This window comes from Diabrotica virgifera, chromosome 2 (assembly GCF_917563875.1).
Source record: "Diabrotica virgifera virgifera chromosome 2, PGI_DIABVI_V3a".
NCBI lineage: Eukaryota > Metazoa > Arthropoda > Insecta > Coleoptera > Chrysomelidae > Diabrotica > Diabrotica virgifera.
The window spans coordinates 77,318,531-77,451,996 of NC_065444.1; the positions used below are offsets into that span (position 1 = coordinate 77,318,531).

The 133,466-nt window shown below is 33.2% G+C and overlaps 1 protein-coding gene across 1 annotated transcript; it reads left to right on the forward strand.

The window, feature by feature from the left end:
- Window positions 1-24,400: 24,400 nt before the first annotated feature.
- LOC114330405 (leucine-rich repeats and immunoglobulin-like domains protein 1) lies at window positions 24,401-102,028 on the forward strand. The gene is made up of 2 exons (XM_028279749.2): window positions 24,401-24,637; window positions 99,689-102,028. The coding sequence occupies exons 1-2, from the start codon at window positions 24,588-24,590 to the stop codon at window positions 100,428-100,430; spliced, it is 792 nt and encodes a 263-aa protein (XP_028135550.1). The 5' UTR covers window positions 24,401-24,587; the 3' UTR covers window positions 100,431-102,028.
- Window positions 102,029-133,466: the final 31,438 nt, after the last annotated feature.

Genomic DNA, 133,466 nt, shown 5'->3' on the forward strand with positions numbered 1-133,466 from the left:
GCGATAATCAATTTGGGTTTATGCAGGGCACATCAACAACAGATGCATTTTTCATTATAAGGCTAAGGCTCCACGGGCGGGAAATTGACGCTAGCAGTAGCAGTAAAATGAACTTAAGGTTCCGCGGAACGGAATAGGGATAGCCGAACTGTACCGACTACAAGACTTGTGCGTAGTCGGTTCAGTTCGGATATTCCCATTCCGTTCCGCGGAACTTTAAGTTCATTTTACTGCTACTGCTAGCGTCAATTTCCCGCCCGTGGAGCCGTAGCCTAAGGCAGCTGATAAAGAAATACAGGAATAAAGAAAGTTATAATATGATGGTAAATCTTCAGAAAGATGATGATAGAATTCCTCGAAAGATTCTGTAGTGGGCACTCAATAACAAAGGAGTTCCGGATGAATATGTAAATATTGTGAGGAATATGCATGAGGGAGCAAAAACTAGTTTTAGGGCATGTGTGAAAAAGACTGATAAATTTCATGTGAAAGTAGGATTGCACGTGTACCAGGACTCAGTGCTTAGTCTTTATTTATTCTTATTAGTTTTGGATCAGATAACAGCGAAGCTACAGGGTAACATTCCCTGGTTCTTAATGTATGCTGTTGGTGTAGTCTTAGTATGAAATAGTAACAGCGACTTAGAACACAAAACTGGAACAGTGGAGACAAGCTCTTGAGGAAAAGGGTTTAAAACTTTTTGAAAAGTAACAGTTTTAACTACCTACGATCGGTATTACGGAGTAATGGATAAATAGATGGAGATGCATGTAGTGGAATTAGAGTTGAATGGACGATGGATGAAGCAGAATGAAGCGAGTGGTTTGTTGCGTGACTGAAAAATTCCAGTGAAGCTGAAGGGAAAATTCTTTAAAACACCTATAAGGCCAGCTATGATGTACGGAAGTGAATGTTGGACAGTTAAAAAGAAACAAGAATAACCAATGCATGTGATAGAAATGATAATGCTTAGATGGATGACTGGAGTGACAAAGAAGGATGAGATTGGGAATGAGTATATTAGGTGAAGTCTAGGGTTGACACCAATAGATGCCAAAATGAGAGAGCATAGGTTAAGATGATTTGGTCATGTTCAACGTCGCGACGTCAGTCACCCAATACGAAGAATTCTTGAACTGCAGGTACCTGGAAGGAGTAAGAGAGGAACACAAAAGAACACCTGGGTGGAGAGGCTTAGGCAGGACATGTCGGTAAAGGGAATTAATGGGTGCGTTCGGACGACCACAGCGGCTGGACAGCTGAGCCAGCAGTAGCTGTCAGACGTCACCGCTGGAAGTCAGCCGCTGAGAGATTTACTAAGCTTTCCCTATCACGGCTGGATACAACCACTCAGCCGATTTCTGCTGACAGTCAGCCGCTATGGTCGTCCAAACGCACCCAATATCTATATAATCCAAGACAGAAACTTATGGAGAAATGCAAATAGTGAAGCTGACACCGCATAGAGATAAAGGCAAAGAGAATGATGATGAAACAAATAGTTTGTAGGTTTTCGCTTTGTGCATGACATGACTGACGCGACATCACCTAGCGCCTTCATCTGACATTTTTGGATCTCACAATTTGACGTTAAGCATATGATAAGTAGGTAACAGTTATGTACCATTTTTGACAAAAATTTTTGTACAAACAATGACAATGACATTACAAAGATAGCTCCAATATTGTCATATTTCGCCAGTACTCACGTTGGCATTGTTTCAAAGTACCCCCACCATAGTCAGGCACGGAGCGAATACGGTATACCGATTGACTAAGTTGCAAAAAACTACTTACAAATGGAGGAGGAAAGGGGCGCCCAAAATTTCTTGCCCCGGGGCGCTTGAAAGCCTTGGCGCGGCCTTGCCACCATTGCATATAAAATTAAGTCTCATAAAGCAGTTCGTAAAGGCTCTTCGTCTAGATTCTGGCACCTTTCAATTTTTAAATCAATTTTTCCGAAACTATCAGAGGCAGACAATTACAAAGAGCTTATTTCTAATATGCTTGACAGCTTCAAAGTCATGGCTTGCAAGATGTCGCTTAAAGTTCACATGCTACATGCTTACTTTGATCAGTTTAAAGACAACTTGGGTGCATATTCAGAAAAGTGGGGGGAATGCCTTTACCAAGATTTAATGAACTTTGATCAACGGTATCAAGGAGAATATAATGAGAACATGACGGTAACTACGTTTGGGGGCTCCTACGAGACTACGATTGTTTACACAATAGAAATACCAAAACTGTTTATGTTTTAAAGTTTTATTTGTATTGTTTTTTGTATTTATGGGTTTTATATATGCCATCTTTTATAATTAAAGTTAATAAAAATATATAATTAAAAATTTGTTTACTTTTAAAAATAATATAAATTAAAAATAGAGCTTTTTCATTAAATTTTAAATTTGGTCCTGCTAAGTACAAAAGCAAACTTTATTAGATAAAATATTGTTTCTTTCTTTAGTTACCTAGGCATAAGTAATAAAATCAGAGGTACAAAAATCAGTTTACAAATTCATGTTGACCAGTGTTATTAAATAATAAAATCAAATATTCTAATACACCCCTGTCGTAATCAGTAATTTTCGCGAAACTATTCACCGTAGACCGGGTGTGCGTAAGTATGCTTTATCTTGGTGGCGAGATTTCAAAAATAGGGGTTGAACCGTGTGAAAGGCGCTCGCGTGTAGTTCACAACGCGGTCACGTGGACGCTCGTGCCGCGGATTCGACGCCGCTTTCACTTGTTTCCGCAGCTGCGAGACGCCGTCGGGTGCTCGCAGATGAGAAAAAACGTGAAATCAATCAAAAGGTGCATTTTAGAGTAAAATATTTAAATGGAAAAGGGTTGAAGACACTTTTATAATGAAGAAGTTCAGTAATTGGGACTTTATTTGACATGGTTTGTGCTTAAAAAGTATTGCACCGTAATGAGCCTACTGTGAAGTACCTAATCAAAAAGCATTTGAATCAAAACAAAAGGCGTACCTATATGAAAGTAGTGAAACTATGTGAAATATCACTACTTTAAGATATCTAGATTTAGGCAAAGTAATTTTGTGTGATTATTTGATGATACAATACGGATTAAGGCGCTACTTCGTGTAACTAAGTGGCTGTGGTCCTGCTTTGCCAAGCCTTTAAATATCTTTCTTTAAATGTCATCTCCGCGATGAAGGTTGGCAATCATCATTGCTATTCAAACTTTTGACACTACAGCCCGAAAGAGTTCAGTTGAGCTGCATCCAAACCATTCTCTAAGATTTCTCAGCCAGGACATTTTTCCCCTACCTATGCTGCGCCTTCCTTGAATCTTTCTCTGTATAATTCACCATATCTGTCACCACGTGTTATATGACCCAAGTAATGAAGTTTCCTTATTTTGATGGAATCCAGTATCTCCCTGCTGTTCTCTATTCTTCTTAGTACTTCTTTATTGATGTCTGTCCAGGAGATTCTCAGCATTCTTCGATATGTCCACATTTCAAATGCTTCCAATCTATTGAGACATCGTTTATTAAGAGTACATGTCTCCACACCATACAAAAGAACAGAAAATACATAACATTTAGTACTCGCTTTCTAAGATTTAGGCTGAGGTATCTACTACATAATATTTGTTTCATATGAATGTGTTGTGCATTTATGTGAATGCACTTTAGCCTTTTCTATTCTAATTCTGATTTCTTTGGTATAATCGTTTGTTTCACTAATGATTGTCCATAAATAGTTATAATTCTGAACTCGTTCTATCGTCTTATTATTTACGTGTATAATGATGTTTCTAATATTTTTCTTTGATGTAACCATGAATTTTGTTTTCTTTATGTTTAGTGACAGACCAAATTCTTCACTCGTTGCAACAACCTTATCTAAAATTCTTTGTAGATCTGTAATAGTTTCTGCTATTAGTATTGTGTCATCATCGTATCTAATTTCACATATGGGTAGTCCATTTATTTTTATGCCTGCTAATTCATCTTCTAATGCTTTTTTGAAAATTTCTTCTGAGTATGCATTAAACAGTGATGGTGATAAGACACAGCCCTGTCTAACACCTCTTTTGATTTTTAGTTTATTGGTGTTTAAATTATTTATTCTTATGACAGCTTCTTGTTCATATTATTATTCTTATATGTGTCGATGTTCTTTGTTCTCAGTAGTTTGAGTTTTATTAACGGATTGTGTTTTACCGTATCGAATGCCTTGTTATAATCTAAGAAGCAGACATAGATATCCTGGTTTATATCTAAACATATCTGTATTAATTGATGGATTCGACCGTTACTTGATGGAAAACTTACATCGGCCAAACTGGCTGAACCTTTGACAAACGGATAGCAGAACACAAAAAGAACTTTCAACAATAGAAAAACAGACACTTCTACATACGCACTTCACCTTCTAGATCATAATCATTCTTTTAATGAACAGTTTCAAATTATGCATATTCAAAATAAAGGCCTTAAGCTATATTTATTAGAATCTATGGAAATTAATAAATTGAAAAATACTGAAATAATTCTGAATGACCAACTCGAGACGAACAGCTCCAAACCAGTTAAAGACTTTAAAAAGGCAAACCCATTGTAATATAAATCACTTGAGAAAGGCACTCTGCCGAAACAGCTGTAGTCACATAGTTGTAATAAATTTTGTGGAAGTATAGAAAACAAACGTTTTCAGTGTTTTATTGTTAGATCTCTGTATTAGCACATTTACTGCAATTAATGCTTATCTGGTTCCTTGAGCATTTGTAAATCCGAACTGAGTTTGTCCAATGTCTTGTTCTAACTTTTTATATATTCTACGATGAATAATCTTTAGAAATACCTCGAGTATGTGGCACATTAGACTGATGGTACGGTGTTCACAACATTGTCAGGCGTTTCTCTTTTTCGGTATAGTCACAAATGTTGATAGAAGCCATTCTTTAGGTAATATACCTGTTCTGTATATGATATTAAATAATTCGACAATTACATGTATATTGTAGTCGGCTATAAGTTGCAATATTTCTGTCGGTATTTCGTCCGGTCCTACAGCTTTCCCAGTTTTCATTTCTTTAATGGTGTGTTTTACTTCACTTTCTGTTATTGCTGGTCCAGTATCTTCAACGAAATATTCGTTATATCGATGGCTGAAAGCAACAGTGGGATATTTTGACAAAATTCTCTTTTCAACATTATTACAGCAAATCAACTAAAAGAGTCTAATCTATCATAACAACACTGAGATAAGTGAGATAAGATGTATTATGTATTAAAACCCAACTTCACGGCTATGCTATAATGAATAAACCAGTGTTACATTGGAAGCAATTAACTCATGTAGTCCAAGCAACACTGAGACAAACTGTCTCTTGTTCGTCAGTGAAAGAAATATGGGCAACACTGAGACATTCTGTTTGACTGTCAAGTTTTGTGAGGTTAATTTCATTTATTTTATAATGTGTGTGTAAATGTTTGTGTGCAAAATACTCATATAAATTAACACACCTGTTATTCTTAATCAAAGCTTTATTATTAAAGGACTGAATATAGTGAAAAGTGCTATAAAAATGGTTTCACGTGGTCGATTGATGTGCATGCTTGCAACTAAACAAGTAGACAAAACTAAGACTGCAACAGGTAATCATTTACCTTTTTAAGATAAATAAGGTTTATTTTAGTTACTTTATTAAATAAACTACCATAACCAAAGTTATTTTATTAAATAATAAAGTTTTTGTTTTCATTAAAATGTTGATCCTGTAACAAACAATGTATTCTTTCTTTTCAGAAAATTCGAACAGTACTACTAAAACTGATGACATATAGTTATAACCGAAAGCCTGATTTCTCGCACAAATACTTCACTGAACTTGGAACAATACAGGATTGCTGATCAAGTTGAAGAAATACTGAATTCCAGAATTTTAGGTATTAATGAGGTTTTTGTTGTTACATACTTTCATTCTGATAAATTCCAGTCTGTGTTCTTTCTTGCTGCTAGGTGTGATATATCGAATTGATAAAACATTTTCTTTCAGATGACAGTACAGCTCATGATGGAGATTTTGAGCCCTCTGATTCGGACTCACAGTTTAATTTAAGTTTTTTTTAAGCCGAAAAAAGACTTATGTAATTTTTGTACACAGTATGAAAATATGGATGAGTAGCAACGTTCATTGAAAAAACAAGAATATGAACTTCATAAATCAGACAGTGCTTTGGCTAGAGAGGAAAAAACCGGGACAAAACTTTAGAAGACAATAAAATTGTAGCTATTTTTGATTTAGAGGGTGTGTTCCAGCTTCCTTGTGGAAATACATCTTCCTTTTTTTATAAATCAAAGTTGAATGCATACAACTTTACCATTTTTTATGCTTTAACACGTCAGGGCCACTGCTTCTTTTGGAATGAAGGTGTGGGCAAGAGAGGGGCAATAGAAATTTCTACATGTTTATATAAATATTTAAAGCATCATTGCGTAGGAAAAGATGTCATTTTCTGGAGTGATAACTGCACTGCACAGAATAAAAATAAATACCTCTTGTGCATGTATATTTTTGCATTGTGTACATTGCAGGTGAAAAGCATTACACATGAGTACTTAATAATTACAGGTCATACACAAAACGAAGGGGACTCAATGCATGACTGTATTGTAAGAGATAAGACAAGAATTCTAAAACAAGGTCCCATTTAGGTTCCTAAGGGGTTGGTGTCTGTAATTAAGTTAGCCAAGAAAACAGGTCCACCATACAATGTTAGAGAACTAGAAACAAGAGACTTCTTGGCATGGAAACTGTTGTCCGAGAGTATTGGCAAAAACTTTAATGTTTATAACACAGGATCAAAATGTGTGTGGAACAACAATAAAGCTATAAAAATAACTGCTGACAACCCATACTACATTTTTTACAAAACAAACTTTTCTGACCAACACTTTGAAAAATACATAGATGTAAAATACAAAATCGGGGGTCGAAGAACTGATTGCCGGAATTTAAATTTACAGCCAGCCTATACTGCCCCTCCTTCAATCCCTGAAAATAAAAATGATTTGTTGGAAGTTTGCAGATCCAGAGCGATCCCAGAACGACATCATTTTTTTTTTGAGAATTTGAAGTAAATTTTATCATACTAATTTTAAGTAGTTAGTATTAGAAATTAAGTTTTTTTTTATTTTAAGTTGCAAAAAATAAACATCTCTGCTAAATAACATTTTTTTTTACTCTATACTAGTTCCTATAGAAATGAGACATTTTGAATAATAGCACAACCCAGACTACCTATGTTAATGTAACAATGGGATATTTTACAAAAACCTGTTTTTTCTGGGTTACAGATAAAATTAAAAGAAAATTAACATTACAGGTTACGCTCGAATATTAGGAGACTAATATCCAATAACAATAAGCTTTTGGTCACCTATTTCTGATTTTTAATATGACATGCAAACTTTAATCCTCATTATCCCGTAATTTTAATTTGACATGATATCTCACTGTTACTTTCAGCCATCGATATATTGTGTCTCGTTTGTCGTTAAACAGCTGTTCTATATAGTTTGTCCATACCATAAATTTGTTTTCTCTATCCATTACTATGTCTCCCTTTCCATCAACTAGTATATTTTGTTTGTATTCTGGTTTTCTAGTTAATTCTTTTATTTTCCTGTGTAGGTGCATTAAAGCTGCCATATTTATGTTGTAGCGTTTTTATTTCATCACATTTTCTTTGGCCTTTAAATCAGGCACGATAAAACAGATTCTTGGCATCAGAATCTTGGAAGTCTTACAGGTAAAGGCACGTAGCCATTACGTTAGTGCTCCGTGCTCCGTGTAACTGCTCCAATGGTTACGGCATGCGCTCCTCTACATATAAACCGCCACCGATTGGATCGTCGAGTCTGAGTGCCGCTCCGAGAGCACCAACGTATCCACTATGTAGAGCAGTTACACCGAGCAATGGATACGTGCCTTATAAGAGTGTGGAGTTATACAGGGTGTCTCCGAAAATAGTGCGTTCCTTATAAAGGTAGAAGGCACCATGTAGAGCAAAAAATCTTATAGCATTTTTTTCTAAATTCAACCGTTTGGCCAAAAAACCATAATACATTTTGGTATACAAATTGAAATCTGACAACTATATATACAAAAATCTAAAGATAGACAATACCAATTCAAAAATAGTTGCAGCGTGGCCCTTTAGCAGTGGCGTAACAAACTCCGTCGGGGCCCCCCCGCAGAATTTGAAATGGGGCCCCTTTTAATCCGGGAGCAATCGCGCCGTTAGAAAAAATCCAACTTTTTATCATTTTCGGTGATAACTTAATGAACAATTTTGCAACATAACTTTCCACTTGTAAGTGCCTCGAAGAAGATTGTAGTAATGCTAAGGATTTTTTTTTATTTTTTTTTAATTTCATTTTTATTTTTTTTTGGTGGAATTTATGGCTTTGGTGGGAACCAATTAGTTTTAAAATTGTTAGAAATAGATATTTTTAACATAACAAGCAAACAAAAATATTATAAAATTGAAATTTGTTTTAAATTCGTATTGTTAGATTTTGTTCTACGCGCGACTGCTTACGTGACAGAGGTGAGCGCGACTGCTCCCGCGTACAACAATTACTAAATACGACTTATTTAACAAAAACTTTTTTGTGTTAGCGTTATCATTCACTGTTCATACCAACTTACATTTCTCATCTTTATCGGTATACCGACCCTTTCCAAAAAAGTGTGTTTGCGTAGCTTGGAACCTATGGGAAACTTTTTTATTACATATCTATATTACGAAAAAAAGTTATTCTTCATAAAATGCTCTGCATGGTATAAAACCTAAGTTGCAATAATCAGATATTAAATTTTATTGATTTTATACGAGGTATATCAAAAAATATTAATTTCGCTCAATAGTACCTATACCACCTTTATATTTTACAATAATGAAAAATTTTATTATAAAAAGTTGTTCGCAATTAAAAACTATGTTTAAATATGCAATTATATCATTCCAGTTGAAATATTGTGAACTATAAAAGTACTTAAAGAGAGAAATTAATATTTTTCGACATACCTCGTATAAAGTTGGTAAAATGTGATATATTACGATTGAATCTTCGTTTTGAGATAATGCAGAGCTTTTTATAAATAATCTGATAAGAATTTTATAAAAAAATTTTCGTAAAATTAAAAAATTAATAATAAAATAGTTATTATAATTATTGTAATAAAATGATGTTGGTTATCGGTAATTTGAGAAATATTTGGAAAAATTAATCTTTTATTTACAATGATGTAATTACATATTAAAATTAAAATCGTATATTGTTAAAAATATAAAAGTACTTTATCCTTGAGTTAAATTCCTATTTTTTGACTTACCTCGTATAAAATTGATAAGCTTTAATATCTGATGGTTTATCTGGCTTATTTTGTATCTCAGATTTAAGACCATTCAGAGGATTTCATGAAGAATAAATTTTTTCGTAAAATTGATAATAAAAATGTTTCCCATATGGTTCGAAGCCACGCAGACATACTGTATAAGGGCTTAAAAAAATTTATTTTGAATTTTCAAATTGTAATGTCTGACAAGGCTGTAACTACCATTGGGGCAACCGGGGCAGTGACTCGGGGCCCCCGGCGAAGGGGGCGATTACCTACAAAAGAAAAGTCGTTAATCATTGTTAAATAAATGCGTACCAAACTGATGCAACTATAACCGTAAAACAACACAAACATAAATAACATTCAATGCAAACAACCAATACGAAATTACTGGCGATAATATTGTATCGAAATACTAAAAGTAGGTAAAGAACAGAGAGAAAGAAAAATCATTTTTAGATTTAAAAATATTGTTCTTAAATTCTTCAAATTGCAATTCTAATATCTTTCAATAGTCACGTAAAAAGCATAAAGCATTATATAGTTTATTGTCGCTGCCATAAAATTTCGGTAGGCCGGAAGGGATTAAGTTTCTAGATATTATGAGATGATTCACTTGGCAAATATGTACGTCTAGTTAGAAATTTTTACGTTTTTAAATTTAAACAGACAACGTAAAAATAATATAACAATAACAGATTTTTACATAATATCAGATGACAAGATGGGGCCCTTAAGCGATTGGGGCCCCCCCGCAAGCTTTACGCTGCGGGGCCCTCTGTTACGCCCCTGCCCTTTAGTTTTTACATTAAACCCTGTCTTCCTCCTCAACAAACAAACAAATTCTTGTTTTGTTTGATTTTCAAACATGGGGTGGTATAATTATTTTGCAGGTATCTACCTGTCTGACCTACATTTCTTGTGTCAATAACCTAAGTCACAAACAGTTCTTATACAGTGATGCCAGATTATTAAATTTTATGAAAATAAAAGTTCGCTTATATGGAGAACAATGTAATTTTTTTTGCAAACCGTTAATTTAAAAAAAAATGTTATAGGACTTTTTTGTTCTACATTATATGTATTATTACCTTATATACGCGTATATACCTTAAAGGAACGCACTATTGTCGGGGACACCCTGTAGATTCAAGATTAGCATTCAAGAAACTAGGTGAAAAGGATAAAGGGCGAAAGAACTAAGCGAAGGATACAATTTGTGGTATGTAGGGAAAAGTAACCCTAGGAATGGATTTGGTATAACTGGTACAGTGAAATGAAAGATAATGAGTATAAGTTTTAAGAACGAGTGATAGAATAATGTCGGTGAAAATTGTACTTGATAAAGAAGTATTAAATGTTATGTATGTGTATGTCTGCAAACAGGGCTGGGTGAGAGTGAAAGAAAAGCTTTGTATGATCAATTAGGAGACATACTGAGTAATATTCCATCAGAGTAGAAAGTCGTACTAGCAGGTTATTTTAATGCCATGTGGGCCAATCCAAGAGAGGATATGAAGCAATATATGGAGGAATAGTATTTGGAACTAGAAATGAAGCTGGAGATGTTATGCTCGAATTAGAAACAACAATAAATATGACCACTGTTAACACATTCTTTCAAAAGAGATAAACCCAGCTTATTATGCAGGGAGAAGCAATATGCAGTATACTAGTACCTGTTTACAAAAACAAGGGAGATATAGAATAATGTATAAACATTAGGGTCAAAAACTACATTGTTACAACCGAATACGTGAAGAAACCGAAATATCCGATAATCAGTTTTGTTTTATGCAAGGCAACAACAGATGCAATTTTTATAAAGAAGCAGTTGATTAAAAAATACAAGGATAAAGAAAAACTAACGCTCATATGACAGATTACTGAAGATAATACTTTAAGACAAAGTATTCGGGAAGCGAGGAATAGGGAGAAGAAGAATATCATGGTTAAAGAACCTGAGGAAATGGTTCTCCACAACAACAATTAATCTATTAGAAGAAGAGCATTATGGCATTATTAAGCAAAACGTGCTTTTATACCATCTCTGGTCTCTGACAGTATAAAAGACTGAACGGAAATCTATTTGATTATTCTGTGTGTGCTGACCGGAAATTAATCAACCAGGTACAATAGGTGAGTTAAACGTATCCCGACCGTATTCAGAAACCTTCCGAACCACGTCATCTTGGCGAGCTGAGCGAATTCGACGAGTCACAACTCCATCCTATGCTACACGCTCTGAGCGAAGCGATCCTGCCATTTTCTTTCCTTCTGGCGAGATGAGTGAGATTAATAAATAAATCCGATTCCTAATCCACTCAGTCGTCGTTTAGAATCATTATTCATGTATCAAATATCGTCACATCGACCCGAGATTTACGAAAGTCCGATATGTAGAGTGTAAATTTATTTTGATAACGAAATTAACAAGTAATTAATGTTAATTACCTTATCTATTGTATGTTTGATTTTGAAATAACTGTCTTATAAAAACAAATCCTGTCTTCGACTGAATTTGTTACACGAGAGCATCACAAAGATTGACATTTTCTGTAAATTCTAAAATGTATTCAAAGGAACACTCCTTATGGCAAAGTAGTCCCGGTCAAATTTAACGAAAGTTTGGTCAATGATACTTCTCGATGTGCAGATTAAAAAAGTCCATGGGACCTGGGTCTGAATAACTACTATTTTCGAGCTACAGCCTTCTGAAGTTATTGGATTCGAGTTTTCGGTTTACGTTAAGTGCACTAATTCACGGTCAAGTGAACGAAAATATTTATTATTGGAAGAAGAAAGACTCATTTTCTTCATGCATACTTGCGTGTTGTATATGAATTCGTGGTCAAAAATAGATGCATCGTATTTTAGTCTTCAGAAAACCTCCGAAAAGCCCCTCAGAAAACTAAAGAAGTGCGACATAAAATGTGCTACTAGAGCGATATAAGAATTATCATGTTTTCATGAATGCTTCACAGTTATGCAATACCAGCAAAGCTGCAGTTCCGCCTTATCTTTAGAATACTACTGAACACTGGCGGATCTAGAGGCGGAATGGGGTAATTCCACCCGTAACATGCTCCAGAATTAAACAAAAAATTGTTCTTCATTTAACGAGAATGAACAAGATGGAAGCTGTCAAAACACATTTCTATAACCAAAGACCGGATGGGGTGAGGAAAAGACGTAGGCCCAGAGTACGATTTAAGGACCAGGTGGAAGACGAGTTACGGGTGTTAAGAGTACGAAATTGGAAAACCAAGGGTAAGGATAGGAAGGAATGGAAGCTGATTCTTGAACAGGCCGAGGTCCACCAGGAGTTCTAGAGCCAGTGATGATGAACTGCTTAATACAAAATATTGTACAATGGAAGGTGCTATAGCTGAAGATGATCAACAAATATTACAGAGGTTATTAATTCCCAATGTTGTACAAGCTAGGCTAGAGTTGAGACTGATAATCTAATTGGAAGAAATGATCAATGGAGAAGGCTTCATAATCATGATTATGCCAACTTTTCTGTTTTCGACTTACCTTAGACTTAGAATACCTAAAAGACCTTACGATTGAGATATATCAAATGTAACTGGCACCGTCTTACATACAAGACAAAATAATTAGAGACAATGACGAAGTGTTTCAAATTGATGAGAATATGGATGAACCGGGATTCATAAGAGTTGGAACATTTTCTAAGTTTCGGCAAGCTACAAAACACCAAATATTCATTTCCTACACGGTTGATAAAGATGAGCCTGCAGAAGAACCGATTCGCGGTTAGATGGTTTTAGGCTTTGCAAGACATCAACCCATTGACATATGATGCATCTAATCGAAATCAGCAAAATCTTAACGATGATGACTTAACCCGATTTTTCCATAGACAATTGTAATTAATATTTGGCGTTTACTGACTACAAGGTACTTTGTTTTTTTCGTATTCAGATCAAGGCCATGTTCTCTACTTGTCTTATATGTGATATGATATGCGGGACAAGTTTCTCTCTTCTTCCAATAATATCCTATAATATTTTCGTTCACCTTACCGTGAATTAGTACACTTAATGTAAACCGAGCACTCAAATCAAATAACTTCAGAAGGCTGTTGCTCGAGAATAGTAGTAATTCAGACCCAGGTCCCATGGACTTTTTTAATCTACACATCGAGATGTATCATTGATCAAACTTTCGTTAAATTTGACCGGGATCACTTTTCCACAAGGAGTGTTGCGGGGTCCTTTATTGTCAATTTGTCATTTTTCTATGTCTAGGTAGTTTGCTGGTATTAATTACTAATTATTAAGGGAAACAATGTAAAAATTCATAAAAAATCTACAAAAAATTATCAAAATCAAAACCTTGAACTAACTGTTTTCTTGGTGTATCACTCCATACCTTATTTAATCTCATTCATCAACGAAATCACAGCCAACGTTAATGACACTATTATCTCGCAATCTGTACCTACTAAACGGGTGTTCATGTTCAGTTGTCGCTCTTCCATTGGCATTGGGGTTGTCGTATTATTATTAGCGAGGATCTCACGGTGTTGGGCCTGCACCGGGCCAACCAACGAGGAAGGGACAGGGATAGGGAAGGAAAAGATACACAGCTGTGGCCTGCAAGTGTTCAGTCTAGAGCTCTTTGTTTTCTGCCCAAGTGGCTTATCTGACTATATTGAATATCCAGGGTTAATTCTCACGAAAATTTTTATTTTCTTCAAATAATAAAAGTTAGCTAAGTTACAATACATACTAGTATTGATATAACCCATCTATCAACTTTCAATTTACTTTGGAAAATAAAAAAAAACTAAAGAAAAAAATTATTGAAGAACGTGACTCATGATACTAAGTGTACTTTGTTTATACTGTCTGTGTTGTCGCTTCCAACAGGACGGTTATTATTAGAGCTCGGGAAATATGCAAAATGCATATTAAGTGCATATTTGCATATTTTGGATAAATTTTGTAAGTGCATATGCATTTATTAAAATTGCATATTTTTAGACTTTTTGAATTTTTTTCATAGATGCATTTTAAACAGAAATGAGAAGTCCCAGATCTAAACAATAAATCTGAAAATTCTCGTGGAACCACTTTCTGGTAACATCCTTTCTCTGCGTTTTACAATTTATAAGGCGACGAATAAAGGAGACGAAGGAGACTCTACAATATTCAATGCAGTCACATTTTGTTAGTAAAAACATTTTGTTATTGTTAGGTGATGCTGCGCCATATGACCAAAAGTGGACAACATTTAAAAATATTTTTTCAAATTTATTACTTGTCTAGAGCACGCTTCTGCTACAAATAGAGTAGCAGGAGGCTACAAACTGTAAGGATGGAATTTCCAATGGTCAATACCCTTCTATCAAAAATAAAAACATATTTTTGAAAGCCCTTCTCCGAGTATAGGTGTATAAAGATCGTTTATCTAATGTGCCTTTACCACCTGAACCTGTGATAACTAGATGGAGAACATGGTTAAATTCTGTAAATTTCATAACCGATATTTTGAAGGAATTAGAGACGTCAATTTGTAGTTTCGATGTAGACGTAACTCAGGTGCTATGAAAAATGTGTGGATGTTTTAAAAAAAAACCGTTATTAAAAAGTAATTTGACACATATCCAAACCAATTTTGTAAATATTGCTTAGCCAATTACTAAATTAGAAAAGCGAAACATTTCTTTAGACCAAAGTATTGAAATTATCAATTCATTAAATGAAATAATTAAACACCTAGGTCAAACCAACAAAGTGTATCAAAAATTCTGCACGGCGTTAAAGAAAAATGAGGAATATCGCAAAATAATTAAAAAAAATATTATTATGATGGGGAAATGTGAAAATAATTTAATTTTATAATTAGAACCCTCAATTAAACAATATTTTAAGTTAGCTTCTTTAACTTCATGTGAAGTAGAAAGAAGTTTTTCCGTGTATGTTTAAACAATTACAATCAGATATACCTACAGCTGTTTTTCTGTAGAAAATTTAGAAAACGTGTAATAATGTACAGTTTTAATAATAATTGTAATAATAAATAATAAAGAATGATGATAAATAGGTACTTATAAAGAATAAATGAATATAATGATGTAGGTTATAGAAATTTCAATAAATATTTTTTATGACTTTAGCATAAAATAATTTTTTTTTAATTAGCCTAAATTCCTCGACAGTCCATTGGCATCAAATAAATAATTAAATACCTTCAAAACAAGGATTACCGTGTTGTTTATTTATATGCATTAAATGCATAAAATCATATTTAAGTGCATATTTCAACTGTTTTTTGTGCATATTTGCATGCATATTTTAGGGTTTTTTAAGTGCATATTTCCCGAGCTCTAGTTATTATTAAATTGGTCTTCCAACTTCCAAGTCTTGCGTAGCTCTAGTAAGTAGAACTACTATCTTCTTCTTCATGTGCTGTGCTCGATTATCGCGCGGTGGCTATCAAATTGGCTATAGTAATTTTGTTGACGGCAGCTCGGAAAAGGGATGCAGAGGACCTGTTAAACTAAACCATTCTCTCTAGAGTAGCATCCTAAAGGAGCAGTGGTGCACCTGGAATTTTTCTCTGGAAGGAGAGTGTTGGTTGGGCGTCGAATTTTTTTTGTATTGTTTGTGAAAGACATGTTATATTTTCCTACGATTTTTTGTATATTTTTCATATGCCCTGGGTGGTTTAACCCCCAAAACCCCCTGGGTACGCCACTGCCAAGGAGGGTTTGGAGCGATACCCAAACAGGTAGGGGAAATTAAAACATGGTCTTTTAGCTAATTTGGGACCTATAAATCCTTTTCAATTTACTTTTGAATGTGTAATTTACGTACAATCAAGACTGCGAAACATAAAACTATAAAACTCGGCCAGAATGGCATGGATCAACAACCCGTCAGAACAAAACAGGGAAGAATACAAAATATCGAGAAACAAAGCCAACTCAAAAATAAAAAGAAGAAAAATGACTGGTTTCGCTGGAGGACATTGAAAAAAAAACAGAGAAAATTATCAAATAAAACAATAATTTTACAAAAAAGTCAAAGCAGCAAAAAATAAGCCCAGCATTAAAACAAGAGGACTAAAAAAGCAAAAAAAGAAAAACCTTGTTTGAGGACAGACAGATCAGCAAAATATGGGAAGAATATTACGAAAAAATGGTATTCACTGTGAAGGAAATACACTGCGATGAAGAAGTATAGTACAAGATAACGACGAAGGAAAAATTTTCACAGAAGATGAAATAACTGTGGAATAAAATACGGAGAAAGAGAATTATGTAAAGGAATAAACCAGCTAATACAACAAATATAAACAAAACAGACTACCAGCCGATTGGAACGTAGGTATTATAGTAGGTACCTATATATAAAAAAGGAGATCTAGAGGAGTGCGAGAATTATAGAGCAATAACTTTATTAAACAACACATTATAACATTCTAGAAAATATACTAAACATAAGACTTAAATCATGCACTGAACGAGTATTAGGAAAATACCAGAACAGGTTCAGACCGGGGGAGGTCGACGATTAATTCCATACATACAGTGGAGCAAATAATTCAAAAATCGAGAGAATACAACAGAGAAATTCACCTTATATTCATGGATTTCAAAATCGCTTTTGATACAACCAATCGGAAAAAAATTATGGAGCAGCTAGAGAATGTTGGAATCCCAGAAAAATTAAGACATATGCTAACAGTGAGCCTAAAGAACACCAGAGCAGGGATTAGTTTCAATGGAACAACTTCTAATGAGATTAATGTACACAGTGAAACAAGGTGACTCTATCTCTCCGACAGTATTTAATCTGATATTGACAATATCAGATATTGACATAATCTGTAATCATGAGGATCACAAACTTGCAAACAAAAACATTATTACAGATCAACTTCAAATAGTAACATAATAAAAATGTGTACCATTTATTTTTGTATACCATTTTTATTATTTTATTTTCGTATTACTCAGTAGAGTAACTATGGTGCATCTTTCAGTTCCTAGCCGGCTGCAGACGGGGGATTTGAATTGCAAGGTTTAGAATTCCTTCCCTATCGTCTTTACTGCAGCATCCATATGACTTGCAAATTGTAGAAGTCTTGGAGGCGTATACATGGGGATGTACCAGTAAGTTTTCAATTTAAAAATCTTTTAGTGATTTTTGATATTTTCAATATTAATTATTTGCTATTAGGATTGAAAACTTGCTTCGTATTTTCAAATAGTAACATATGCAGATGATTCAGTCATCACAGCGAAGACGAAGATAACACTTGCAGTTGGAAAATTACATAAGGAAGCGAAGAGAATAATAGGACTAGAGATAGACCAGCTCACAGCAAAATACATGGCGACAGGGAAAGATGACCCAACTCAGAAATATCTAATAACACAGAACCATAAATTTGAAACTGTATCCATCTTTAGCTAATTAGGAGTAAAAATAGGGAAAACCGGAAAAAGAGAGAACAGAGGAAAGAATTGTGAAGGACAGAAAAACATCTACACGGTAGAAATCTGCTGAAAAGCAAGACTCGTAAGTATAATATGAACCTATATAAGACCTTAATAAGACTTGGTGTTACATATGGGATGGAAACAACGACGATTAACAAGAAAGAGGAAGATAGCCTTCTGAAATTTGAAAGAAAAATAATGAGAACAATACTGGGCCACAATGTAACAAAAGAGGGAGAAATAAGATTTGAAAACAAATGCAGAAATTGAAGAAAAATTAAAGAGAGAAAATATAGTCAGATACAAAAACTGAACCCAACGCAAATATGGGACGTTTAGGCGTCCCGAGATACTTTTTCGGGACTCCGGGACAAATCGTTAAAAAAACGGGACAATCCCGTTTTTACGGGACGTTTGGTTACCCTACTCTAGAGGCTCTAGATCTACTATAATTCTGTTTAAAAAGGGTCTGAAACTGCTTTATTGTGGAATGTCTAAGTTAAATATTATGATGTTTATATTGGGAAGCTAAAATTGATTGTAATGAAAAAAAACTAAGTTTTCAATCTAATAGCACATAAATCAACATCCAAAAATGTTACTCTACATCCTACCAGATTGAAAACAGTGGGGACCTTATTCTGGTAACGAATCAATAGGAAGCCATAACGGATGCTGAGACTAAGGAAAATGAGGGAATTTTACAATTTATAATTCACGTCCCATCTGCTCAGCGCGGTAAAGTTCTAACGAGAATGGTTCCCTTCGTACTCCAATCAGAGTAAATATGTAAATCAAAAATGAATAACCATTTCCAATTTCGTTGCAACACGAAAGTACAGTTCTTCTTCCTTAGTCTCAGCATCCGTTATGGCTTGCAAATTGTAGAAGCATCGGAGATGTTACCTAAGTAATTGACTTTACTTTGAAATGCTGGCATTTCTTGGGGTTTAACATGAACTGGGCAGCTTTAAGTCGATTAAAAACGTCTTCTAAATTCTTCAGGTGGTCTTCAAACGACTCCCCCAAAACGATTATGTCGTCTAAATATACCAGGCACGTTTTCCAAGATAACCCTCTGAACACATTTTCCATAAGCCTCTCAAATGTCGCAGGAGAATTACAGAGTCCAAACGGCATAACGTTGAATTCCCATAATCCACGGTCAATTGAAGGCCGTCTTCTGCTTGTCCACTGGATCCATTTCTACCTGCCAATATCCAGACTTCAAGTCCAACGTAGAAAACAATTTACTTCCAGCCAATGTGTCCAACGTGTCGTCGATCCGAGGCAGAGGATAACTATCTTTCTTGGTAACATTGTTCAACAAACGGTAGTCCACACAGAACCTCCTAGTTCGACTTCGTTAGTTCGTTAGACCTCGTAGTTCGTTATTATCGACTTGTTGCCTTCGTGACACTTTGAGATAATTTCACTTGCCTTTGGCTCGTGAAATTAAAACCGTCAAAGTGTCACTCGGGAAACAAATCGATAATTTTAGAACTCTCTTGCAATTACTACTGAGAATAACATTTTACATTGTTTTTGACATGTTTCGTTTTCCAATCCGAAAATAGTTTTCAATAGTTTCAGTCTGGTGGGATGTAGAATAACATTATCTTGTTTTGTATGCCATTGGATTGAAAACATAGTATTTTGCTAGCAGTTGCCGCTAGGGCATCTATGTCATTTTTCATTTCGTTCGTTGCAATCCGTGACTGCACGCCGGGGTTTGTCCTAGTTGGGTCAGAGAGAGCAGCATATGTGCCTCCTGATGAGAGACTAATAAGTTTTGAAACCGGTAGAGGTGCTTGCTGCACTCTCTGATTGAACTGGAATAAAGATGCGGCTGTAGTTTCGTGTTGCAACGAAATTGAAAATGGTTATTCATTTTTGATTTTAATGAATACAAAGTTTATGAATTTGAGGGGAATAATGAACAGTTAGGACAGTTTTGGAAAGTATCTGCCCCAGATCACTTTGAGGTAGTTGGACATTTCGATTATTTGGGAGTAACGTTAAGAAATTGAAAGAAGAGAAAGTAGGAAGGTCCCAGATACAGAATACATTATTAAAAATAATATACACTAATTTAAATCTAGAAACCTTCTATATTAGAACCATTCTCTATTAACATCATGAATCTCTGCTTTCTACAGTTTACAAGGCATAGAGACGACGAAAATAGAAAACAGAAAGGATCCTACAATTTGCAATCACATTCCGTTTTCCTTCATCTAGGAAAAGGTACAAGAAATGGTTCTTAGTACTCACAATCTGAGTAAAGATAGAAGTGAATTAAAGGGAATTTATGTTTTATTCCATAAGCAATTGAAAGAAGAGACTCCAGAAATCGAAACAAATAATGGCTGAAGGTAGTAAAAGTGCTGGAAGTCACCCGTGTTGAGCTGGCCCCCCCCACTTGCAAAAATTAAAAAACAAATAGCCCTGATTTATGAGCTATTTATGAGTTCTCATATTCCGCAAACTAAAAATTTTGAGCTCGTTCCACTGAGCAGGAATTTAATACCCTAGTGGGGGGGGCTGAGTCAGCCCCCCCCACTACTTAAAAATAGGAATATTGAATCGGTTTTTGCGGCAGAATTACGAGCTATTTATGAGCTCTTGAAATTATATACTTTCGATTTTTGAGCTCATCCCCTTCACCCCCAAACAACCCTTTAATTGATTTAACTTAAGAGAAAGATGCTGAGAAAACTTAAAATATATCGTATTGCGGATATAATTCATATAGCTTATATACTCTAAGAATAAACTATTAAATCAAGAGCATTTCGATTATTGAGCTACAACCCCTTCGCAAGAAAACCACCCTATCTTCCCGGCTTAAGAGAAAGTTGTACTTAAAATGCATTAAACTAATTATTTGGCGACTACATATCATTTAATAATTTATAACCTTCCAAATTACGCGCATTTAGATCAGTAAATTGCAATTTATTTTGTATAGTGCAGTCACTGAAGGTAAAAATCAACGATTACCTTCAATTTCGGTGAACCTTCATCGATTTTCACGAAAATTGGTCAGTAGTTAGAGGATACGTCAAGAAACAAAGGTGACATGGTACCACCTTGCGCCTTTACCCTGAGGGTGGATACCGCCCCTTCTCGGGGGTGAAAATTATTTTATAAAAAATAAATGCACAAATCAATAAAAGAACAAAATAAAAGCAAAATTTATTATATAAAGTTAATAAAATAAGTCAATACTTTTTACGTTATTAAAGATCAAAGATTTTAATTATTTGTGAAAAAAATGCATGTTTTGAAGAGTTTTTTTGTAAATCACTGAAAAACTTTAAGTTTTTACAAAAAAGTTAATAGTAGTTTAATTCGTATAGCTTATATTCTAAGAATAAACTCTTAAATCACGCGTCTTTCGATTATAGAGCTACAACCCCTTCGCAAGAAAACGACCCCATATTCCCGGCTTAAGAGAGAGAGAGAGTTGTTCTTAAAATAATTTAAATTAATTATTTGGCGACTACATATCGTTTAATAATTTATGAGCTTGCAAAATATACGCATCTCAATTATTGAATTGCGATTTTCTTTCTATAGTGCAGTCACTGAAGGTAAAAATCAACTATTACCTTCGATTTCGGTAAATCGCCATTTATTTTCACGAATTGACAATAAGAACTTGGGGTTTTAGCCTGGGGTATATGTCACCCCTTCTCGGGAGTGAAAATTACTTTATTAAAAATAACCCCACAAATCGAGAGAGGGACAAATTGTAAGCAAAATTTGTTATATAATGTGATTAAAATAAATCAATACTTTTTGAGTTATTAAAGATCAAATATTTTAATTTTTGGAAAGAAAATGCATGCTTTAGAGCGATTTTTCATAAATGGCTCAAAAACTGTAAGTTTTTACAAAAAAGTTTTCATCGCTAAAATTGAAGCTAATAAAAAATATAATAAATTGCTTACTTGAAAAACCCTTTAATGTTAATTTAAAGTAAGTTATTGGTAATTAAATGTATATTTTTTTCCGCGACTGTTCAAATCTAAGGGTTCAAGTTTAAATAACGGGAAGGAGATGCATTTTATAACACTTAGGTACTAAATACTTGTCAAAGTACTTAGAAATACCTATGAAAAATAAGATCCAGAAAAAGTTGATAGTATCAAAATCCGCTCACCAATTTTCGTGAAAATGAATGGAGATTTACCGAAATCGAAGGTCATAGTTGATTTTTACCTTCAGTGACTGCACTATAGAAAGAAAATGGCAATTCAATAATTGAGATGCGTATATTTTGCGAGCTCATAAATTATTAAACAATATATAGTCGACAAATAATTAATTTAAATTATTTTAAGTACAACCCTCTCTTAAGCCGGGAATATGGGATGGTTTTCTTGCGAAGGGGTTGTAGTTCAATAATCGAAAGGCGCGTGATTTTAGAGTTTATTCTTAGAATATAAGCTATACGAATTAAACTACTATTAACTTTTTTGTAAAAACTTACAGTTTTTCAGTAATTTACAAAAAACCTCTTCAAAACATGCATTTTTTTCACAAATAATTAAAATCTTTGATCTTTAATAACTTAAAAAGTATTTACTTATTTTATTAACTTTATATAATGAATTTTGCTTTTAATTTGTTCTTTTATTGATTTGTGCAGTTATTTTTTATAAAATAATTTTCACCCCCGAGAAGCGGCGGTATCCACCCTCAGGGTAAAGGCGCAAGGTGGTACCATGTCACCTTTGTTTCTTGACGTATCCTCTAACCCTAACCACTGACCAATTTTCGTGAAAATCGATGAAGGTTCACCGAAATTGAAGGTAATCGTTGATTTTTACCTTCAGTGACTGCACTATACAAAATAAATTGCAATTTACTGATCTAAATGCGCGTAATTTGGAAGGTTATAAATTATTAAATGATATGTAGTCGCCAAATAATTAGTTTAACGCATTTTAAGTACAACTTTCTCTTAAGCCGGGAAGATAGGGTGGTTTTCTGGCGAAGGGGTTGTAGCTCAATAATCGAAATGCTCTTGATTTAATAGTTTATTCTTAGAGTATATAAGCTATAGGAATTATATTCGCAATACGATATATTTTAAGTTTTCTCAGCATCTTTCTCTTAAGTTAAATCAATTAAAGGGTTGTTTGGGGGTGAAGGGGATGAGCTCAAAAATCGAAAGTATATAATTTCAAGAGCTCATAAATAGCTCGTAATTCTGCCGCAAAAACCGATTCAATATTCCTATTTTTAAGTAGTGGGGGGGGCTGAGTCAGCCCCCCCCACTACTTTTTTATTTTTAAGTCACTAGGGTATTAAATTCCTGCTCAGTGGAACGAGCTCAAAATTTTTAGTTTGCGGAATATGAGAGCTCATAAATAGCTCATAAATCAGGGCTATTTGTTTTTTAATTTTTGCAAGTGGGGGGGGGCCAGCTCAACACGGGTCTGGAAGTCTAAATAAGATGCTGAGAGCAAAGAAAATATCCAGAGGAGCAAAAAGAAGAATACATACTACGGTTATCCGACCAACGGTGATTTTGTGCTAGCGAGACCTGGATCTTAAGCAAAACCACAGACATGAAACTAGATAGATGGGAGCAGAAGATACTCATGAGAATATATGGAGATATAAAAGAATGGAATATTTGGAGAAGAAGAACAAATAATGAAATACATAATGCAAATTGATGGACAACAAAAAATATCAAACATTGCGAAAGTTCAAATACTAAGATGACTCGGATACATAGCTAGAATTCAGGAAGGTAGAGTACCCAAAGAATTAATAAATACTGAAGCTGGCACAAAAAGGAAAAAAGGATACTAAGAAAATGGATGGAATCGGTAAAAGAAGACTTGGGATTGTTAAGAGTAAAGAACTGGAAAAACCTAGCACAAGATAGGAAGAAATGGAAGAAAACAATTGAAACCTTGGACCTCTAGGGCCTGTTTGAGCTGATGTATATAATAATACATACAACCAAACTTATATGGAATCATCTGTAATTTTTTATTATTTTAAGCGAATTAAAGCAAAATTTAATTTTTTTTTTCATTGCACCTCTCCGATGCCTAACTACAGGTTATAGAACCAAATACATACAACATATCTGCGAGTTATTAAAAAAGTTGGTTGAATGAAAACTAAAGGAAGCTGCAGGTTTCAAATACATGGTGATTCCACATAAGTCTGATTGTTTATATTATATTCACTGTACTTTTCCTTACACACTATGTAAGTAAGGTCAATGGGCATCTACTTTATCGCCAACAATAGAAAACAACCACGCGACTATTTTAAGTAAAATATCTTCTATTGGTACTTCCTACATTGCACATCAAATTAGGGGTCGACTAATGACCTTAAAGTTGACTGCATTGTTTCGGAATTATCTCGTATACTTAATATTACAGTTAGTTATAAAACAGATAAATCCTTGATAACCTTATTTAAATATTTATAAAGCACGACGAGTCAAAAATGCAGTTTTTTACATCGAATCAACAAACAATAGTGCTGGTACTCGAACAAACGTCAGGACCTTTCAACTTCCAGTCTCATTAAAGGTGCCAAAACTCGCAAACGTTGTTCTATCGAAGTGTTTTTAGAATTTAACGCTATCTGGTGACGTAACTGTAAGATAAAGTTAAATGTTAGCAGAAGACAAACGAGCTTACATGCTTTTCCCAAAGTAGTGCAGTTAATCGTCGAAAAAATGGATTTTTGTGCCGTTTTGTTAGTGGTTACGTTGTGCAAAGTGTCCATGTAAGTGCAAAGTTCATTATTCCAGAGTTTTACAAGCAAGTATCGCTGGATATTCCAGATATACACCATGGGAAGGGAAGAAGAGCGATTTTTAACATCTCTTTTATATTCAAACCTTTTACAAGTAATTTTCAAACATACATATATATACGCATGCGGTGCACACATATCTACGAAATAGTCGTTTCCTTCCTAGAATTTGACAATTCATGCTGGTTGATTCCGTTTTTTAGGTTATAATTATTTTTAGCGCTCTTATCAACTGTTAAAAATTATTTAATATGAAGAAATTAATCAATTACACTAAGTGACTGGTTGTAAATCATTTATTTAGTCCAGTAAATTAGTTAAAAAATTATAATTATTATCTTGCCCATGCTTCCAATTGTGGTGTTCAAGCTGAGTTTCCAAAGCCAAAGAACCGTTTATGTCCTTTGAAGTTAATGTTTCGCGAATATGTTTTATAAAATTTGGTTCTTATTAAAAAATATACATTTGTTTGCTGAAAATGTGAGTACCTATAGCAATTACCTGTTCAAGAATGTTCTGTTCGGTAGCTTATTGTTGTGTGCTGTCGCAGTTTAGCCTAATAGAATAAAAAAAATCAAAGTGTACTTCCGTACAGGTTGGAATAAATTTTATATCAAAGTTTAGGTGAATACAAAAGATATTTTCAAGAAAGTATCCAAATCATATGAGGGGATCATTGTTTAAATAATTAAAAAAGGGTCATTTTTGCACAATATTTTCTTTTTTAATTGCTGAGGTAATTTACATTTTAATGAAGGTTTTTAGGTTTTTTTTCTACAAAGCTGAATTACAAATCTTTCACCTAAGACTTAATAAATTAAATTTGACCCCCTGTTTATTTAAATAATTACATATAAAATTTAAAAATCAAATTTGCAAAAAAAAAATGTTTTTTGCGTTTTAAATAAGCACTATAAATTGATTTTATTTAATGGGAGAAGTTTCGCTATGTTACCAGTATTAGGCAAAAAAAATTGGTTAATAAATATTTAATAATTTATGAGATATTTAATTTGTTTATCAATTGTTAATATATTTTAAATTGCAAAATCGCGGTTGTTACCAAAAGAATTTAAACCTGCTTAAAATCTCTGCTCTACTTTTATTTTTATGTATGATTTCGATAAATGTATTGATAAATTCAAATTTCAATTTAACTCCCCTCTAAAATGACATTCAAAAATTGTTCTAATTTTTTTATAAATTATTTTTTTAATAACGTCGCGGGGATTAAACATTTTGAAAGGCTGTTCGGATAATCGGGTTCCTGGGAATTTTTCACTAATTAACAAATTTTTTTTTGTCGTTTTTTCTTCTTCTTTTTTCCTTATAGTCAAAGATATAGTTTTGCTTATAGAGGGGGTTTCATTAGGAATGTTCAATCTCTGAGTTGTCGATTCTAGACCTCAAAATATTAAGATTTAACCAAAATCACTTCAATAAAATATGGCTCCTTATTGAGTTACAGGGTGTTTTATTTAAAATTTTAAAAATTATTTTTGCTCAGTATTTTAAAACTATTCGACATATCCTTTTTATACTTGGTAGAAAGTGTAGGTACTATACATCCAATGAAATTATGTTAAATACAGGTTTCCGGCTATTACCAGAGGCGTACGAGAGGCGGACAGGGGAAAGCAAATGGTTGACCCTTCCCAAATTTTACGTCACTAGTGAAAGTGCCATTTTAGCACAATTTTTAAATATTCCAATACTGTCTATGTAAATTATATCCTCTTTACTCGTAAACGATACTGTCATTAGTTTTCGAGATATTTGAAGTTAAACATGTAACGGCACAGTTATTTAGTTATTTTGATTAATATATTGTGCCGCTTAATTTTTAGTTTCAAATATCTCAAAAAATAATGATTTTATCGTTAAGAATGAATAATATACTCTTCAGTCTTAGTGATAAAATCATTAGCTTTCGAGATATTTGAAATTAAAAATTGAGCGGCACAAAACCTTAATCAAAATAAAATAACTGTGCCGTTACATGTTTAACTGCAAATATCTCGAAAACCAATGGCTTTATCGTTACGAGTGAAAAGTAAGTTTATCCCATAAGAGTATGGGAGAATCTAAAAATTGCGCTAAAATGGCAATTTCGCCAGTGACGTAGAATTTGGGAAGGGTCAACCACTTACTTCTCCCTGACCGCCTGTCGTACGCCTCTGGTAATAGCCGGAAACCTGTATTTAACATAATTTCATAGTACCTACACTTTCTACCAAGTATGACAAGGATATGTCGAATAGTTTTAAAATACTGAGTAAAAATAATTTTTAAATTTTTAAATAAAACATCCTGAAACTCAATAAGGAGCCATATTTTATTGAAGTGATTTTGGTTAAATCTTAATATTTTGAGGTCTAGAATAGTGATGTTGATTATAGTTACTTTCGAGTATTCGTTACAAATCGTTACTTTTGTATAAAGTAATCATTTACAGTATTCGTTACTTTGATTACTATGTTTACTTTTGTGTTTGAGTACCGGTAATCATATCGAGAATCGTATTTCTCAGTAGCAAGGTAGATTATTTTGTATAGGTATTCCGATATAACAACGACCTTTACGGATCTGTTTAAGGGATAAAAATGATTTCATTACTATGATTACTTTTGTTACTTTTGTATTTGAGTACCGGTAATCATAGCGAGAATCGTATTTCTCAGTAGGTAGGTATTTTGTATAGGTATAGATATAGATCTAGATAAAAATATAGGGTTCTCGCATTCGATCTTTGTTAATGACATACATTACATATGTTACCGCCATTATACCTCCCTCTGTTTCATCTTCTATCTTCTCCTCGCCCTCACAGTGTGAAGCTCTGAGGCTCACACCCTTAAAACGCTTCATACCGATAACGATATTCGATAACACTCGTAAAATACCGGTTACTCGCTGGGATACGATTGGTAGAAAGTAATCAAGTGTACTGGTTGTAGATACAATAGTCGTTACTTGCTCTGATACGATTGGTACGAAGTAACGAAGTAATCAGAGTAATCAAAGTAACGATTTGCCTCTCTGTATAGTAATCGTTACTTTCGATATTCGTAAGTAACGAGTACTTTGTAACGAATAGATACTTTTTCAACATCTTTAGTCTAGAATCGACAACTCAGAGAGTGGACACTCTTAATGAAACCCCCTCTATAAGCAAAACAATATCTTTTACTATAAGGAAAATAAAGAAGAAGAAAAAACAACAACAAAAAATGTTAATTAGTGAAAAATTCCCAGGAACCGGATTATCGGAACAGCATTTAAAAATGTTTAATCCCTGTGGCGTTATTAAAAAAACAAAAATAAACAAATTAGAACAATTTTCAAATGTCATTTTAGAGGGCAGTTAAATTGAAATTTGAATTTTTCAATACATTTATCGAAAATATACATAAAAATAAAAGTAACGAGGTTTTACACAGTTTTATATTATTTTGGTAACAACCGCGTTTTTGCAATTGAAATAATAGTAACATTTGATAAACAAAAAAAATATCTCATAAACTATTAAATATTTTTAACCAATTTTTTTGCCTAATACTGGTATTCTAGCGCAATTTCTCCTATTAAATAAAATAATTTATAGTGCTTATTTAAAACGCAAAAAATACTTTTTTGCAAATTTGATTTTTAAATTTTAGGTATAATTATTTAAATAAATTGGGGGTCAAATTTAATTTAGCAAGTATTCGGTGATAGTCTTGTCCTTCAGCTTTGTAGAAAAAACCCTAAAGACCTTTATTAAAATGTAAATTACCTCAGCAGTTAAAAAAGTAAATATTGTGCAAAAATGACCCCTTTTTAATTATTTAAACAATGATCCCCTTATATAATTTGGATACTTTCTTGAAAATATCTTTTGTACTCACCTAAACTTTGATATAAAATTTGTTCCAACCTGTACGAATTTACATTTTGATTTACATGTATTGTAATCTTATTTTACTAGACTAGTTGTTATTATGAATGGAACGATTATTTATGCTGCTGAACTCATTCTATGAGGTTTCTGACGTATTCCAGATCACCATCCACGCCAATTGGTCTTCTTCATATTCAACTTACTCTAATATTCATCATTCGTTATAAGTATAGTATCAACTGCATTTTTTTGCCAGAATGATCTGATATTGCGATCACCATGTCAAAGATTTCACGGTCTTCTCCCACGTGTTGTCTGCGTTTTTTTTGTTCGTCGAAATTAAGACCTTCCCAGAGGTCTCTAGAGTTTCTTATGTCTCAAGAGAATTTGGAAGACCAATCATCTTCATATCAAATATTATTTATAAATATATCATTATAGTCCAGGGTGCATCTCTTTTGAGAGGGACGTTGCGAGGTGACTCATATTTTTCTGCAGAAATTGCTTGGAATTAACTCATATAATAATAATTGAGTTATCCTTCCACTCAAAAAGGTCCGGAACATTGTTTAAATAATCAAAATGTCAAGAAATGAAGGAAAAGTTCGATTTTTTTCTTCGTCTTTGATTATAACTTTCAAAGTATTCATTTCCGAGAAAAGTTGTACTGACATAAATCTTGCGTAATTAAATTTCCTACAATATAAGCTTGGTTAAAATTTTTATAAATTGTCACCCTTGTTGCAAAATAGAAATAATTGCGAAAAAACCTTAAAAAAAAAGTATGTATTCGCATTTTACGCTTTTCAACCATTTATGCTACACTTAGGATCTTCATATTTTACCCAGAAAAACCTTATGACATAATAAAACAATACTGTAAATTTCGTTATGATCGATTTAATAGACTTTGCAAAATAAATTTTGAAATCCAGCTTTCGCAAAAAAAAATCATTTTTTAAAATGTTGCAGGACTGAAAATAAAGCAGATAGCAAGTTGATTTTTTTTACACATAGAAGTATACTGTTCCTTTCATTTGTAATTTGCAGAATTAAAAACTATTAATTACCACGGCGTCAGGAATTTTTTTAAATAAACATTAATTTTTTGTGCTATGGGGACAGCGGTGTTTGATTCACACAAGTGGATTTCCACCAAAATTTTTGCCAATCTTAATCTAATATATTATTTTCTTACTCTATATTTTGTTGTATTTTAATATTTTAATTCCACAAAAATCAAACTAATTTGATTATTGTTTGTAAAATATTGTTTAAACGATTGCATGTGTTTAAAAATAATAAACTTTTATTCTCTAAGTTGAAATATATGAACAAAGAAAGTTGTTGCTAAAAAAAGTGTTATTTCAAACGACAGAGTATGTGTTCTTATTTTGCAATAAACAAATTTATTTAGTTATATCGAAATTTACTAAAAATTAATATTTATCAATCATTATCAAAGGTCATTGGAATGCCCAATCAGAGCAAACTATCCGCTATCCCTGCGCGTAGCACCAAAAATTAATGTTTATCTAAAAAAATTCGTGACGCCGTGATAGTTAACCGATTTTAATTCTGCAAATTACAAATGAAAGGAACAGTATACTTCTATGTGTAAAAAAAAACAATTTGCTGTCTGCTTGATTTTCAGTCCTGCAACATTTTGAAAAAATGAATATTTTTTGCGAAAGCTGGATTGCAAAATTTATCGAACCGATATTAATGAAATTTACAGTATTATTTTATTATATCATATAGTTTTTCTGGGTAAAACATGAAGGTCCTATGTGTTGCATAAATTTTTGAAAAACGTAAAATGACAATACTTGTTTTTTTATGTTTTTTTCGCAATTATTGCTATTTTGCAACAAGAGTGACAGTTTTTAAAATTTGTAACTAATGGTATGTTGTAGGAAATTTAATTACGCAACTTTTATGTCAGTGCAGCTTTTCTCGGAAATGAATACTTTTAAAGTTATAATCAAAAAACGAAGAAATAAATCGAATTTTTCCTTAATTTCTTGACATTTTCATTATTTAAACAATGTTCCGGACCTTTTTGAGTGGGAGGATAACTTAATTATTATTATATGAGTTATTTCAAAGCAATTTCTGCAAAAAAATGTGAGTCACCTCTCAACGTCCAAATGTACTAATATTTTTACAGATGCGCCCTGGTCTATAAGAGTCATACGTTTTTATATACAGTTCTTCCAACGAATCTTCGCACATGCATGCAATTATTCACGAATTACTTTTTATACTAGATCTATTTATTACTCATAGAAACTAGTATTGCAAAATTAAGACACTTCTCCATAGAAAACACAATAAGCTAAACAAGGATCAGCGATACGGCATGTCTTTGATACATTCTTTACTTACGAAGGATTTTGACGTTCATCATTTTCAGTCACATTGGCGCATTTCTTGTGTTAACAAATGGTTTTTCATTTTATTTAGACTTTTACTCTTTGTGCATTTCATTGTAATTTTTATTTTCAAAGATAATTGTTAGAACCAATAACTGTTACTCTCTTATTTGATTATTTCCGGTAATTATTTATTTTTAAGCTAATGAGACAAGTAATATTTTCTAACCTACAAATTGTCATTGTCATCATCTAACCTCAAATTTTAGTTCTGTCAAACGAAAAGTTATTTGTTTATTTTCGAAATTACTTTTTTTTAATTTGTTTATTACCGTTTTATATTTATCTTTATATTAGCAGTAGTCGGTATGATATTCAAGCTGTTTATTTTTGAGTCCATCAATCTCCTCAATACTGAAAAAAGATCAAATACTTCAATAAAATAACTTTATAAAATACATCCACCGGAAAAATAGCTATTTCCTAATAATTACATTGATAGTACATGCCGACGTACATTTCACTTAATGTTTTGATTAATTTTGTTTGCAAATCAGTCATTACGTTTGTGCAAACATCCATTGGAACAACTGTATATAGGGTGAGGCAGATAAAAGGTCTATTAGAAATATCTCAAAAACTAAAGGTAAGAGAATCATCAAAATTGGATAACATGGGTTTTGAGGTATGAACTATTTAATGAAAATATTTTGGTCTCTTTGCTACTTCCGGTTTTTTTTAATGGGACATCCTGTATATTTTTACATTTTTGGATTCTGCTCGATGTCTTCTTTCTTAAAATATGAGGTTTTGTAATAAAAGATAATTACGGTTTTTTATAAATTTTGTAGCAAACTTCACACCCTGTAAAATTGTACTGATTTGATATCAAAACTCCCTTTATGTTCAAGTGATTTCTAATATAGTCTGTTATTATTAAAAATTAACAATATAGCGACATGTTTAATTTTAGTATAGAGGGTTGGTCAAAACTCGGAATGAGTATTTTCTGAGTTTTCTTAAATGGAACACCCGCTATTTTAGTATTGTAATGAAATGATATTTTATAGTATTTTTTATTTCTTAAGCATTCTCCACACCTAACTGTTTTAATTTGTAAGTTATTAGTAGTTTTTTAAGCCAAACATTAATAGCAACAAAAAATACGTAAAATTTTATTAGGTTTGCCGTGAAAATATTCAATCATATATAATAATTTTTTGAAAATAAATACATGTTAATCTAGAATGTAACTTAATTTATTAATATTGGATGAGATACCAAAATGCCTACGTTGTTAAGATTGTCGGTGCATAAAATATTAATAAAAACAGACCATATTCTACCTAGTTGGCTATGGCTTTGACACTATACTTGATTAAACATTAGACATTATATTATTTTTATAGTTTCAGTTGCTTTGTTACCATTACTATGATAAATTTTTGTAATGGGGAACTGATTAGCAAAGTTTTTGGTCTAGGAGAGATAACAAAAAAGTACTACTAGCAATAAGAATTTATCATCTGCAACTCCCTGATAGACGACAACCAAAAAGAGAAACTTTTCAAAGTTTACTAGAATAGTTTCGACGTACTAGACACTTAGATTACGAGAACGTTCATACTAATATGCAGATTCTCAGTGACACTAATTCATTTTAATCATTTACAATAGTTTTTTTCGATCAAATTTCTTGTAATCTAAATGTACAGTTCATTGAAACCGCTCTAGTGAATTTTGAAAAGTTTTTTTTTTTTTGAATGTCATCTATCATGGAATTGCTGATGATAAATTCTTATTGCTAAGTAGCACATTTTTATTTGTCATACTCTCCTAGAACAAAAAGAAAACTGAATCAGTTCCTCATTAGAAAAATTCATATTAGTAATGGTAGCAAAGCAATTGGAACTTCAAAAATAGTAGAATGTTTAAGCAAAGCAAATTAATGTTTAAGGATATTTAGTGTCCAAGTCATAGCCAACTAGATAGAATATTGTATATTTTTATTTATACATACTAAACACGCCAACAATCTTAACTACGTACGTAGGTATTTTGATATATCAACCAGTATTAATAAATTACGGGTCAGTCGAGATTAATATATGTTTATTTTCGAGAAATTATTTATGATTGAATATTTTCACGCCAAACCTAATAAAATTTCACTTAATTTTGGTTGCAATTAAAGTTTGGCTTAAAGAACTTCGAATAACTTACAAATTAAAGCAGTTAGGGAATGCTTAAGAAATAAAAAAGTACTATAAAATATCATTTCATTACAATACTAAAATAACCCTGTATTTTAGTATATTTTAGCAGTTAGGTATAGGGAATGCTTAAAAAATAAAAAATACTATAAAATATCTTTTCATTACAATACTAAAATACAGGGTGTTCCATTTAAGAAAACTAAGAAAATACTCATTCCGAGTTTCGACCAACCCTGTATACTAAAATTAAACATTTCGCTATATTATTAATTTTTTGTAATAATAGACTATATTAAAAATCACTTAAACATAAATGGAGTTTTTGATATCACATCAGTACAATTCTACAGGGTGTGAAGTTTTCTACAAAATTTATAAAAAATCGTAATTATCTTTTAAACTAACCTATATTACAAATATTACAAAACCTTATATTTTAAGAAAGAAGACATCGAGCGGAATCCAAAAATGTAAAAATATACAGGGTATCCCATTTAAAAAAACGAAGATACAGTCAACTTCCGGTATAACCGAAAGTAGCAAAGAGACTAAAATATTTTCATTAAATAGTTCATACCTCAAAACCCCTGTAATCCAATTTTCACGATTCTCTTACCTTTAGTTCTCGAGATATTTCTAATACGCCCTTTATCTGCCTCACCCTGTATTGCGATAATATTTAGATCATAATCATTTTTTTCTCGCATCCTAGATTCCACCGCTTTCTATGTCGCCTGTCATCATTCTTTAGGTAGATGCCTTTCGGTCATAGCTTGTCCGATGCTCTTCTGTCATGTCTTTCTTGGTCGTCGTCCCCTTCTCTATATTGATTTCCACTCCATCATTTTCTTTGGCCAGTTGCATCCATTAATAAGACTTATATCTCCGTACCGTACCATCTCAAACTATTAGTTTTATTTGTATCAGTTATTGTTGTTTCAATACCCCGCTTTTGTCGTGAAGTGTCCTACAGCAACGTCTCCATATTAATAATATACAGATAGTAAGGGTAGATTAAAACAGCTATCTAGGAACATTGGTTAGTCAAAACGCAGAACAAACACAAAAGATTAAAAGTCGTATAGAAATAGCAAGGGCAAAATTTGTGAAAATGAAACATCTATTATGTAAAAAAAATACTAGATTTGTTGTAAAAGGTATAAGAAATCCACCATCAGTGTTCTAAAAGCCAAAAAATAACGTAACATAACCGTTCACATTTAAAGGGTTTTTACCCAACACATTTTGGTGGCTCAGGCATGCTATTTTTTGGCTTTTAGAACACTGATGATGGATTTCTTAATCCGAAAACGTTTGTTCTTAATGTGACCCTTATTTAGGGTGTTTTAAAATATACCTTTTACAAAAACCTGGTATTTTGTGATTTATGGTATACAGCCAGCTACAGGAAGTTTACTTTCCTCGTGGATCTATTATGTAGTAGAGACCTAAGAATGGATCTAAGGATAAGGTTGCTGCGCTGTTATCAACTTTGTTCTACGGAACTGTAGCCTGGACATTAAAGCAATTAGGTATTAAGAAATTGGCTTTCGATTTTGAGCGTTGGTGTTATAGAAGAATGCTACGAATATGATGTGTAGACAAAATGAGCAAAATTGAAGTCCTTGCTGCTAGTGTTGATAAGATGGATGAAATTATACAGACAATTATACAGGCATTAAGAGGAGCAAGCTTGAATATTTTGGTCATAATATATTATTATTAAGAGGTCCTCGTTATAGTCTGCTGCGTTTGATTATAGAGGCAAAATAAAAGGTAAAACAGATATAGGAAGAAGACGAATTAATCTCTCCAAACTGTCGTCACCTCTGCGAAACACGTGACCAAATAATTACAGTATTCGTTGCAGACATATTGTGGACAGCTTTTTTTAATCTTGAGTTGGTTTAGAATGGAAACGTTCGTCCTATGAGCTGTCCGAGATATGCGCAGCATTTTTCTCCAGCACCACATCTCAAAGGCATCAATTTTTGACGCTCGCATGCGCGAGGAGTCCAAGTCTCTGCTCCATATAGAAATATTGAGAATACAAGGGCATTCACCAGTCTCATCTTGATATTTTGAGAGATAGATCTGTCTTTCCAAACTTTAGTTAGGCGACTCATCGCATTTTTTGCCATACCAATACGTCTCCGAACTTCTGCTTCACAGTTACCATCTTTAGTTATACTAGACCCGAGATAGACAAAGGTGTTTACTATCTGGTATTCTTGTAACGTGTTAGTGAGTTGAATAGTGTCGAATCTGTCGACCACCATTATTTTTGTCTTAGCTTTATTGATTTTTAGACCAACTTTATTGCTTTCGTACTCAACTCTTCGCAGGAGATCAAACATTTCTTGCTCATTTGCTGCTATAAGTGTATTGTCATCAGCAAACCTTAAATTGATTTTCCTACCAGCTACTGTTACTCCACCGGCCTATCCTTCTAAAACCATCCTCATGACATGTTCACCATAAATGTTACATAAGTCAGGTGACAACACGCATCCTTGTCTAACACCTCTCTCGGTCTTGAATTGGTTTGAGAACTTATGATCTAGTCGTACTGTCGCTATATTGGACTGGTACAGATTTTTAATAAGTGTCACCAGGTGCATTGGTGCGCTCATTTCTATTAAAATTGATATGCCATGTTGATATCCAACCTTCGAGAGAAGATTGAACCTTAAGAAGAAGAAGAACTTCTCCAAAGTACCATTTTCATTGACATTAGTTTTTTTAAAACTTTCTCATTTACCAGACTTCAGCTCCATAATTTTCGATTCTTTCATAGTTGCTCCATAAATTGCGTTTGCGCAGTTTGAGTAGTTGTTTTGCTCATCTTGTCCAATTCGTTTCTTAGTTCAGTCTCACTAAACTTTAGTAATTGTAACTTCAAGATACTTGTGTGGTTCAACCTTTCTAATTTCACAGTGATCTAGCACTAGATAATTTCGATCTGCTTTCCCAACCACTAGATATTTGGTCTTTTCCATATTTATCGTCAAACCCAAAGCCTTATACTCTTCATCAAACATTCTGTTCATATAGCTTTACATCATCCTCATCCTCAGCTATATGATTTGGTCGTCAGTAAAGCGTAAAGTGAAAATGATGAAAATGATTAAGAGTTTGCGTCATCTATAGATATACATACATACTCATGTTATAACACGTGCGTATCCATAGTTGTTGTAGTGCTGAATTTAAATAAATTTTAAATAATATTGGAGCCAATGCGCAACCTTGTCTTAATCATTTAGTAATTGAAAATTTTTCAGAAAGCAAATCCACAAGGACAAAAATTTTTCCTGTAGTATACCATGCTGTAGTAGCTGTATATCATGTATTACAAAAAATTTTGTTAATTAAAATCCTTTATAAATGGTATATTGAAAATATTATTGAATATATATATTGAATATTAAAATATGTATATTGAATATTAAAAGTTCACTTAAAGGGCAACATCACAAATGCAGAACGTTTTCGATCTAATACAGATAGTCATCAGTATAATACTGAACAGGATGTTCACATGCTAAGCCATCAAAATTGAAAATATCTATGGGTAGGGACACTTTAAAATGTTACAGTGATAGAAACATTGACATAAATTGTTTTAAATAACATGGATGTTCTAAAACTAGGATTAGGATTCTTTAAAACTAGAATTAGGAAAACTAGGATCTAGGATTATTTAAAACATCTATGTTATTTAAAACAATTTATGTCAATTTTTCCTTTACTGTAACATTTTAAAGGGTCCTTACCCATATATTTTCTATTTTGGTGGCTTGTGAACATCCTGTTCAGCGCTGATGAAGATCTGTATCAGATCGAAAACGTTCTGCATATGTGATGTAGCCCTTTAAAGGAATTAGAATAAATTATATACCTTTTATAAAGGATTTTAATATACAAATTTTTTTCTCCAGAAAGCTTTTTCCCGACCATAACACTACCTACTATATTCGAATACATATTTGAATTCATTGCAGGCCACAATTTACAGCGAGGTATGCTGCCATTGCTTTTTTTAAATCTACGAATATCATAATGGGTTTTTAAGTTTTTGTCTGTTCTTTTTTCTAAAAGCTGTTGGCGAAAAAAAGCAAAAAAAAGCTGTGTAAAAAGGCAAAACAAGTTGTCAGTACAAGACCTTCCTGCACGGGATCCACTTTGTTCCTCCTCTTCGGTAACTCGGATCTCTATTCTTTCTTTTATAATCTTGCCGTAAAACCTAGAAACAGAATTTGTTATACCTAAACCCCTGGTTGAAGTAAGACTGGTATCTTCAGTAAGGTATTTTGGGCGAACTTCAATTATGAGATTTTGATAATCTTTTAGCGGTATTAGGCTGATGTGGACTTTTTTCGCTTCTATCCGTTCTTAGGCAGTGGTGTCATGGTGTGGGAACGCGTGGGAACGCCGTTCCCACACTGGTTAAGAAAAGAAAAAAAAATAATAGAGAATTTAGGTTTTGTAAACAAAAATTAGCAATGCGTTCCGGCACTGCGTTCCCGCACTGCTAATTTTGCCATGACACCACTGTTCTTAGGGATTTTATTGTTCTGTATGCTTTGCTAGCTTTGCAGCTAGCATGCAGGAAAATGCCCATTTTTCACCTCCGAACTGTCTTTTTGACATCTTTATAGCATCTTGGTAGTTCAGAATGTATTTAGTTTGGTTTTAGTGGACCAGTTTAGTGATGTGTGCTTGTTTCTTTTTTAGTCGCAACATCATTAAAAATTTAACCAATATATGGATTTAGCCAATGGGTTTCTGGTATCAAACTTTCACTGAGTTTCTTCCAATGTTAATTTTATTTTCCTTGTGTGAAATATTGAGCAATTCGTCATCACTTTAGAGTTCACCTTCAAAGTAAAATTTGGTACGGTTTTGAGCTTCTCTGAAACATTCAAGATGTAGTTAGTGTTAATATGGATTGTTTTTCTGAATCAATGTTTCCTTTAGTGTTTCCTCCCATTATAAAATATACCATACACTCCATCTATATGAAATACATATATGCATAAAATACTGCGCAATTTGTATTAAATACACAAACTAACATTTGCAAACAAAGGATCAAACTAATAATATTAGCTTAAACAGTCTAAAAATATAACACAGCTATCTATTTTTTAATCAAGAAATAAAATGGTTAAACAAAAGTATCGTATATAGACAAAGCTTTATGCAATAAAATTTAAGCCTGTAAGTAGAGCGCAGATGAGAAAAGTCAATAAGAACCTTCTTTATTACTATTAAATCATATAATTCCTTATCTGCGTTATCGAATATTGTACCGAAAAATTTAACAATATTTTCCTATACCTATTTGTCAGACTGCTTGTCTCTATGACAATAATTTATTTTTAGAAATTTTCTTTAAGAGGAAACAGTAGCGATCAACAGGTAGCGAAAACGCGTTCCAAGATTGCGGCTGTAATTTTGAATATTTTTTCGAGATATTTGGCACACGTATTCGTAATATAATAAAGAATGGCGGTACAGAGCCCAATTTGAAAAATATATTAATATGTGGAAATTACTCTGTAATTAAATACAATATTAAAAAAATGAGCCTGTACCGCCATTAAGAAGAAAAAAAAATACACTTTCTTCAAATAAACTTTTTTATCCGATGCCTAGATTTTGTGTCATTTTGGAACTACTAAAATTTTTTATTTCATTAGTAGCTCCAAAATGCCACAAAATCTAGGCATCGGATAAAAAAGTTTATTTGAAGAAAGTGTATTTTTTTGTTCTTCTTAATGGCGGTACAGGCTCGTTTTTTTAATATTGTATTTAATTACAGAGTAATTTCCACATATTAATATATTTTTCAAATTGGGCTCTGTACCGCTATTCTTTATTATATTACGAATACGTGTGCCAAATATCTCAAAAAAATATTAAAAAATAAAACCGCAATCTTGGAACGCATTTTGGCTACCTGTTGATCGCTACTGTATCACCTTAAGGCTATTCTCCTATTCTTTCTGAAACATTTCTTAATTCTGAAAGCATTTCGTGTAGTTGGTTGAGTTCGCTACCAATTAGGTCCGGCTTCTTCTTCTTTAAGTGCCGAGAATACAACTGTTGAATACCCTTTTCTTTAGATTTATTGGTATTTTTTGTCTTTAAACACAACACTGAGGAAGTTTACAGGAACACTGCAGGAAGTTTATTCTGCCATAACACAGATAAAGGATGGCAAAGCAGCAGGTCCCGATAATATACAAGCAGAACTACTCAAACTGATGAACAACGAATCAATAGCAATAATCACAAATATGTTCAACAACATATACAACTCTGGACAAATACCAACAGAATGGCTGAAGTCTGAGTTTATTGCACTTCCAAAAAAACCAGGAGCCAAAAAGTGCGAAGAATACCCTACGATAAGATCATCTCCTAAAATTGTTCCTAAAGGTAATCCATACGAGAATTTACAAGCTATGTGAAAGTAAAATTTCGCCCAATCAGTTCGGGTTCATAAATGCTGTTGGTACGAGAGAGGTTTTGTTTTCAATACAAGTCTTATTCCAGAGATGCAGAGACGTAAATTGCGACGTATACGCATGTCTGGTTGATTACGAGAAGGCGTCTGATCGAGTACAACACGCTAAGATGATGCAAATACTAAAAGAAGCAGGAATTAACAACCAAGTTCTGAAAATAATTAGAAACCTTTACTGGAATCAGACTGCAAACCTCAGAGTTGACGATGAAATCACCGAATATGTCAAAATCATGCGTGGAGTGAGGCAAGGCTGCATTTTGTCCCCCCTAATTTTCAATCTTTACTCTGAAAGAATATTTATCGAAGCTTTGCACAAAACTGAAAAAGGTATTCTACTAAACGGGTACCGGCTAAATAATATCAAGTATGCAGATGACACCATAGTATTTGCGGACAACCTAGAAGATCTACAAGTCCTCATGGACAAAATCACGTATTACAGTCAACAATATGGACTCAATATAAACGTAAAGAAAACAAAGCTTATGATCGTCAGCCAGAATAAGATAACAGAAGGTCAACTCTATATCAACCAAACCCCTGTAGAAAGAGTGAGGCACTACAACTACCTCGGCACCAGAATAAATGAAGAATGGACCAACAACCAAGAAATAAGAGCGCGCATCGGAAAAGCTAGATCAATCTTCAACCGTATGGGGGCGTTTTTAAGAGCCACAACTTTTCTCTTGGTATAAAAGTAAGAATGCTGAGATGTTACGTCTTCTCTGTCCTTTTTTATGGTGTTGAATCATGGACCTTGAACGAGGATATGTGGCGAAAATTGGAAGCATTTGAGATGTGGCTATATCGGAGAATTTTTAAAATCCCATGGATTGATCGGGTCACAAATGAGGAGGTTCTTAGAAGAATGGGGAAGAACCGAGAAATACTAACCACCATCAAATCTCGAAAGTTGGAATACCTTGGACACATTATGCGAAATGAATCCAGATATGCCCTCCTACAAGCCATCCTGCAAGGAAAAGTATTTGGAAAGCGAGGTCCAGGAAGAAGAAGAACATCCTGGTTAAAGAACCTCAGAACCTGGTTCAACACAACATCTGTGCAGCTTTTCCGCGATGTTGCAGATAAGGTGAATATTGCCATGATGATCGCCAACAGTCGTCACGGATAGGCACATCAAGAAGAAGAAGACAACACTGAGTCTTCCTTCTGCTGCCCAAGTAACTCGGATTCTTCTAGTTATCTCTGCCGTTTGATTATGTTTGTATAGTTTAGTCGTGTGACCTTGGGTATATTCTCTTCGACACTTTCTATCTCACTTCCATCTAAGAAGTCTAATGTGATATTTTGATATTTCATCAGTTTTGTTTTATTTAAATTCATTTTTAGACCGATTTCCGCAGATTATTGCTTAAGTTTCTTCAGCATCTAGACTAGTTCCTCTGTATTGTTGCTTATGAGTACTCTGTCGTCGGCAAATCTTAGATTACTCAAAAATCCCTCATCGATTTTAATTCTCCTCATCTTTTAATACCAGAGTAAATAATTTTGGAGAGATAGTGTCTTCCTGCGTAACTCATCTTTCTGTTCATGTTTCGCTTATTGTTAGACCTTCTACTACGTTTATTTGCAAAGTTGCATTATCTGTATGCATTGTCTGTTATGTATTTTAAGAGTGTTCTATATCTGGAATCAACCCATGTGTTAATCATTCCTTCTAAAACGGCCCAGAGTTCCATGGAATCGAATGCCTTATTGTAATCCACAACTGCTAAATGAAGAGGTTCATTATATTCGTTACACTTTTCGATAAGTCAAAAATGAATAACCATTTTCAATTTCGTTGCAAAACGAAAATACAGCCGAACCATATTCTAGTCCAATCAGAGAGTGCAGCAAGCACCTCTACCGGTTTCGAAACTTATTAGTCTCTCATCAGGAGGCACATATGCTGCTCTCTCTGATCCAACCAAAACAAACCCCAGGGCGGGACCCGGATTGCAACGAACGAAATGGCATAGATGCCCTAGCGGCAACTGCTAGCAAAAAGACTAAGTTTTCACTCTAATGGCATATAAAACAACATAATGCTATTCTACATCCCACCAGAATGAAAACAATGGGAACCTTCTCTGGTTACACCTCCGAGGCTTCTACAATTTGCAAGCCATACGGATGCTGGTACTAAGGAAGATGAGGGAATTCTACAATTTACAATTCACGTCCCATCTGCTCAGCGCGGTAAAGTTCCAACGAGAATGGTTCTCTTCGTACTCTAATCAGAGTAAATGTAAATCAAAAATGAATAATTTGACGAAATTAAAACGAAATTGAAAATGGTTATTCATTTTTGATTTACATTTACTCTGATTAGAGTACGAAGGGAACCATTCTCGTTGGAACTTTACCGCGCTGAGCAGATGGGACGTGAATTGTAAATTGTAGAATTCCCTCATCTTCCTTAGTCTCAGCATCCGTATGGCTTGCAAATTGTAGAAGCCTCGGAGGTGTAACCAGAGAAGGTTCCCATTGTTTTCATTCTGGTGGGATGTAGAATAGCATTATGTTGTTTTATATGCCATTAGAGTGAAAACTTAGTCTTTTTACTTTATCGTACTACATACGCAGTATGAGTATAATAGATAAAGTTATAGGATCGTGCAAAAAAATTTTTTTCAGATTTCACTTTATTTCGACGTTTTGAGTCCACCTGAGTCTAAAAACCAAATAAAAAAACATGTCGGAAGTATGTACGTCACGTATGTACGTACGTATGTCGCCACCGCCCAGCAAAAACTACTGGACCGATTTCGATGAAATTCGGTATGAGTAAGTTTAAGAGAATTTTGTCGAGAAACTAAGCTTTTGAAAAAAACCTCTCAAAGGGGGGCCGAAATAGGGGGTTATTTGGGGCCCATTTTTGCAAATTTTGACCGAAACGAATGAAATTTAACTTAAAGTTAGCTCATCGATAGGTAAATAGAAATACGGAATTTGACATTTCCAAATCCAAAATGGCGGCCAGCATGGCCGACCGCCCATCCGATACATTTCCCTACCAATCTAAAAACTTGTTTAAGATAAATTTAATTTGAAAAAACATTTATAAAGTCTAAAGATGGGGCTATAACGAGAATATTATTGTTTTTCAGAAAAAATTATGGGTTGCCTATATTTAAGGGGTCAAAATTTGACATAAATTTGAACTAAATTTTCTCAAAAATGACTCCAAGAAATTTGTTTATTTTTTGAAATATTTTTGATATCCTATCGGTAAATTGAATAACATTGGTCAGATTTCTTAACTCCTCATAGGAGGGGAGTTATGAATTTTTGATAAAAAAATATTCGAGTGCCCGTAACTACCTCTGTAATAGAAACTAAAATTTGAAATTTGGCAGACATATACAGTACTTTGTTATCTATTAGCACAATAAATTTTACCCACAATATGGCTTCCGGTTTAACCGGAAATGAAAAAAAATCTTAATTTTTTACATATACCCTATATATTTTTACATATTTTGAAAGAATGTAAAATTATCTTTCCAATGATATAAAACTCGTTGCTGTAACTCAAAAACTTGAAAAGTTACAGAAAATTGAAATTTTGCTAGAATCTTGTGTGTGTCCCCTCTCACGCGATCATAGCAGAGCATTATTATAGGGCAGTCAATGAGGGTATTTGGCTCCGAATTCCATCCTACTACATCGATGTACTTGATATTTTCACAGTAAGTAGGGAATAGCTCAAGAAACAAAATCTACCCTATATACTATGGCGCTTTTATCTTGGGGCAGTTCGCACCCCTTCAAGGGGGTGGAAAATTTATTGGTCAAAATAAGCATGGAAGTGGCTAGAGAACCTATTTTTAAGCAAAAACTGATCTATACTTTTTTTTGAGAACTCAATACTTTGAGAAAAAAATGACACGTTTTCGGACGGTTTTTTGTGAATACCTTAAGAACTATGCATTAAACTAAAAACACTATACAAAATTTTTTTTAATTATAAATAACAAAGAGATTCGTTCCTTCGTAAATTTTCTATTTATAATACAAAAAGAGATATGGTAGGTAAAAAGAGTTTGTTTTTTGGTGCATGCTCAAAGTGCTCATGCTTTTGTAGTGTTTGAAAAGGCCTTTAAAACGAGCACCGTTAAATGTCGGTTACATTCAAACTAAGCGAGATATGGTGCAAAAAAATATATGACTAATGTACTTTAAGGAAATATGAGAAATACATACATTTAACCCCTCATTCACCAGAATTTAAATGCATTGTTTTTCTTTTGCAATACCTCTTAATATAGTGTTATTTCTACTTTCAAAAAGTTGGACGGGTGAAAAAAATAAGATCAAATTATAGAGCGCATTTTTAAATTTTCTTAAAATTCTTCCTTTTGCTCCATGCAATTCGAAAATAAAAATGTTCTATCCCCGAGAAGTGGTGAGAACCGGCCCCATGATAAAAGCGCCATAGTATATAGGATAGACTTTGAATTAGGAGATTGGGCTTTGGGCTACTCCCAAAATTTCATTACAATCCATGCAGTAAAATGCAAATATTGTAAACTATTAATTTCTCAGAAAAATGGACTAATTTGAAATGAAAGTATGACTAATATTCTATTGATTTATGCAATAATCTATAGTGTGTCCCCGAACATTTTCTCAAATGCGGGAATTAATGATGCGTAGAACCATAAAATATTTTCAAGTATACAAGGTGTTTCTAAAATATCAAAATAACGAGTAACTTTGTTATTTTTATAGAATGCCAGTATCTAGTACGATAACGATAATAGATCGGTACGATAAAGTTCTCGGGCGGCCCTTCCGTCCAGCGTTTTTCGATAAGTGTTCGTATTGTCAGTAGGTACTGTATGGTCTTATACTATAGTTTTTGCCAAATCTCATTTGTTTAGTAGGCTAACTATCGAACTTATTTGATAGCATGTTGGTAATTATGATGGTAAGCAGTTTGTACGAATGTGGTAACAGGGCTTATGTGTCTGTAATTGTCGAATTTGTGTTTGTCTCTGCCTCATACATAAAGTCAGTAAGAAGATAAAATTGTATCATACATACACTTATGTATGACGCCTGCTGAAATTGAACAAAATGTTCGGTAGTCCAACACTTCCATTATCTTTCTTATTTGCATCATGTGTAAAATTCCATTCAAATAATGAAACACAATTTAAAATTTTAATAAGCCACTGATAAGAATATTTTTAAAGAACAAAATCGGCTTCCTTTATGGAATGTGATTATATTGTAATTTGTTTTGGATTTCGACTTGTAGATGTTATTTTTATATAGTGCAGTAAATCTATAGTCATATATTTTTGTTTTTATATTATGTATTGATGTGATCTTGATTATTGATATGAGATAATATTCTTATTTGTCATTTAATTTAATCAATGCATTAATAATAATTTAATTAATTAACCAGATCACATATCAATATGTTTTCAATCTCAGGGCGAATTATAAAATTAATTACTTACTCTCGTGGCTTCTAAGTATTTCTCAATGGTTCCTAATCGGGATAGGAAAGAAAAGAGTAAAATAATACACACATATGGGTTACAATTATAATCAAAATATTGTTTATTTTATTTAAATGGCAATCACTGCTTAATATTTGCTAGATCTTATTATTCTTAAAACATAACATTTACAAATGGGAATCTTATTTCCTTTTGGTTTCCAATTGAAAGTTTTTATTAACATTTAACTATTAGGATTTATTAGCAACAATTCTATTTAAGTTTGATGAAGCTTTTCTGATATTATTGATTATGTTCTTCAATTTTAAATGTGGTATTTAATACGAAAAACCCATACATTCATGTCCAAACAAATGAGACTGACCTTTTTCTGGTGAACTGAGAATGTCTTCACACAAGACCCGTTTCCTGCTATCCTTGGCTGCGATCAACACCTCGTCCTGGCTTCCAGTAATGTTCTCCTTTGAAAACTAGCTCGTATAGCTCCCGTTCCTGCTTCTGTCGTGATGCCGTGTTTCTACCTTTTTCGAAACTTCAATCAGCTACCGGGACACTCTTGGCTCAAGGAGGTTCTTTACTCTCGACCTGGCCTACCTCTCGTTCCACGATAGATACTCCACACTCACGGAACTACACCGGCCTTCTCACTCTCAGTACACTACCGTCTACTACTGGACTTCACTTCTCGACAGCTCAAAACATTCTGATCTATCTTTTTCATTCATTCCCCTACTTTCTAAATATCCCTTCCAGATTCACAAATCAAACTTCCACCACCAACTCTCATTCGCAGTATTCCTCAAAACCAATTTTTAATCTTTCTAAATATGCTTAATGGATTTCCAAAAAAATAGTTAATTCCCATTCTAAAATTACTTTCTAATATTTACAAAATTTAATGACCTATTATCTACTTCAAATGAGTCTTATTTAGCATAGGCTAATGATCGAACCTTCCGCGAACAACGATAATGAACTATTATCTATTTGAGTCTTATTTAGCATAGGCTAATGATCGAACCTTCCGCGAACAACGATAATGGTACGCGCCATTCACTTTGTTTATTCTCGGCGCATTGTCCCGAGTTTCGTAAGCTTATTCCAATCACTTCTTAAAATTACATATAACAATTTGTTGTATACAGGTTGTTCTAAATTTATATGCCCGTGGTTGAGAAAATTTAAAATATTTTATATTAAATTGAATTTTGTTTATAATTATCAAAATTTAATTTTCATATCAAATAGAAATATAACAAATCCCCGCCTTGTATTCGATAAAATTTATCTGCATTTTTAAATAAATTTTCTCGAGGCAAAACCAACTCCCTGCATATTTCCTTACTTTAATCTACGTCTTATACCCTAACTTACTATCTACTTCATGTAATTCTGTCTTTTATTCGTGATATTTGTATACATCGTGAATATTATAAATTCCTCGGATCTTTTCCGAGTTCCTGTGCCTCAACTCATAACTATTTATCCCATTTTCATTATTCACGATGTACGGGCCTTCGAAAACAGGCATCAACTTTGCGCAAATGCCCCCAGGAAGATTTGATACTCGTAATGCCCTCACGAGTACTTTTTCACCCTTTTGGAAAGTCACTGGTCTTCTTTTTCTATTTTGTTCCTGTCTTTGGATATATTTTTCGTTGCTTCGCCGTAATCTTCTCTGTACGGTTTCAATCACCTGTTGATATTCTTTTGGCTCTTGGTCTTCCCATGGCCTTATCGGCAGTACACCCTTCATGATGTATTCTGGGGTCTCTTTTGTTACTGTGCTCGGAATTGTATTTAGATACCTTTCTATTTCCGCCATTTTCCTGTCCCAGTGGCGATGTTGACCATCTGTTGCAATGCGAAGAAATTTCGTCACTTCCTGTATGAATCGTTCCGAAGGATTACTCTGTGGATGCCTGATGCTGACAAAATTTGTCTCTATTCCTCGTTCTCGAAGTTGTCCCTTGAAACGATCATTTCGGAAATACGTTGCATTGTCCAGTAGAATCTTTTTTGGTGTTCCTACTATGGCTATAAAATTGTCGATTTTTCTTAATATTTCTTCCCCCTTTGTGGTGCGGCAACTATATAATTTTACGTATTTTGAAAACACATCCACCATTACCAGAATATGTTTGTTCCTTTTAGTGGTCATAATTAGATCGCTTAACATATCTATTGCTACAATGTCTAGTTTGTTTCGGGCTTCAATATTTTTGGCAACATTTTCGTTTTTGAAATTCCGACTCTTATATTTTTGACATACATCGCACTTCTGGGTAATTTCCTTTGCAATGCGGTAATCCTGTCGGCTGATGTAATTTTCCCTAAAAACGAGCCAAACTTTTCTGCTACCGATATGCCCATTGTCCTCATGTAATTTCTTTATTATCTTTTCGGCCAATGTCTGTGTCACTAAATATAGTTCCTTTCCGTCTATTCTCTTAAAATATATGTTATTTTCTACTTCCGCTCTTCTTTTTTCTCTTTCCTCTAGGTCTTCCTGGTTTGTCCTTATCTCATTTAACGAATATATCCCTTCTTCTTGTATTAATCTATTTAGTCCCACCTGTAGAGTAATTGTTTCCTTTTTTCCGGTGTCCTCATCCCGTGTTAGAGCGTCGGCTATTATGTTGTCTTTCCCTTTTATATATCGGAACTCAAATTCATACTCCTGTAATAATAGAATGCCTCTATGTATTCTATTATTTACTAATCTATTCTTCATGATATGTACTAAAGCTGCATGGTCTGTTTCGATTGTGAATTTTGATCCCAATAAGTAAAACCTCAATTTGTTTACGCAATATAGTACACTGGCAAACTCCAATTCTGTAACACTATATTTTCTCTCATGTGTTTTAGTCACTCGAGATATAAAACATATCGGCACTTCTTGGTCGTTTTGTATTTGAGACAGAACTCCTGCAAATTTTTGTATGGACGCATCAGTTCGGAGTATAAAAGGTAAATTGTAAATGGGGTGGTATATTTTCGTTCCTTTTGCGAATTCTCGTTTTAATGTTTCGAAAGCTTCCTCCTGTTCTTCTTTCCAATTCCACTTTATTCCTTTTTTAAGCAATTTTATCAGAGGGATTTCCTTTTGGCTCAAATCGGGAATCAGCTTTTTAAAATAATTTATCGTGCCAAGAAAACCTCTCAATGTTTTCAAATTCGTTGGTCTTGGGTATTCATCTATGAGCTTGACTCTGTCTTCGGCTAATCTTACTGTTTTGGTGTCCAATTGAAAACCCAAATAAATGACTTCTTTTTGAAAAAATTGACATTTTTCAATGTTTAATTTCAATCCCGCTGTGTCCAATTCTTTCAGAATTATTTCTATGTGTTCCAGATGACTCTGAGTATCTTGTGAAAAAATTAATAAATCATCGATATAATGAACTATGAAATCTTCATGGCGATTCAAAATGGTATGTAGAGCTCGGACGAGTGCAGCACAAGCACTCTGCAATCCAAATGGCACTACCTTAAACCGGTAGACAATACCATCAATAGAAAAAGCGGTGTAGTTTCTACACTTTTCAGCTAACGGTATCAACCAAAAACTGTGTTTTAAGTCAATTTTCGAAAATATGTGTGACCCGGTGATTCTTCCAAAAATGGCCTCGATGTTTAGAGGTGATTCATATTGTGATACAGTGTGCTGGTTGATATTCCTGGCATCTAAACATAATCTCAATTCTCCATTGCTTTTCTTTACTATCACAATCGGATTAACATACGGTGAATCACATCTTTCGATGATTTGATCTTCCAACATTTTATTTATTTCTTCTTTCACCTCTTGTCGATACTTGTATGGAATCGGGTAAGTCTTTGATTGAAAATTTCCCAAGTTTTTCACCTCAAATGAATGTTCGTACTTTTTAGCCACTCTGTTTTCCTCATTGATCAAATTTTCGTAGTTTCTTAACATCAACCGCAATTCTTTTTCTTTCCCTTCTCCACATATCAATTTTCTGTCTTTTTTCTCAGATTCTTCACACATGTTTACCGTGCATCCTGCATCCTCGTTTGCATATACCTCCTCTTCAAATACCACTGTTTCAATCATATTCTTTTCACTTTCATTTTTTAGCTTTATTTCTTCTTCTCCTGAGCTCGTCTCTTCTTTTGAGGAATCCCAGGTTTCCTTTGTTTCTGATACTCTCAAATTTTCTTTTTCTGGGCTCAACTCTTCTTTTGAGGAGCCACAGGTTTCATTTTCTTTTATCCTTTTCTGACTTTTTCTCCCTTTTCTTCTTTGTCCTTGCTTCGTTGCCAAATTCATTTCCACTGTTTGTTCTTTACCTGATTCGTCCGTATTTTGTTTCTCCTGTTCCTTGTCCTGTTCCTTTTCTTTTTCTTCTGTTAGTTTCATCGTATTATTTTTAAAATCTATCACTACATGTTTTTCTGCCAATTCGTCAACTCCTACTATCATGTCATGTGACATATTTGGCATTATTACACATTGTAGTGCATACATATTCTTACCCAGTCGTACCATTACTCGTATGCCTTCATTTATAGTTGCCAATGTCCGTTTGTTTGCGCCCACTAAATTTACCCTAGGTATTTTGTAAATTAAATTTGTTAAGTTAACTTCTTCTATTAGTTTTCTGTTGACCAATGTTATTTCCGATCCAGTATCTATCATAATTTTAATTGGTGTCTCGTTGATAAATCCATCCACAAATTTTAAATTAACTCCATTTATCTTTTCGTTGTTTCCTGCCAATTTAATAAACTCCTTGGGGTGACAAAAGAGTCCTGTTTGATTTTTGGTTTTTAGTGAGCGCCGTCGTGAAAAGACGCCGGTTGCTCATCGTTGTTTATATTTTCGTCATAATGTCTCTCTCCATCATATTCATCAGTCTGGGTATTATTTACTTCTCTTCTATTTTCTCTTGGTCTGTCGGATCTGTTTCGGTTTTCTCGATATCCCTGTTCATTTTGTCTACCATTATTTCTGTTTTCTTGATTTGAGCGTGTGGTGTTTCTATTCTGGTATTCTCGATTTCTGTCCTCATTCCATTGCCTATTTCTTTGTTCATAATTTCCTCTTCCGTTGTCTCTATTTTCGTTTTCCCTTCTGGGATTAAAATCTCGTCTTGTATAGTCCCTCCTATTTTGATTTCTATCTCTGTAATCTTGTGTTTCTCGGGGCCTGTAATCTTCTCGCGACCTTCTTGATTTTCTTTCTCTTAGACTTGATTCTCTTATTTGTAAGAATTGGCAAAGACTATCTATGTCTTTGTAGTTTTGCAATGTGATATGGTCTTCCAGCGTTTCTTCGAAATGTCTTGCAATCAGTTCGACTAATTGTTCCGATGAGTAATTATATTGTAAATGTTTTGCATTATTGTAAATTTGTAAAGCATATGTCCTTTCTGATACCCCCATCCTATCATTGTATTTCCCATTTTGCAATTCCTTGTTAATTTCCAATTGTTGGACTTTTCCCCAGAAATAATTCAAAAATTTTTGTTCAAATTGTTGCCAATTGCCGAATTCTTCTTCTTTACTATCGAACCATAGGCTTGCTTCATATTTGAGATGGTTTCTGATAGTTTCTTTTGCTGTTTCGAAATTTCCGATGTGTTGTATTTTCTTTTTCAGGCTATTTATGAACGGCACTGGGTGTAATCTTCTTACATCCCCGCCAAACCTTATCTTCACGTCATCTGTGCTATGTATAACCATTTCTCTTCTTTCTCCTACATTTTGTCGCGTCCGGTTTTCGGTGACTTGTTTTTCTATTTCTGTGATTCTTTTTTCCACTTCTTCTCTGTCTACTTGAATAGCATTTTCCAACTTATTTTCCAAATTTTCTATTTCCTTTTTCTGGCAATTCGTTATTTCCTTTATTTTGCTTTTGATTTCTTTAATCTCTGTCTCTTGTTGTCCCATATCGTTCTTGATCATTGTCAAACATCCTTTTACTTCCTTTTCGTACTTTCCTATGCGTTCCTCCATTTTCTTGTTGTTCTCTTCTATTGCTTGTTTCATTTTTTGTTGTGTTTCATCCATTTTTTGATCCAATTTTTGTTGTGTTTCATCCATTTTTTGTTGTGTTTCATCCATTTTTTGATCCACTTTATCCATTTTCTTTGATGCTTCATCCATTTTTTGTTGTGTTTCATCTATTTTTTGTAGTGTTTCATCCATTTTTTGTTGTGTTTCATCCATTTTCTTTGATGTTTCTTCCTGATTTTTATCCATTGCTTGTTTTGTTTCCTCCTGATTTTTATCCATTGTCCTTTTTGCTTCATCCAGTTTTTGTGACTGGAGTTGCATCAGTTGTAATAGTTTATCTATTCCTGATAATTCTTGCTGTTCTGATGCCATGATTGTCGTGTCTAAAATATCTTCTTGGTCTGAATGTTCTTTTTGTTTTTTGTCGTCTTTGCTTTGGCTTCTTGTCACAGACATTTGTTTTCAAGAAGTACTATCCCCGCCAAATATGAAATTTTACTAGTATGTTACCAAGACGACTTTTTCTCACCCAAATATTATAAATTGTCAATAAATATACCAAATGTAAATATCGTAAAAGTAAATTATTAAATCAGTTATGTAAAATTTGTACCTAAAGAGATCTAAAATTTTATGTTATCAAATGTAAGTATCTCACTTTTTACCACAGGCATATAAATCTTCAAATACCGGCTTTACTTTCTATCCTTCAAATTTGCCACTAGAAATACTTTTCAATGCCCTCCACGTTGGACGACAGTTGATGTGATCTTGATTATTGATATGAGATAATATTCTTATTTGTCATTTAATTTAATCAATGCATTAATAATAATTTAATTAATTAACCAGATCACATATCAATATGTTTTCAATCTCAGGGCGAATTATAAAATTAATTACTTACTCTCGTGGCTTCTAAGTATTTCTCAATGGTTCCTAATCGGGATAGGAAAGAAAAGAGTAAAATAATACACACATATGGGTTACAATTATAATCAAAATATTGTTTATTTTATTTAAATGGCAATCACTGCTTAATATTTGCTAGATCTTATTATTCTTAAAACATAACATTTACAAATGGGAATCTTATTTCCTTTTGGTTTCCAATTGAAAGTTTTTATTAACATTTAACTATTAGGATTTATTAGCAACAATTCTATTTAAGTTTGATGAAGCTTTTCTGATATTATTGATTATGTTCTTCAATTTTAAATGTGGTATTTAATACGAAAAACCCATACATTCATGTCCAAACAAATGAGACTGACCTTTTTCTGGTGAACTGAGAATGTCTTCACACAAGACCCGTTTCCTGCTATCCTTGGCTGCGATCAACACCTCGTCCTGGCTTCCAGTAATGTTCTCCTTTGAAAACTAGCTCGTATAGCTCCCGTTCCTGCTTCTGTCGTGATGCCGTGTTTCTACCTTTTTCGAAACTTCAATCAGCTACCGGGACACTCTTGGCTCAAGGAGGTTCTTTACTCTCGACCTGGCCTACCTCTCGTTCCACGATAGATACTCCACACTCACGGAACTACACCGGCCTTCTCACTCTCCGTACACTACCGTCTACTACTGGACTTCACTTCTCGACAGCTCAAAACATTCTGATCTATCTTTTTCATTCATTCCCCTACTTTCTAAATATCCCTTCCAGATTCACAAATCAAACTTCCACCACCAACTCTCATTCGCAGTATTCCTCAAAACCAATTTTTAATCTTTCTAAATATGCTTAATGGATTTCCAAAAAAATAGTTAATTCCCATTCTAAAATTACTTTCTACTATTTACAAAATTTAATGACCTATTATCTACTTCAAATGAGTCTTATTTAGCATAGGCTAATGATCGAACCTTCCGCGAACAACGATAATGAACTATTATCTATTTGAGTCTTATTTAGCATAGGCTAATGATCGAACCTTCCGCGAACAACGATAATGGTACGCGCCATTCACTTTGTTTATTCTCGGCGCATTGTCCCGAGTTTCGTAAGCTTATTCCAATCACTTCTTAAAATTACATATAACAATTTGTTGTATACAGGTTGTTCTAAATTTATATGCCCGTGGTTGAGAAAATTGAAAATATTTTATATTAAATTGAATTTTGTTTATAATTATCAAAATTTAATTTTCATATCAAATAGAAATATAACAGTATCTATAAATTATAAAAGTATACAGGGTGTAACAAAAATACAGGTCATAAATTAAATCACTTGTTCTGGGACTAAATATAGTTCGATAGAACCTAACTTGCCTTAGTACAAACATGCACATAAAAAAATTATAGCCCCTTGAAGTTACAAAATAAAAATCGATTTTTTACAATATAGTGAAAACTATTAGAGATTTTTTATTGAAAATGGACATGTGGCATTCTTATGGCAGAAACATCTTAGAAAAACTAAAAGTAAAATTAGTGCACCCCATTAAAATTTTATGGGGTTCTGTTCCCTTAAAACCCCTCAAATATTTGTGTACGTTTCAATTAAATTATTATTGTGGCACCATTAGTTGAACAAATTATTTTTAAAACTTTTTTGTATCTTTGTAATTTTTGGATAAATCAGTTTTTATCGAGATATTTTGAACATTTGCAAAATCCATCACAAATTTTTACATGGTAAGATTATTAGTCCATGTGCTGTGGTGAGACCGCTCCCGTCTGGAAAAATTTCTGATTCGGTTTCTTTGTGGATTCCTATTCAAAAATGCCCCCTTTAAACAAATCTGAAGGGTGCCGGGCGGAATTTTTGGGCAGAAATTGTTTAAACAATTGTTTTAAACAAATAGAAAAGATCACGTTTTTTTGCTCTGAAACATATATTTTTAATTTTTGTGGGTCATTCTAAACAAGAAAGGTAAATTGTAAAATTTTCTCAAAAATTGATAGTTTTCGAGTTATAGGCGATTTAAAATCTGAAAAATGCGAAAATACGCATTTTCGAGGCTTAAAAACTCATATTTAAATTAGTATTTTTGAGCTTGCCAGATACTTACATTGAAGTTTAAATATTCAGCTTCAAGATTCTGAAGAGTGATCGCGTCTAACCTCAATGGGGCTTTTCATCGATTGTCATTTTTTTCGAGCTTCTGTCATGTGTCACATAATATTAATATATCTACGTCATACGTTTTTGGTTTCTATCATTGTGTATACCAATAACGTATGACGTAGATATATTAATATTATGTGACACATGACAGAAGTTAGAAAAAAATGACTGTGAATGAAAAGCCCTATTTAAACCGTTGGTTTTGTAATTAATAAATATGCATCTCCATCCGATTTTCTTGCCGGTGCGGCGCGCTCTATTTCAAAAACCTCCCATTTTCCCTCGAAAAATGTTTTTCTAGATTCTTTGGGACATTCTAAATAAAATAAGTTTCTTAGTATTTTTCTCATTTGTTAATAGTTTTAAAGCTATAAGCGATTTAAAATCCGAAAATGCGTTTTTTGGTATTTTTCGGATTTTCAATGGCTTATAACTTTAAAACTATTAACTTTTGAGAAAAATATCAAGAAACTTATTTTATTTAGAATATCCCAAAGACTCTAGAAAAAATATTTTTCGGAGGAAAATAGGATATTTTTGAAATAAAGCGCGCCGCACGGGCAAAAAAATCGGATAAACACGCATATTTAACAATTTAAAACCAACAGTATATATTAAGGTTAGACGCGATCACTCTTCAGAATTTTGAAGCTGAATGTTTAAGCTTTAATTTAAGTATCTGACAACCTCAAAAATACTAATTTAAATATGAGTTTTTAAGCTTCGAAAATGCGTATTTTCGCATTTTTCAGATATTAAATCGCCTATAAATCGAAAACTACCAATTTTTGAGAAAAATTACAAGCTACCTTCCTTGTTTAGAATGACCCAAAAAACCTAAAAATCTATGCTCCAGAGCAAAAAAACGTGATCTTTTGTATTTGTTTAAAAAAATTGTTTAAACTATTTCTGCCCAAAAATTCCGCGCGACACCCTTCAGATTTGTTTAAAGGGGACATTTTTGAATAGGAATCCACAAATAAACTGAATCAGAATTTTTTTCAGGCGGAGGCGGGCTCACCACGTGGACTAATAGGAAAATGGTAATACATACATACTATGAAAATTTAATGTGAATTTACATTTTTTAGGTATATTTTGAAACATATTAATATCTCGATAAAATATGGTTTATCGAAAAAATACTAAGAGGCAAAAAAGTTTTAGAAATATTGTGTTTAACTAATAGTACCACAATAATAATTTAATTGGAACGTACACAAACATTTGGGGCGTTTAAGGGAACAAAACCCCCTTAAATTTTTATGTAAACATATTAAAAAAGAAGCCGCATCTCGATAAAAACTGCCTTATCAAAAAAATATTAAGAGGCAAAAATGTTTTAAAAACATTGTGTTGAACTAATGGTACCGCAGTAATAATTTAATTTGAACGTAAACAAAAGTTTGGGGGGTTTAAGGGAACAAAACCCCCATAAAATTTTTATGGGGTGTACAAATTTCACTATTATTATTTTTTTGAGATGTCCCTACCATAAGAATAGCACATACCCATTTTCAATAAAAATCTCTAATAGTTTTCGATATATTCGAAAAAATTTATTTTCATTTTGTAAATTCAAAGGGCTGTAACTTGTTTTATGTGCACATTTGTACTAACGTAAGTTAGGTTCAATCGAGCTATTTTTGGTCCCAGAATATGTGGTTTAATTTATGACCTGTATATAATGCACTTAACCTGTATATTATTGAATGCACTTAACAATGAATTAATATTGTTCTGAAGCTATTTCCTTGTGGCATTTTTATGATTAACTATTTATATGGGAAATAAGCCACAATTAAATTGAAAAAATAATTTTATTAACGTTTCGACGCTCAAATCGGGTGTCGTTGTCAAAATACAAAATACTATTAAATTAAACAAAAATGTTGTTGCTAAGTAAAAAAATTCTTCTAATAATTTATTTAATCTGACTCATTTATATTGGCAATTCAGACGTAGAGTATACATTTTAAAGTAGAAGACTTTATGATTATTATTATGCTATGATTTTTTTTGTGACGGATATTCTTGAGTTGGGATTCATTACATGTAATCGAATGAACTATCTTTTAATAAAGTCGTCCCAGGAACGCAACTCATAAATATTGGCGATATCATTTTAAAGTCTTCTACTTTAAAATGTATAATATACGTCTGAATTGCCAATATAAATGAGTCAGATTAAATAAATTATTAGAAGAATTTTTTACTTGCAACAACATTTTTGTTTAATGTAATAGTATTTTGTATTTTGACAACGACACCCGATTTGGGCGACGAATTATTTTTTCAATTTAATTGTGGCCTATTTCCCATATAAATAGTTAATAATGAATTAATAAACTTAATTCCACAAAAATACTTTTTGTGACTTGTGAAAAAGTGACTTGTACAACAACACTTATCACTACTTGACCATAAAAAATGGATAAAAAAATGGAAAATTTTGATCAATATGTGACAAGAATACTTATATATTATGATTATCTGATCATACAGTTACATCTGATCAGTTAAGCACCATCTGACCAAATGGTTCAGATATTCATTCTTAATTTTATCCTTTTTTTGCCCCACTCATCCATCCACTGTTCCAGTTTTTGTTCTAAATCCCCTCTCAGTATGTCTCACTAACACTTCATCGTTATCATCTGTAATTTCGCTATAATCTGATCCAAGACTAATGAGAATATGAAGGACTTACGTGATAAAGGTGTTTAAATAAATAAATATGAGATACACTAAAAAGGTGTGTAACTATATGCAGTAATATTATTATTTCTGACAAACCAATAGTTTTGTAAATCCTCACCCTATATACGTCATGGGAGAAAAATGAATCTGATGTTGTTAAATCGAACACCTGTACCAACTCAACAATCAAACGGGTTGTGTGCGGAATTTAAAAGAGAAGGGTTGTTTACAACCCTATTGATCTAAAAAATAAGGTCAGTAGGTAATGTTATATAGTCATCTACTGTATCCTTTTTACCATGATTAATTCGAGGATAATAGAAGAGGAAATTAATTTGAAAAAATCTAATGTTGAACTTGAACTACTATTTTATGATGTGCGTTGTCTTATGAAATAATTTCAAGCGATCACAATGACATATTTATTAGAATTGCGTCTTTTTTTTTTCTATATCATTGATTGGTAAATAAATTAACAAAAGTCTGAAGAGCTTGCAAATTTTCAGCTGCTGTGATGTCGGCGTACTTCATATTTTTATGAATTTTAATTTAAATTACTATTTGTACACTGCTTTATTCGGGAATAAATTTTGATTGTGATTTTCAGGTAATTTTTGCAGATTTCTATGGCTCCCTAGTAATTAGAAAATTTCGTTTTTCCTTAGATTTCTTTCTTACATTTGTGAACCCATTGTGTAATCATTCTTTTTATGTAAGTTCAATAAAGTGAAGTCTAGGAGTGGACAAACTTAACTCACATTTTTGTAACTTTTGTGTCAGAAATTACAAAGGGCCTAGCCGGGTAAGAGGATGAAAAGTGCCCCCAACTCGATTCGAATTCCATATAGGTCACCGTTTAGCATATATAGTGAAACTAACTTTCTGAAATTTTTAGCCCCCTAGGTGGTCATGTGACCCACCTAGAGCCTAATTAGGGTTTTTATGTTTTTATTTTTTATCTCAGCGGCATCGAGAACTAGCGAAAAACTTTAAATAAAAAAGTTGTAAGATTTAAAAAGTTTTGTCCGAAAAAAAATTTTTTTTTTTAATTTTTGGCGGGAAATTTAAATTTTAGAACGATTTTAAAATTTTAAATGAGTATAAAAAAATAACTAAGACATTTGTTTTCACGAAAAAAATATATAACGTGTATTTTTACATAATATGTCACCCTGAATTTTTTCAAATTTTTAAAATTGGTGAAACGCACCTTTAAAAATAAAAAACCGCGTTTTTTCGTTTTTTTTTTTGTTTTTTGATACAATTTTATACATGTTTTTCAAAAAAGGTAATACCGTCACTAGAATAGGTAAAAAACTGACAAATAATTGGGGTTTGTTTAATAAAAATTTTTTGTAATCCCATCCGTTTTCAATATACAGGACGTTGAAGAAAACAAAATTTTACACATTTTTTACGATTTTGCCGAAACTACTGGCAACATTGTAATAAAATTTCGCGAGTTCTAAGAGGTAGTTGTCGTGCATTTTTTGACATACAATTAAGAATTTTATATTTATCATTGGCGCGTATACGGGTAATAGTCTGAACTTTTTAAAGAAAAAAGATAGTACGCCACTGACATATTTCAAATTAAAAATCCTTTTTGAATTCCTCGTTTAATTTGTGATAAAAAATCTATCTTCCTATTTTTTCATACGACGCGCCATTTTTATTCAAAAAATAAAACATCTTAACTCTTACAAAGTATTCGAACTTCTATTAGTAGTTTCTACATCTACATACGTAAACTCATACGTCCATTATACAAACTAATTCGAAAACTTTGGAAGCGTTAAGATATTTTATTTTTTGCAGCAAAACGGCGCCTCGTATGAAAAAATAAAAAGATAGTTTTTTTATAGTAAATTGAATGGGGAATTTAAAAATGATTGTTAATTTGAAATATGTCAGTGGCGTACTATCTTTTTTTCTTTGAAAAATTCAGACCATTACCCCTAAGCGCGTCAATGATGAATATCAATTCCTTAATTGTATGTCGAAACATGCACAATAACTACCTCTTAAAACCCGCCAAGTGTTATTACAATGTTGCCAGTAGTTTCGGCAAAATCGTAAAAAAAGTGTAAAATTTTGTTTTCTTCAACGCCTTGTATCTTGAAAATGGATGGTGTTACAAAAAATTTTTATTAAGCAAACCCCAATTCTTTTTAAATTTTTTACCTGCTCCAGTGACGGTGTTACCTTTTCTGAGAAATATGTATAAAATTGTATCAAAAAACGAAAAAAAAAACCGAAAAAATGCGGTTTTTTTTTTGAAGGTGCGTTTCACCAATTTTAAAAATTTGAAAAAATTCAGGGTGAAATATTATGTAAAAATACACGTTATATATTTTTTTTGTGAAAACGAATGTCTTAGTTATTCTTTTATACTCATTTAAAATTTTAAAATCGTTCTAAAATTTAAATTCCCCATCAAAAATTAAAATAAAAATTTTTTTCGCACAGAACTTTTTAAATCTTATACATTTTTTATTTAAAGTTTTTCGCTAGTTCTCGATGCGGCTGAGATAAAAAATAAAAACATAAAAAGCCTAATTAGGCTCTAAGGGGGTCACACGACCACCTAGGGGGCTAAAAATTTCAGAAAGTTAGTTTCACTATATATGCTAAACGGTGATCTATATGGAATTCGAATCGAGTTGGGGGCACTTTTCATCATCTTACCCGGCTAGGCCCTTTATTTATTTTGAGCTTAAGTTGTATTGTTCTTCTTCTTCTTCCTCCTTATAAGCAATTCCGCTTGTTCATTGGTGATTTGTGATCCGCTTCTTCTGTCCATTGGTGATTTATCTCTTGCTATTTTGACTACACGGATCTTCCCCCTTCTGATTGTGTGGTTATTTTATTATTTTTTTTTTCTATTTAGTGTCCATTCGTTTACACTGTACGTTACATTGTCTTCTAATGTCTTCACTCCTCTTCCGATCTCTCAGCGTATTTCCTGTAATTCTTCTCAGTGCTCTCATTTCTGCAGTTTCCAGTAGTTTTTGTGTTGTAGCCGTGTCGGGTCTTGTTTTTGATGCATATGTCGTTACTTTTCTTATACTGGCTTTATAAATTCTTGGTCTGAACTTTGAAGCTCTTTTGTGGCGCGTTTACTTCAAATTTAGCAAATATTATGAAAACATTTTTTTAAAATAAAACTAGAATTTTATTTTCTATCAAAATGAAAATACATTTTCGCGCCACGTAATATTCATATCAGATCTTTTGTATCTGGAATATTGTATGCGCCACTCATTTTTACGGCGTTTAGCGGTTTTTTATTCTTGTATCAGGAGTTTTTCAAAGTTATTTATAAATTAAATGTATGAAGTTAAATGTAATGTTTCTCGATTACACGTTAAGCTTTATAAATGGTTGCCTTTGTCGCATTATCTCCCAAAAATGATCTAAATCTAGTGGACATCGAATGTACACTAGATTTTTTTACTATTCGAAATAGGTCGAAAAAAAAATATTGGGATGGCTGGTAAATGAACTCGGATTGCCCGTTGTCCGATCAAATTTAGCGTCAACCACTACAACTACATAAACCATTTCGGAAATAATGGTTAATTGGATTATACTTTTGTAGCTTAATAACTTCTAAACGGCGTAACCGATTTTGATCACTAAACAGAGTTTGAAACGTATTGGCAAGTAGTATCTGATGCATCTAAGGTCGAGTATGATAACTGAAGGTATTACGGGAATTATTGAGATTGAAAAACTGTTTTTTCCCACAGGAAATAGATTTGATCATAATTATGAAGCCAAGAACTTAAAAATTCGAATTTCCCGGATATGAGTTATAGACCGTTATATGCGCCTAGAGCCCTTCTACAAACGCTCAGTTATTGACGCAATTTGTAGGTTGAAATTTTGAGTTATTGTCGAAAAACCAAAATTTTCAAAGCTTAGTTTTTCAGTTTTTCGGCTATACTGCGCGGTGTGTATATCTGATCCTTACGGATTAAACACCATTTGAAAACTTAACTCAACACTATTGATTTGGTGTATTTGCGGTTCTACTGTGTCTTCTTGAACCGAAGATATATTCCCCCAAAAAATTTGCCGTTTTGTACCAACCAAGTCCTGTAGCTGGCTTATGGGTGGTCACAAGTCACCAGTCACAAACTACACCGGTTCTGAATCGGACCTGACCCCCTCTTGAAGCACAGAAAAAAAATTCAGATCGGTGAAACTTTTCCACATATGTACATACGTACATACATATAGTCCGTCCGCTATAACTTTTCCCATGCGGTACGATTCATTTTCAATCAAATTAAGTCAAAACAGAAAATGAAACGTACGCCGATGTGTGTAGTATATAGTATACAATATACAAAATGTATATACACATCGACGTTCGTTTCAATTTATGTTTTGACTTAATTTGATTGAAAATAAACAAGTATATTCAAATGGGAAATAAGCCACAATTTTACCTAAAAATGATTTTATTAACGTTTCGACGCCCAAGTCGGGTGTCGTTGTCAAAATACAAAATAATACTAAATAAACAAAAATGTTGTTGCTTAGTAAAAAATTCTTCTAATAATTTATTTAATCTGACTCATTTATATCGGCAATTCAGACACGTATTATACATTTTATATGTGTATTATACATTTTATAAAAATGTATAATACGTGTCTGAATTGCCGATATAAATGAGTCAGATTAAATAAATTATTAGAAGAATTTTTTACTAAGCAACAACATTTTTGTTTATTTAGTATTATTTTGCATTTTGACAACGACACCCGACTTGGGCGTCGAAACGTTAATAAAATCATTTTTAGGTAAAATTGTGGCTTATTTCCTATTTGAATATACTTGTTTATAAAAATGCCACAAGAAAATAGCTTCAGAACAACATTGATTGAAAATGAATCGTACCGCATGGGAAAAGTTATAGCGGACGGACTATACATATATCCAAAAACATTTTCCCTTTTTTAAATAGAAATTGAGTCATATTTCTGAGCTCGGTAACTTTTGAATGGTATAACCGATTTTCAAAATTAGACATGCGTTGAAAAGGTTATGATCAGTACTATCACAAGCCGCAAAGGTCGGACTTAAACTTTCGAAATTTTTGGGAGTTTTGGGGACGAGAACGAAAAACAGACCCTAAATAAGAAGAGCCGTAAAATCCACACCCTTGGATCAAAATGGATGGTTGATATGTGGATGGCTGAGTCTTTTTTGAACTTTAAGGTGGGATTTGGCCCAATTTTCAATTCAGTCATATTTAGAAAATCGAAAATTTCGTGTAATATAGTGTCGCGTGTAGGGGAGTTGTGCGCCACTGGCGAGAACTGCCGTTCTCTTGGGATGTACTTGATCTCTCACTTCTTTGTTCAGGTCTCCATAGCTGGACAGTGTAATTCCAAGGTATTTTATTTATATTACTTGTTGATGCGATCAATTTCTATTTTACATCTGATTGGTTCTTTGCTGATTGTTTTAGTTTTCTGAGTTGAGATTGTCATATCTTCTGCTCTTATGTTAAATCTGTGGCCTAGTCTTTGCAGATTATCTCCATCCTGGGCTGACCATATTGCATCGTCTGCATAACAAAGTATTTTTACTTCTGTGTTTTACATTCTGTATTCTCTTCCTTTGTTGACACTTTTGATGTTTTCATTCATGATTAAATGGACTAACTTCTATTTTGTTTTTTTGGTAGATGTTTTCACTAAGTAGTTTTTATAATATTTAGGCAAACCTCTCTAGTATACAGAAGATAGATTACATATTTGAGTCTTACTGTACCCAATGCTTTTTCCAAGTCAATCAGAAACAAAAATGCGGATCTGTTATACTCTAGTGATTTCTCAGTAAGTTGCTTGACGAATATTGCATCTGTAAACAATTTCCAGTACGAAAACCCTTACTACTTTGTATCTTTTTTCAATTTCCAAATTGTATTTTATTGTTTATCTTTTATTTGTGCATATAAAGTTTATTTGATAACGAGCCACTCACTTAGGTGTATCTGCTGGTGATCTCCAGGTGTACATTGTACATGACATGCTTTAGGAGTTTGAAAATTATGTTTTAGGTACTGGTTGCTTTTTTACACATGAAGATACCAAAATGTATCTCTTGTCTTTTATTTAGATTTTATTCCGAGACCATATTTTCATATATCTTCCTTAGAATGAAAAGTGAAAATTTGGATATACTCTATAATTCTACCATTCATTTTATCAATGACTATCATTCTTATTTATGTAAATCGATTGAATCTATTGTAATATATGAATGAAGGTGATCAGAAAAAAAGTAAACAATAGAAAATTATAATATTAATTTTAGTAAAACTGAATAACCAACGTTACTATACACAGAACTTCTTAGTGTTTTGATCTATTTTCTCAAGGGATCACTTTTCCACGCAAAATAAAAGAAAAATAAAGTAAAATAATTTTGAAATGTGTGGTGCCTTTCTCAAGGAAAATGTTTTTACTAAGCGTCTATATGGTTCGGGTGCCCAACGCGGATTTTTCAGTTACTCGAGCGAGTCAGATTAGCATATGGGGAGAAACCTGGTACCCTGCAGATGTACCTCTACCACAGTATATAGAGGTTCCACAGTAAAACCACTCCTCTGTCGGCGCTTTGATCTCAAGAAGTAATACCGGCAGTACGCAATTGGTAGTTTACCAGTGGTGGATGCGGATTTTCCCTGTTAAAATTCGTACGTTTCTATGCGACTAGCAATGCGAGAGTGGGGCAAAAGCGACTAAGAACATTGCGCGGTCGCCATGCGCGACTACAGATTTTACTTCCAATTTTTCGGAGAGTGGTTTTACTGTCCCTCTTTATACTGTGCCTCTACCATATATTGGCTCTTAACACAGGGGAGTTCGTTAAGGGGGGCCCGAAATAAAAATCTATCCTTAAAAAAACTCGAAATTGTCAGATTAAGATAAGGTAAGTTAAGTACATGCAAAAGAGTGTATATTTCAAAAATCTGACGATTTGAGCCGGGCGTAATTAAATGGGTGAGTCCCAAAGTTTCAAGAAAAAAGCGAATATTTCGCGAAATGAATGACAGATCGGAAAACTAAAAAATACGTGCTTAAAATTTGATATTAATAATGATACTAAACACGACTTCCCACGGATAGGGGTGGGGGTACATTTAATATTTTAAATACGAATCCCGCGATATTTCGCGAAATAAACATCAGATTGAAAAACTGTAAAATTCACTTATTCAATATTTTTGAAAAATCTATCGAATGGAACCAAACACGACCCCTTCCACCCCAGGAGGTGGGGAGGGGGTTACTTTAAAATCTTAAATAGGAGCCCGCATTTTTTATTGCAGATTTGGATTCTTTGCGTAAAATTAAGTAACTTTTATTCGAAACATTTTTTTCGAATTATGGATAGATGGCGTTATAATCGGAAAGAACGATTGTTGAAAATGGAAAATTAAATTAAAAATGGACAAGTCCCCACTAAAATGGAAAACTTTACTTAACTTTTTTTGGTTTTATTACCTACTTTTCATAGGCGTAACCAGGGGGTGGTTTTGGGGGTTATAACCCCCTCCTTTTGGACGTACTTTGAGCTCTATACGCTTAACACCATTATTATTCCATACCCCCTAGAGACGATCTTCAAATAGACGTAAGCCCCCCTTACGATCATCCTTGTTACACCTCTGCTAATTTTCACAACCCAAAAGGTCCCCAAAGCGCTCGAGTGACTGCACATTTAGCATACTTTGCTCACCTACTAACACTTTATTTATAGTCTCTAACTCAATAGGTTGAGGAGTGGGGAGCTGTTCGTCTCAAGTTGGTCATTCAGAATTATATCTGTATTTTTTAATTTATTAATTTCCATAAATTCTAATAAAGATAGCTTAGGGCCTTTATTTTGAATATGAAGAATTTGATACTGTTCAGTAAAAGAATGATTATGATCTAGAAGGTAAAGTGCATACGTAGAATCTGTTTTTATATTACTGAAACCCATTTTGTGTTCTGCTATGTGTTTGTCAAAGGTTCTGTCAGTTAAAGTTTTTGGACAGTGACCACATGTCAGTTTGTATACACCACTCATTAATTGCTTTTTCTTTTGGCTCTTATTGTTTTTAATGTATTTGCCAAAGTTGTTGTTAGTTCTGAAAGCTGGTGTTATTCCTTTGTTTTTTGTGCGTTTCGCTATTTTTGTTGATATCTTGCCTGCGTGATAAAGCAGACCGTACTGGGTTTTTTCTGTGGTAGTGGGAAGACTAATTTCACGGCTTTCTTATGCAGTTGTTGGTTTAAGATTTTGCTAATTTGCGAATTTCTGTCAATCTATGTAACATGCTATGGAAGTCTGCTAATTTCTGTCGTGTAGGATGAGATTAGACGAGTAAGGATCTGTTTTTAGGTGGATGTGAGAGGTGGCATTCAGATTTTTGCGGATAAAGTTAGGTGACAATTTCGTTAATAATAATTGATTTATGCTCCTTCTCAAATATGCCCGGAACATTAATAAAAAAAAAATAAAATATTTAAAAATTTCAAAAATTTTCGTATTTTTTCTAATTTTTTTGCTTATAACTTTAAAACGATTCATTTTAGAACAAAATCGTATAGGAATAAAACAAAGATAATTAAATTTTCTATCAGATGCGATTGGCTAAAAATGTCTTAATTTATCACCCTTGCTGCAAAATAGCAATAAATATAAAATAAGGGGGCAAAACAAGCCTGTCCTTATTCAATGATTTTCCATCACTTAGGTTACACTTGGAACCTTCCTAATTCGCTTAGAAAATTTTTGTAATGTGCTTAAGCCGTACACCAAATTTCATTAAAATTGACTTACTAGATTTTGAATAATAATTTTGCAATCTAAACTTTTTTTAAAAAATTAAAATTTTTTAAAATCTTGCACAACAAAAACTAGAACATTCAAAGATTTGTCAATCTTTTTACATATAAAGAAGCACTCCACCTATCTAATGCACTTTACAGAATTGAAATCGGATTGTTTAAGCAGCCTCAGCAATGTTTTAAAGTTATAAACAATTTTTTGGCTTATAAACAAATTAGTCCTGTGGCCAGGAGGGGGTGCTACGGGCTCCTTTATTTAGATGGACTTACCCAAGATTTTTATGTATTTTTTGACCCGTAGAACACGATTTTTTTGGGTAAAAGTTGATCCGGATATCGATAAGATTGTTATAAACAAAGAACTTGAGGAATTACATAACATCGATTTTTCGCAAAATCAAACTTTTTGTATATCTTGGGTAATTTTAAGCAAAACATGTTCTTACAAGTTTTTTCGTAGGATGCATAGTTTTCGAGATAAGCGCAGTGGAACTTTCAAAAATTTGAAAAGTTGCAATTTTTGAACGCGAATAACTCTTGATTAAAGAATAAAATAGCAATTCTGCTGTCAGCATTTGAAAGTTTAAGTCAAATTATACCGGTTTTAATTATTTGCATTGCTAAAAATTAATTTTTTTATTATTAAACAAAGCTATTTGTTTATAAGCCAAAAAATTGTTTATAAGTTTAAAACTTTGCTGAATCCCCTTAAATTATCCGATTTTAATTCTGTAAAGTGTATTAGATAGGTAGAGCACCTCTTTATATGTAAAAAAATTAGACCACTTCTAAATGGTCTACTTTTTGTTCATAAAGATTTTAAAAAATTTGAACTTTTTTAAAAACATTTAGATTGCAAATTTATTATGCAAAATCTATTAGGTCGATTTTAATGAAATTTGGTACACGGTTTAAGTATGTTACAAAGAATTTCCTAAGCGAATTACTAAGGTTCTAAGTGCCACCAAAGTGGTTAAAAACATTGAAAAACAACAGGCGTATTTTGCCCCCTTATTTTGTATTTATTGCTATATTGCGGTAATACGTTAAGACATTTTTGACCAGTCGTATATCATACAAAATTCAATTAGGTATCTTTATTTTATTTCTCTACGACTTTGTTCAAAACGAATTGTTTTAAAGTTATAAGCAAAGAAAGCAGAAACAAATCGACGTTTTTCGAAATTTTTAAATATTTTAATTTTTTTATTAATGTTCCGGGCATATTTGAGAAGGAGCATAAGTCAATTATTATTACTGAAGGTGTCACCTAACTTTATCTGCAAAAATCCGAATGCCACCTTTCACATCCAAAAATAGACGTTTTTCCACAGATCCTTACTGTTCTAGATGATGAATTGTGTATAGCTGTTTCAGTATGGTCAGTATCGGTAGGGTTTTCAATAAATTTTGTGGAAATATTGAAAACAAGTCTTCAGTGTTTTATTGTTAGATAAAATGATTTTATCTCCTCAAATGTTACAGAGCGACTACCACTACCAAATATAACCAAAAATATCAAATTTTAATATCCTTGTGAGTGATTATAGTTATTAAGGTACCAAGGGTATTATAAGGAAAATAACGCTTGAGGTCAATGGTGTGTATCCCGAGGGCTTTTGGCCCGAGGGTTATACGTTGACCAAAAGCTTTATTATCCATAATACCCGTGGTGCTTTCAACGTTTAAAAAATTTGAATGAATTTTGATTTAATTAGTATATCAAATAGTAGATCAAATAAGTACATTTACCAGCAATAGTCGTAACGTAATTGTGGTAACCATAGTTTTACGTACGTTGTTATTTGTCAACTTGACAGTATTTAACTATTTTTTTAAATTTAATACTGTTGTTTTGAAAAATAAATATATAGGGAAATAAGTATATCATATTTAACTGACTTTGAAATCATGTCATTATTTGTCAAATAATATAACAGTGGGACATTAACTGCTATAAAATGGCGTCGCCTTACTGAAAAACTTACATTACGCTCCTCCTATAGAAAACACTTTCATCAGAACTAGTCGGAGAGATAGAAGCGGATTTTGCTCGTGATAAGTAATATGGAAAACTATACGGGGATATGTTGAATTAGTTGTGTACATGACTTTCCCCAACGGGCGGAAACCAGAGTGGGGGACGAGGGTAGTTATAAGGGGTCAAAGTCACGGTTTTTATTATTTTTTTTGTGACGCTCGTGATCGAGATAGTGCACCAAAATTTGGGAATAAATAGGTCATTATGTATCTAAGTAAAATCTCCAGGGGCGGAGCGCTGCGTGAACGACAAAGGGGTGGGGGCAAGGGTGAATATAAAAATTATAAGTGGTTTTTTGTGACGTTCGTGATTGAAATGGTGCACCAAAATTTGGGAGTAAGTAGATCATGACGTAACTAAGCAAAATCTCCATGGGCGGAAACCAGAATTGGGGACGAGGGTAGTTTTACGGGATCAAAATTCGCAGTTTTTATTATTTTTTTTGTGACGTAACACCACATTTGTCCCCTACACAGCGTTCTGCTCCTGGAGATTTTACTTAGTTATGTCATGATCTACTTATTCTCAAATTTTGGTGCACCATCTCGATCAGCAACGTCACAAAAAACCCCTTATATTTTTATATTCATCCCTGCCCACCACCCCTTTGTACCAGAAGCAGCGTTCCGCCCCTGGAGATTTTACTTAGTTACTTCATGACCTACTTATTCCCAAATTTTGGTGCACTATCTCCAGGCCCGGCCCTAGGGATTTTGCCGCCCTGCGCAAGATTGGCGACTGCGCCGCCCCCTCCCCTTTGGTAGACCCATGACTCACCACCTCCCTTTAGCGATCGCCAACTTAAATCACGATTGTATTTTTATTGATGTGTGCTTTGTGCTAAATTATTTAATATGCCATTTTCCACTGTATTTGAACGATACACGCTTAAAAATACATATATTTGCAATATTTCATGAAATTTTACTACATTACTATTATTATATTAAAACATGCTTTAATATCCAAAAACTCACTATGCATATCCATAATTACACACTTACTTTTTTAAGTACCTAAGCCGACTTCTCTTTTTATCTTGGCACGAGAAAGTCTTTTAAGTCATAGGTAATTCTCAAAGATCCAGGGACTCCGCTATTTCGTGTTCAATGGAGATTGACGCTAGTGCACACAAACGGTCCTGGGGACATAGTTGACCTTAAGTAATTTTTTATTAATTTTAGCTTTGAAAAGCTTTTCTCTCTAGAGGCCACTGTCACTGGTAGGGTTGCAAAAATCCTTAAAGCAACACTAACGTTGGGTGCGAAATCAAAATCATACGCTCTAGTCATTTTCAGTGTCTCTAGAGGTGTACCTACTCTTGGGCTTCACAATCGTGGAAAGTACTTTGAGTGCATCTTTCAGATCAGCATAATTTAGATATTTTGACTCATCAAAAGTTAAAGCATCACATAGCTTCAAACATTTACCTGAAAAATCACTAGCAGTCATAAGCTTAATTTGGTTTATGTCGTACAAAAACTCAAAAATTTCTCCATGACTCTTAATTTGCTGAAATCTATCACAAATAGAAGTCAACATATACAGGGCCGGACTGGCTCATAAAAAAGGCGCCAACCCAAATCCTAAAAAAGGCGCCAACCTAATATCTAAACAAAACCGCCAAACCCCCCCCTCCACCTTCTTTACATGAAACTTTTTTCAAATCCTAACATAAATATTACTTGTGATTTTTTTAAGTTTATTTTAATTTAAATCCATAAAGTAATTTACTATTTTTATTGGAAATAGTAAATTATATTAAGATGCCATAAAAATATAGCTTCAGTTTCCCAGTATCCCTTTTACTCCGTTACATTTTTTGGTGCTCTCTGGAGACTTAAAACAAATTTTTAAAAAGTTTGAGTAATTTTTTAACTGCTTCTACAGAGGAATCTACTGGTTCAAAAACATTTAACAAAAATCATGATTGGTGTTCAATATAAGCCACTTTTTGAATTTTTTCAAATTTTTAGAGCGCTCTAACACTCCATATAATAGAAGAGTAAATCTAGATAAAATATCCGCAACCACACGGTGTCAGACGATCCGTGCCTGAGTGGTGAATGACCTAGATCAGACGGCCCCAAACGAAGCCCTCGGAGAACTGACGAAACACTTTGAAATTCAAGCCCCTACTCATGGGACAGCATAATTCGCCCCTACTCATGGGAACTATATGAATAAGTATTTAATCACGCAGGAAAAAATAAAACAAAAGAAAGGGACAATGGAGCGAGTCGCCGGTGGTGATGCAAGCTGGATCAAGCTATGAATGAGATGATAATATGGTATTCATCAGTAGTGAAGGGAACAAAGGGAAATTACTTAGCGAAGAAGAAAAGAGAAAGGAGACTTCGGAAAAAGGGGATCTGTTGGAAGAATTCCGGTCAGGGGAAGGGACCTGAACAAAACGGATCTTCCAGCGGAGGCAACCTTGCAAAGGAGCTCCTCACTTGGGGAGAAAAGATCTAGAGAGAAGGAGTAGAGCTCCGACATAACGGCTATGGTAAGAGCAATGAATAAACTTACCAGAGTTACAAATAATTTAGTGAAACTAATGTCCGACCATAAGAACACAAAAGTCGAAATCAAGAATGAGGTAAAAAACTTTAAAAGAGTCACCAAAGACATCTTTTTCTTTTTGTATAGACATGACTGTCTGTTTTTTCAATGTGCCTCTAGTAAGTTGTCGTTCCATCGTTTTCTTGGTGTTCCCTCTGATCGTCTTCCTTCCTTGGGGAACCGTCTCTCGCTGTCCTTAAACTAACGAAGACCACTGTCCACCGAAGACATGGAGGGCACTTTCAGAGAAGTCGCCCTCGGCAGCATTGAGAATCGAAATAGAATAGTGGAGAAAAGCGGTGAGGAAGTAACGACTAAGAGGCGGCAAGCGTATACACACAAATGGACTTTCCCAGACACACAGAGTTCTTTCCCGAATAACTTAGTAAAAGAAAAATACAAATGATCGCAACGGTGCTGAACTCAAGAGAAAGAGGCTTTGAAAAAATTAACATTATAAATTCGAATGGGAAGAAGATTACTTTACTTTACGGTCGTCAAACCGAGAAGAGGAAATAAATCTCCAGGCGACTTTGTAATAGTCTTGGAACCTGTACTTCTATGTGAGGGGGTCTAGGAAAGGTCCCACGACCTGATCAGGAAAAATCGAAACTGGTAGTATGTGCAGTAGGTACATACAGACCAAGAGAGATACCTCCAATTTAATTCTATGATCACAATTACAAGGTAGAGTCAGGAAAAAGATAACCGGGGAAATCGTCAGACTATTTTCATGATCCCTGTAGAGAACGGTGTGACGGAAATGGAAGGGGACAAGAGACTACTGGCAATTATTTCTAAATTATCGAGGGAAGACATGGAGACACTGGCGACCAGAGAGGCGTCCCTAAGTCACCTTTATGGGTATGGACCTCCACCTCGCGCTGGAGGAGTATGAACGTGGTGACGCAGGCAGAAGATGACAGTGAAGGGAGGTGGAAACTTCTACGCTGAGTTGCTAAAGCTAAATAAAGACAGTGCAGATACGAGGAAGAGTAAAATTGGTGTCAAAAGCGCTAAGAAGATTAGGTACAGGGACCTAAACTTCGAAGTGGGACGGAAAGAACAGCCCGAGCAGCTGAAGAAGATAAGCGTGGCCCGCATGGAGGAAAACGTATTAGAGAACATCCGGGGCTATCGCAGGACCAGGTGGACATATTTAATATAGACAGTGATGTCAAAAAGGAAGAAATCCTGAGACAGGCTCGGAGATATACCGGCAGTAGAAAATCTAACACATAGGATTCTAGGGCGCTACAATCCTATCTGTATAATGTAGTTATGGAGCGCAGAAGACTGCACTCACATATTTTAGGCCAATTGTGAGATGTAACAATCTTATATTATAATAGAAAGAGCCGATATTGATACCTACGAAAGGCGTCTGAATCGTAAAATTGGTCTTCGAGGGCGCCGCGCGTCGCATCTAAGCTATTTGATTAGGTATCTAACACCTGATATAAGTTGACAAGTTGTATTTTGTTATACCCAATGGCTTCATTATTTAGGATTCTGGGGCGCAACAATCTAATATCTGATAATATGTTGACAATTTGTATTTTGTTGTACCCAATGGCTTCATTTTTTAGGGTTCTGGGGCGCAACAATCCTATAAGTATAATGTAGTTATGGAACGCAGAAAACTACACCTGTCTATTATAGGCCAATTGTGGGATGTAACACTGTTTGTATCAAGTATCAGATAAGTAAATGGCTTAGATGCGACGCGCAGCTCCCTCGAAGACCATTTTTATAATAGAAACAGCGGAAATTGGTAGGTACCTACGAAAGGTGCCCGAATCGTAAAAATTATATTCGAGGGCGCCGCGCGTCGAATCTAAGCTATGTATTATAATAGAAACACAGCTAGAATTTAAACCTTCGAAAGGCGCCCGAATCGTAATAATTATCTTAGAGGGCGCCGCGCTTCGTATCTAAGCTATTTACCTATTATACTAGAAACAGCGGATATTGATTCTTACAAAAGGCGTCAGAATCTAAAAATGATCTTCGAGGGCGCCGCGCGTCAAATCTAAGCTATTTATTATAATATAAACAGCGAATATTGATATCTACAAAAGGCGCCAGAATCTAAAAACGGTCTTCGAGGGCGCCGCACGTCGTATCTAAGCTATTTATTATAATAGAGACAGCGACAGCGGATATTGATACCTACAAAAGGCAAAGGGATCTAAAAATAGTCTTCAAGGGCGCAGTGAGTCGTATCTAAGCTATTTATTATAAGAGAAACAGCGGAAATTATTGATTCCTACGAAAGGCGCCCGAATCGTAAAAATTGTCTACGAGGGCGCCGAGCGTCGTATATGTGCTATTTGATTATCTGATACCTGGTACAAGTTATACTTTGTTGTACCCACTTGGCTTCATTATGTAAGTTTCTCTAGCAGTTTCTGTTTCTTCATTAAGTAAAAACAGTTTTTAGGGGAATGGTAGCCGCCTAAGCTTTATGTAAAGGTTAAAAATTTTTTTTCTAAGCTATGTATTACAATAGAAACAACGGATATTGATACCTACGAAAGGCGCCCGAATCGTAAAAATGGTCTTCGAGTGCGCCGCGCGTCGTATATGTGCTATTTGATTATCTGATACCTGGTACAAGTTATAATTTGTTGTACTCACTTGGCTTCATTATGTAAGTTTCTCTAGCAGTTTCTGTTTCTTCATTAAGTAAAAACAATTTTTAGGGGAATGGTAGAGGCCTAAGCTTTATGTAAAGGTTAAAAAAAATTTTCAGCGTTTAATTTTTTTAATGGATAGATACTAACGAAGGCAAAAGGCGCACCGGCCCGCGGGCCGATGGGCCGGCGGCCCAGTCCGGGCCTGAACATATATATCGTGTCTCTGTATCTAGGTCCATTCTTTCATCTTCAGCCTCATAGCCGAATTGTCTTTTCACTTTCCTCTTTCTTGATGTTAGTGTGCCTCTGATTTTCAGGTTCTCAATTTCTAACTTTGATGGAACTCTTTTGCGTTTGTCAAATAGTCCTGGAATTTTAAATCACTTCTGAGACTTAAAATGGATTTCTGTTTTTTCTAATAAACTGACAGCTTGATACACTCAACTTAATATCAATACTCTGCAGTGATTTGCTGACTACGTTGATGTGAAGTAAAATGTTATGCCATACCTATTACCACAGAGCAATGAAAAGTAAAATCACGTATTTGATTTTCCAAACAGCATGGGGATTACGAACACTTCATACGAAACGTATCCGCCATGTTTTACCATAAAGTTCTATGGTAAAACATGGCGGATACGTTTCGTATCGAGTGTTCGTAATGCCACTGCAGCTTGCCTCATGAGCAACCATTTTATCATTGGCTTTATTGACAGTGATTTCTTCAAGAGCATAGATTTCTTCAAGGTAGATTTCTTCAAGGTAGATTTCTTCAATTCATTATCTGATCGGAGTAATTGAATCAATTCTCATCTAGTTCCCATCTACACATAGTTTCTGACAAAGGTTTCAATGTTATGCTAGAAATATGATTTTTTAGTATAGCCCAACGATGAATAAATAGATGGTGAAAAAAAGTTGTAAATTTTTGTGACTAAGGAAAAGAAAGAAACGCAAACTGTGAGTATATACATACCAGCATCGTTCACGACTTAGTTGAGTGAATGGCTAGAACATGGGACAAAAAGTTCTTCCCTTTCATGTTTGCCCCATTATCATACACTTGTCCTCTCATATCGTCCAGGTATTCTCAGTTTCAGTTCATTCAGTTTTTGCAAAATAACTTCTGTCAGCTTAGCAATAAGCTTCAGCCAGATTTTTCAAATTATTATATCCATTTTCAGTAAATTTAATTTTAAGTGAATTCAGTGAATTTAATTTAGTTCTGGTCCCACTATTATTATGCGATGAAGAAGGCGGTGTTGTCGATTTCCCGTCGAATAAACCTTGCAATTGTTATTGTTTCACTTAATAATTCTCGTTTTTACAGTTGCATTGTTGATGCTCTTGTTCATAATATTCATTTTTTATAATATTAAAAACATAATTTATTATTTCTTCATTTTCAAAAATTGGCGGTCTTAAAATTGCCGCCCCTAAATTCGCCGCCCTGGGCCGCCGCCCAGTTCGCCCACCCCTGGGGCCGGGCCTGACTATCTCGATCATGAGCGTCACAAAAAAAATAAAACCCGCGACTTGGTCCCATTAAACTACCCTCGTCCTCCACTCTGGTTTCCGCCCGTTGGGGAAAGTCATGTATACAACTAATTCAACATATCCCCGTATAGTTTTTCCATATTACTTATCAGGAGCAAAATCCGCTCGCAGCTCTTGGACTAAACCGATTTATGGAAAATAATCTCAATCTCGTACGATACTTCTAATCTGCCATTACGTTACATTTTGGGTAAAATGTATTCTATATTTAGTAAGTGATAATTTTCGATGCAAACCACTGACCTTGATCACGATTTATGGTAATATTTTTATTAATTGATTGATATCATACGTTCACGTCTATACATTTTTGCAAATATTTATATACTCGTACACTAACTTTCTGTATTTATTTATTCATATCAATGTTTGTAACCATATTTTTGGTTTCCAAAGACCCCCTAAAGTTTATTTTAGAAAAAACTCATTAATTACTTAGATTAAAAACCTCTTAATTACTTAAGAGCTATAGACCAATCGCTCTTTTATATGTGGGTTACAAAATATTTGAGATTATAATCCAGACGAGAATATTTCACTTTGCAAAGCCAAATCTCCCTCAAGGACAAGATTCGTAACAAAAAGAAGTTGTGGCGATCAAGTTCCTTCACTTGGAAGGCTAGCCCTCTACTTGCGATTTGTAGTCACGAGATCGTTTAGTCGCAAAGACTGACATTGTCATATTGTTTCAAATACAAGTCAATTCATTTGCGACTAAATCATCACAGCGATTAAGAAAACACAATTTCAAAACTTGCTGCAATTTTTTGCATGACTAAGGCGGCGTTCATAGGGCGATATATCGTAAGCGATAGGCGATAGGCGATACGCACAAACAAATACTTAAAATCGAAGTACAGACGATAAAAAAGGTTCACTTCCGCGCGATTGCACAACATATCGCAAGTGATATGTCGTTCAAAGTGCTGCGTGTCGGTCGCCCTCGCGATTTGTTGCTTACGATATTGATATTTTAAGCTGTACTGATTTATTTATAAGAAGAACGAAAGTAAATTGCAAATTACATTTTTGTTTATTGGAATAATTATTAGCGCCATTTACTTTCGTACTTCTTATGTTGCACAGTAAAATATTCGTTGTCGAAGTAATCCGAAACAGGCGTATGTTCGTGGAATGGCCCATAATCAAATTGTTAACTCCTAGTGTAAATATTTATACAGTGTGGTGCAAATGTTTGGAATAAATTAGTTATTTCGTAAACCGGCGACTTAAGGAAAAATCCCGAAAACGGTCAATTTTTATTTTTAAATTATGATATTTTGGCATATTATCATACGAGTGGCGTCATTCATATAGGCGTGATGACGTAGTACATAGATGTTTTTTTAAATGAGACTAGAGGTCGAGTGATGTTTCATTTGAAAGGGAATTCAATTCTGTATTCATTCAGTAATATAAATATTAACATAATTATTTGTACAGGGTATCCAAAGACATTTTTGTTAAATTAAATTAATTAACAAAAAAAAAATGTAGGTAATTTATTTAATTCAAAATACATTTTACTGCTGCCAGAAAACTAAAAAACTTGTTTCTTTGACAACCCAGTATTTTCTTTTTCTTTACATTCTACGCCTGAACCAATAAGCCACTACAACGTCTTCCTCACTTGAGCTCACAATTTTAATGAATTGTGGCATGAATTATTGTGCTTCCGTCATCATCGCATGGTCGCGGCGATTTATCGTCCGTTCTCTATGAACCTTCCTAGCAATATATAGTGGCGATAAAATGTCGCTTATCGTCTATCGCCCGAGTATGAACATGAACGCCGCCTTACTTTCATGCAAGTCTATTGCAAGGTCTTTATGTGCGATTGTACAGCTTGCAACTCGGCTTGCAATTAATGTTGAAGTTTTTACCCGCAACCAAATTTTTGTTTTTTAAGATATACTTTTTTAGGAGCGGTTAGGAAAAATTTTGAAAATGATTTGTTATGTATAAATGCGACGGTATGAAGTATGTTCGTGCATATCGACAGTATGAAGTTAGTTGTTAAATCTTTTAAGTTACATATGATCAATGCAAATTAATTGTGAAAAAAATATATTGGTGTTTTTAGTAAATATATTTATTATAATTTTTGTGTCCTTGGATTTGTCTTCGTTGGGAATAGGATAATTAGTATTAAAATATGATGAAAAGAAAATTAAAAATTTGTGTAGAATACCTGACGTTTTTTAGATTTTCTACGATTCATCAAGGGAAAAGTACCTAACTGCTACAGTTATGCAGTGAGGACGTTTGAGTTGGAATAAATTCATTATCTCGAGAATGGGCGAATTTGGAGAGAAATCCTGAAACAGGTCGATTTTTATTTTTAAATTATGATTTTTTGACATATATATCATACTAGTGACGTCATCCATCTGAGCGTGATGACGTAATCGATGATTTTTTTACATGAGAATAGGAGTCGTGTGATAGGTAATTTGAAAGGTTATTTATTTCTCTATTCACTAATATAATCGTTAACATAATTATTTACACAGGGTGTCCAATAGATTAATTCTGAATTAAATTAATTGAGACAAGAAGAAGATTATATTATGTAATTCATTTAATTCAAAATATGTTTCAGTGCTGTCAAAAAAAAGGGAGAAATGTTTATTTTACAAATAAATATTGTTTTCGCTTAAATTTAATGTTAAAGCTGCCACCCATCTGTCTCTTAGCATTTTGAACATTGAATTTAAGCGAAAAGCAATGTTTATTTTAAAATATACGTTTTTACCTGTTTTCTGACAGCAGTAAAATGTATTTTGAATTAAATAAATCGGTTACATTCTTCTTTTTGTGTCAATTAATTTAATAAAAAAAAATATTTTGTAGCCACCCTGTATAAATAATTGGCTTACTGTTTATACTACTAAATGGAGAATTAAATTGCCTTTCAAATGAGGTGTCACACAACCCCTACTCTCATTTAAAAAATCATCGATTACTTCATCACTCCCAGGTAAATGACGTCACTAGTACGATATATATGCCAAAAGTCATAATTTAAAAATAAAAATCGACCTGTCTCAGCATTTTTCTCCAAATTCAGCCATTCTAGAGATAATGAATTTATTCCAACTCAAACGTCCTCACTGTATATAGGGATATATTATGAGGATGCTACAGTTCATAAAAAATGACGTATTAACGTTATTTTTAATTTTTGCTCTTATTATAAGTATTAAAATTAGTTCATTATTTAAATAAAAATTCAATAAAACTTTTTAAAATATATTTATTTCGTTGAAATCACACACATTCTTAATTTAATTACTCATACTCATAAGGTACTGTTTATTTAACACTATTTAGTAAATTTCGAAATGGCAACAAATGCTACAAATTCCCCTAGACTTGCGTGAAAACTTGTACAGAAAATGGCACCAAACCGATAATCGCACAATTGCAAGAAGTTACAGGAAACAATCAGCTGACGACACACTGCTCATGCCTTTTGGCAACTTTCTTGGGTCTGTAATATTAATTTTAATAAAACTGAATAACCAACGTTACTATACACAACACTTTTTTTAGTGTTTTGATCTATTTTCTCAGGAGATCACTTTTCCACGCTAAATAATAGAAAAATAAATTTGCAGGAAATAATCAGCGGACGACATACCGCACATGCCTTTTGGTAACTTTCTTGGGTCTGGCAGGTATAATTATTGCAAGCTGTAAAACGGGCAAAAATGATATTGCCAGGGTAATGAGCCCTCAGGTGAAACAAAGTAGTCTGCAAAATGCTCTTTTACTTCCGTACCTCCAGGGTCAGACCGCAAACAAAAGCTCTCATAGCATTTATCTTCAACTCGTATTCCATATTTTCTTCTAATAAAATTGGATAATATACAAGATTTTACAATCTCATCTGCTAATTTTGTTCCACATCTACTGACCGGTTAAAAATGCGCTATTTATTTGCTAAATCTTTAAAAGCATCTACATCCAAAAGTGGTTTCGATGCCGTCCATTGGAAAACTGATCAAATTCAGCGATTATAAATCGCAATGGAAGCATCCTATAAATTTTTTGCGACATGGTTAGCAGGGCCGTAACTACGTTTTTTTTTGGCCCCGGGGCAAACGTGATCTACCAGGGGCCCTACCGGGGAGTTTGGGCTTTACCCCCAGCGGAATGGAGTCCGGAAAAACGTTTGATATTTAACCCCTTGAAAACTCATTTTAATGCATTCCATGACTGAAGTTTCTTGTACCTACATAATATTACTATTTTAGTTGACATACATACAAAATTTTGAAAACACGTTATTTTAAGCTAAATAATTTTGCAAGTATGTACCATCAATATAACATCTTTTCTGTTTTCATAAAAAATATACTATAATGTTAATTACATTGTTCGACTACAATGTGGTTCCTTTCACGTACCAAGATGTAGTCTGGGGTAAATTGGTTAAGACAAAGTAGCTGGGGGGCCTCTATTCAGGTTGCATTTTAGTTTTTATTTTGCCAAAATGACTAATTTCCTCAGTAACAATTTATATCTTTACGAAAGGTCTCGGGGGCCCCAGCTTAGCCCGGGCCTCCTCTTCCAATGACATTTTAGATTTTATTACTTTACTTTACTCCTCTTGATTCCATTTGGAACATAGGGCCTCTACAGTCCCCCTCCGTTCATCTCTGTTTCTGGCCAGGGCTTTCACCTCTTTCCATGTTAACCCATTGTCTTCTAGCTCTCTGGTAATATTTCTTCTCCAGGATTTCATTGGTCTGCCTTGTTTTATTTTTTCAGTTGGTTGGTAATCTAGGGTTTGTTTGGTTATATCTTCTTCATTTTTCCTTAACGTGTGTCCAATAAACTTCCATTTGCTTCTATTTATCGTTTTGGCTATCGGCTCTTCATTAGTTTTTCTCCAAAGTTCCTTGTTACTTATCCGATTTGGCCAATATATTTGCAATATTCGTCTAAGGCATCTATTTACAAATGTTTGAACCTTTTGTATAATCTTTTTTTCTATTTTCCACGTTTCTGCTGCATATAGCAAAATGCTCTTTACATTTGTATTAAATATCCTGATTTTGGTTTTGTTTGTTAATTTATTGGACTCCCTTGTTTTCTTCAGCATAGAGAACCCATTTTGGGCTTTAGTTATCCTTCCATTAACTTCCTCTTCTATTCCACCGATAGCGTCAAATTATGCTTCCCAGATAGCAAAACTTCTGTACATTTTCTATTTCTTCTCCTTCAATGAATATACCCATTTCTCCTTCCGTATTTATCTTCATAAGTTTGGTTTTTCTTGTGTTAATCTCTAATCCTATTTTTCTTGCTTCTTTTTTTAGATTTTATTACGCCGAAATAACTAATTTCCTAAGTAATAATTTAAATTTTTTATGTTAAGGTCTCGGGGCCCCTGCTTATCCCCCTCAACTTTATGTTGAGGTCTAGGGTGCCACTGTCAGGTCTTTTTAAAATTGTGTCATTTGAAAATATTTCGTTGGGATCGGCTTGTAAAATACATATTTTTATTTTCCTCGTTAAAATATATGCACGGCCAACCAAACGAGGGCCCCAGCTGGGCCCACCTTGGCCGGGGACTTCGGGGCACTGCTCCAGTTGCCCCAATGGTAGTTACGGCCCTGATGGTTAGTCTATCAACATGACAATGAATCTCGAAAGAAACTTAACCTTTGCAGGTCCAACTTTTTATAAGAAACAACCAGGACGAAGGGGTTCAATAAAAGTCCACACATACAGGGTGAGTAAGGAGGAACTGTACATACTCCTACCTCGTATAGAGGCTCCTATGGGGAATAACAAATGACCATTAAAAAGTGTCTGCTCCCATTGTTTAATAATATACAGGACGAGTTTCACATTTTGACAGAAATTTTTATTCGTCATAATTTTTGAACGGTCAGATCGATGTGTCTCTTATTTTGGTCAATCGTTACACTATTACCACCTAATCAACTGATTTATTCAAACTTGAAAAGAATCAGGTCTGGCTTAAAAAAAATTAGTTTATTTTTTTCCCCACACGATTACTTAATTTTTTATAAAAAAATCAAATTTGACTATGAATTAAAAGTTTGGTAAAGTGGACCATAGATTTAAAAAAATAACTTTTATTACAAAAATTAATTTTTTTTTTGAACAAATATTTATTTTATGATACCACCTAATCAACTGATTTATACAAACTAGAAAAAAATCAGGCCCGGATTAAAAAATTAGTTCGTTTTAGTATTAGAAAAAATTTCACCCTGTATACGCTTTTTGAAAACTCTAATATGAATTTTACAAATTAGACAAACCGGCAATTAAAATTGCATATTTATCTTTTTCCCCACACGATTACTTAATTTTTTATAAAAAAAATCAAATTTGACTATGAATAATTAAAGGTTTGTTAAAGTGAACCATATTTACTAGGAACCAGATTTAAAAAAATTAACTTTTATTACAAAAATTAATTTTTTTTGAACAAATATTTAATTTATGTTACCATCCAATTAACTGATTAATTAAAACTAGAAAAAATCAGGCCCGGATTTAAAAAATTAGTTCGTTTGGGTCTTAGAAAAAATTTCACCCTGTATACGTTTTTTGAAAACTCTAATATGAATTTTACAAATAAGACAAATAGGCAAATAAAATGGCGTATATATTTTTTCTTCCCCACACGATTACTTAATTTTTTATTAAAAAATCAAATTTGTCAAAATCGGAATTTTAACCTAAAAATGAAAAAAAAATGAAATCACGGTTTAACTTGCTACAACTCTGTTCAATTTTAATATTTTTTTTTCTGAAATTATTACAGCGCATATGTCTTACCATTGTGAAGACTATGAAAATTGTTGTAGACTTTCAGTCTTCTTCTCATAAAAGTTATGAATTTTAAAAAATAAAAGGTGCAGATTTATTCGTGAATTGCAAAGTTAAATCGCAGAAATTAAGTGAAAAAATTTAAAATTTATCTATTTGATCACGTCTATGTTAAACTATAGAGTCCAAAGAGAAGTATTAGGGGTTTTAGATCTAGACGTGGTATAGAAAAAAAAATGGTGAAGCTTTTAATTTCAAGAAAAACGTTGTCTAATTTTTTTTTATTTTTATGGTAAAATTCCGATTTTGACAAATTTGATTTTTTAATAAAAAATTAAGTAATAGTGTGGGGAAAAAGTTAATACGCCATTTTAATTGCCTTTTTGTCTAATTTTTAAAATTCATATTAGAGTTTTCAAAAAGCGTATACAGGGTGAAATTTTTTCTAAGACCAAAACGAACAAATTTTTTAAATCCGGGCCTGATTTTTCTCTAGTTTGAATAAATCAGTTGATTGGGTGGTAACATGAATTAAATATTTGTTAAAAAAAATAATTTTTGTAATAAAAGTTAATATTTTTAAATCTGGTTTCTAGTAAATATGGTTTACTTTACTAAACTTTTAATTATTCATAGTCAAATTTGATTTTTTTATAAAAAATTAAGTAATCGTGTGGAAAAAATAATAAATATGCCATTTTAATTGCCTATTTGTCAAGTTTGCAAAATTCATATTAGAGTTTTCAAAAGCGTATACAGGGTGAAATTTTTTCTAAGACCCAATCGAACTAATTTTTTAAATCCGGGCCTGATTTTTTTCTAGTTTGTATAAATCAGTTGATTGGGTGGTAACATAAATTAAATATTTGTTAAAAAAAATTAATTTTTGTAATAAAAGTTATCTTTTTTAAATCTATGGTTCACTTTACCAAACTTTTAATTCATAGTCAAATTTGATTTTTTTTATAAAAAATTAAGTAATCGTGTGGGGAAAAAAATAAATATGTCATTTTAATTGCTTATTTGTATAATTTGTAAAATTCATATCATAGTTTTCAAAAAGCATATACAGGGGGAAATTTTTTCTAAGACCCAAACGAACTAATTTTTTCGAAGCCGGACCTGATTTTTTCAAGTTTGAATAAATCAGTTGATTAGGTGGTAATAGTGTAACGATTGACCAAAATAAGAGACACATCGATCTGACCGTTTAAAAATTATGACGAATACAAATTTCTGTCAAAATGCGAAACTCGCCCTGTATATTATTAAACAATGGGAGCAGACACTTTTTAATGGTCATTTGTTATTCCCCATAGGAGCCTCTATACGAGGTAGGAGTACGTACAGTTCCTCATGACTCACCCTGTATATAAATAAAAAACATCCTTTTTTATTTAAATTATTTAAAAAATTACACTTTTACAAATACAAAAATATTCCGTAGACGTTAATGAAAGAGTTAAAAGACAGGAATTTATAATTTACCCGGACTCTTCGGCTTCAGTGGAATTGGCTTCATCGTAGGATAGGGAAACATTTGACATCTTGCTTTGCTTACCGCATATATATTCCTGGCATTTTGAACAAACGATGGTTGATTTTTCCAACTTATTAGTCTTCTCTCATTTAGATTTTTCTAATTTGCAATACGAATTGCATCGTCTCTTTCCATGTTGGGATGGTGTTGATGTGTTAAAGGTAAATACTCAAGGAGGATTCTTTATAGTATAGTCCACGGTAAAGTTTTTATAAAAGTAAAAGCAAATTAATTGAATTATAGAAATGCTAATTATGGCATCTAATAGAGCAGTAGTACGCCGACAACTACTAATTATTCGAGATTTTTAGGAACAAAGGTATTTAGAAAATCCGGGGTAATAGTCTAAGAGCTAGTGAACCCTCCGACTAACGGTCGTCCTGTAAGGCTAGAAATTTGTCTAGTGATAATTCATAGCACACCAAGCCTAAAAACCATGACCTGGCAGGCCTCAGCGGTGCACGTGTATCTACCAGGTGAATCTAAAAGTGCAAAAGGGGGTAAAATAAACTTTCTCCTGTAAGGTTTAAATTTAAGTATGTGTTTGTGTAAGTCATTTAGAAAAAATGTGTACAATGACAGGCGATTCTGAAGAGCATAAGACCTTGCCAGGCGAGGGGAAAGATTAGGGGTTTTTCCTAAAATTATTCTTTTTGCATCGAACAAATTTTTTTAGGTTTTCTGAATCATTCCAAACAAAAAAGGTCTTTAGTGACTTTTCTTTAAGTTAATAGTTTTTGTTATATAAGCCATTGAAAATGTTGAAAATTGCGAAATCGGCCATTTTTAACCCTAAATCGGACATTTATCTAAAAATTTCAATGTTGCCAAGGTACGTAGATATTCTTTAAACATTGATTGATGAAATCCCGAAGAGTTTTTTGCAATAAAATATCGAAAATCCCTTTGTTTTTTAATTTCTAATCAAGCGGGCGCGACACTGTAGTATAAGTGAGGACGTTTGAGTGTGCATAAATTCATTATCTCGAGAATGGACAAATTTCAAGAGAAATCCTCGGATAGGTCGATTTTTATTTTTGAATTAGGACTTTTTGGCATATATATAATACTAGTGACGTCATCCATCTGGGCGTGATGACGTAATCGATGATTTTTTTAAATAAGAGTAGGGGTTGTGTGATAGCTCATTTGAAAGGTTATTTAATTCTCTATTCAGTAATATAAACATTAACATAATTATTTATACAGGGTGTACAAAAAATTTTTTTCTTCTATTTGTCAAATTTAATCAAAGTTAATTTAATAAAAAAAATTTTTTGTACACCCTGTATAAATGATTATGTTAATGTTTATATTAGTGAATAGAGAATTAAATACCCTTTCAAATGAGCTATCACACAACCCATACTCTCATTTAAAAAAATCATCGATTACGTCATTACGCTCAGATGGATGACGTCACTAGTATTATATATATGCCAAAAAGTCCTAATTTAAAAATAAAAATCGACCTGTCTGAGTATTTCTCTTGAAATTTGCACTTTCTCGAGATAATTAATTTATGCCAACTCAAACGTCCTCACTTATACTAGTGTCGCGCCCGCTTGATTAGCAATTAAAAAACAAAGGGGTTTCCGATATCGTATTGCAAAAAACTCTTTGGGATTTCATCAATCAATGTTAAAAGAATAGCTACCTACCTTGGCAACTTTGAAATTTTTAGATAAATGTCGGATTTAGGGTTAAAAATGGCCGATTTCGCAATTTTCAAAATTTTCAATCGCTTATATAACAAAAACTATTAACTTACGTGAAAAATCACTAAAGAGCTTTTCTGTTTGGAATGATTCAAAAAACTTTAAAAAAATTTTTTCGATGCAAAAAAAATAATTTTAGGAAAAACCCCTAATCTTTCCCCTCGTCTGGCCAGAGCCGGCCCGAGGGCCGTGCGAGCCGTGCGCCCGCACAGGGCGCCAAGGGTTTGGGGCGAATTTCCTTCCACCCCAAAAAAAGTTAAAATGCGATAAATTTAAGCCAATTATTCATTCATTTATAATGAATTAGTAATATTTCAGAAGGCCTTAGTAAGTTTTAATTTTTTATAGACAAATAATTTCTATGTTCAGAATCATCCAGGAGGTCTACAATTTCTTCGCAGGATTACCACATCGTTGGGATGTTCTGAAACAACACGTAACAAACTTGACCCTGAAACCTTTGAGTGAGACTAGGTGGGAGAGTCGAATTAATGCGGTTGTGCCACTGATATTATATCAGCTTGAAAAAGTCTATGACGCGCTTTTTGAATGTAGTCAAGACCAAAAAAGGCTAGACGGATATGCAAGAAATACAGCTACAAGTTTGGCCAAAAAGTTGAAAGATTTCCGATTCATCTGCTGCTTAGTAACGTGGCATATGATTTTGTTTAAGGTAAACCTCATACGCAAGAAACTTCAAGAGGTTAACATGTACATAGCAAACTCTCTTACTTTGATTTCTTCAACGAAGCAATTTTTTCAAGAAACAAGGAGTTATGCAAGATTCAACAGAATATTAGTCGATTGCAGGGAAGTGGCCGAAATGATTGAAGTTGACCCAGCATTCCCTAAAGAAAGTGAACTGCGGCCGAGAAAAAAGAAGAAAATGATTTCTTATGAATCAAGTGATGAAACAGTTCTTGATCCTGAGATCGTGTTCAAAACTAAATTCTTCTACGCGGTCTGGGATCAGTGTATCTCTTCTCTAGGAGACAGATTTGAGCAGCTTCAAAACTATCACCAACTGTTTGGGTTTCTACATTCAAAGACCACAAGTGATGACAAAACCTTAGTAACATGCTGCAAGGACCTACACATTGCTCTCACTAATGGCCAGCACAGTGACATTGATAGTCTTCAACTATATTCTGAATTGAAACTTGTCAAAAACATGATTCAGAATGTCGAAAAAGAAGACAAAGGCAAAATCAAAGCCCAGTTGACATGTTGAGCTACTTAGCAGACAACGGATTTATGGAGAACTTTCCTAACCTGTGTGTAGCACTGCGAATCCTTCTTACTTTCCCAGTGTCTGTCGCAAGTGGAGAAAAGAGTTTATCCAAGTTGAAAATAGTAAAAAATTATCTGAGGTCTTCCAGGTCACAAGACAGATTGGTGTGACTAGCTTTGATTTCAACTGAGTTTGCAGTGCTCGATGCAATATTGATGTTAATGCAATTGTAAATGAGTTTTCCCAGAGAAAATCTAGAAAAGTTAACTTTGTTCAACTTAGCCTATAACATAAAAACACAATGTCATGTCTCATTTCCCTACAAGGCCTACCACTTTATGTCCAATGCTCAACATTGTTATAGTTTAATTCATTTTAAAGCTTAATTCTTATTAATTTAAAACTATTTTTTCATTGATAAATAACCATATAGTATAGTATAGTTGATCCAAAAGATGGCATAACCCAGACATCCAAAGTGAAAGTTATCCTTCAACACCAAATTGTTCTATATGGTCCACACAATGTCCAGAAAAAAGTCACACCATTTTGAGCGTCGGGTTTGGGGGGGAGAGGGGGAGAAGCCGGTAAATCGGTAGTTTTTTTAAGTTTTTCGTCAATACTTCTAAAACTATGCTTTAGCGTAAACAATGTTATATACCAAAATGTTCTACATGAAATTTAAAACAAAAAATGTTCGATACATAATTGTTATAAAATCAAAAGTTCCAAAGTTATGGAGGATTAAAAGTCGAGGATTTCGATACTTTTTATATTTTTTGGGCAATATTTATGATATAACTATACCAAAAACCCAGACATCCAAAGTGAAAGTTATCCTTCAACACCAAATTGTTCCATATGGTCCACATAATGTTCAGAAAAAAGTCACACCATTTTGAGCGTCGGGTTTGGGGGGGAAAGGGGGGAGAAATCGGTAAATATACAAAGTATCGAAAATCTCCAATTTTCACCCTCCGTAACTCTGGAACCGTTGATTTTATAACAATTGTTTAGAACATTTTTTGTTTTAAATTTTATGTAGAACATTTTTCTATAGAACATTCATTACGCTAAAGCATAGTTTTAGAAATATTGACGAAAAACTTAAAAAAACTACTAATTTACCGACTTCTCCCCCATCTCCCCCCAAACCGGACGCTCAAAATGGTGTAACTTTTTACTCAACAATATGTGGACCATATAGAACAATTTGGTGTTGAAGGAAAACTTTTACTTTGGATGTCTGGGTTAGGCCTTTTTTGGACCAATTATACCATATTACCTCCGTAACTTTGGAACCGTTCATTTTAGAAGGGTTATGCATAGGGCCTTTTTTATTTCAAATTTAATGTAGAACAATTTTGTGTAGAAGGTTGTTTATGCTAAACCGCTTAGTTTTAGAAATATTGACAAAAAACGTAAAAAACTACGAATTTGCAGATTTCTCTCCCCTCTCCCCCCCAAACCCGACGCTCAAAATGGTGTGACTTTTTTCTGAACATTATGTGGACCATATAGAACAATTTGGTGTTGGAGGATTTCACTTTGGATGTCTGGGTTTGGGTCTAACTATACCATACTAATAGTCATTAAATTTGTATAACCATTTTCGAAACTGTATTCAGGACTCTAATTGTATAACTTGTCAACTTAAGTTCAAATAAAACAAGATACTTACAACCTTACTTTTACAACCATGATTTTACTATAAAGTTGAACTTTTGAATTGCCCCCTCGGCAGGGGGGGGGCGCCAAAATAGTAATTCGCACGGGTGAAATATTACCTACGGGCCGGCTCTGCGTCTGGCAAGGTCTTATGCTCTTCAGAATCGCCTGTCATTGTACACATTTCTTCTAAATGACTTACTCAAACACATACTTAAATTTAAACCTTACAGGAGAAAGTTTATTTTACCCCCTAAATTTGCACTTTTCGATTCACCTGGTAGATACACGTGCACCGCTGATGCCTGCCAGGTCATGGTTTTAGCCTTGGTGTGCTATGAATTATCACTAGAAAAATTTCTAGCCTTACAGGACGACCGTTAGTCGGAGGGTTCACTAGCTCTTAGACTATAATGCAATGTGGTTACTTTTTAACCCTCCTTGGTCCTTTTAGGGTTAAAACAGTATTAGCTTGACATGAATATTATGCAGCACCAATGAGCATAACCGGAACTATGATCAATTTCATTCCCAATTCAGGTCTATGTGACATTTATTTTGCCAGTAGTTTTTAAACCTACCCATTTACTACAATTACTGCAACCAGTAAACAAGTTTTGTATTTTATATTACAAAACAATATTCGTAAATATTTTGGGGTCTGAGTTGAAGATTAATATTGTTGACAAAGCAATATTTATTTTTGTTCTCATCAGTATTAAACAGAGTGATATAATAATATTTTCAATGAGGGAACACGATGCGCCGCATTCATTTATCATTATTGACAACTTTTACTTTATTATCAATGAATTTATGTAATACGTACAATCATTTTTATACATACAATGTGCAAATTCTGCATTTTTCGTATCTGTAAGAAAGAAGTAGACTGGAGGATATTAGTTTTTGGTTATTATTGCATTCATTTATAATTTATATAATTATATTTTTTGGCGGAGTGGTTTGGTGATTGGTGATCCCACTGTTTTGGGTGAATAGTTTTATTATTTATTATTTGGATCCACAAGTTTTATTTAAGTTGGATTCTGTTAAAAATTCTTTGAATCTGTGGTTTTACAGATATTCTCAATTATCTTCGTGTGCCATGTGCTTTGAAGCACGTTGGTTCGACTTTTTGGAATATTTTGACTACGTCGCTGTATTACACCAATCCCTTATGTGTCTTAGCCAACCTGGTCTCGGTGCTTTACTTATAAGATTAGTTCAGGAAGTTTGTTCTAGGATTAAACTCCATTTGCTTTCCCGAAGTAGATTGCCAAGTAGAACATTGTTTCTTCCCTTAACTATGTTCAGAAGTTCTCGTTGACAACTCGTAATGATCGATGACACTCGTAAGAGTCTCTGTAGTTCACATTTCAAATGCTGCAATGTTATTCAGTGATCTAACCTTAAGCTGCGTTGACATGCGTCAAGTGACTTGATCAACTCACTTGAATTCAAGTGAATTGAACGCAAAAGTTTACATGTTTTGATTTGACATGAAGGCATGTCAGTAAAAAAATGGCGCCAACAGAGATTCATCGCGGTATTTTAAATTCAGTCCTATGATTTTCTACTATATTTTTTCTTCCCTTAACTATGTTTAAAAGTTCTCGTTGACAACCTGCAGGTCTTATAATTGCTTCATTAGTGGCGTGCGCGCTCCATGACACTCGTAAGAGTCTCTGTAGTTCACATTTCAAATGCTTTAATTTTATTCAGTGATCTAACCTTAAGCTGCGTTGACATGCGTCAAGTGACTTGATCAACTCACTTGAATTCAAGTGAATTGAACGCAAAAGTTTACATGTTTTGATTTGACATGAAGGCATGTCAGTAAAAAAATGGCGCCAACAGAGATTCATCGCGGTATTTTAAATTCAGTCCTATGTTTTTCTACTATATTTTTTCTTCCCTTAACTATGTTTAGAAGTTCTCGTTGACAACCTGCAGGTCTTATAATTGCTTCATTTGTGGCGTGTGCGCTCCATGACACTCGTAAGAGTCTCTGTAGTTCACATTTAAAATGCTTTAATTTTATTCAGTGATCTAACCTTAAGCTGCGTTGACATGCGTCAAGTGACTTGATCAACTCAGTTGAATTCAAGTGAATTGAACGCAAAAGTTTACATGTTTTGATTTGACATGAAGGCATGTCAGTAAAAAATGGCGCCAACAGAGATTCATCGCGGTATTTTAAATTCAGTCCTATGTTTTTCTACTATACCTCCTCTGTACTCTGTACCCTATGTACAGAAGGTACATAATCAGCCATATTCTGTAACTTTTAACAAATCGAATAGAACTGACAAGTCGAATCGTAATTACCCGAAATCGGAATGTTTGATATCTATCGCGTCATTTTCGTGTTTGGATTGGCATTCTGTAACTAACTCACATCGTAATCAGGGTAAATCGAAATTGCCAGCTTCTATTTGACGCACTCAGGAGGTGGTGGCAACCTCGCATTGAGAAGCGAAATTATAGTGTTCTGTGACGTGTTTGTTACTGAATATAAACTTGAAATATAACACCGTTGCCATATCCTCAATATTTTCATACTATCACATTACATAAAGTTTAATTTAAAAAATAGTTTTGAAACACCAAAAAAGAAAAGTTTTGAAAAGTAAATAATAAAATATTAGTGTAAATACTGAATACAAAAAGCTCAAAAGAGGATAAACGGTTTTAAATCAAAGTTAATTAAAATCGTTATAAAAAAGAAAATAAAGTGATAAATAAAAATGATAAATGAAGATAAGATGTATAACTGTTTTTACATCAAAGATAATTTAAATTGATGTTATTAATTATTATTATTAATAAATTAATTAAAATCGATATTAGTGTCTGTTTTTAAACCAAGAGAAGTAATTCAAATTTACCGCGCAGTAATGCTTGCTTATAATTGGTCCAACCTCAAGCAAGTTTCCTCCATTGTTATAAAATTTTGACACTAATGGCATTTAGAAAATTTTGACAATACTGGTATTTCATAGGTTAGTTAAGATATTTCCATGATTTTTTGTGTTTTCTGCGTTATCCCTTTAATTTTTAGATTTTGAGTCTACTTGATATAAAAAAACAGTTATTTCTAGAACTCTTTAGCGACGTATTAGTATAATATAATATGTATGGATTACCGTCGAAGGCCGATATGATCAACCAAAAAAGAAGATGTATTTGGTGATTTTTCTAGTGACTTTCTTGGGTGTGAATCTGTGTTTTTAGTTTATTAAGGTTAGGTTCAATGCATACTCGTAGAACATGTCTAAATTAAATATACAATTCCTTAAGTAAATAACACCACATACTAAAAAATTAAGCATTATATTTATTTATAATGCTTAATTATTTATAGTATTTTTATTTGTATCTGCTTAATTTTTTAGTATGTGGTGTTATTTACTTAGGGAATTGTATATTTAATTTAGACATGTTGTACGAGTATGCATTGAACCTAACCTTAATAAACTAAAAACACAGATTCACACCCAAGAAAGTCACTAGAAAAATCACCAAATATATCTTTCATGTCTCGACAACTAATGGCCATTGGCATGGTAAGTACGGTGAATTTTTGCAGTTAGGTACCTAGTGTCATGGACCTTTCGATCCAATGGTCGTGAGTTCGAATCTTACCAGGGTTAGGAATTTTTCGTTTATTATAAATTAATAAATGAAAATAGTTTCTGTCCTTGTGGGATGGTACTCACCGGAGGGATCGCAGACGTTCGGATACAATTAGCGTGTCTTTGCAAAGACAATGACGTCAACTTTGCAAAGTAACAAGACACTTACTCAACACATGACACTAGGTACCTAACTGCAAAAATTCACCGTACCTACCATGCCAATGGCCATTAGTTGTAGAGGCATTAGCTAAAAAAAAAAACAAATTATTTTTAGTAAATATAAAATATAAACGTTATAAGCAAATATTTCCTAATCCAACATTATCGCTGCACGTATAATGCAAAAATAATTAGTCAATTAAATACAGCTGATTTAACATCTACACATTTTGCAAAAAAGAATTCTCCACTACTAGTGACAGCATTTGTAACTTGTCATGAACTTAATTTAACAAACTCTCCTTGCTACCTTATTTGGGAATCATTGGATATACCACACTTAACAAGCGTTCTATCTACAAATATTATTATTCCTAAATACCAAACTAAATTTTGTCATAATACTCTCAAGGAAATCTTAAGTAATTATTCAGATTACACCACGATCTATACAGATGGGTCAAAATCAGTAAACTGTACAAGTGCTTACTTTGTACCAAAAATAAATTTCAAAAAAGTATTTACTCTAAATAATCAATCCAGCATCTTTTCCGCCGAAGCATGTGCTATATATAAAGCTCTTGAATGGTGTTGTGAGAAACAATGGAACAAAATTGTTGTGTGCAGTGATTCACTATCAGTATTAAATGCATTACAAAACTTTAAAGTCACAATTAACAGCAATATATTTGTATTAAAAATATTGCAACAATTACTAAAATTATCAGCTTTAACATATAGTGTTAAATTTGTGTGGGTTAAGGGACATTCAGACATATTAGGTAATAGTATTGCGGATTCCATAGCTAAAAATCCACTAAAGTACCCTCAAATATTGATTGAAGAACTTAACACATGTGATCTTTTTGCATACGTTAAACAGCATATTAAATGTAAATGGGATAGACGTTGGATTCAGTTCGGTGAAAGTACAGGCACTAATTTGTTTAAATTACAACAAACAGTAGCTGTTAACCAATTTTACAAAGTTGTTGCACTAAGTAGAAATACAGTGTCGACCATCCTAAGATTAAAAGTAGATCATGGATGTTTCCCGAAGCATCTACATAAAATCGGAGTTCTCCCAACAGGCAGATGTGACTGTGGAACTAGCATAGCTAATCTAAATCATATATTTTTTAACTGTCCCTTAAATCTCAATGCAAGTATGTGGCTGCTACAAGAATTGCTGAAAGCAGGTTTAAGTACTCCCCTAGACTTAAATGTGCTATTAAGTGTAGATAACATTAAAATTTTTAAACTAATTATGACATTTCTTCAAAAAATTAAATTAAAAGTGTGAATGTAAAACTAACCGTTTGAATGAATAGGTATTTCTTTAGTATTATGTAATGTATGAATGAGATATTTACTGTAATTAATTATATTATTTTGTAACCTATGGATGTTTTTAGTTCTTACCGTAGTGAAAAAAAAATTAATATAGTTGTATTTATTAACATAGTACGTAGGTATTGTTATTTGTAAGCTTTATTTTTTATTTTCAAGTGTATACTGGACAATTTTATACTTATGAACGAATAATAATAATTTTATATGTAGTTACGTGGCTAAAGGTTCTGAACCAAGGCCAGAATAAAATAATAAAAAAAAATATAAACGTCAAAACAAAATACAATGCGCTTGCGTCAAGCACAATTCCGATATAGAAATCTCATGTCGACAGGGTAAATGCTGTCGAAGTCATTTCTATTCACTATTCCGATTGTAGAGATTCCGAGGGAGTTATGGAATACCGATTTTGACTACTTATGTATTTCTGATGACATCGTATTGATAACCGATAAAAAAGAAGAACTGTTTGAAATGATGAAAGAACTGGACATAGAAGCCGGAAAGATAGGTCTTAATATGAACTACAGCAAGACCAAAATCATAACAAATACAGATGAGGACATCACAATGAGGATCGGACAAGATGAAATAGAACAAGTTCACGATTATATGTATGTGGGTCAAATTATAAAACTTAACAAGGAAAACCAAACAGCAGAGATCAAAAGACGAGTTATACTGGCATGGGCGGCATTTGGAAACCTAAGCTACATTCTTATAAACAAAAGATATCCACAACACCTTAAGACCAAGGTATACAATCAATTCGTACTCTCTGTTCTCACTTACGGTTCCCAAACGTAGACGTTTACAAAAGCCAACATGGACAAGATCATAAAAACGCAAAGAGCAATGGAAAGGCAAGTGTTGCACATAAGACTATTTAATAAAAAGAGAAACGAGTGGATAAGAGAGAAAACCAAAGTTAGGGATGTTAGACAAGAAGTTGCAAAGTTGAAATGGAGATTTGCCGGACACACCATAAGACAAAAGGAAGACCGATGGAACAAAATTCTCATAAATTGGAGACCGTGGGAATATAAACGAAGCAGAGTAAGACCACAAATGAGATGGGCAGATGATGTCAAGAAGCACGTGGGCTCTAGATGGATAACTGTAGCGACAGAGAGAGAAGAATAGAAAAGGATTGGGGAGGCCTATGTCCAAAGATGGACCGAAGAAGGCTAATTAGATAGATAAATGTATTTCTACTCGACTTGGCCACTTCTATTTGATGTTCCTTACTTCTATCATCGAAATGAGTTACAGAATAGGCATGAATATATCTTGTGTTCCTGAACAGCTTCTTGTACTCTTTTTTATTTTTTTAGCTTCCGAGCATAGGTTGTTCGAATACTTGTTGTATTCGAACGGTGTCGGAAAGTTGGTCGAGAACAATTCGTCGACGGAAAATTAGTCGACAGCATTTGGTCGACAAACAGTTGGTCGAATGCACAATTCATCGAATGTAGGTATAATTCGTCGACGAACATTTGGTCGAATGGATTTTTGGTCGACAAAGACCCAAAGGGAATAATACATGGCGGAAACACGCCAATACATGAAGTTAATTTCTTTGTACCATATAAAAAGATATTTTGTAGATTGCCAGTCCTAAGACTTGGATAAAATGTGAAGGGAAGTTTATTCTCACGATTTCTTTACTTTTTTATTGATATTGACTAACTATTGATTATTGCAGTCGAAAACATTGTACGAAAATGCCTCGATTCCCTAACAATTTATTTACCTCAGCATCTCGCATATTTCGTCTTGTCCGCAAGTGCCCCCAAATTTGACTTTTCAGGAAATGCTCCGTTCTCAAGTGCGCCGACACCAAAAAGAAGAACGGCACAACATCACTAATTAAAATATCGATTTATGTTTGCTGTCTACTCTCCCACCGCAGCCAATTTTTTCATTAAATTTAAAAATAATTAAGATTAAAAAAAAAATAACAAACCCCCAAAAAAAATCAATTCAGATGTGTATAATAGTATAATAATACAATATTCCAGTTAACAAAATAAAAACCAATAATCCGTCGTTTGTCACTATTAATACCTTTATCCTAAAGATAAATAATAACAGTTTGTCGACGAAAAATCCATTCGAACAAAATGTTCGTCGACGAATTGTACATTCGATGAATTGTGTATTCGACCAACTGTTTGTCGACCAAATGTTGTCGACTAATTTTCCGTCGACAAAGTGTTCTCGACCAACTTTCCTAGACCCGAAATTTCTTGTTTCCAGCTTTTCAACAAGTTGTTTTTCAATATCTTCACCCATTTCGTCTATTCTTCTTCTGAGTATTTTTACTGAGTGGCGTAGCTTTTACATTTTTGTCATATTGTTTGCAGTTTTAGGGATTAATAAAGATATTTTATAACTAGCCTCAAGAATACGATTATTAGTTGAAATATGAACAGTGAATATACTTTAATGTTTTTTACAGAAATCCAGCCTTACATTTAAATGGCCCATAGCGAAAGGGTTAAACTCGTGTCGAGCCCATATTCGAATTGCCCCCCTTAACAATCAAATTGCCCCCTGTCGGGTGTCTTGCCCACGATGGCCTGCCCACGATGACTTGCCCACGATGGCAAACACTGGCTGAAGGTGATATAAAAATCGGAAGTATATATTTGTTCTCCTCTTGCTAAGGCGTGATGAATAATAAATGGCTAGTACTATTTCGACGTCTTTAAAGCAGTACTTCCAACACCTCAGTTGTCATTTTATCTGTTCTAATAACACAAGAATTTTTTTTATAGACTGACAGACACATAGATCATTCAAGGTGTTCACATTTTATTGTTGTAAAATGAATGAAAACAAAAAATGTCAAGTAACATTGCCCGTTCAGCATTATTGAACTAAAAAATCTAACGTTTTGTTGTCCACCGTTCAGCCAATCATATTCATTCATATATGGAAATAGATCCGATGGATTTACATAAATAAGAATGACTCGCAATTTAAATTTAAATATTCTCTCCGAATGAAACGCGTAAAAAACTTTAAGTATCCCATTCAAAAAATTCACACTTTTATACAATTATTATTCTCAATGAAATGAAGCAATTTGCACATTCATCATTAACATAATAGTGAAATTATACCCGTAACAAAAATATTAATATAAACTCGCTGACTACTTGTTTATAGAGTAGAGTATCATATTTATAATTTAATAATATTACAACTTTCGCTCAAAATAAATAAACACCTTGTAATTGCCAAACAACAATGTGAAATAATTCACCATCTCATACAGTCATACATGATCAACTCGTGGTTTTAACTCTTCATCTTCATCCTAGTCGGTAGCTTGTTTTCAAGCACTATTTTGTGAAATCTCTTGTACTGTCAGTTTCCATTATTTGTCTCGATCTTCCGCTAATTGTATTGGTTGTGGTAGAGCCTTGCCTTGGTAGAGACTTCTTCTCCCGTGGATTCTGTTTGATTCCCCGTTTGCTTTAATGTCAAACATTTAGATGCATGTAGGAATGTAGAGAATATTTTTTAATGCTTCCTACTTTGGTGTTAAGCCCTATAAATACCAGTGTTTCTCAACCGCTGGTCCATGGACCGGCGCCGGTCCGTGGAAAAATTTTGCCAGTCCGCAGAAAATATGTTGCATTTGCAAACCCCCCGAGAATTTCGCGCTCTAATACAGTGACATCCAACAGAAAAAGTTCGTTGGCATGTTGGCCTGCACTGATGGAGCAGCTAATATGACAGGAAAGCACTGTGGTGTTGCTAAAAAAATTGAAGAAGTTTCGTCCTCAGATCTCTTCATTACACATTGTGTCATACATACATCGTCAACATTTAGCAACGAGAAATTTGTCACCAGCACTAAACGATGTTCTTTTGCGAATTTATAAAAATCATGAATTTTAATAAGAACAGCGATTTAAATTCAAGATTATTTGCAATACTTTGCCAAGAAGTAGGGGCAGACCATTACCATAACTACAACTAATAACTATTACTTCATGCTGAAGTAAGATGGTTGTCTCGGGGCAAAGTATTGACAAAACTATTTGAATTACGAACAGAAGTGAAAATATTTCTAAATGAAAAAAATCTTCATTATCGAATTATTTTTCCGTTACAGAATGGGTCGCAAAACTGGCCTATCTGAGCGACATATTTTCTTACGTTAACGACTTAAATTAAAGTCTTCATCTTCGGGGTAGTACAACAGATATATTTAATTTGCACAGCAAAATAGATGCTTTTAAGAAAAATATTAAGTGTTGGTTAACACAAGTTAAACAAAATAATTGTCAAATATTCTCTGCTTACTTAGATTTCCTAAATAACAAAAAAGAACTAAATTATATAAAACGTATTGCAACAATTTGTATCCATTTACAAGTATTGTATGATGGGTTTGAAAAGCATTTTCCCACAGACATCGGTGTACCTACTCGAGAGTAATTTATCAATAATATAACAAATCCTTTCATTTGTAGTGTTAACAAAATGAATCAGGGATACAAAATGGGTAACCGAACCATGAGAATACTTTGCTACGCAGATGATGCAATCTTAATAGCCGAAAACGAAGATGACTAACAACGCCTTCTACAAAAATTCAAAATAACCACCGAAAAGTATAACCTGACACTATCCACAGAGAAAACCCAATCGATGGTAATATCCAAGAACCCAATTAGGTGTAAATTAGTAGTGGACGACCATATAATCGAACAGGTAATGGATTGTAGATATTTGGGTGTGGAAATATCTAGCGACAGGCATTTGTGGCAAGAAACAAAACAGCAGGTAACGAAAGCAGCGAGAATATCTGATTTCCTGAGGGATATAATCTGGCGGAATAAATATATGAGCACCAAAAGCAAAGTCCGCATTTATAAGACATGTGTTAGACCCGTACTGACATACGCAGCTGAGACAAGGGCCAAGACAACAAAGACCAAACAAATAATCAGAATAACAGAGATGAAAACCCTAAGATCCATAAGAGGTATCACACTCAGAGATAGAATACGAAACGAAGACACATTGAGGGAGCTAGTCGTTCAAGACGTAGTGAGATGGACAAGAGCACGACGACGCATGTGGAGAGACCACGTAGATCGGATGGACCCTGAACGTATGGCGCAATGGGCGAAAACACAGAAGCCCAACGCCAAGCGACCCAAAAAACGATGGTACGAGAGCTGGAGCTCCGGATTGCAGCAGAGACTGTAACAGAAGAAACAGGACATAGTCTTATTACAAGAAGAAGAAGAACAAGAAGAAGAAATCCTCTCATAGAATATGAAAATCTTCAATTAAACAATGAAGGGACACAACATATCTTAAAATTGGGTTCTGATTTGACGTTAAAGGTAAATTTTTCGACAATAACATCCAATGAATTTTGGATCAAAATGAAAGAAGAATATCCCAGTCTTCATAACCAGGCTATGAAGATGTTGCTCCCTTTTGCCACAACATATTTATGTGAAGCGGGATTTTCGACAATGACGACAACTAAAAACAAAGCAAGAAATCGGTTGTCGATAAACACGTGACTTCGATTAGCACTAAATAATTTACAACCCGAAATGGACACTGTTATACAGAAGAAACAGACAATCACATTAACCTGTTAAACATTTTGTGAAAATAGTTTTTGTAATTTTAGTTTTCAATAATATTTACTAAACATGTATTTAATACATATTTGAAAAAATTATTGGTCCGCTAAAAATTATCCTAAGTATTACCGGCCCGCTAAAAATTATCCCAAATATTACCGGTCCCTGATAAGAAAAAGGTTAAAAAACACTGCCCTATACTATGACTTTTCCAAATATTTGTAAGGTTTGGCACGGCTTGCTGGCCATTGCAATTTTTCAAATTTTTTCACTGCATCCCCCTTGGTTTGTTGTAAATTAAGGAGCCGAGATAAGTGAAATTGTTAACCTTTTCGGCGATATAGATTTAATCTATACTTAAATGGCTTGAGTTATGTTAGTCTACTACCATTATTTTGATCTTGGGTTTGTTAATCTAGGGACTGCCTTCAAAATTTGTTTCTTCAACTCCTTAATATATTAGTTCTTCTAATTTTGCTTTAGATGCAGCGAAGGGAGGTGGTATCATAACCGTGCCGAAGATTATTATTTTTTGTATCATTCATGATTGTGTTAAACGGCATGTAAGTACCTACGCATATCCTCGTTGACAGAAAAAGCTGTCATTAAATTCACTTTCAATCTTGACCTGATATTATCGTGTACCTATATATTTTTTATTAGGTATATCAGATAATGATCGGTACATCAGTTTCTTTGCTAATGCTCCATACATAGTTACTGTTAACGCACGCTCTCGAACGCTTTGGTGTAGTCAATATAACATAAATAGGTTGATTATGTTGAATTCCCTGGCTTTTTCTGCAATTTGTATTATGTTTAATATCGGTTTTCTGATGCCTCTCAGGTAAAACTCCTGCTTGTTTCGGCGGTACTTGTTGTAATAGGATATAATATTTCTGACGTTTTAATATAAATTGCAGCATCACCTTTATGGCATCTGAATGTCTAACTTAGAATAAATTATTTACAATTTTTGTTTATAGGTACATATTATCTATTGATTTTCTCAACTTTTACGATGTTTTGAAAAATACCCCTTACTTGTATTTAGCATACACAAACTTTACTCATGTTTTTCTTTTTTATTCATAAAAACTTTGTTTAGATCTATGGTTTAATAATTGCTCCTCTTAAGTAGAGGATTTAACACCTGCATTTGCTGAGATTATAAATTCTATTGAATTTGAAATAAATTTTCAATCACGGAAGATGTAAAAAACCATTTTTATTTATTTTAACTGCATCATATTTAAGGTTTATATTTTAGTAGAACAATTTTTTTATTTATTTATTCTATTTAAGTTAGGTATGTTTATTCTTCACGCTGTGGCTAATATCTCCACTTATATTTTTAGGTCAGCTACGCCGAAACTACATATTCTAGAACCAGTGCAGACTACCACACAGCTTCCAACATACTTAGCACAAATGGGCAAAGGACTGACCTCAATACCAAAAGGAGGACCAACAGTCAGATCAGTTAACTACGGTTACAACAACATCTTCAACTTATCTGCTAATGTCTTCTCATACAATGGATTCGCCGTATTGGATAGAATACAGCTGAGCCATAACCAGATTACAATAATACACCAAAAAGCCTTTCGACATCTGAATTATCTGAAGGTTGTTGATTTGTCTGGAAACAATTTGACGATACTGGATGTAAATACTTTTAAAACTAATGTTAATTTAGAAAAACTAGATTTAACGACTAATAAGATACGTTTTAGGAATAGGCCCTTTTTGAAGTCAGCTTCTTTAACAACTTTAATTTTAAGCGATAATAGAATAGAGCAAATATTCGAGCTCAATTTTACTAAACTACCAAAACTAAGAAACCTAGTCCTTAATTCTAACGTCATGTTTGTAATAGCTGATCACAGCTTTCAACATTTAACGAATCTAGTCTACCTCTCCCTAGCCAACTCCGGGGTTTATAGACTAAGTGATGAAATGTTTAAAAACGGGAGTTACCCGAAAATTATAGACGTTACTGATACCCCTCTGGCTAGTAAATTCAACCCACCTTTGAGGAAGGTTAAGAACGAAGGTGTGGTAGATCTTATTAACATAGATAAATACTCCTACTATTAATTCTCCTCGTATAAGTCTTCATATTGAAGACGATTGGTACTATAAATTTTGAAGACAATGTGGTATCATTGTCACAGACTGAATTTTTTAGTTGTGACCTCAAATGAAGTATTATTTCTATGTTCTTGGCACAATCTGAGGTAGAGGTGGACGAGATAACGTGAGCATGCTGTGTTGCTGAATGTGATGATATATTTATACGAATATTGTGAAGGTGTAACGTGAGAATGTATGATCAAATTATATTAACTATGTTGTATAAAAGTACTGCATTTGCAAAATATCGTAATAGAAATTAAACTGACGGTGACGGTTCGACTCATTTACTCTTTTATTTAGTGGTTATACAATTGCTTCATTACATTCTATAAAATACAGATTAGACAATTTCTTCATAACAACAACCGTTCTTTATATAAATATCTATTTAATAATATTCGAGAATTCGATATAAATCAGGTAAATAATCGAAAAGTACAGAAGAAACTAATTTCTTCAAACCTTTATTTACTGAAGATTATTTGGTAATATCATTTACTATTTTTACTCTTGATTCTGTCTTATTGAATGGATTTTATAGAGCTGTAATGAGAGTGTGATTTATGTTTGTAGTCCAGAGAAATAAGATTTTTCTCGTGACACATCCCCCTCCAGGCCGAAACCAAATTTTTTAAGTAGTATGGACATCTATATAATGGTAGGGGAGCCCAAGCGGGGATTTTTGCAGTTACTCGAGCGCGTCAGATTATAATATGGGAGAAACCTGGTACCCTGCAGATGTACCTATACGATATATTGGCTCTTAACAAAGGGAGTTCGTTAAGGGGGGCCCGAAGAAAAAAATCTATCTTTAAAAAAACTCGAAATTGTCAGATTAAGATAAGGAACATTAAGTACATGCAAAAGAGTGTATATTTCAAAAATCTTACGATTTGAGCCGGGCGTAAAGAAATGGGTAAGTCCCAAAATTTTACAAGAAAAAAGCGATTATTTCGCGAAATGAATGACAGATCGAAAAACTAAAAATTATGTGCTCAATATTTTTTTAAAATCTATCGAATGCAACCAAACACAACTGCCCACGGCGAGGAGTGGGGGTAAATTTAATATTTTAAATATGAATCCCGCGATATTTCGCGTAATGAACATCACATCGAAAAACTGTAAAATACACTTATTCAATATTTTTGAGAAATCTATCGAATGACACTAAACACGATCCCCACGGAGGTGGGGTAGGGGGTTACTTTAAAATCTTAAATAGGAGTCCCCATTTTTTATTGCAGATTTGGATTTATTACGTAAAAATAAGTAACTTTTATTCGAAACATTTTTTCGAATTATGGATAGATGGCGTTATAATCGGAAAAAACGATTGTTGGAAATGGAAAATTAAATTTAAAAATGGCAAGCGCCCACTAAAATGAAAAACTTTACTTAACTTTTTTTGGTTTTAGGACCTACTCTTCACAACCCAATAAGTCCCCATAACGTTCGAGTGACTGCACATTTAGCATACGTTGCTCCCCTACCATAATCTATGTTTCCTGCAGCCGATTTTGATGATATACATAGTTATAAACAAATGAAGATCAAAAAACGGTAAATTTTCGCTTTTTTCGTCTATTACTAAAAAATTGGGCATTTTAAAAAAATTTGAGAGTAATAAACTCATAAACCGTATAAAAAACTTCAATATGGCGTTCGCTGAATAGGTCTATCCTTATTTGTTGCATAGAAAATTGCAAAATAAGTAATAAATTTTGAGATTTTATAAATGTTCATAACTTATGTAAAAAATTAAGTTAGAACCTTCTTATTTCACGGACTGCTGAGACTTCTTGTGCTTAAATTATATTCTAAATTCCAAAGCAATTGGTCAAATAGTTTAAAAGTTATTTAATTTGTTTATCCCAAATTCATTTTTTTTTGCAACACTATAACTCAGAAAATTATGAGGTTACAGTAATACTTCGGACAGTTTATGAAAGAAGAACATTTAAACTATTAACTTAATTAAAAAAAGTGACAAAAAGTAATTTTAAACACTGTAAAATTATTTTGCAAAAACATGTCGATGTTTTGCTTACTTTTAAACAATAGGGATGTTCACTAATTTTTAAATATAGTTAAATTCAATAGATTACAAGGTATATAAAAACGTAACAATCATAAAACTGTTTAAAAATGTATATTTTTTAAGATAAATGAGTTCATAATGTTGATTTTCTTGGAGGCTAGAAAAACGGTACCCTGCAGCGAGGCTACGGTCTGTGACGTCAGCAGTCGTAACGTCTTTGATCGAAGACTAGTTTTGTATACTTATTTACTCAGTGTATTTGAACGTGCGCAGTTTTTTACGTATTTCATTATTAAAAATAAAGCCAAATAAGTGGTGTTTTGTTCCTGGGTGTGTAAATACATCAAAAAACAGTTCTGACAAGATTTTTATTACCGTTCCAGCCAATTTAAAACAGAAAAAGAAAGGGTTTGTTGCAGCTAGAACTTAAAATAACTAACTTAAAGAACTAACTTAATAAAATAAACATTATAGAAGTTTTCCAGAGACTTTCGGCCCTTGGTAATAATGTAATTGTTCTTTCTGCATTTACATTTTTCAAAAATACTTATTAGTTTTCTCAGGATTCGAAAAAAATGAATGAATTTAAATAGCATTGGACCAAGATTTTGCACCTACCCCATTAAAAAGTAAATGAAAAAGTTTCGGGACCTCAAATTTGTATTCCTTAAACTGGGAATTCCTAAAAACGGGATTCTAATAATACATACAGTAAAAGTAAACCTTGAAATAACAACTACATGTGGATGTAGGTATGACTTTACATTATATTAAAATCATTAATGATTTAGTGAAAAGATTGGTTGAAATGAAAATGTATAATACCCAAGTTCAAAAATATTTTTTACCTTAGAACAGTAGTTGTCAACTCGAAATACGAAACAACCGAAATAAGATCTAGAGTTGAAAAGGACATAGCAACATTTAACAACATGCATGAGAAATATTTTCACCCATCGCGACATAATATCTCTCCCACTAAAAATGCGGCTGCTAAAATGTTATTATTTCCGGTCTTCCTATATGGCGCAGAGGCCTGGACAACAATGGAAACATTAATGAAAAAGCTAGAGGCATTCGAGATGTGGGTGTACCCACGTATCCTCAAAATATCCTGGGCGACCCACACCAACGTACAGGTATTGCGTCGAATGGGAAAACAAAAAGAAATCTCTTTTACAATTAAGAAACGAAATCTTAAATATTTCGGTCATATCATGAGGCATGATAAATATCGTATACTCCAACTGATAACGCAAGGTAAAATAGAGAGCAAACGCGGACCCGGAAGAAAAGACACTCATGACTTAAAAACTTACGCCAATGATTTGGACAAAAATCGATCGAGTTATTCAGAAACGCCTCAAATGAAATTAAAATTGTCATGATGATAGCCAACGTCCACAACGGACAAGGCACATGAAGAAGAATAAAAATATTTTTAATACACCTAACCAAGGTAAAGTAATAACCAGCCAATGTATGTATACAATATGCATGCGTACAACGCATGCATACAACTTTCTCTATTTTTTTTTGTGGAGTATTAAGCATTTATTTTTTAGCTTAAAGAAGACATGGAAAATTATATGGAATATACACTCAGTAAAGCTGTGGTAGATTTATTTTTTTACAAGATGCCAATAAATCATACACCATTGTTACATCTACACTACAGTCGGTAGTTTATACGAATCGGCTTTCTGAAAACCTTCTTCCATTTTATTTGTTTATTTTTGTAAAACCCAAAATATGTCCTTACAAACAGTCTATCCACTTTAAACTAAACAAATTCACTATAAAACTCCACTTTAACCCTGATAAAACAAGAAGAGAACAAAATAAAATGACCTGAAACGTCAAACAGGTAAACAGTAACACTATGAGAATGGCGCGCGCTTGGGGTATGCAACTAGTGACGTCAGGCCAATAGAGAAGCGTTCTTGAAATTTAAAATAATGCTAGATTTCTAATAAAGATTTTTTATAGAAAGGCTTTTTCAATTTTGTTGAAATTTTGGACAATTATTCCTAGGGTGTTTCTTAATCGTTTTACATGTTTGAAATGACTTTTTAATTTTTTGTGAACATCCCTATTAGAATAACTTTTTAACCGTTACCCATAGAAAAATTATTTTTTCATATTTAGAAAGACTGAATTTTTATACACATTTAGACAGAAAAACAATTGTCCTAGGACAGTTAGAGACGAAGTTAGCCCCCACTTTTTTAATTCACATGTTCTTGCAAAAAATTTTTGCAATATTTAGACATATTTGTTGTCATTTTTTTTTTAATTAAATCAATAGTGTAAATATTCTTCTTTCATAAACTATCCAAAGTATTACTGTAACTTCAGCATTTTCTGACTTAGTGTTGCAAAAAAAATTAATTTGGGATAAACAAATTAAATAACTTTTACACTATTTGACCGATTGCTTTGAAATTTAGGGTATGATTTAAGCACCAGAAGTCTCAGCATTCCGTTTAATAAGAAGGTTCTAACTTAATTTTTACATAAGTTATGAATATTTATAAAAACTCAAAATTTATTATTTATTTTGCAATTTTCTAAGCAACCAATGAGGATAGACATATTCAGCGAACGCCATATTGAAGTTTTTTATACGATTTATGAGTTTATTACTCTCAAATTTGTTTAAAATGCTTAACTTTTTGGAATAGACGAAAAAAGCGAAAATTTGCCGTTTTTTGATCTTCATTTGTTTATAACTATGTATATTATCAAAATCGACTACAGGAAACATATAGGTTATTATTATAGATGTCCAAACTACTCAAAAAATTTGATTTCGGCCTGGAGTGGGTTGTGTCACCAACAGGATATTTTTTTTCCTTATTTCTCTGAACTATTGTAACTTTCAAGATTTAGTACTCGTCCCTACAATTTACTCAATGTTAAGGTACGTGTCCATAGTGGATACGTTGGTTCTCGCCGTTCGCCGCTTGGCGCACACTCTCTTCAATTCAACCGGTTTGCGGTTTATATGTAGGGAAGCGCATCCCGTATCCATTTAAGCAGCTACACGGAACACGGGGCACCAACGTATGGATACGTACCTTTACGTCAGTCGTACCCTTACGATAGTCAGTCTTCTGTAATTTTAACATCGATTCTTTCATCTTTTTCAAGGATTAACATTATATTTTTCATTCTTCTTGAACTTTTAGGTTGACCCGGTTTTCAAAATTAAAGCAAATGAGTTCAAGAGAGCTTTACCAGTAGCAAGAGGCTTCCAATAAGAGTATTAGAGAAATTTTTTGCATGTATTACAAGAATTTCATCTCTCAGAATGATATATCGTTTATTCCAGAAAGGATGGGTAAACACGATCTTAAATAACAATGTATCTTTACTTTCTGGATTTGTTCCTCGTTCAATGCCCTAAATATTCGCTTGTGTCATTTGTCAGTGAAAGTACACTATTAATTCATCCAGTTGTTGGAAAATTGTCATTTTTTAGGTTATAAACTTTTAATTTTACTCAATAGTTCCAAAAAATGTTTTGTCGCGCGGCATTATTCTATCCGGAGTAGGTACCTACTTCTTAATGCTTCCAACACTCTTCTTAATATTTGCACTCTGATTCTGGCAAACTTTATTCTTTCTTGTTATTAGATCAACAAGATCTTGGCCATGTTGGTATTAGTAAAGAGAAGGACCAACATCCAGTTAGTATTAGCGAGAATGTTATAGAGAACAAATTATTCAATATTTTGTGCGAGATTTTAAAGAAGAGTGTACAGATAAATATTTAAGGATGAGGCAACGAGCCATACAGCTACATGTTTACACCCCTTTACTTTGTGAACATTTTATAACAGAATAATTTCTCATAAGAATTAAAGCCTTCTCAATCACATGATTTCACACCACCTGATGCGTATATTTAGAGCATACTGAAGTTCCTAGTTAACTTACAATTCTAAAAAAACTACTATATAAAATAACCTACATCTTTTCAGGAAGTCCACCATTCACACTTTGTAAATAGATGCAATAATCTGCGAAATTATGAGGATTGTTTATACTGCAATGGTGCACATATTGAAAACAATCATTATCATTCTGTTTGCCTTATTCCTATGAGGGGTCGGCTTCCCTAATTGCATTTCTCCATACAATTCTATCTTGGGTCATATCAATATTAATCCCCTTTACCAACATATCCTGCCTAATCTTCTCCCCCACATCTTCTTTTGTCTTCCTCTTCTACTCCTTCTAGGAATCTGCACTTCAGCAATTCTTCGAATTGGGTGATTAGCGTCTCGACGTTGAACATGACCAAACCATCTCAACCTATGCTCTCCAATTTTGGAATCAATTGGTGCCACACCTAGACTTCCCCTAATATACTCATTTTCAATTTTATCCTTTTTTGTCACTCCACTCATCCATTTAAGCATTCTCATTTCCGCCACATGCATTCGTTGTTCCTCTTTCTTTTTCACTGCCCAACATTCAGTTCCGTACATCATAGCCGGTCTTATGGCTGTTTTATAGAATTTTCCCTTCAACTTCATTGGAATTTTCCTGTCACACAGCACACCACTCGCTTCCTTCCACTTCATCCATCCAGTCCTAATTCTACTGCATGCATCTCCATCTATTTCTCCATTACTCTGTAATACCGATCCCAGGTACTTAAAACTATTGATTTTTACAATCCAAAGACACCATCCAAAGATACCATTTTATTTGTAGTACCTCCATCTTTAAAGGACATTGCAAATACTCTGTCTTTGTCCTACTAAGTTTTAAACCTTTTTTCTCCAGAGCTTGTCTCCATTCTTCCAGTTTTTGTTCTAAGTCTCTTTCACTATTTCCTACTAATACGACATCATCAGCATACATTAAGCACCATGGAATATTACCCTGTAGATTCGCTGTTATCTGGTCCAAAACTAATGGAGAAAACATGTTGAAAACAATCATTAAATGCAATACTCATTTTCGTTATTGGCGACTATTGTATATCCTTCTTTTCAGAAAGGAAAGTCCAGTGAAATATAATATAAAGGCCCATAGACTAAGATGGTCAGGACATGTGATACATATTAACGATAATCGCCTTATAAACAATGTGTTTTGGGAAAGACAAGATGGTAGAAAGTTTGTAGGACGGCCTAGAAAAAGGTGAAAAGATGCAGTCCAAGAGGATCTGGAGAAAATGGAAGTGATATAATGGAAAATAGTGGCACAGGACCGACAAACATGGAAGGCAATAGTAAACGCGGCAAAGACTCTCTAAGAATTGTAACGCCATTGATGGTGATGATGCCTATTGTATAACAGTTCGGCTCAACAGCAATTAAACATTTTAATTATTTTATTTCTTGGCAATTTTTACTTTGATTCGCAGTACTTTATAATATATTAAATCAATAATTTCTTCTATCAACCTTTTGTCTCCTTGTAGACACTCAGCAATGATACCATTTTATTCGAGGTCTTGTTATTTTTATAATGGCTTGTAATTTCAGATGCTTTGTAAGATTTTTCATTATAGTTACTATGTATTTCTTCCTTGGCATCTTAATCCTTATTTGTGTCTGCTCCTCTATAGGTTCGACTTATTAGTCAAGGATAATAAGGTTTTTTCCATGACACTTGAACAGCCAGGGTACTGATACGTTTTTTCGGCAGGTAATACCTAACCTATAAGAGCAGATTGTAACTATTTCCTGCGTAGGATCTGGCGGCCATTTTTATTTATAAACAATTAAGTGTCAAAAAATGGCATTTTTCACTTTTTTTTTTCAAATCAATGGACAATTACAAACATCTTCGAGATTATGGAAAAAGCTTTAAAATGACGTATACATTCCACGAACATACGCCTGTTTTGGATTACTTCGACAACGAATATTTTACTGTGCAAAATAAGAAGAACGAAAGTAAAATGAAAATTACATTGTTGTTTATTGGAATAATTATTAGCGCCATTTACTTTCGTACTTCTGATGTTGCACAGTAAAATATTCGTTGTCGAAGTAATCCAAAACAGGCGTATGTTCGTGGAATGGCCAATATTACAAAGTTTGATATACTCATTTATTGTTAATATAATAATTGCGAAAAAAGGTCGGAATTGCAAAAAAAATTATTTTCGCAATAACTGTTGTAAAAATTAGTGTACAACTTTGAAATTTTTGTCAAATAAGGGTTCTTTGGTGCTTAATATGTGATAAAAATTTCAAAGCGATTCATTCAATTGTTTAAATTTTATTCAAATTGTTTATCCCAGAGAGCATTTTTTTGCAATAACATAAGTCAGAAGAAAATGACGCTAGAACCATTCCACATGTGTTAAATGAAAGGGCGTGAGCTATATTTTCAACTTGGTTTAAAAAAAGTGAATAAAACATGCTATTATTAGTAATAAATAATTATGCAAAAGTATCGTAAATCTTTCCTTATAAATTGTTTATTTTGTTATATAAGAAATTATACATATTTATTACAATTTTTTATCAATTATGATATAGATAACATTACTTGGTAATTGTGCACTTCAAACAGGGTAAAAAAGTTAATTTTTTTTGGAAAAAGTTATTCTAAAAGTTTATAAAGAAAAATTGACGATATTTTGCATAATTATTTATTACTAATAAATGCATTTTTTATTAACTTTTTTAAACCATGTTGAAAATGTAGCTCATGCTCTTTCATTTGACACCTGTGGAATGGTTCTAACGTCATGTTTTTCTAACTTATGTTATTGCAAAAAAATGCTCTCTGGGAAAAACAATTTGAATAAAATTTAAACAATTGTATGAATCGTTTTGAAATTTTTGTCACATATGAAGCACCAAAGAACCCTCATTTGACAAAAATTTCAAAGCTGTACACTAATTTTTACAACAGTTATTGAGAAAATATGTTTTCCACCTACCTCTACCGAAAGTATACTTTTCCGGAGCTGATTGTTGGGAGCAAAGTTGTACTTTTCCTCCCTAGGGAGGAAAATATTTTTCCTCCCTAGGGAGGAAAAGTAAAAGTGACGTCATGGTATTTCATTCATTAAATATAACTTATTGACGCCGTGTACAATTTCTATTTTCTATTACGTAAGTATCTATACATTTTAAGATTTATTTAAAAACACTCTGTATTTTGCAGAATGGTAAAAAACAGTAAATTGTTATTCTGATTTAACAATGTTTACATTAATAATTTGACTTATATTTGACAGTTGACAGTTATATTGTACCTACTTGCTAGTTTTAGTTCTAATAAATTTTGTTGGTTAGTTACATAAATAAATTAAGTAAAAATGAAAAAATGACTTGGTATTTGAGGAAGGTGGAAAAACCATATGTATAACATGGGAGTAAAGTACCTTTTCCTCCCTTGAATGATTACTGCCCTCCGCTACGCGTCGGGCAGTAAACTTCATTCTCGGGAGGAAAAGTAGCACTTTCCTCCCTTGTTATACAAATAGCTATTTTTGCATTCCCACCTTTTTTCGCAATTATATTAACAATAAATGAGTATATCAAACTTTGAAATACGTCATTTTAAAGCTTTTTCCATAATCTCGAAGAAATTTGTACTAAAAAAATCATAAGTTTCACTGTTTTCCGTTGACTTGAAAAAGAAAGGGGAAAATGCCATTTTTTGACAGTAAATTGTTTATAAATAAAAATGGCCGCCAGATCCTACGCAGGCAATAGTTATAATTTGTTAATATAGGTATTACCTGTCGAAAAATCGCTTCAGTACCCTGGCTGCTGAAGTGTCACGAACAGGGAATATTTTTGTCTTATTACCCTGGCCTATAAGGCTTTCATATGTGACTTCTATTAGCACATGGTCTATTTGATTAATTTTCTGCTAATCTGGTGATATCCAGGTATCTTTATGAATTTCTTTGTGGTCGAAGTACCTACTCATGATGCGCTTATTACGTTTGAAAGCAAATTCGACTACTCTTCTACCAATTAGGTTAATATCCCTGCATTTACTCTTTTCGCCTGGTCTTTGCTTGTATATGTATAGACCTCCCCTACTATATCTACAGTCTATATGTATAGACTGTTGTACTTAATAGGAATATATTCTTCTTTTTTATAGGCAATTCTGCATTTTCATTGGCGAACCCATTTTTATTCATGTTTTCTTTCACCAAGAACTTCCTTATCTGAGGCTAAGATATTAGTCTTAGTTTTTACCCAGCTTTCTTCGACTCCGTCACTTTCTGTGATATATATGTTTCTGCTTCTTTCTCTAATTCTTTTTTGGAATAGGTACCTTGTGGAGACATCATGATATAAATTTAATTGTATTTTGATATGGTTTTTGTGTTCGTGTCTAAAATCATTTCTTGTGGCATTTCTATATCATCTACTATGCTCGTATTATAATGAGAATAAACCACGATTCTGAATAAAGATACGTTATATTTAAATCTTTCACTTCAGAAATCATTCTTAACATACGATTTCCGAGGTGCAAATCGAGATGTCAAATTATATAATAGATAATATGTTTTGTATTTGTTTAGTCTTCTACTTAACAAAACAGAAGCCCAAAGGCATCCTGTAATATTAGTAATTGCAAAGATGCAAAGCACACAAAAACTTAGCGATTTCAAATAATAAAAACCCATTTTGCATGCATAAAGTGCCTCTGTCACATCCTCTCTCTTCTTTATCGTGAATATTAAACCGAGTTTTGCATGTCATTAGGTCTGTTGCTTCCTGTCGACGTTGTTATGCTATGTAAACGGTCCGCAATTCGAATAACACGCATAATATATTGCCTTCTATCACGCTAAGACGAGATTTCGTTAATTTTTTAACTTATAGGTATGAGATTATGTGATCCTCTAATAGGACGACTCTAGATCTAGATGAATACTCATTTATATGATGCAGCAATCAGAACGTAAAAGTACAGTTAGTGAGATAGTTATTCGATCGCTTAAAATTCAACTTTTTGCTTAACCTTCATAAATCCGAGGTCAAATCTCAAATCATCTTCGCAGTTTGAAATATTCTTAATTGGTGTTAATTTATCAATACGTTTCCTTTCTTCTCTTGTTTAGAGTTGTCAAATTTTAGGAAGCACATAATATGCTGGAATCTATGTATTGTATGACAGTGCAGCTGATACTACTGGTCGGCATAAAGATATTTTTTTTGCTCCACCTACACTAGATCCTTAGCAGCGTTCAGTGTTCCAAAAATGAGCATCATCATTACGGTGCTACAGCCCTTAAAGGGCCTCTACCTGCTTGGATTTTCCAGTTGGTAACACTGATCTTCTGAGCATTCTGTGTTACCCCGTTTATCCATCTTAGCTTTGGTTTGCCCCGTCCTCTTATTCCCACCGGCTGCCTGTTTAAATATTTTTTATTATGCCCGATTCCGATGTCCAGGTTAGATGTCCTGTCCACTGCAAACAATTTAGCTTTCTAGCAATCTTATGTTTGTAGATATTCTGTCGTTCAAAGTTATATCTACGCCTCTATATTTCATTCACAGACTGCTCCGAATATTTTGCTAAGTACCTTTCTTTCAAAAATCAATAAAAATGCTTTAAAAATTTTCTCCTTCTATCTCCAATGCGAACTTGCTTTCTTTTTCTTTATCTGTTTCTCCAATTATCATGTATTTTGTCTTTTCCTTATTTATGAGAAGACCAAACTTTTTTGCTTCTTTTATTATATTGGTGATTAATCTTTTTAGCTCCTTTCTTACTTGTCGTTAATAGTGTTAGATTGTTTGCGAATGCTATACATTGATGGCTACTTTTAAAAACCGTTTCCTTTTTCTATATCAGGCACATAAATTGGAGAATCCCAGAACCTACAGGCCAGGTCTACGGAATTATATTTATCCGAGGTATGGAATGATTGCACCCATTTTACTTGGGCTGCGTTCAACTGAGGACACGATTGTGCCGAACCAACTTACATGTTTCCTAATCTCTGGGTATGATTGCGCCGCCTCCCGTGATAACTTGTCTAACTTAAATCTTATGTCTTACTTATTTAACTCTATCGCTGCTTAAAGTTGATTAATAGCAAGCTGAAAATTTGTTAATAGCTTAAGGATGTCTAGTCGGATAAACTTTGATATATGGGAACACTGGAACAGGGGCAGTTTTAATTGTGGAACAGGTTAAAAATTTGGAACCGTCAGACCACGAAAACGGCACATTTATTTTGTCCGACAGAACAGACTTAAACTCTCCGAACAGAGATTAAACTCTCATGCAAAAATCAGACTGTTATTTATCACCAAATGAGCGTTTTAATGAGTGGCACATGTAGAATATGTCAAATGACAGGAATTATGACACGTGATAAATAGCAGTCTGATTTTTGCATGAGAATTTAATCTCTGTTCGGAGAGTTTAAGTCTGTTCTGTCGGACAAAATAAATGTGCCGTTTTCGTGGCCTGACCGTTCCAAATTTTTAACCTGTTCCACAATTAAAACCAGCCCTGTTGCAGTGTTCCCATATATCAAAGTTTATCCGACTAGACACCCTTAAGCTATTAACAAATTTTCAGCTTGCTATTAATCAACTTTTTTTTCATACGCGGGATCCAGACCTAATATCTTGTATAACTAGACAGTAAATTTTTAAAAAACTGTAAAGCTGAATTTATTTCTTTTGCTTGGAAGTCAAATAAAAAATCTATTTGATAATTTATTTAATTCCAAGCAAGATATGCATATTGAGACAAAAAGTCTGAAAACATTTTTACTATGTAATATTTTGCAAATGTAGTTTAAAAACTGATTGATCCTAATTGTTGTATGTACCTGATTTAACTGTTTTGTAATAAAATTTGTGAAATTAGAATATAGCGTTTTATTTTAGTTCATAATTATTTTTTTTTGTTTTTATCCCTACTCGAGGCTACTTATTTATATTAATCCCTTTCACTGATACATATGTTTTGTTTGAACGTCTCCCCTCCATGTATCATGGTCTTCATATCCTACTCCTTCCTTAAGTATTCAATTGAGTTCTTCAAATCCTGGAAATGCTAGTATTGCTCTTCTAGTGATGTCAGCACTGTGGTTATCTTTGTTAACTTTTAGAATTATTCTTGGACTAGATTTACTCTTGGACTGGGTCTATCTCGTTGCATTTTATACATTTGAGGTCGTTTGTGTTTGACATTGTTTTTGTTTTTCTCATACTCATTTTTAGGCCGACGTATTGGGAGCTCTCTATGAGTTATATGAAATATATGCTTATGCTTTATTGTCATGAAAAATTGTACAATTTTATCGACAAAGCTTATAAAAAGTCAAGAAAATAAAACAATAATAATTCAATTTACTAAAATTACATAAATCGTCAATATAATTTAAAAAATAATAATAATAATGAAGTTAAACAGAAAGAATCAATTGCAAAATTTAAAAATTTAAATAAATTGCAAATTGCATAGTCTACCTAGTAAAGTTTAAAAGTTAAGCTGCTGCATATGACACCCAAGTATGGATTAAACCAATAATAAAAATACTAATCGTACTAGGGATGTTGATTATAGTTACTTTCGAGTATTCGTTACAAATCGTTACTTTTGTATAAAGTAATCATTTACAGTATTCGTTACTTTGATTACTATGATTACTTTTACTACTTTTGTATTTGGGTATCGGTAATCATATCGAGAATCGTATTTCTTAGTAGGTAGATACTGTTATATTTCTATTTGATATAAAAATTAAAATTTAATAATGATAAACAAAATTCAATTTAATATAAAATATTTTCAATTTTCTCAACCACGGGCATATAAATTTAAAACAACCTGTATACAACAAATTGTTATATGTAATTTTAAGAAGTGATTAGAATAAGCGTACGAAACTCGGAACAATGTGCTTAGATAAACAAAGTGAATGACGCGTACCATTATCGTTCTTCTCGGAAGGTCGATCATTAGCCTATGCTAAATAAAACTCAGTGAAATAGATGATAGTTCATTATCGTTTTTCGCGGAATGTTTCGATCATTAGCCTATGCTAAATAAGACTCATTTGAAAGAGAGAATAGGTCATTAAAATTTGTAAATAGTTAGAAAGTATTTTAGAATGGGAATTAAATATTCTCTTTTGAAATCCATTAAGCATATTTAGAAAGATTAAAAATTGGTTTTGAGGAATATTACGAATGAGAGTTGGTGGTGGAAGATTGATTTGTGAATCTGGAAGGGATATTTAGAAAGTAGGGGAATGAATGACAAAGTGAGATCAGAATGTTTTGAGCTGTCGAGAAGTGAAGTCGAGTAGTAGACGGTAGTGTTCGAGGAGTGAGATAGCCGGTGTAGTTCCGTGAGTGTGGAGTATCTATCGTGGAACGAGAAGTAGGCCAGGTCGAGAGTAAAAGAACCTCCTTGAGCCCAGAGTGTCCCGGTAGCTGATAGCAGTTTCGAAAAAGGCAGAACACAGCATCACGACAAAAGCAGGAACGAGAGCTATTCGAACTAGTTTTTCAAAGGAGAACATCACTGGAAGCCAGGACGAGGTTTGATCGCAGCCAAGGATAGCAGGAAAGGGTTTTGTGTGAGGACATTTTCAGTTCACCAGGAAAAGGTCAGTCTCATTTGTTTGGACATGAATGTATGGGTTTTTCGTATTAAATTCCACATAAAAAATTGAATAACATAATCAATAATATCAGAAAAGCTTCATCAAACTTAAATAGAGTTGTTCCTAATAACTCCTAATAGTTAAATGTTAATAAAAACTTTCAATTGAAAACCAAAAGGAAATAAGATTCCCATTTGTAAATGTTATGTTTAAGAATAATAAGAAATAGCAAATATTAAGCATTGATTGCCTTTTAAATAAAATAAAAAATATTTTGATTATAATTGTAACCCATATGTGTATTTTTTTTACTCTTTTCTTTTCTATCCCGATTAGGAACCATTAAGAAATATTTAGAAGCCACGGAAGTAAGTAATTAATTTATAATTCGCCCTGAGATTGAAAACATATTGATATGTGATCTGGTTAATTAATTGGATTAGTATTAATACATTGATTAAATTAAGTAACATATAAGAATATTATCTCATATCAATAATCAAGATCACATCAATACATATTTTGTATAAAGTAATCATTTACAGTATTCGTTACTTTAATTAGTATGATTACTTTTGTATTTGAGTACCGGTAATCACGTCGAGAATCCTATTTCTCAATAGGAGGTATTTTTTATAGGTGTTCCGATATAACAACGACCTTCACCGATCTGTTTAAGGGATAAAAATGATTTGATTACTATGATTACTTTTGTATTTGAGTACCGGTAATCATATCGAGAATAGTATTTCTCAGTAGGTAGGTATTTTGTATAGGTATTCCGATATAATAACGGCCTTCACGAAGTACGAAGTAATCAGAGTAATCAAAGTAATCAAAGTAGATACAATAGTCGTTACTCGCTCTGATACGATTGGTACGAAGTAATCAGAGTAATCAAAGTAACGATTTGCCTCTCTGTATAGTAATCGTTACTTTCGGTATTCGTAAGTAACGAGTACTTTGTAACGAATAGTTAATTTTTCAACATCACTAAATCGTACAAAGGCAATTTCTTAGTTATTGATTAAGAAAATCTTCTACTGAATACTATAGTCTTTCCGATAGGTAGGCTTTTGTCAGTTTACGGAATTTTTGGAAAGATGCTGCAGATTTAAGTTGTAGAGGGAGATGGTTTTAAAGTTTTTTTGCGGAATATAATATAGATATCTTTACTAACTCAGAGGACGGGGTCGGTAAATATACGTCAAAGGTAGAATTTCTCGTGAAGTAGTCATGATTAGGTCTTGGTGAAAAGACATGTAGATGTTTACGAATTAAGCAAACAGTTTTTAAAATATACAAAGATGGAAGGGTTAAAATTCCGTGATATTTGAAGTAACTTCTGCAATGTGTTGTTATATCTTATTGCTCTTTTTTGTAATTTGACAATAACATCGAATTGGGCAGCTATACATCAAGAAATTAACTACCAATGTTTCTGTCACTGAATATATCACAAAGTACAGGACAACATATCTAAAACTTATCAAATCCGCTAAAAAAGCCTATTATCAAAATCGACTGGGAAGCTCTAAAAGCGTTGCGAAAGAAACTTGGTCTATAATAAACGATCTTCTCAATCATTTTCCCTTACAAATCCTGAAAGTCTAAACGATTACTTCGTTAATGTGAGTAAAAATATAACATCAACTATTTTGCCGCAACAAGATCCCATTTCCTATCTCCCTAATTCAAGAAAGGTCTCGAATTCATTCTTTTTAAGACCAGTCGATAACTCTGAACTTATCCAAACAATCAATAGTATCAAAAGCAAATCATCCTGTGAACTGATGGACTATCTATAAAAATGTTCTCTAATCTCACAGAAAATGTGTTGGAAATCCTTGTCTCACTAATTAATGATTCCTTCGAAAAAGGTAAATTTCTAAAATGCCTAAAGACAGCCATTATTATTCCTCTTCATAAGGGTGGTGAAAAATCTAATGCCTGCAAATATAGAACTATTGCCTTACTACCGGTACTCTCCAAAATTATTGAGAGACTCATTAAAACTCGACTTATGTCCTTTATCGTTGATAACATTATATTATAACAAAATCAGTTCGGCTTTTTAACTAGTAAATGTACCACTGATGCCATATTTTCTGTACTACATGATGTTTACCAAGCACTAAACAATAATCGTTATACTGCCACTGTTTTCTGTGACTATGCCAAAGCTTTTGATTGTGTAAATCACGACAACTTGATTAAAAAACTAAATTTCTATGGAATTCGAGGTATTTCTTTGTTGGTTCCAATCCTACTTGAATAATAGGAAACAACTAGTTAGAGAAAATGGTACTGACTCTAGTCTCGAAAACATTGTATGTGGAGTACCACAAGGTTCACTATCGGGTCCTTTTCTGTTCCTTATCTTTATAAATGACATCACTAATTTAAAAATCAATGAAAAAATTTTTCTTTTTGCTGATGATACTAGTATCACTTGGAGCAACTCAACTATTGCATCTCTTCATGAAACTATAACTTCGGATCTACTGACGATAAAGATCTGCTCTGACTCTAATTTACTCTCTTTTAACGTAGATAAAACAGTAGCATTATCCTATAAAGGAACTCTTCAACCTTTGCCTCTTAATAACAGCCAGATCAGTACTGTTGATTCTGTAAAATTTCTTGGTATTTTTTTAGACAGCAACCTCAAATGGTCCCTTCATATCGATTCGTTAAGTAAGAAACTCGCCTCAGCTTGCTATGCAATAAGATCTGTCTCAAGGGAACTCAATTTAGCATCTTCTAAAATAACATATTTTTCGTTGTTCATATTTTTTATTTAAAATATTTCAAAATAACAAATTTTTAAATTGCAAAAAAGAGCAATAAGATATCTGTTTGGCCTCATAAGATCTACACATTGCAGAAGTTACTTCAGAGATCACGGAATTTTAACACTGACTTAATAAAGAAATCTATACTATATTCCGCAAAAAAACTTTACAACCATCTCCCTTTACAACTTAAATCTGTAACATCTTTCCCAAAGTTCTACAAAATGACAAAAGCATATCTATCTAAAAGACCATACTATTCAATAGAAGAATTTCTTAATGAATAACTAAGAAAATTGGGTTTCATACGCAGTAGCTTAAACTTGTCAGTTCGTAATGTTGTATTTTATTTATTTATTTATTTATTTGTTGTAAGTATGTTCAATTTGCAATTTATATAAATTTTGCAATACATTGCTTTTGTATTTGCTTTTATATCTTATATACTGTATATTGACGATTTATCTAATTTTAGGAAATTGTAGTTGTCATTATTTGTTATTAATATTATTTTTCTTTTGACTGTATGTAAGCTTTGTCCATAAAATTGTAAAAATTTTCAGTGACAATAAAGCATTTTTCTATTCTATTCTATTCTATTCTACCAGAACCCCAAAAAGGAAGACCATAACGAGTGATTCGAACTAAGAAAAATATGTTATTTTGGAAGATGCTAAATTGAGTTCATTCGAAACAGATCTTATAGCATAGCAAGCTGAAGATAGTTTCTTCCTTAACAAATCGATATGGAGTTCCTCCACTATAGTTTGTAGTTCATCAAATGTGTTCTCGCTATAATCGCGATGTTGTCAACGAATTTGAGGTAAATTAACATTTTGACAATAAGGTTGATACCATATATGTTGACCAATTTGTAGCTTTGAAGTTGTCTTCTAGGGTTAGATTGAACAGCTTTGGATATGTTACGTCTCCTTGTCGAACTGCTCTCGATTTCTATTTTCGTCTAGTTGTACTATCATTGTTGGGTTTTCAAATGTATTATGTATTAGTTGCCTATATCTATTCTACAAAGTTAATATTAATAGCTTGATCTATAGCCCGCATCTCGATACTCTCGAAAGCTTTTTCGTAGTCAACAGATGGTCTGATGTAATATAATATACTAAATCCTGCACAGAAAAACAAGAACAGTAGATTATGAAACAATAATTATACACTCAACGAAAAAGGTACGTAATATCAATAAAAATGTTAATTCAGACAACAAACGCAATTCTTAAAATTTGTCCAATTCTTGGTTTTATTGGAACAACAAAGCGATGTTCATCAATTCATTATTTTCGTTAGTTGAGCCAATGTATTACGTTTATTGAATGGACGAACATTCATTATGTATACCATAATATCATTTTATTGATATTACGAACTCAGTTCATTGAGTCAACGAACAATATTTATTGAAACAACAACGTCGTTAATTGACCGACGAAGACCATTCGTTGTGCCAATAACAGTGTTATTTCTCCTAACGTATTTCGTTTATTTCTACAATTATTTCCGTTTATTGTTACAATTAATTCCGTTCATTGGCACAATAAATACGGTTATTCTTACAAGCAATTCTATTCATTCTTACAATCAGTTTCGTTCATTCCTGCTATGAACGTATTTTATATTAATAATTATTACTGAATGCATTAGCCCAATGTATCATATTAATTGATTAATAATAATTTTTTAAATCCCCTTTTTTGTCCTTAACCTTTAGGACTTTACACTGTGTGATTTCTCATAATTACAGTGCACTGGAATAAGTGTTACACTCCGCCCCCCCCCTTATTAACTTATTTATTTTTAGTACATAAGCAAAACGCTCAGACAGGTCGATTTTTAAAATTATCAAAGTATATTATAACATCAATGTTTCGAACTTTACACGATCCCTCTTCAGGTGACAGGCGTAACTTTGATTTTTTTTAATGGGAAAGTACATCATGTGACAGCTCATTTAAAAGTGTTTGAAATGGTGATTTCAAAAATGTATAACACTTTAATCATTTTTGAGAGCGCAGGGGCAAAATTTCGATCGAATTATTTTTAAACGCATTCATTTTTTTGGAATCCTGAGAAAACTAATAAGTAAGTATTTTTGAAAAATTTAACCGCAGAATAAAAGACTACATTATTACTGAGGGCTGAAAGTCCCTAAGAATAAACAAAAAGTTTCTTTTGAATAGTATATTTGAAATAAAAAAATCATACTAAATTTTCTATTTTTCACCCCTGTGACTTATTAAAATAATCATTATAGAAGTTCTCAGGGACGTCAGACCCTCGATAATACTCTAATATTTTATTCTGCGTTTAAATTTTCAAAAATACTAATTATTTTTTTTCATTCAGGATTCGAAAATTCATTTTCAGTTCATCTTATAAATAACATCACAAGACAATAGAGAGTTATTGCCACCGGCAAATAAAGGATCCTTTATTACAGGATACTTTAATAAAGGACAAATACAGGACGGGTCTAAAAGAGTGGTATTGCAAACGCAGTTAAAGAATCTTTTATTTTGACAAATGACATGAAATATTTTTGTAAATATAAAAATAACCTATAAAATTCCATTTGTCGATATAAATTAAAATAAGATAATTGAAGAGTAAAACGTTAAATTTAATTATTTTGTCATTTAAAGATGTTTAGAGAACAACATAATATATCCCATAATACTCATCGTTCAATAATATGGAAGTGCAATAAATTGGAAATACTATTTTAGGAGTTTTTAAATACTTTTGCATTATGGGTATATGTAATGGGGAATTTCTGGAGAATATATTATTAGGGAATAGTGGATATCCATTCCTCAACTACAACTACCGAATGACACCATTCCAGAATTTTCAGACAAGTTGTGTTTTTATAATCCATCACAAATCCCTTCAAGAGTTGTTATTGAAAGAACATTTGGTATTGTGAAGAGATTTCCCATTTTACCATATGTAATGAGATGCAAGTTACCTTTTATTCAAAGAATAATATCAGCTTGTTCAGTTTTACATAATCTAATGCGACTAAATTGTGTGTGTGTTTGTTTAAAATTATTGTTCGACATTTAAAGCTAGCGCTTAAACTAATTTTATTTTTATTGGACTGCAGTTTGTTAATAAATTTATAAATAAATATAAATATTATATTGGTGACTGATTTTAAGTATTTTATGATCATTAGCAGGTTTTAAATAATAAATTTATAAATATGTACATACATGCTATTGGCGTTTGATCTTTTATCCATTATGGCCCTCTCTTTCTTTCTTTTCACCTCTGGATAACTAGTTATCAGGAAGTTTATCTGACAGATTAGATACTAATAGATATCTGACAGAGAAAAACTTCCCGTTAACTAGTTATCCGGAGCTGAAAAGACAGATACTAAGGATACTGTTATATAAACTTCCCAATAATTAGTTATCTGAAAATGAAAAGACCTCTAATCTGTCAGATAAACTTCCCGATATACAAAAAGATAATAGAAGAATTAAGCTTTATGCTGGTTTTTATTAATTTTTTTGGCAATGTTTAAATAAACAAATACTGATGGCATGAAATGGATCACGAACAAGGAGGAATGAAGAAGGAATTGGAGATTGTGTTTACCATTAAACGCATAAAACTGCAGTATCTGGGACACATATGATAAATCAGCACCGTTACTCCCTGCTGCAGTACATATTGCAAGGTACAGTCAAAGGTAAGCGAAGACCTGGTAGAGGGAGAATATATCAATGGAACTGTTTCGAATCGCAGCTAGCAAGGTTACGATTGCTATATGATTTCCAACATTCGAAACGGATAAGAACCAAAAGAAGAAGATGGCATGAAAATGAAAGTGTATTAATACTTTTGATTAAAAACTTTATAGATTCTAATCTATAAAAGATTAAATTTTCAAAAATAAATACTTGAACCTTTGTTTTATTTTGTTAACCTGTTGTTATATATCTGTTGAATAGAACTCTATTTTGAATCTAGAATTTTAACAAATCCTAACTTTCATTAAAATTTATTGATCTTTTATCTTCAATCTCTTATATCTTCAATAAATATTTATTTCTATAGAAAAATGTAAAATATATTGAGTTTAATAAATGAGTTACTGATATTTTAAGTCTGATCATTGTAATTAGTAACAATTTAAAATTATTTACGTAATATTCCTTTTTACAACTTCTTGTAATAACTCAAGCTTCAATAAAATGTTCTTTTCTATATTCGTTTGGGTCAAAACATCAATAATCTATATCTCAGAATATTACTTAGAGTTGTTTTTAATAAATAAAACCCAACATACAACTTTAATGATGAAAGTTTAATCAAATATCAATCCCACAATACATAAATTATCAATCCAAAGAAGCGACAAGATAAATTCAAAATACAAGTGAAGTTACACCTTTCTTCACATTTTTGACACGTTATGTCAAAATAAAGGAACTTTTATTAAAATAAAGGTGTCCTCTAATTTTCCTTAAATACAGGCGGCCTGTATTTTATTAAAAGACAAAAATAAAAGATGCAATACTGCGCATGCTTATATGTCAAAATAAAGGATCTTTTATTACAGGTCGACTTAAAAGACGTTGGCAATAACTCTCTAATATTAAAAGTAAACACTTAAACATAAGACACTGACAAGTTTATTTTTAATTAGAATGTTCTCCCGTATTTACCTTATCAGAAAAAACTTACTTTTATTCAAATATAAAAAATAAGTAATATCTTATCCTTATCTTCCTTCTACTACGGACTACACTTGGAAACAAAATGCAATTATTATTCGGCACTTTCAAGGAAAAGCCGTTACATTTCAAATGGTCAAGCAAAACATTTATTGTCTCAACAACCACGATTATTGTCACAATTAACGCATTGATTGTGGGAATTAAAGGCAGTAGTAGATTAATTAATGCATTCGTTGGCACAACAATCAGTGTACATCTATTCAATAATCATATATTACTCTATATTAACAACATTTGTACATTGTTTTAATGAAATCTGTACGTTGTCACGATAAACCAAGGTAATTGCTTGTCATCTACGAAATCAAGAACGTGAGTTGCTGCCACAATTAACAGTATTTATTAAATATACGAAACTAACAGCCGGTTTCCGAAACGTTATTCAAATCTCCGATCATCTAATCGGCTGTCAGATTTGATCAACTGTTAACCAGTGATGGGTTTCTCGAACGCCAATTATTGTAAAATTGCATGATCATAGATCATGTAATCGATGATCTGACATACGATTTGGTAGCGATACTGTCACAATTGGCTGTTATCCTTCAAAATTTCAATTATATTAACCTCTAAATCCAAACTTGTATCGTTAGATTCTAAAGGTGCATTCTCTCTTACGTACTGTCACTTTTGTTTGGAGCAAGAATTGAACGAGAGCATTTTAAAAATGAGGCTAGGTATTGTGACGAAAGTTGAAGATATAAAACAGTTTATTTATGATCTATAATATTTTATAATCTTCTTTTTATTTTTGGTTTATATATTTACTTTTTATTTTTAATTTATTTACCGGCTGTTTTATTGTCTTCAAAGTTAGCTGCTATAATTTCTCACACGTTTTCCCTCTTATTTACATCGCTATAATCATTATGTTCTGCTTTTTAGAGCTCTGGCCTCTCAAAAAATAGCTCCATGAGTCTAGCATCCTTGTTACCTTACATTTTAAAAGAAAAAAAATATAAATTGTATAATCAGATATAAAAAATGTCCGATATATCCATGTTCTGCAAGTTAAATAAATATTTTAAATTATTTCTTCCATAAAAAAATCTTATTTTTATTGAATAATATGATTTATATCATTTATATATGTGTTATTTGACAACTTTTTCCAGGAATTTGTTAATTACAGAAATTAAAAAACTAAAAAAAACTCTTAAGAGTAAACAGTAGCGATCAACAGGTAGCAATAAAATATAACTTCGGGAGATAGTATCATAAACTTTGGCAACATTGGTAATCTTTGACATTATGTAAGATTAATATTATTGACAATTTAACTCATAGGCGCGCTAAATGGAAGTAACCGAAAACAATTTTGTTATTAGTAAATAAATATTTATAAAAATATACCCAAATGGGTGAAAAGTTTATGTTAACATAGGTATTTGTACGAAAAAATAATAATAAAGAATAATTTCATTGTGAAGCGAAACGAGAGCAGTCTTATTTTATTTAGTTCATAGAGCGCCAAAGGCACTCTAGAACACCCTTTAACCCTTCTTAGGGGCCCATCAGAGGTGCATATTTCATTCTCTTTGAACTACTAAAATTCGGGCTACCGTTATCGGTTCACAACGAAATGATGGCATGAATGCCGTGGCGGTATCTGCTAAAGACGAACGAAAGTTTTACTTCTAATATTAACAATATCAAAAATAAAATAGAACTTAGAACTAGTCTTCTGGTTAAACCAATCCTGGCTTGTGGCTTCTAAAATTTGCAAGCCAACGAATTGCCGGAGCTAAGAAGGCCGAGGGAAATCTACCAGGTTAAGTCGTACTTCATGGAATGATTATTTATTATTTTGATTAGTTCTACTCGTAATCTGAGTATTCGGAACTAAGTTTTGTTGGAATTTTACCGTGCTGGACAGGCGGGAAGTGAGATGCAGCCTGATAGATCTTCATCGGCATTGTTAGCTCCTGCACTTTTTATAAAAATACACTTTCTTCAATTTTTTTATCCGATGCCTAGATTTTGTGTCATTTTGGAACTACTAATGAAATAAAAAATTTTAGTAGTTCCAAAATTACACAAAATCTAGGCATCGGATAAAAAAGTTTATTTGAAGAAATTGTATTTTTTTCTTCTTCTTAATGGCGGTACAGGCTCGTTTTTTTAATATTGTATTTAATTACAGAGTAATTTCCACATATTAATACATTTTTCAAATTGGGCCCTGTACCGCATTTCTTTATTTTATTACGAATACGTGTGCCAAATATCTCGAAAAAATATTCAAAATTACAGCCGCAATCTTGGAACGCGTTTTTGCTACCTGTTGATCGCTACTGTATCACCTTTAACAAAAATAAATTTTTTCGGGTTCAAAAATTGAAATTTTTCGATTTTATGTTCAACCGCGTTTATCTCGAAAACTATGCATCCTACGAAAAAACTTGTCAGAACAGTTTTTGCTTAGAATGACCCAAAAAATACAAAAAAAAATGTTTTGTTTTGCGAGAAATCGCTGTTATGTAATTCCTCAAGTTCTTTTTTTATAACAATCTTATCGACATCCGGATCAACTGTTACCCAACAAATTCGTGTTCTACGGGTCAAGATACATAAAAAAATCTTGGGTAAGACCATCTGAATAAAGGAGGCCGTTGTACCCCCTTGGTGACAGGACTATGAATATCTACCTAAAAAAAATTGGCATTTGTACTGTAGTCAGGATTTCTGTACCTAAACATAGATTTATTACGAATTTCATTTTCATGGGAAACAACTTTTCACACTTTTTTTATGTATGACAACAGTAGATTACTTCTCATAGGTACTTACATTGTTAAAATTTGTGGTGGCTCCAATTTCGATGTTCTCATAATTTTGGCACGGCTTTTAATGGACTTTTTCTTGGAATTATTCGCTTTATTTGTCGTTTGATTAACTTTTCCCATTTCGTTAAACTATTGATAATATGTTAAAAATAAAATATCCTCCTAAATCTTTATACTCGCATTAGAATTCGAAATGTTTTTACGTAAAATATACTTACCTACCTACATAGAACTGAACTAAAACACAATTAACAACAATCTATTATTTCAAACAGGCCAACAACTTATACAACAACAACAAAAATATAATAAATAACTATCAATAAACACTATTTTCCTATGAAACAACTATAACGAATTCTTAAATTAACACACTACTGCACTGGACTGATATCAATAAAGATGACAGAACAAATTACGAGAAAATCTGACGCAGGTTTGTCAAAATGACACTGATAATTTCTCTATGTTGCCTAATTAGTTATTTAATTATAATATGTTCGATTTCTTGTTAGAAATAAAAAATTTTAGTAGTTCCAAGATTACACAAAATCTAGGCATGAGATAAAAAAGTTTATTTGAAGAAAGTTTATTATTTTTTTCTTCTTAATGGCGGTACAGGCTCCTTTTTTCAATATTTTATTTAGTTATAGAGTAATTTCCACGTACTAACATATTTCTAAAATTGGGCTCTGTACCGCCATTCTTTATTATATTACGAATATGTGTGCCAAATATCTTGACAAAATATTCAAAATTAGAGCCGCAATATTGGAACGCGTTTGCTGCTACCTGTTGCTCGCTACTGTAGCCTCTTAACAGCCCGTTAATCGACGCATAGTCGCAGATTAGGTAACAGTCCATTTTTACCGCCGTTTGACAAGCGAAACTGGTTAATCGACCCTTAGCAGACTCAAAACACTCATGATCGGCTGTTAACTAACGATTAATCTTTTGTCAGATGATCGACTGTGGTTAAAACTAGTTTGTTTGACGTTTCTGACGCATTTAATCTATTGTTAATCGTCGATTACATAATTTTTGAGATGATCATCCTTTCGGAAACCGGGCGTAAGTTATTGGCTGAATAAATTGAGTGTTATTGATTAATGTACTCTAGTTATTCTCACAATTATTATTCAATCATTGTGACAATAACCAAGTACATTCGGCAATGTCTAAAAGTTCGTTGAAACAACAAATTAAATTGTTGTGAGAACGAAATACTATTCAATAATCACTGTTAATCAATATTACGAACTAAATTTTTTTGAGTGTATATCTGTAACAAAATGCTACTTTGCAGTAGTATTTGTAAAACAAAAATGATGAAATGAGTGAAGGAGGACAGGTGATGAGCTGATAATAGAAGTATGGGGAGACAGAGGCAAACTAAATAGAATTGGCTAGCAAGAAATGCAAGAGAACGACTTGACACTCAAGGATGGGTACGGCTCGTTTGCATGCCTGTCGAAGAACAGTAGCTTAAACTAAAGAGGGATGAAGACTAGAACCAGAAATATGAATATAAAAAGAGAGGCTTATAAAATAGATAGAATAAATAATAATATAATAAAAATAGAAAAATATAAGAGATAAATAAAATAGACTAAATTGCGGGCGCCAGAAGATCGGGATTGACCAACCTCCCAGGTATCTTACACTGCTGTAAAATATTCAATAAATTAAATCAATAAAGTCAAAAGTGAGGGAAAAGAAACAAAAAATAATTGATATGCAAAAACAAATAAATATTTATTAAATATAACTACTTAGATTTTAACAACCTCTGAGTTAGAAAAAATACAAACTATGTAATTCTAAAATGACAATGGGAAATAATTACCTATCTGAAGATAAATATGAAAATATAAATCTGAAAACTATGATTACATTAGTACTGGAGTAGCTCTTATATGGAGCGTACCCCCAACTTACATTTAGGTTAAACAACAACCTTCACCAAATAATCGTACGATTGTAATACGTACAGCAATGTTAAATATTACAGGAAAATGACTAATCAAAATACCTACCTAAAATAAACAATATAAATATATAACTCAATGAGTTGGATGGCCAACCAGCCTATTTGAACCGACGTAGTCCTGGATGCAAAGATCCTTTTTCTGACTCGTGGTTCCTAAATTGAAAGAGTGAAACTAAAAGCTATCCTGAGGGGATAGTGATTAGGGATTGAATTTAATTTAATATGCAAATGAAGTTAAGTTACGCAAGCAAATTTATGAATTTAAATTACAAAGAACAAACTAATAATATTAAAATATATGGTTATCAAAAGAGAAAAAAAATGAGGACCAGCCTAATAATAATGCTAAAAAAACAATAAATGTAAGGAACTACTGTATGGGAAAAAGAGTTATTTGGGCCCAAATTATCTTCTTTTACATATAGTCATACAGGTGTAGGAACGCTATTAAATTATATGTAGGTGATATTAAGAGATAAAAAAAATGAATACAAAATAAATATAGTCACGGTATATGACAGTGAATCAGGTAAATGTTCTGGATATTAATAAAAATGTGTAAAATGGTATCGGCGAATAACTATTGCACTGTAAATATATATGTTCCCAAACAAACCCACTAGACCAGATATGGCTCCCAAGAGTGTTCCTCACAGCGTACACCGAAAACCCCACAGTGTGGTGATGATGTCTTCTCTATTTGACGTCATGGACCAGAAACATTTTTGATGGACATTCACTGTAAAAACGAATCAATCAAATTCACCATGAAAAAGAAAAAACAACAACTCACTACGATTTCTGGGTGTGTTACCCAGAACCAAAAACTAGGATATAGGATAAATATATAACTAAAGTCTACAGAAAACCTACCCTAAACAACGGATATTTAAATTATCACTCACACCACAACATCTCATTATTCTTCTTCTTCCTGTATATAAATAATTTTGCTTGATCTTTGGCGGGTTGTTGCCTCTATGGAAGCTTGTGACTCTATCTCTTGCTCGGTCGCCGATACTTCTTCTTCTAGTACTTTATGCATTTTAGGGTGTTCAAATTTTGTTGAGCCTATTATCATGTTTGTCCTTGTTGCTAGGTTATATAGTCTTAAACCATTATCATTAGTGTTTTTGTGTACGGTGTGTTTTCATGCAATTTGCTGTAAAAAATCCTCTTTTCCAATCTGGGCATTGAGGTATCCTAGTATAATTATAACATCTTCTTTGGGTATTTTTTCCATCTCTTCTTCTATCTTATCATAAAAATTGTCTTTATCGTCTGTATTGCTTGTTTCTGTAGGTATATAATAGGTACGTTCTGTAGGTAGATAATATTCATTATCTATTGTGTCTCGTTTGTCGTTAAACAGCTGTTCTATATAGTTTGTCCATACCATCAATTTGTTTTCTGTATCCGTTACTATGGGGCCGTTTGGCTGTACGGGGGCGTTTTTCAAGAGCCACAACCTTTCTCTTGGTATAAAAGTAAGAATGCTGAGATGTTACGTCTTCTCTGTCCTTTTTTATGGTGTTGAATCATGGACCTTGAACGAGGATATGTGCCGAAAGTTGGAAGCATTTGAGATGTGGCTATATCGGAGAATTCTTAAAATCCCATGGACTGATAGGGTCACAAATGAGGAGGTTCTTAGAAGAATGGGGAAGAACCGAGAAATACTAAGCACCATCAAATCTCGAAAGTTGGAATACTTTGGACACATTATGCGAAATGAATCCAGATATGCCCTCCTACAAGCCATCCTGCAAGGAAAAATATTTGGAAAGCGAGGTCCAGGAAGAAGAAGAACATCCTGGTTAAAAAACCTCAGAACCTGGTTCAACACAACATCTGTGCATCTTTTCCGCGTTGCTGCAGATAAGGTGAAGATTGCCATGATGATCGCCAACATTCGTCACGGATAAGCACATCAAGAAGAAGAAGATCCGTTACTATGTCTGCCTTTTTATCAACTAATATTTTGTTTGTATTCTGGTTTTCTAGATAATTCTTTTATTTTCCTGTGTACGTTAAAGCTGTCATGTTTTTGTTTTAGCGTTTCTATTTCATCACATTTTTCTTTTAACCAATTTTCTTTTGCAATGCGAATTTGTCGCCTTATTTCGTTTTGTGTTTGCTAGTATAACGATTTATTCTTTTTTTTTATTTTTTTTTATTTTATTTTTTTTGTCCTTCTATATCCTCTTCTTTTGGTCATTAAACTATAAATATTTAACAGCATATTTCAATTTCATATTTGGTAAAACATGCTGTGAAACATCGCTATCAGGATCCTTTTATGAACACACCAACTACGCTTGCAGTCATTGCATAGAAATCAACGGATGATACATTATTACATATATTTTACACATCGCTTTGACCTTTGCAAGTGTTAGTAAACCTTTCTGGTAGTGAAATTACCAACGGCGACGGTATAATTACTGTAACGATTCTGCTAATGGAATAAAACAAGAAGACGCCTGATTACCTGACGCGTATGATGACTATTAACAACCATTAAGTATGTCGACATTATTCGTCGAAATTGTTGCTATAGAAATTGGGCCGTTATCAATTGTATACAGGGCGGTTAATAAAGAATTTGTCGTATCGGTTTGAAACGGTAGTAGCACTTAGAAATATTTAAGGGGAACGGAGCAAAATGCAAAATTTTGACGAATGTCAAAATTTTCAATCTGTTTTAAATGTTCATTTTTTCGAATCCTGAGAAAACTAATCAGTATTTTTGAAAAATTTAAACGCAGAATGAAAGACTACTTTATTACTTAGAGCTGAAAGTTCCTTAGAATAAATAAAAAGTTTCTTTTGAATGAAATAATTGCAATTAAAAATTACGCTAAATTTTCTCTTTTATTTTCACCCATGTAACTTATTAAAATAAACATTATAGAAGTTTTCAGGGACTTTCGGCCCTCGGTAATAATGTAATCTTTCATTCTTCCTTTAATTTTTTCAAAAATTGTTATCAGTTTTCTCAGGATTCGAAAAAAATGAATACATTTAAAACACATTTAAAATTTTGACTTGAGTCAAAATTTTACATTTTGTTCCGTTCCGCTTAAGTAAAGAGCAAAGTAAAACTAAAATGGTAAAAAGTAAAACAAGAAAGTATTTAAAATAAAAAAAAAATTGTTGAATATTTATCTCTATAAAACACAGTATACTCAAAACGCAATTAAATAGGATTGCAAGAGACTCATTTTCTAAGTCCCAAACACTTGGTTGGAAACAGTTAAATATGGGTTTATTTATCACCCCATGAATTCCTTCCATTGGTTTTCGGAAAAATAGATCTACCATTGATGTAAAATTTGTTATCAGACAGATAGCGGAAAAATCCATAAATTTAATAAACCTGTATATATTTATTTGTTTCGACGATATGACCAAGGCTTTTGACCGCGTGCGATTAAAGGACGTGTTAGAAATAATGGGAGAACAAGGGCTAATTAATTAATCTAGTACACGATATTAACAAACAATGTAAAACAAAAATAAGAGTAGGACATTTGACAACAGAAGACATAGTTATAAGTACAGGAATCCGCCAAGGCGATGCACTGAGCCCTTTCATATTGAATTTAATAATGTACACAATAAAAGAAAATCTTTCCAAAACAGTTGTATTTAAGATGGGCAATAGACTCTTTAGACTCGTTTGCTACGCTGACAATGCTGTCCTTATTGCTGATTCTGAAGACAATCTTCAAAGGCTACTGCTTGCATTTAATACTAAAGCTAAAGAAATAAATATGCTCATCAACACCGAGAAGACTAAGTGCCTAGTAATTTCCAAAGAACCGATAAGATGCAAACTGGAAATTGACTCCAAAACTGTAGAACAGGTGAATCACTTTGACTCCAAAACTGTAGAACAGGTGAATAACTTCAAATATCTTGGTGTGCGGGAATAACAAGTCATGAAAATCTCCTAAAAGAGGTCCGAGAACAAACCATGAAGGTAGCTATAATCTCGGGATACCTGAAAGAAATCGTATGGAAGAACACATATCTAAATACTGAAAGCAAAGTCAAAATATATAAAACAGCAATAAGACCTATTATAACATATGCGGCAGAAACAAGACCAGACACAAATAGAACGTTACAAATGATGCGAACAGTTGAAATGAGAACACTAAGAAGTATAATACAAGGCAAAACTCTACGTGACAGAATAAGAAGTGAAGACATCAGACAAAACTGTGGAATACAGGCCATAGGAAGGTGGGTCAGACAGAGACGAAGATATTGGAACAAATATATAAAGATAATGGAGGAGAATAATTAGCCTAATGAGCTACACTCTTAAGATTTTTCTAAGAATACTTCAGAACAGAATTAGACGCAAATGCGAAGAAGATCTCGAAGATACCCAATTTGGTTTTAGAAATGCTGGGAACCAGGGAGGCACTTTTTGCGCTTAACATCCTATTGCAAAAATGCCGTGATCAAAGAAAAGATGTATTTGCATGTTTCGTGGACTTCGAAAAGGCATTCGATAAATAATTACAGCATGTAAAATTAATGCAAATACTGAAAAATATCGGAATAGATGACAAAGATATTCGTGTCATTAAAAATTTGTACTGGAATCAAACTGCTACGGTCAAAATTGAAGATAACTACACCGATGAAATCTCCATACAACGAGGAGTCAGACAAGGTTGCATTTTGTCACCAACATTGTTTAATGTTTACTCGGACCAGTTATTTAAAAAGGCACTTGAGAGACAGGAGACAGCCATATGGAATAAAAATCAACGCAGAACTACTTAATGTGATAAGATATGCAGACGATACAGTAATTCTGTCAGATAATATTGAAGGTCTCCAAATTCTGTTTGATCGTATTCACGAGGTAGGAGAGGAAATGGGCATTAAAATAAACTCAAACAAAACCAAATTTTTAGTGTTTAGTCGTGACCCACATCCCGTGCAAAGCTTCAATTAAACGGAGTCCAAGTTGAGAAAGTTCACAAAATGACATTTGCTTTAAAAAGACACGACGTTTTTCTGTTTTATTATTATTATCTTTATATAAAATGTGGCTATTGATGCCGCCAATATTTAACATTGAAAAATATATGGTAAGTGACCATCTACAACTAACCCGTGAAACAGAATATAGGATTTTCATATCATCGACCACATCCACTGCGCCTTTTATTACATCATAAAAGGATATTATTTTAGATTTTAAGGGGAAAAAGAAAATTAATTTTTATACACAGTTGGTGAGGCCGGTGGTCGCTTGATGAGATAATCTCTCACATGAAGCGCACTGACTCAACAATATGGTGATACTAAGTAAACTGAGTCACTATCTGAGCGGACGAGTCTATTAGATTGTCGAGGGAGGATAGTTAGGAGACTAGAAGGAACTACAGCGCGTATAATTTCCCAGAAAAAAAGTTGTGCGCAACTTTCTGAAACCATGAGAGAAAATCTCATATAGCGACCACTGGCAGGTTAAATTGCAAATGACAGAAAAACACGTACGTCCGTGATTATTATACATAGAACTAATAAAATTATGTATTCGTTGACGATACTTGCATATTTTCACAATGTCCAGGGGTAAAATTACAATTGTCATTCTAGGTTAGTATATTTCGACATTTTATTAGTCGAGAAAGCCACTGCGCATCCGCTAGGAAAAATATTCTAATGCGGATTTTTTGCATAATCTTACTCAAAGAGGACCCCTTTTAACAAATTTGCATGTTGCCAGGACCCAAAGTTGGTCAAAAATTTTTTAATTTTGGAAACTGTGATAACGGACCAACTAGATCCAGACATAGAAATAAAACGTAGAATAGCAATGACTAAAACTACTTTTATGAAAATGAAGTCATTTCTTTGCAATAATCATCTCAGTTTAGAACTAAGACAAAGAATGGTCAAGTGCTATGTTTGGTCCGTACTTTTGTATAGTGCAGAAGTATGGACGCTAAAAGTATCGATCATGAACAGAATTGAAGCATTGGAAATGTGGATTCATAGACG

What these genes read in the sequence shown, in the direction of transcription:
- LOC114330405 (XM_028279749.2), top strand. Translation starts at nt 24,588, where the DNA reads ATGGATTTTTGTGCCGTTTTGTTAGTGGTTACGTTGTGCAAAGTGTCC. An exon ending in ACGTTGTGCAAAGTGTCCAT is followed by an intron (nt 24,638 to 99,688) that starts GTAAGTGCAAAG and finishes TTATATTTTTAG; the next exon opens with GTCAGCTACGCCGAAACTAC.